We start from the raw sequence: 144,179 nt of genomic DNA, 5'->3' as shown, positions 1-144,179 counted from the left end.
TTATGTGGCTCTAGAAGGTTCTCGGACCGAGAAACAGCCTCGACCTTTTCAATAACTTCAATTAATTTTTGCATCACGAAAATGATGACATTTAGAAATGTCCCAGAGTCGCAAGACTAGGTGCATTGCGACCGTATAGACGGACCTCAACGTTTCTGTCCGATAGCTCATTCAAGGACCCCGTAGCAAGTCATGGAAAAAAGTGGATTTTCAGCACCAATTAGGGTCTTGCTCAGGCACCAAATGACCTATCGAGCCAAAACTTGGGATTCGGGGTCGCCTCAGCTAGGCCTACACATAACATCAGAACTGGACCCGCAGCTGTAACGTAACTATGTGTTTTACGTTTTTATTATGGTTTGAATAGAAGGCGTTGTGAATTTTAGGCCAGCTCTGTAGTATGTGATAGTTGGCTACTAAACGAGTTGGAAAAAGTCAGTTTGTATCAGTTTGGTGTCAGAATGATATCTAATTGACTGATGGACAGTGACTTGCTGGTGACTATTGTCCTTTTGCAATATGTTTAAACAGTGAGGTACCATCACCAAAGTGACATTCTGAAATCAACCCTAACGAGCGATGGAGAGGAACCAGAATCACTGCCCAGCCATCCCGAGTTCATCGGGCCAGTCAATTTCGCATTCCTGCAGGATTTTTATAGCATGACAAATTCGTGATGGTAAATGCCCTTTGAAACATATTGCAAATGCATGTGTATTTACGATATGATTCTATAGTGAAAAAAACATCACCAAATGGACATAATGAAGTCAACACAACGAGAGATGGAAAGGAGAAACTATCACTGCCCGGCCATCCTGTGTTCATCAGGTCAGTCAATTTTACAATTCTGCATGATTTTTGAACATAACAAATTTGTGATGGTAAATGCCCATTGAAACATATTGCAAATGCACATGCATTTGCAATATGATTCTATAGTGAAAAAAACATCACCAAATAGACATGATGAAATCAACACAACGAGTGATGGAAAGGAACAACTATCACTGCCCGGCCATCCCGAGTTCATCAGGACAGTCAATTTTTCAATTCTGCATGATTTTTGAACATGTCAAATTTCTTATGGCATTTGGCCCCCAAAAAAGTTACTTTTGACTTTGACATTTGACTTCCAATGAAATCATGTTGCAAATGGACAAAACATGTGCCTTATGCGCAAGTGAAAATGTAAAAAGAAATATGATAATAAAATTGGACAAAAGTATATTCATACGGTTCTTACGCATGTGTAATTGACAATAAAATCGAAAGAATTTCGAAAAACGGTCCAGAAAGCACTTTTTTAACTTAAGGGGGTGATACGTTTTTTTTTTTTTTTTTGTGCCAATGACTTCCCATTCATTTCTGTCCATTTCAGGGGGGTGTTCCCTTACATTCCATAAGGAGGATATAGATCTTCTAACCATTTAAAATTCAAAAGATGTCACGTAAAAAATATATCTCACATCGATTCCTTGCTTCAGGAAGACTTTTAAAAGTTGCGTTTTGTTATCAATCACAACAGATTCATTCTTAAGATTGAGTACATAACATATAACAGCCAAGTCGTTAATGCATTAGAGAAGATGTCTGTAGGACTCAGTCCTCAGCATGTGTTTGCTTCTTAGTGTTGTTAAGGCTCTTCAATAAGGCCTCCGTATGAGAATGTTAGTGGTTGTCAAAGTGTGCCAAAGTCCACATGCAGCAATGAAATGTAATCCATCTTAAATCTTCACCCTTTGTTTGGACTCTTGGAGAGCTCAGTGTAGGGAATGTGTGCTGTTTGTTTTAGAGGAAGACAATAATATGCTCCAGTTCACTGTTTTGAGAGATGTTGTTTTCCTTGCTCTGTACTAGCATCATCCTGCATCAGAGGTTTGGCTAGGGTTAGAGTTAAGGCTAGGGCTAGGGTTATAGAGTTAAGGCTAGGGCTAGGTTTAGAGTTAAGGCTAGGGCTAGGTTTAGAGTTAAGGCTAGGGCTAGGGTTAGAGTTAAGGCTAGGGCTAGGGAAAGAGTTAAGGCTAGGGTTAGAGTTAAGGCTAGGGCTGGGGTTTTGTGAATGTCTGTTTATAAACATCTTATTACCCATTACTGGCTATGAACACAGTAACAATTAACAATGCTTTTTCATTAGTTCAGGAAATCCAGATTTGATTGTTGTTCTGGTCTAACTCCCACAACGAATATACAGCAAGTTCTTCTGTTCTGAAAGTTATGCTTGACAGGGTCAAAGTCAATAGAAAAACACGCAACTTTCAGGAAAAGACCTTTATGAAATTGCAGATAAGCATACAAACAAGTTGTTTTCAGACCTGTAGGGATCAGGGTATCTTCCTCTTTAGTGTGAATATCAATCCTACAGTAGATATTGTAGCCATGGATTCAGATAATGAAGGTATGTACTCACAGCTAAGGGGTCTTGTCAGTAATAAACAGTGCTTGAGAGTGCAATCCATTTCAAGAATGCATCTTAAAGTAGATATTGAAAGTCTGTGATGAAGTTGCCTCATATAAAAAATATGAGCTGATAACAGTAATAAAGAACATGTGATGTATGTCTCTAAAGCCTTTAAGTAATCAATACAAGGAAGGAAGTTCAACACAGAACCACTTCTTAAAAGGAAGGAATAAAACAAAAACAAACTATCCCCCTAAAAGTTAGAGAACAACATTTTTGCAACCTCATGAAAACACATTTTCATTACACCAAAGTACAACAAACAGTAATCCTTCAGCTTTGACAAGTGAAAGAAAGAAATTGAAAGAAAGGTACATACTATAGTCCTGGGGAATGAGAAAACAGAAAGGAGAGACAGAGTTCAATTAAAGTGTTTGGAGAAAGATAATTCAATGTTGGTGCATTCTCTAAACATTTTAAGATATCTTCCTGTCAATGAAAAGACTACTTCAGTATGTTCTGTTTTTGGACGAAGAGTGTTGTTTTTGTCTGATATGCAATGGACTTTAATTTATTCCAAGAATAAAATGAGTCAGAATGCCAGGAAAAGTTTAGCAGTTCCCTTTTCAATGTCTTTTGTATTGTGGGATGTTCTATTTTCATTTCCTATACAGTACATTCATGTTAAGTTCATTCATGTTAAATGATGGAATCACCAGTCTCCAAATGTAAAACATTGTAATCATGTAATTCTGTTACATGACTTAATGCCATTTAGCATTACAGGAGGAATGATAATGGGAATGGTTAGTGATGGCGTCGGAGGAGATGGCCGCCGTTTTACAGTCTCCTAACCAATTGTGCTATTATGTGTTTTTTTTGCGATATTTGTAAATTATTATGTACATAATGTTTATGCAACCGTATCTTACGGAAGAAAGGAGCTTGTGGATATCAGGACAGAGATCACTCACCTCAGATTAGACAAAGATTTCTTCAACAACAACAACAACAACAAGCAGGACTCACACAATATTCTCCAAACACCCCACAGTGCAGACATCCCAATTATTCGCAAAAGGAAGAGACATAGAGGACAAAGAGCCGGATGTCTCATCCGGACCTGCAGAAGACAACTAGGAAAGCTGCCGTTACCGTCAATATTACCCGCCAACGTGCAATCATTGGACAATAAACTAGACGAGGTACGATCACTAATATCCTACCAACGGGACACCAAAAACTTATGCTTCACGGAATCGTGGCTGAATCACGACATGGATATTCAGCTAGCGGGATACACGCTGCACCGGCAGGATAGAACAGCACACTCCAGTAAGACGAGGGGGGGCGGTCTGTGCATATTTGTAAACAAAAGCTGGTGCACGAAATCTAAGGAAGTCTCTAGAATTTGAGAGTATATTGTAATAAACTGCAGGCCACACTACTTGCCTAGATAGTTCTCAGCTATACTTTTCATGGCTGTTTATTTACCACCACAGACAGATGCTGGCACTAAGACCGCACTCAGTCAGCTGTATAAGGAAAAAAGCAAACAGGAAACCACTCACCCAGAGGCGGCGCTCCTAGTGGCCGGAGACTTTAATGCAGGGAAACTTAAATCAGTTCTACCAAATCTCTATCAACATGTTAAATGTGCAACCAGAGGGAAAAAAATTCTAGATGACCTGTACTCCACACACAGAGACCCGTACAAACCTCTCCAATGCCCTCCATTTGGTAAATCCGACCGCAACTCTATCCTCCTGATTCCTGCTTACAAGCAAAAATGAAAGCAGGAAGCACCAGTGACTCGGTCTATAAAAATGGTCAGATGAAGCAGATACTAAACTACAGGACTGCTTTGCTATCACAGACTGGAACATGTTCCGGGATTCTTCCGATGACATTGAGGAATACACCACATTAGTCACTGGCTTTATTAATAAGTGCATTGAGGACGTCGTCCCCACAGTGACTGTACGTACATACCCCAACCAGAAGCCATGGATTACAGGCAATATTCACACTGAGCTAAAGGGTAGAGCTGCCGCTTTCAGGTGCGGGACTCTAACCCGGAATCTTACAAGAAATCCCGCTATGCCCTGCGACGAACCATCAAGCAGGCAAAGCATCAATACAGGGTTAGATTGAATCATACTACACCGGCTCCGACGCTCATCGGATGTGGCAGGGCTTGCAAACTATTACAGACTACAAAGGGAAGCACAGCCGCGAGCTGCCCAGTGACATAAGCCTACAAGATGAGCTAAATCACTTCTATGCTCGCTTCGAAGCAAGCAACACTGAGGCATGCATGAGAGCATCAGCTGTTCCGGACAACTGTGTGATCACGCTCTCCGTAGCCGACATGAGTAAGACCTTTAAACAGGTCAAAATACACAAGGCTGCGGGGCCAGACCAGGATGTGTGCTCCGGGCATGGGCTGACCAACTGGCAGGTGTCTTCACTGACATTTTCAACATGTCCCTGATTGAGTCTGTAATACCAACATGCTTCAAGCAGACCACCATAGTCCCTGTGCCCAAGAACACAAAGGCAACCTGCCTAAATGACTACAGACCCGTAGCACTCACGTCCGTAGCCATGAAGTGCTTTGAAAGGCTGGTAATGGCTCACATCAACCCCATTATCCCAGAAACCCTAGACCCACTCCAATTTGCATACCGCCCCAACAGATCCACAGATGATGCAATCTCTATTGCACTCCACACTGCCCTTTCCCACCTGGACAAAAGGAACACCTATGTGAGAATGTTGTTCATTGACTACAGCTCAGCGTTCAACACCATAGTACCCTCAAAGCTCATCACCAAGCTAAGGATTCACTGCGGACTGGGGACCCTCGTTGCAGGCCCCGGACTGGGGACCCTCGCTGCAGGCCCCGGACTGGGGACACTCGCTGCAGGCTCCGGACTGGGGACCGTCGCTGGTGACTCAATGCTGGAGGCTTCGTGCCATTAATCCTCACTGCAGGCTCCGGGCATGGATCATCACAGGAGGCTTCGTGCCATGAATCATCACTGGAGGCTTCGTGCCATGGATCATCACTGGAGGCTTCGTGCCATGGATCATCACTGGAGGCTTCGTGCCATGGATCATCACTGGAGGCTTTGGGCCATGGATCCTCACTGGAGGCTTCGTGCCATGGAGCCTCACTGGAGTGAGGAGACGTATAGGCAGCCTGGTGCGTGGAGCTGCCAAAGGGCTTACAAGGCTGGGGAGACATACAGGAGGCCTGGTTCTGGGAGCAGGCACAGGACACACCAGGCTGGGGAGACATACAGGAGGCCTGGTTCTGGGAGCAGGCACAGGACTCACCAGACTGGGGAGACATACAGGACACCTGGTTCTGGGCGCTAGCACAGGACGCACTGGGCTGTGCAGACGTACCGGAGACACAGTGGAGGCCAGGCGCGCTGAGCCGACACCATCCGTCCTGGCTTGATGCCCACTCTAGCCCGTCCAATGCGGGGAGCTGGAATGTAGCGCACCGGGCTGTGAACGCGCACTGGAGACACTGTGCGCTCCACCACATAACACGGTGCCTTACCAGTACCATGCTTCTTACGGTAAGCACGAGGAGTTGACTCAGGTCTGAATCCTTACTCTGCCACACTCCCCGTGTTCCCCCCAAAATTCTTTGGAGTGGCCTCCAGGTTTTTCGTGCCAGCCGTGACCCTGTGTAATCCTGGGTCCTTTATCTCGCTGCCTCCGCCTTCCTCGCTGCTTCCACCAGGATCTCCTCCCATGTCCAGTCCTCCTTACCACGCTGCTTGGTCCATTTGTGGTGGGTAGTTCTGTCACAATCGTCGTCACAGTGGAAATGACCGGACCAAGGTGCAGCATGGTGAGCGTACATTTCTTTTTATTTATAAATGTCGCCAATAAAACAAAGAATAAGGAAACGACCGTGAAGCTTACTTTGGCTATACAGGCCACTGACAAAGACAACTGCCCATAACTAAGGTGGCAAAACAGGCTGCCTAAGTATGATTCCCAATCAGAGACTACAATAGATAGCTGTCCCTGATTGAGAACCATACCCGGCCAAAACATAGAAACAAAAAACATAGAAATAAAGAAACTAGAATGCCCACCCTAGTCACACTCTGGCCTGACCAAAATAGAGAATAAAAGCCTCTCTATGGCCAGGGCGTAGGCCTGATCATCGACAAAGACGAGACTGCCTATAGGGAGGAGGTCAGATACCTGGCCGGGTGGTGCCAGAATAACAACCTGTCCCTCACCATAACCAAGACTAAGGAGATGATTGTGAACTACAGGAAAAGGGGCACCGAGCAAGTCCTCATTCTCATTGATGGGGCTGTAGTGGAGCAGGTTGAGAGCTTCAAATTCCTTGGTGTCCACATCAACAAAAAATTAGAATGGTCCAAACACACCAAAACAGTCGTGAAGAGGGCACGACAAAGCCTATTCCCCCTCAGGAAACGAAAAAGATTTGGCATGGGTCCTGATATCCTAAAAAGGGTCTACAGCTGCAACGTCGAGAGCATCCTGACCGGTTGAATCACTGCCTGGTACGGCAATTGTTTGGCCTCCGACCGCAAGGCACTTCAGAGGGTAGTACGTACGGCCCAGTACATCACTGGGGCATAGCTGCCTGCCATCCAGGACCTCGACACCAGGCGGTGTCAGAGGAAGGCCCTAAAAATTGTCAAATACCCCAGCCACCTGAGTCATAGACTGTTCTTTCTACTACCACATGGTAAGAGGTAACGGAGTGTCAAGTCTAGGACAAAAAAACTATACATTCATGTACATACTACCTAAATTGGCCCGACCAACCAGTGCTCCCGCACATTGGCTAACCGGGCTATCTGCATTGTGTCCCACCACCCATCAACCCCTCTTTTTACGCTTCTGCTACTCTCTGTTCATCATATATGCATAGTCACTTGAACGATACCTACATGTACACACTACCTCAATAAGCCTGACTAACAAGTATCTGTATATAGCCTTGCTACTCTTTCTTTAAATGTCTTTTTACTGTTGTTTTATTTCTTTACTTACCGCCCCCCACACACACACACACCTTTTTTCCCCCGCTCCATTGTTTAGAGCCTGTAAGTAAGCATTTCACTGTAAGGTCTACTACACCTGTTGTACTCTGCACACGTGACAAATAAACTTTGATTTGATTTGATGTAGATATTAGCATGACAGCCAGTCTTGTAATGATATGTTCTGGTAATTGCTTTTTCATCTACGGTAAGCCTGTCAGTATTTATATAAAAATCATTATCACCTCCTTGGAGCTGAGCAGTATTAAATGGAACCCTGCATTGAGAATTGACCATTTTAACAAAATCAACAACAATGCCCAAATGCTGTTCTTGTGGCTTGTTCTCAGGGTGACAAGACCTACTTTTGGTAGTGATTAGTTGGCTAAAGTGAAAAACACTGACCCCTGCCCTCTTACCACTGACGGCAACCATGCAGCCATGGTGGCGGAATAATGCTAAAAAAATCATTTATTTTGTTATTACATCCTCATTTTTGTTACCAGGGACTTTTACATTCACTGCAATAGTTACCTATAGCGGAACTGCAGCATTCAACGTCGGTAATGTGAAATTATCCAACTGCATTTGCAAGGATACTAGCTAACCTTTTATTGTGTGCAAACACAGTATTTCATTTTAACTGTGAGTGTACACTTCCTTTTAAAGTATCATCATACTCAGCAAAGAGTAAGGTGGATGCAAAACGATATGTTTGTAAATTAATCTCCCAGTATGAAACATCTGTCCTGAATAGAAGAGAACCACCCACACCAGGCTGGTTATAGCACACCTGCTGCTATAGCCAACACCAGGCTGGTTAAATCACACCTGCTGTTTTAGCCAACACCAGGCTGGTTATAGCACACCTGCTGTTATAGTCAACACCAGGCTGGTTATAGCTAACATCAGGCTGGTTATAGCCAACACCAGGCTGGTTAAATCACACCTGCTGTTATAGCCAAGACCAGGCTGGTTATAGCACACCTGCTGTTATAGTCAACACCAGGCTGCTTATAGCCAACACCATGCTGGTTATAGCCAACACCAGGCTGGTTATAGTCAACACCAGGCTGGTTAGAGCCAAAACTAGGTTGGTTAGAGCCAACACCATGCTGGTTAGAGCCAACACCATGCTGGTTAAAGCGAACACCAGGCTGGTTATAGCCAACACCAGGATGGTTAGAGCCAACACCAGGTTGGTTAGAGCCAACACCAGGCTGGTTAGAGCCAACACCAGGTTGGTTAGTGCCAACACCATGCTGGTTAGAGCCAACACCATGCTGGTTATAGGCAACACCAGGCTGCTTATAGCCAACACCAGGTTGGTTATAGCCAACATCTGGTCATTATGCTGCTGCCACTGAGCATTTGTTTTTCACATGTGTCCAAAGGACATTTACAGAAATGCAAAATAATTGGTTCGTCAATATTCTTTGTCTCATTTGGCTGACACACAACAATCACATGTACATTTATAAGGTTGGTAGATTATATATAACCCAAAGACCTCTTACAAGCAGATACATCAAAGGTTAGAAAATTGATGCAAATAAAGCTGTACCGGTGCATATTTTTTAAATCTTTTCTGATTGCATGAATATGGAGCTGCAGTGATTAGCACAACTCTCGCTCATTAGCAGCCTCAAGTGCATGGTTTGATGCTAAATCACCTCAGCAGCCTGGAATAGACGGTAGGATCACTACCATTCTGAGACAAGGACTTTGGAGACTTACCTCTCTAGAAAGGTTGGACAGTGTGTAGGAGAGTGCATAGTTACTCAGTCAAGGGCCATCCCCTATCATCAGGATCACATCATAATCATGCTCACTGCTTTTTGGGGAGAAATGATTTTATGATATGAATTATTTATGGAGACAGAATATCAGGTCTGTAAGGGCCTGGATTAAGGAGAATACCACAGGATTCAGAGTGCAGTCGCCGCCAGGACAACCATACACACGCACACTACCACATATTGTAAACACAATGGACATTTGTGAGAGATCCCAATGCAATCCTAGAGGAGTGCGTTGTCATTATTGGCTTCTGTCCAAATTCCAGTCCTGGAATGCTCTCCAGTAAGTCATACCCACAGTTTGTCTGGGTCTCGGCAAGTACTGTCATTAGATTCTCAGTGGAGGCAAAGTTCAGGATATCAGCTCTGTGTTAGGCGTAATGGTTTTTAATAGGGATGAGGGAAGAGAGGGAGAACGAGAGACAGAGAGATGTGGAGGAAAGGAGGGAGGAGAGAGAGAGAGAGCTACTGCCAGTATGTTCCGGTGGCAATCACAGCTGACAGAGGTCACACAGGCCACTGGAAAATGTCAGATAAGCATCACAATGTGAATGGAGTCCGCTACTTCTCTCTTGCCATAAGTGCTTTAAGACTAGTGTTACCGGAGATGGTATTGTTTACTTTAAGTAATACCATAAAGGTCAAGGGGTTTAGCTTAATATACTGTACAATGTTAACTATTTTTGGAATTCATTGGCATCATTAGGATATACACTACCGTTCAAAAGTTTGGGGTCACTTAGAAATGTCCTTGTTTTTATAAGAAAACCACATTTTTTGTCCATTAAAATAACATCAAATTTATCAGAAATACAGTGTAGACATGGTTCATTCTGCAAATGACAATTGTAGCTGGAAACGGCAGATTTTTTTATGGAATATCTACATAGTCGTACAGAGGCCCATTATCAGAAACCATCGCTACTGTGTTCCAATGGCACGTTGTGTTAGCTAATCCAAGTTTATAATTTTAAAAGGCTAATTGATCATTAGAAAACCCTTTTGCAATTATGTTAGCACAGCTGAAAACTGTTGTACTGATTAAAGAAGCAATTAAACTGGCCTTCTTTAGACTAGTTGAGTATCTGGAGCATCAGTATTTGTGGGTTCGATTACAGGCTCAAAATGGCCAGAAACAAAGAACTTTCTTCTGAAACTCATCAGTCTATCATTGTTCTGAGAAATGAAGGCTATTCCATGCAACAAATTGCCAAGAAACTGAAGATCTCGTACAACACTGTGTACCACTCCCTTCACAGAACAGCGCAAACTGTCTCTAACCAGAATAGAAAAAGGAGTGGGAGGCCGCGGTGCACAACTGAGCAGTGACCCCAAACTTTTGAACGATAGTGTACACTGAGCATACAAAATAACACCTGCTCTTTCCATGACATACCCTGACGAAGGTGAATCAAAGTGAGAGCTATGATCTCTTGATGTCACTTGTTAAATCCACTTCAATCAGTCTAGATGAAGGGGAGGAGAAAGGTTAAAGAGGGATTTTTAAGCATTGAAGGTGTTCCTAATGTTTTATACGCTCAATGTAACTGTCAGTGTAGATTACTTCAAATAGATGTGAGGTTGGCATTTTCAAATTTGGCTATACCCAAAGAATAGAGTCAGATATAATGAGAAAAGTGAGACTGCAAGTTGAGACTTGTTTTACTTTCAACCACCTCATCCGCACCAAACACAAACACACACACAAGCCCTTCTTGATTTCCTGAGAGAGCTGAATGCACTGTGTTGTACACTTCATGCTGGAGGCAGGTGCAGTATAGTACAGTACATGGGCCAGAAAAACGAGTAATTAATTTGTGTTCAACACAACACTTAAGGGATGGGACTGCCTCGGAGGATTGTCAGTCTTCACCCATAGAGACATCAATACTCTGCACTGCACTTACAAGAGCCTTCTGAGTCTGGCCCTTGGTCTATGTTCTATGATTAACTTTCTTTGTTGAAATACACTTCAAATGTCATTGCTTTCAGATTCCTTGTATAGTGTTTGTGCTCCTGGCCTGTTTAATAATCCACCCTTATCCCATTCTCCTGGGCTCCTTTTGAGAAGCTGACAACATTTGGCCCCTGACCTTAGTTTAGCATTGAGCCTCGGTAAACATGTTTTGTTGTGGGAGACAGCCACAGAATTGGTACTTGGCTTTTATCAGTGGCTCGGTGAACTCCAATCTCTTCTTTGTGTTCTTTATAAGTGTAAAAAGCAAATGTGTTGTTGTAATTGTCAGAATTAACATATTTGATGGAATGCATGACATAATTATTGTATAAAAAAAATTATCATTCACACTTTTGAATTGATAGCACATCCCAAAATGTATGACTTTGCGGAACATTAAACATTATTCTTATTCATTTGATTTTCACAATTAACAAATTGTATAACTGTGCTGAGCTAAAGATAGGTAAATGAGGCCTACAGTATATTGACAGGATCGTCAACCTAAGACCTATCATTATCATGTCTCAAATCCCACATTTGAGAGTATAGAATGCATTTTTTAAAAGCCCAGGTACGGTCCATTTGTTTCCCCGGTACCTAATTGCTGTGCTGCTGACTACCTCTCCTCTCCACTCCAATTCCCTCAAATTCTAAATATAGGTGACGTGGAACATAGACGAGCTAGGTGCTGGTGTCTCATTCCCCTCTGCTTCCGAGGCTTTAGTTTGAACATGGCAATGCCAGTCAGACAGTAAAGCAGGCAGGCAGTAAGGTAGGCAGTATGGCAGGTAGTAACGCAGGCAGTAAGGTAGGCAGTATGGCAGGCAGTATGGCAGGCAGTATGGCAGGTAGTAAGGCAGGCAGTATGGCAGGCAGTATGGCAGGCAGTATGGCAGGCAGGTAGTAAGACAGGCAGGCAGACAGACAAGCAGACATGGAGACAGGGAGATAGGCAGGCAGGAAGAGAGGCAGGTCTGGACTGCAGTACAGTGTGGCTACAGTAGAGTCTGGCTGCAGTGCTGAGACCCTATGTTTAATTAGGTCCATCCTGCTGAGCTGGGCCTGTTTATTTCCCTTGTGCCGCTTCACTGATCTCAACTGAGCGGGGGAGATAGAGGGAGAGGGAGAGAAGAGGGGGTGGGAGAGAGAGGTGGAGGGAGAGAGAGGGGGAGGGTGAGAGAGAGAGTGAGGGGGAGAGAAAGAGAGAGAAAGAGGGAGGGAGGGAGGGTAGAGAAAATAGGGAGAGTGAGAGAAGGGAGAGAGGGTAAAAGAGAGAAATAATCAGTATGCTGGAGCTGTGAGCCAGGAGAGCACACACACACACACACACACACACACATACAGTACATGCACCTATAGTCTACACTACTAAGGTACATGCAGATAGGGCACCTCAATTATAAATTCATGCACACGTGCATACACACACATGCCCTCGCACACAGGCATTATGTCCACATACAGAGAGACACATTAGACAGAATCGCTGGAGCATGATGATGTCCTCCCAGTGATGCTGTGTATGTTCTTAGCTGACATTATTACATTATTACAACATTATATTAGGGCAATGCGCTGTCCTCAGGCTACTCTGATCACTCCCTGTCTCACTCCCTACACTGTACACACCACCATCCATATGACATGACTATATCTGTGTGTGTTTGAAATTGATGCTTTGCTATCAAATCAAATCAAATTTTATTAGTCACATGCGCCGAATACAACAGTGAAATGCTTACTTACGAGCCTCTAAATAGCTATGCAGCAACGCTCCTCATCCAACCTGACAGAGCTTGAGAGGATCTGTAGAGAAGAATGGGAGAAATTCCCAAATACAGGTGTGCCAAGCTTGTAGTGTCATACCCAAGAAGACTCGCGGCTGTGATCGCTCCCAAAGGTGCTTCAACAAAGTACTGAGTAAAGGGTCTGAATACTTATGTAAATGCCCTGCTGTACAGTACTTAAGTAAAAAAATACTTAAAAGTACTACTTAAGTCGATTTTTGAGTATCTGTACATTACTTCACTGTGTATATTTTCTGACAACTTTTGCCTCACTACATTCCTAATGTACATTCCATACATTTTCCCTGACTCCCAAAAGTACTTTTATTGCTTAGCAGGACTGAACATTTTTCAAATTCACACACTTGTCAAGAGAACATCCCTGGTTACCTCTACTACCTCTGATCTGGCAGACTCACTAAACACAAACGCTTTATTTGTCAATTATGTCTGAGTGTTGGAGTTTGCCACTGGCTATCCATAAATAAATTAAAACAAGAATTGAGCCATCGGGTTGGCTTAATATAAGGATTAAGAAATTATTTGTACTTTTGATACTTAAGTATATTTTAGCAATTACATTTACTTTGATACTTGAGTATATTTAAAACCAAATATTTTTGACTTTTACTCAAGTAGTATTTTTCACTTTTACTTGAGTCATTTTCTATTAACACCATTCATATTGGATTTCTATTTGCCACATAATTTTTCAAATGTGCTGTGATGTTTCACAACATTTCTGAACCTTTCTATTCTCATAGTTTGTACAGATTGTAAATGGTAGATAACATTTTTTGCACAAAAAATACAGTGGCTTCGGAAGTTATTCAGACCCTTTAACTTTTTCCACATTTTGTTATGTTAAAGCCTTTTCTAACATTTATTAAATTGTTTTTTCCCCCCCATCATCAATCTACACACAATACACCGTAATGACAAAGTTAAAACAGTTTATTTTTGGTAATTTATAAAAACAAATACAAAATTGAATATCACATTTACAGAGTGTTGGAAAAAGTACTCAATTGTCATACTTGAGTAAAAGTAAAGATACCTTGAGTGGAGCTGACGCGTGGGAATAATATCAACAAGATAACTATTGTAAAATATACTGTGTCCGTAAAATGTATATAGGTTCAGAACTTCTATGAAACAGCACAGTTAAAATATATGGCAAATAGAAATCAACCTGGATTGTCTTCAGAAATAGATGGGAGGGGTTGAGGCTACATACAATACCAGTCCAAAGTTTGGACACACCTACTCATTCAAGGGTTTTTCTTTAAAAAAACTAATTATTTTCTACATTGTAGAATAGTTGTGAAGACATCAGAACTATGAAATAACACATATGGAATCATGTACAGTGGTTCCTCAATTAAAGTTTTGAGATCATGCCGTGGGACTTAGAGGTGATTTGTGGTTTAGTACATTACCCTGCATAACTGCATAATTGCTCCAGACCACCACAAGGGGGAGTTAGACCACTGATTTATGCTTTTGGGTTCCAAGGCCTAATGTGTCTCTACCTGACAATGAATGGGTGATATAAACCAATATGGTAATTGTGCATGACTTTAAAATTGAATTTCAATTAACTGAATGATGAGGATGAAGAAGGTGATTCAATTTAGAACGATAGTGTCAGAATAGTTATTCCTCTGTCCTGAACTATTCCTCTGTCCTGCTTGCACTCCCGAAAAAATACACTTATTTTTTTTGTTTCTACTTGGTCAGTAGAATCTCTAAGTAGACTGTAGCATATTGCTAACTATAACTGTAGTTACGCTAAGGTTTTTATTCTAAGAGAAACAAAAATGTTAAATTATATTCCATGATATTCTTAAAATATATGAATTAAGATATACTGAATATAAGCAGCACGTGATGTCTGCTAAATAATCAAGTTGATGGCGCAGTCATATAGCCTCGGCACCTACATAAAGCTGAGTGACTCATTCATTCATGGCTTTAGATCAAAATAATTAAGTACCAACATTCTTTCTGATAGTCTTTCATAAAGAAATGTTTTGGTTATCCTGACCTGGACGGCATGTATTATAGTCTCTAAAAGGAACAATATTACCACTGTCTCTTGCGCATGTCATTTTCCAGATTTGCCCTAACGAAAAATGCCCCTTAGATATTAATTTAGAATCCTCCCATCCTCTAAATGTAATTATGGGCGGAGATCCATATAGATTGCTAAGTAATTGGGAAGAGATTTTCGATGAAAGCATTAACAGTCAAATGCATTCTCTCCGTCACCCACACGCACTGGACCTCAGGAAGATTAGCTAGTGTTACGGCGTTAGCTAATGGGGGTCCTAATAAAATTACAAAATTACTTTAAATATTTGGATAATAAAGCATTTAAAGACTGACATTGGTTGATTTTATGCATTCATGAATTAAATCACTTTAGCTGACGTGATGAAGGTGCACATGGGCCTATTTATATAATGAATATGAATTCGGAGGGCAGAAATGATTAAATATTCAAGCATTAGACCTCTCACTAAAGGCGTCAGTCATACAAAAGTTATACTAAAATCCGAACTGGTTTTGCAGCAGGCAGATTCCAGATGGCCTTTCCCGATCGCTCATCTTCACCATCAGTGAACCATACTCACGCTGGAAAGGGAATACCAAGGTAGATGCTGTTTTTTTAGTTGGTTGCCAGGTGGCATTGGCAGAGAGTCAGGCGGAGAGCGAAATGTCTAAATGATATGAGAAAAAAATATTCAATTTAATTTTGAATGACAAGCCAGACAAAATTAAAAGGGCCTATTGTCTCACCCAATGTTCAAGGACATATGGAATCATGTAGTAACCAAAAGTGTTTAATATATTTCATATTTAAGAATCTTCAAATAGCCACCCTTTGCCATGATGACAGCTTTGCACACTCTTGGCATTCTCTCAACCAGCTTCACCTGGAATGCTTTTCCAACAGTCTTGAAGGAGTTCCCACATATGCTGAGCACTTATTAGCTGCTTTCCTTAACTCTGCCGTCCGACCAATACCAAACCATCTCAATTTGGTTGAGGTCGGGGGATTGTGGAGGTCAGGTCATCTGATGCAGCCCTCCATCACTCTCCTTCTTGGTAAAATAGCCCTTGCACAGCCTGGAGGTGTGTTGGGTCATTGTCCTGTTGAAAAACAAATGATAGTCCCACTAAGCCTAAACCAGATGGGATGGTGTATCACTGAAGAATGCTGTGGTAGCCATGCTGGTTAAGTGTGCCTTGAATTCTAAACAAATCACAGACAGTGTTACCAGCAAAGCACCCCCACACCAACACACCTCCTCCTCCCTTCTTCACGGTGGGAACCACACATGCAGAGATCATCCATTCACCTACTCTGTAACTCACAAAGACACGGCGGTTGGAACCAGAAATCTTAAATTTGGTCTCATCAGACCAAAGGACAGATTTCCACCAGTCTAATGTCCATTGTTTCTTGACCCAAGCAAGTCTCTTCTTATTATTGGTGTCCTTTAGTAGTGTTTTTTTGCAGCAATTTGACCATGAAGGCCTTATTCACACAGTCTCCTCCGTTGACGTTGAGATGTGTTTGTTACTTGATGTCACGCCCTGACCTTATTGTATTGACCTTATGTATTGATACATAATCCAAAGTGTAATGAATAACTTCACCATAAGTGTGAAAATATAAATATCAAAGGGATATTCAGTGTCTACTTTTTAAAATGTTAAATAGGTGCCCTTCTTTACAAGGCATTGGAAAACCTCCCCGGACTTTGTGGTTGAATCTGTGTTTGAAATGTAATACTCCACTGAGGGAACTTACAGATAATTGTATGTGTGGGGTACAGAAATGATGTAGTCATTAAAAAATAATATTAACCACTATTATTGCACACAGAGTGAGTCCATTGAACTTATTATGTGACTTGTGAAGCATATTTGTACTCTTGAACTTGTTTAGGCTTGCCATGACAAAGGGGTTGAATACTTACTGACTCAAGACATTTGAGCGTTAAATCTTTAATGAATTTGTAAAAAAACATTATGACATGACATTATGGGGTATTGTGTGTAGGCCAGTGACACAAAATCTCTATTTAATCCATTTTAAATCCAAGCTGTGACAGAAAAATTGTGGAAAAATTCAAGGGGTGTGGACACTTTCTGAAGGTAACGTAGCATTAATAGGCAATTACAGGTGAATGGTGACGATTGGCAGGGTCAACAAACCCAGCACATTGATCACAGTCAGTTTGGCATAGAGCTAGCTCCATTCCACCAGCATAGAAGTGGATGGAATCCAATATGAATACATGCAAACTATTTCCATGTTCTGCTAATGTAAAACTACACTGCTGCGGCTCCTATAATGTATTGCCTCGTGTTTCCCATAGGACGCTGTGGAGAATCATTTGCAGAATCTAATTTCACAATGAAAAAAAGTCTATATATATTGTGCTGCACTACAAACATACGCAGACACACACATACACTGTAAAAAAATGTTTTTTAACTGTGTCAACTGGTTAGAAGTAAATGAGTTAGGTTTTCAAGCAGTTAGATACATTTCCTGTTAATCAATAGGTTAAGCTGGTTCCATAACATGACCTAATGACTCCAAACACTTTCTTTACATGATATTTTCACATTAACTGGTTACAATTTTGGGTCCCACTTTAAATGACTTGCAGCTTATAAAGGCTTCATAAAGCCTTCATTAAGACTTCAAAAACACTACATAGATTGTTACAAATAATCTATAACCGTATGGCATGCTTTATAAAGGGTTCATAAAGGTGGCATAACTGTGTGACAACCACTAATGTCAAATGTGACATAACCCACTATGTCAAATATGACATAAACCTGTGCTTTATAAAGGGTGGCATAAGCATATGCCACTCTTTATAAATCATATTAAATTATAAATATGAATTTATAATGCTGCCTTGCATCTTAGTAGAGCATTGCAAGGATGTTGGGTTAGATTCCCGGGACCACCCATACGTAAAAATGTATTCACTTATAAGTCACTTTGGGAAAAACGTCTGCTAAATGTTATATATTATATTATATTTGATTAAAACACACACAAACTACGCTTTTGGATGCATAGTCAATATTGAACCTGACCTCAACTTCCCCCAAAATGCTGTGCTACAGGATGACACACACTAAACCTTGGTATGGCCTTTTAAAATCCATTTACATTTTTTTGCCTACTTACTTTTTCTAAATTTTGTTCTTCCAGGTTTCGGATTTCCCCCATTTTTTCTGCTTTAACCCATTTTTTCCACACATTTCTAATAGAAAAACAAAAAAGATTTTCTGTGTCCACAACAACGCGTTAACAACATCAGGGCATGACTTTTGAGGTCCGGAAAAAAATCGAAGAAATGTAGATTTTTGAGTTTAATTTTCCTTTAATTCAGTGAGCATGCCCTGCACTGTTGTTTGGTTATTGGGGTTTCTGTAGTGCAGTAAGCGCACATGTGATGTGATTCAGCCGCCAATGGAAGGGTGTCAACCATTCAACCATGTGACGTCAACTCATTTTTTCCCATTGCATTCAATGCATTGACAAAAAAGTCAACCATGTGAAGCTTATATTTTCCCATAGGTTGCAATGTATTGTCAAAAATGTTAACCATCTGACACTCATAATTTCCCTATTGAATGCAATGCTTTGACAAAAACATCAACCCAGTCACACAATTGTTTCCCCATTGAATGCAATGTATTGACATGATCCTTTTTGCAAAAATGTGACAGAATGAAGATTTCATATGATATCATGTTGGCATTCGCATTGCATAGCGTTGGGTGCAATGTAGCGGCAGCAGTCTATCAGAAGAGTTGGAGGTGTGGCATATTGGGGTTGTGGTTTTCAGTTTGTTCTTTTTGGCCACCTATGAGAGTGAATGGCACTCCAGGTATTGTGTTCTATTTTTGGGGGGATTATTATATGTTCACTGCCAGCACTGAATATTAAAGGATATCTGCATAAGGGACAGGATGAGACTTTGAGGCTCTTACTGGGCTGTGAATGCCCATGAGGTGTTGAAAGCAATTTAGAAACTAGCATTACATTTAAAAAATCACATTTATCTTTCAAGTTCGTTATTTGATTTCAGACAAATTTTATAGAATTGGTTGAACGATCTAAAGCGTAGTTTTGATCGTACCAATCAGAAAAAGCACTTCAGATGAACAGCAGTGCCGTTCCACTTTTTACAAGGTACACTTGCAGGCAACACACAAACACACGCACACACACGCACACACACACACACACACACACACACACACACACACACACACACACACACACACATACACGCATGTGTGGAATCAATCAAAGAAATGCAACCATTCTGACAGGAGAAAAACTTTGAGGTAAGAGTTTCTCTTCATTCTATTAAACATTAGCTGTTTAATTTCAGCCAGGTCCCAGTCAACTGGAAGAGAATTGCTGTTTATTTCTGCTGGTACTCTATGCTGTGACAGAGTAGAGAGAGAAGCATCAGGTCAGCACTACACTACAGTACACTGCTGTCGAACAGATAGACATAGATAGATGAAGGGCCGAATAATGCACTCTCACAGCACAGCACATCCCTATGTGCAATCTAAGCTGCCTGCCACGAGAAAATGGACTCAAAAGATGATGGACAAATGATATCAGAGCAATCTTCCACAATATCCCCCTTGTCATATCTTCTCCATTATTGTTTGTTTGTGGGCTGAAAATGGGAAACAATGGAAATGCGTACAGGCTTTTTTGAATGTCAGACTGCCAGACAGACTGTCCTGGCTGGCACCTACCAAACTGTGAAAGTGAGAATGGGCAGGCAACCATATGTTAAGTGACAGACTTTTCACACGGACATGCACACAGACATGTGCAGATGCGCACACACACACACACACACACACACACACACACACACACACACACACACACACACACACACACACACACACACACACACACACACACACACACACACACACACACACAAGCACGTGCAGACACACCCACCGAAAAGTTGGCTTTTACTGGTCTTGTTCCTTTGTGTTAAAGAGACATTCTACATAAATAATCTCTTAGCAATTCCATATGCTAACAAAGATTGAAAAGAGAGGACAGAGCCTTGAGAGAATGAAGGAGCCATTTCATGTAGAAAGGCGAAGTGCCATTTTCCTCTACTAGGAAATGTTCCAGTATATGGAGCCAAGTGTAACAATTCTTATATTCACTATTCTCATGTCATTCACCACAGAAATCGGTGAACAGTTCAAGGTCCATAAATCACTTTAACCTCAATATCAAGCATGGTCCAGCTCAATGCACAGTTTCAAGCCGTAAGTGATTGTACAGATGTAAAGCAGCTATAACCTACACTACATAGTGTTCAGATGTGTTGGTTACGTGTACAGGGGTTCTGTGCTGTATGATAAACAGATTGCTTGACACCCGCTGTCAATATGTGCATTCCTTTGAAGTGTATTATCTGCTCTCAGATCAGTTCTACTCCAACAGTAATGAGAAGAGGAATCTGTGATAGACAAGCCTCATCATGCTCAAGCACACAGCTAATTTGGGAGATTTACCTGATAGGACAAAACAGGATGTTTTGGTGTGAGGGTTGCCATTGTATCAGCCTATTAAAATGTGAAGCACCGGAGTCGATTTATGGAGCTAATGTACTTTGAAGGACCTTGTTCTCTATTATAATTTCCTCTTGACTAGAGAGGCTTGAGATTAGCTGGGGATGGAATGTGACCCCTGTCAATCATTCTTCCCCCAGCTGATGTCACTAACTGATGTTCCTAACCTTAGTTTTAGCTCCTGTCCTGACAGCGTGAGTCTCAACTTCGAGTCCCAGATGACCGTGAGCTGGCGGTATGGAAGGTCAGAGAGCGTTCCTGGCAGCGGCTGCACCGGCTGCAGAGCTATATGAGGACAAACGGCAATTAACACGTTAGGAAGCCATTTATTTGATAAGGTGCCATCGACTGAAAATGTAGAGGATTCTTCCGAGGAACAAATTGCCACCGCTACTTAAATTGCCCAATCTCCCTAACAATAAAAACTGTAAACAAAAATAATGTTTTTATTATGAAAACATATTTATACTTTATGGATGTATAATTATTCAGGATTTAAAAAATGTGGTTGTGTGTAAACTTCCATTCAATTGAAGATGAATCCATTCATTTGGAATCCCTTCCAAATGGTCAGAATCTGTGGCCTCAGTCATCACAGAGCCAGTGTTGTTCATTAAAAAACATCACATGGTTGTACGAGTCTATGTCCTGAACCAAGTAGTAGATTCAGAACAGGGATTATTGGAGCCATTGTCAGCTTCCCGGCAGAAGCGGGATGCATGCCAGCCAGTCTCTGCACAGTGGCACCGGAGTTCATTAGGATACTGTGGGATGGCTGGAGAGATGGGCATGATAAAAAAATAACTGAACATGATGATCAACGGTGCAGAGTGAATAGGACACTGTGCGTGTTGGAGGGGAGGGGACAGACAGGAAAAGTTTTGAAACAAAATGTTCATTTGGTATTGTTGGTGGTGTTGAAGTGTACAAGCTATCCAATTAATTTTGGTAATTTAGGTACTTTATTTATTTCGCTAATGATGTTTGTCAAGACTTGTGTGGAGGTCCAGAATGACATGCCATGGTCTGATACTGTTGTGGGATGTCTACTTGCACAGAAATGGTCATATTTACTGATGACCACACGTGGCTTTGATAAATGCATGTCATCTACTTAACAAATCCAATGTTGGCAACTTGTATAGTTATGTCTATAATCTGGTATATGTCAAACTTTTTTTAGACGCTTTAAGCATCATCTACAGTGTCAAAGAAATAACAGATATGGTAGACTGCTTGCATGCAATTATCTCATCTGAAAAACACACCAACAAACATGTTGCATCCTTTCACAGAGGTCAAGTACAGTAGTGAAATGAATCCATCTGTCAGAACGTTAGGGGATAGCCCTCGTTGCACCACTGTAATCTCTGTGACAAGTTAACAACTATCCCTTCTGTATCATATTCGTGATATTCGCCAATCTGTCTACTTACGTAATTACAACATTACATGTCTTATTCCCCGCCCCGCCAGCGGGAGCTAGAAACCCATCTATGTGGAAGAGAGAGAGAGAGAGAGAGAGAGAGAGGGGACGGGGGGGACGGGGGGACGGGGGGGGGAAAGATCTCTGACACCCACACTAGCCAAGTACTGTCATTAGATTCTGAGTGAAGGCAAAGTTCAGGAAATCAGCTCTGTTTTTAGGCATAATGGTTTTTAATAGGGATGAGAGGGAGAATGAGGGAGAGAGAGAAAGAGAGGGACAGATATAGATATAGAGAGATGTGGAGGAGAGGGGCAGTAATGAAATGGAGGCCGTTAACAAAGCCGCAAGGGTTTCCAACGTGCTTGAGAATGTCAAAGCTGTAAAAAAAATAAAAATACAAATCACATCAGCTGACACGTCACCCTTTTCATCTCTAATTGATTTGATTCTATGATTCTGAGCTCAAACTCATTATGTAACCACTCAGAATCCCCTCTAGTGGTGCACCGAGCCACAACACTACTGTCATTACAGGCTACTCAGTTCAACAACGCTACTGACATTGTGGTTATTAATCTACAGTAGGCTACAGTAGTCCATTTCATCTATTGTCTTTGTTGAAATGCGACAATCTCTATGACAATGTGTGTGTGTGTGTGTGTGCGTGCGTGCATATATACTGTGTATGAAGGGGTGGGTGCAGCTGATATGCTCTGAACACGTCTGGGTCAGTCCCGCGCTCGGATTAAAAGCAACTCACTTCCCTTCAATCTTTTCATGTTAAATTAAAGGGCCGCTCAGGAATGCGTGGCAACTGTACCCGGCTCCAATTATTAACCCCAATTTTCCGGGAGCAATGTCCTGGCATAGCTTCCCTCTACCCCTCCCACACCCCTCCAGTTCTTGAGCTGGAGGATCAGGCCAGGCCTCTGAACTATTCGGTTTGTCTCTACAGAAGTGCTTTTCCGCAATGCCCCAGATACATCATCGCATGGCCATTGAGCAGCATTGTGCTCGTCCATTAAGTGTAAATATGGTGCAAGCTCACAAAGGGGCAGCTTGAAGAGGGTCAGTCAGTAGTGCGTGGGCCCCCGCCACCATAAATCTAGTTCAGGCCAACACTGAACCTCCCTTGTGCTCAGCTAATGGCGCTGTAATCGCTCGTACCACTTCGTGGGTGGGACAGGAGGGTGTGGAAAGCATTACTCAATTGTTTCCAAGCCCAGAGTCCAATGGGCCTGAACTAATCACCTCCACTTTTTGTCTTTTCCTATCTGAAAGTGTTTCAGTCAGATAGAACAGGAGCAGAAATTGGCCAACCATTTTAACTAAAGACATTTCGCTTGTCAAGATATTGACATTAATCTATGTCCATATTCCACCCACTGCAGCCCAGTGATAATATCCATATGAATAATATATACATACCCACACAGGTCTGTGAGGGATGGTCATCCCTGCCTCTGCCTGCTCCGGGGGTGCATACGAAATGGAACATCGGGCTCTGGTCAAAAGTAGTGCACTATATAGAGGATAGGGTGCCATTTTGGACACAGTCCCTGGCTGGATTGGAATGGATCTCATTGTTTCTTATTGTCTAACAGCTGGAGCTTTAGCAGCAGCCCAGAGACCTGCAATACTAATGCCTCTATAAAGCAGAGATGATCTTCCTGGCAGTAAATTCATATTCATATTTTGTTACCGGGGATGTGCTGGACCTGGGAAGTCCTCCTAGTCATTATAGGCTAGTAAGTGGTTCCTGTATGATTATGTTGGAAACCTGGTGTTTTACAGCATGTATTAAACCTACAGAAACATGTTGAAGACATGGACCTAACGTCTCTAGGGAATGCACTGCACATGCACTGCATTCGTAAAGTATTCAGACCCCTTGCCCTTTTCCACATTTTGTTACATTACAGCCTTATTATAAACTGGATTTAATTGTTTTCTACATGCAATACCCTTTAAAAACGTTATTATTTTACTATCTTGCGATTGTATAAAATAAAAAAACTTAAATATCACATTTACATAAGTATTCAGACGCTTTACTCAGTACTTTGTTGATGCACCTTTGGCATCGATCACAGCCTCGAGGTATCTTGGGTATGACACTACAAGCTTGGTACACCTGTATTTGGGGAGTTTCTCCCATTCTTCTCTGCAGATCCTCTCAAGCTCTGTCAGGTTGGATGCAGAGCATTTCTGTACAGCTTTTTTCAGGTCTCTCAAGAGATGTTTAAATTCTTGGCTCTAGCTGGGCCACTCAAGGACATTCAGAGACTTGTCTCAAAGACACTCATGCGTTGTCTTGGCTGTGTGCTTAGGTTCGGAACAGGTTTGCATCAAGGATCTCGCTGTACTTTACTCCGTTCATCTTTCCCTCGATCCTGACTAATCTCCCAGTCCATGCCAGCATAATGCTGCCACCACCTTGCTTCACCATAGGGATGGTGCCAGGATTCCTCCAGACGTGACTCTTGGCATTCAGGCCAAAGAGTTCAATCTTGGTATCATTAGACAAGAGGCTCTTGTTTCCCATGGTCTGAGAGTCTTTAGGTGCCTTTTGGCAAACTCCAAGCAGGCTGTCGTTCCTTTTACTGAGGAGTGGCTTCCGTCTGGCCCCTCTACAATAAACGCCTGATTGGTGGAGTGCTGCAGAGATGGTTGTCCCTCTGGAAGGTTCTCCCATCTCCACAGAGGAACTCTAGAGCTCTGTCAGAGTGACCATCGGGTTCTTCTACCCCGATTGCTCAGTTTGGCCAGGCAGCAAGCTCTAGGAAGGGTCTTGGTCGTTCTAAACTTCTTCCATTTAGGAATGATGGAGGCCACTGTGTTCTTGGGGACCTTCAATGTTGCAGAAATTGTTTGGTACCCTTCCCCAGATTTGTGCCAATCAAGTTGTAGAAACATCTCATGGATGATCAATGGAAACAGGATTTCTATAATTTTTATTTTTATTATTTTGCCAAAAAATCTAAACCTGTTTTAGCCATTATGGGGTATTGTGTGCAGATTGATGAGGATTTTAAAAAACAAACATTTTAGAATAAGGCTGTAACAAAATGTGGAAAAAGTCAAGGGGTCTAAATACTTTCAGAATGCACTGTATGTACTCCAATGTAGCAGATGCCATACATTTTACACTAATAGGCCTATATATCATAACCACATATGGCAAGTGTAGTGTCATTCTGCCATAGTAATAAAAAGGTAATTATTGTGATTTAACTGCACATGTCTGGCAATGTGAGAAGACACAGGGTCATCAATCATTATCAATGCACATGTCCACAGGATCAATCACCATCACAGTGAAGTAGACAAAACATCAAACATTAGAGATAAACCCCTGCTTTGGGCTCCCTGCTTGGGTAATTACATGTTTCCAATTGAATATCCAGCGAGGCTGCCTTTTGACATATTGTTTACAGTTGAAATGTTTGATGTCTCTAAACCAGTGGGACCTTTGTATGTGGAGACATTTCCCTTGCAGCATTGCCATGCAGGTACGTGTGTCCCCACTAATATGCCTGCCGGGGCCATCGGGATGGCCAATTGCCCAGTGCTTTGCGATATGGCCTGAATTACTGCAAGGGGCTATGCATAGAATGCCTAATCCGAGCCAATTAAATCACATAGCATCTCTCCCCTGCCTGCAGATTTCTCCCTCACACACAACCCTGTTAAGCTGAATGGTGGGCAACTCCAGTTCACTCAGACCCTCTCCCAACGGAGTTACCAACAGAGTCTCCAAACAGAATTACTGCTCCCTACAACCATCGGCTGACCCACTGAATCATATAAGCTGTCACTCCCACTGGTTGGTGGTTGGTTCCCAATACACAGCCAAAACAACAGGTCTAAAGAAAATAATGATTTATGCCATGTAGCCCTGACATCTGTACCTATGAAACGTTTAGAAAAAATCCTCCAAGAGCAAATGATCTCTGGTCTCTCATCCCTATTAGACTTAAACCAATTGACCTACCATGCCTCCAAGGTGCTTATGATGCGCTACTGGTCATGCTGAACAATATCTACCAACATTTAGAAAATGCAAATAGCCTAGTGAAAATTGTATTAATTGACTTCAGTAGCGTGTTTTAACACCATCCAACCCCACCTACTGGTGGATAAGCTGGTGACTTTGGGTGTCAACTCTCTACTGACCAAGTAGAATTAATAGTGTCCTTGTGAATCGTACTCCACAAGTGAAGTTCAACTCCACCACCTCTACATCTAGAACGGTGAATACAGGAGCCCCTCTACGTTGCATACTCTAACGGATACTGTACACACTGTACATAAACGATTGTCAGGCCTCTGACTCAGCTCACAGATTTTTTAAATATGCAGATGACACCACTGTTGTGGGTTTCCTCTACCTAGACCAAGCCTCTCCAAGGTTTTGACCACAACATTCATCCATTGGTGTGCAGATAACTTTCTTGAAATAAACGTTGAGAAAACCAAAGAGATAGAAATTGATTTCAGAATAAACAAAACTCCACTACGCCATACGAAGATCAATGGGGAATCAGTCGATAGAGTGACCACATATAATTACCTGGGAATCGAAATAGACAATAAACTGAAATTCAATGACTGTGCTTTTGCAAAGATAAAGAAATTGCAACAGAGAATTATTATTTTTTTTACGCAAACTGAACCATTTGAATGTCGACCTCCATAAATCTGTCCTGCAGAGTGTGCTGTCCTTTGGTCTGATATGCATGTTTGGAAACATGCGAGTGCAAGACCTAGTCAAGCTTCAGCGCTTGATTAAGACAACGGGAAGGATAATTGGTATAGATCAAGAATCAGTCACACAACCTGTACACAAACTCATCCTCCGAAAACTTGAAAGTATTTTACAGGACTGTACTCATCCCCTTCACTCAACATTTTGTCACAGCAGCAGCTGGACAAGAGGAAAGAGACTTCTTCAAAATGACATTTAAACAGATAGATATGGGGACTCTTTAATTCCAACAGCCATTAGGCTGTATAATAGATAGTCTGTTGGTCCCTCGAGTATACAGCATATTACATGTTCATTTTAAATGTGTAGATTTAGCACTTTGAATGAATTATATTGTGTAGTTCCTGTGTTTTCATGTTTTATGTACTGTCTTTTTAAGAACATGTCCAAGTCTATTTCCCCCTTGAGGGATAATGAATCTGCATCTCTCTGGAGCCCCACGATTCCTGGCCAGTGACAATGCCAACTAGACCACAAAGAGGAGTGTTTACTGTAGTATATCTCGCTGCGTTGGTATGGTTGATACCATACCAACTGAGACTCCACTGAGACTGGACCAAGTCAAGTGTTTATGAGCCATCTACTCATCCTGCCAAATAATGAAACACACAGTTTTAGATTGTAATGGATAGAGAGACGCCAAGTTAAATCAAAACACTATCCTTTATGCAACTGTTTTATGACTATATAATGATTCCCCATTGATATAATTTAAGAAGGCAGTATAAGTATCTGACAGATACTTATACATTGAGTATGTATAATAATAATAATTCACATAATGTGTAAACATGGACACCAATGATGATAAATGTCCTAGGATCCACCCTGATATTCAACACTCATCTTGTATCCAACTTACTGCTTTTCATTCAGTGGTATATTCATTCTGCTCACACAGTCTCTCTCTCTACCCAGTCTGCTGGCAACATTAGGACTAACAGTCAATATAGTTACACCACAACACATACACCCTTATTGATGTTGTATTTGTTTGGTATGATCTAATTATCATCTGAAAAAGACAGATGGATTGATAATGGTGTATACAAGTATTTATTTTGTATCTCGATTTGTCTACAAAATTATCTTTGATTATTACTGTGTTGATTCCTCTCTCATCATACCAACAACACTAAACATATGTTCCTTCCACCTGCCTCCGGGTACAGTAAACCAAGTTATTCTTGCATAAACGACAGAGCCTCCAAGAAAAGAGAAATGTAATTAATTTCAACCGTCTTCATTTTAATTCGACTTTATTAACAACAAGAGGCCTTTGTGTTTGTCACGACTTCCACCGAAGTTGGTCCCTCTCCTTGTTCGTTCGACGGTCGAAGTCACCGACTTTCTAGCCATTTTGTCTTGGTTTTGTCTTGTCTTGTATCACACCTGGTTTCAATCCCATCAATTACATGTTGTGTATTTAACCCTCTGTTCCCCCTCATGTGTTTGTCGGTGATTGTTATTTGTAAGTGTTTGTGCACGTTTGTCCTGGAGTGCGTAGGGTATTGTAACAATTTGTTATGTTTGTGAGTTTTTTCCCCAGTTTTCTCTCCTGCGTCTGACTTCTCTGCCGCCAGTACGCACCCCCTTACAGTGTTGGACCTTATTTCTTCCTATTTAAGGAATAAGAGGTAGCCCTCCCTGTTTGACAGATGAAATTAGGCTACAAGCTGCAATATCCATAGATTTGTCAGTCAATTCCTAAACCCACTCAAATTGAGGGGTTGTAAGAGAGTATGCCATAGGCCTAACTTTTATTAAAAAGAAAGTGGCAAAAAGCACAGGCCTACCCCTTGTTAGCATTTTCACGTTTGGATGAAAAGCGTATCCAGAGTAAACTACTACTACTCAGGCCCAGTTCCTAATATATGCATATTATTAGTAGATTCGGATAGAAAATACTCTGAAGTTTCTAAAACTGTTTGAATGTTAGGGTTAGTATAACAGAACTCATATGGCAGGCGAAAACCTGAGAAAAATCCAACCAGGAAGTGGGAAATCTGAGGTTTATAGTTTTTCAACTAATTTCCTATCAAATTTACAGTGTCTATGGGGTCAAATTGCACTTCCTAAGGCTTCCACTAGATGTCAACAGTGTTCAGAACCTTGTTTGATGGTTCTACTGTGAAGGAGGGGGGAATGGGAGCTGAATGAGTCAGTGGTCTGTCAGAGTGGCATGAGCTGGTCACGCGTGTTCACGTGAGAATTAGCTTGCATTCCATTCCATTGCATTTCTGAAGACAAAGGAATTCTCCGGTTGGAACATTATTGAAGATTTATGATAAAAACATCCTAAAGATTGATTCTATACACCGTTTGACATGTTTCTACGAACTGTAATATGGCTTTTCTTCTGAATTTTATCCTGGACCTGCCCGTGCATTGTGAATTTGGATTTGTGAACTGAACACGCTAACAAAAGGAGGTATTTGGACATAAATGATGGACTTTATCGAACAAATCAAACATTTATTGTGGAACTGGGATTCCTGGGAGTGCATTCTGATGAAGATTATCAAAGGTAAGTGAATATTTATAACGCTATTTCTGACTTCTGTTGACTCCAACATGTCGGATATCTGTATGGCTTGATTTATTGTCTGAGCACCGTACTCAGATTATTGCATGGTTTGCTTTTTCCGTAAAGTTCTTTTGAAATCTGACAAAGCAGTTGCATTAAGGAGAAGTATGTCTCTAATTCTGTGCATAACACTTGTATCTTATATTAAAGTTTATGATGACTATTTCTGTAAATTGAAATGGCTCTCTGCAAAATCACCGGATGTTTTGGATGCAAAACATTACTGAACGTAATGCGCCAATGTAAACTGAGATTTTTGGATATAAATATGCACTTTATCGAACAAAACATATATGTATTGTGTAACATGAAGTCCTATGAGTGTCATCTGATAAAGATCATCAAAGGTTAGTGATTCATTTTATCTCTATTTCTGCTTTTTATGACTCCTCTCTTTGGCTGGAAAATGGATGTACAGTGCCTTGCGAAAGTATTCGGCCCCCTTGAACTTTGCGAACTTTTGCCACATTTCAGGCTTCAAACATAAAGATATAACACTGTATTTATATATTTTTTGGGTGAAGAATCAACAACAAGTGGGACACAATCATGAAGTGGAACGACATTTATTGGATATTTCAAACTTTTGTAACAAATCAAAAACTGAAAAATTGGGCGTGCAAAATTATTCAGCCCCCTTAAGTTAATACTTTGTAGCGCCACCTTTTGCTGCGATTACAGCTGTAAGTCACTTGGGGTATGTCTCTATCAGTTTTGCACATCGAGAGACTGACATTTTTTCCCATTCCTCCTTGCAAAACAGCTCGAGCTCAGTGAGGTTGGATGGAGAGCATTTGTGAACAGCAGTTTTCAGTTCTTTATGCTTGGGGTCATTGTCCATTTAGAAGACCCATTTGCAACCAAGCTTTAACTTCCTGGCTGATGTCTTGAAATGTTGTTTCAATATATCCACATAATTGTCCTTCATCGTGATACCATCTATTTTGTGAAGTGCGCCAGTCCCTCCTGCAGAAAAGCACACCCAAAACATGATGCTGCCACCCCCGTGCTTCACGGTTGGGATGGTGTTCTTTGGTTTGCAAGCCTCCCCCTTTTTCCTCCAAACATAACAATGATCATTATGGCTTATTTTGTTTCATCAGAAGAGCGGAGATTTCCCCAAAAAGTAAGATCTTTATCCCCATGTGCAGTTGCAAACTGTAGTCAGGCTTTTTTATGGCGGTTTTGGAGCAGTGGCTTCTCCTTGCTGAGTGGCCTTTCAGGTTATGTCGATATAGGACTCATTTTACTGTGGATATAGATACTTTTGTACCTGTTTCCTCCAGCATCTTCACAAGGTCCTTTGCTGTTGTTCTGGGATTGATTTGCAATTTTCGCACCAAAGTATGTGCATCTCTAGGAGAAAGAATGTGTCTCCTTCCTGAGCGTATGATGGCTGCGTGGTGCCATGGTGTTTATACTTGTGTACTATTGTTTGTCCAGATGAACATGGTACCTTCAAGCATTTGGAAATTGCTCCCAAGGATGAACCAGACTTGTGGATGTCTACAATTGTTTGCCTGAGGTCTTGGCTGATTTCTTTTGATTTTCCCATGATGTCAAGCAAAGAGGCACTAAGCTTTAAAAACTTCTTATGGCTGCAGGGGCAGTATTAAGTAGCTTGGATGAATAAGAAACCCAGAAGTGCCCAGAGAAAACGGCCTGCTCCTCAGTCCCAGTTGCTAATATATGCATATTATTAGTACATTTGGATAGAAAACACTCTGAAGTTTCTAACACTGTGAATGATGACTGTGAGTATAACAGAACTCATATGGCAGGCAAAAACCCAAGAAAAATTCCAAACGGGAGGAGGGAAATCTGAGGTTTCTAGTTTATGAACTCAGCCCCATCGAATACACAGTGGATATTGGTTATGTTGCACTTCCTAGGGCTTCCACTATATGTCAACCATCTTTAGAAACTTGAATGAGGCTTCTACTGTGATGTGGGGTTGGATGAGAGCTCTTTGAGTCAGTGGTCTGGCAGAGAGCCAGGTCAGGGTCACGTACATTTCACATGAGAGCGAACTGCGTTCCATGGCTTTTCTACAGACAATGGAATTCTCAGTTTGGAACGTTATTGAAGATTTATGATAAAAACATCCTCAAGATTGAGTCTATACTTAGTCTGAAATGTTTCTACGACCTGTAATATAACTTTTGGAAGTTTTCGTCCGACGTTCGGCTGGACCTGCACGAGTGTTTGGATTTGTGTACTAAACGCCCTAACAAAAGTAGCTACTTGGACATAAATAATGGACATTATCGAACAAATCAAAAATGTATTGTGGAACTAGGATTCCTGGGAGTGCATTCTGATGAAGATCGTCAAAGGTAAGGTAATATTTATACTGTTATTTCTGATTTCTGTTGACTCCAACATGGCAGATACATTTTTCTTTCTGAGCTCCGTTCTCAGATTATTGCATGGTTTGATTTTTCCGTAAAGTTTTTTTGAAGTCGGACACAGCGGTTGCATTAAGGAGAGGTATATCTATAATTCCATGTGTAACACTTGTATTTTCATCAACATTGTAAAATTGATGTGGCTATGCAAAATCACTGGATGTTTTTGGAACTAGTGAACGTAACGCGCCAAATTAAACTCCGATTTTTTTATATAAATATGAACTTTATCAAACAAAACATACATGTCTTGTGTAACATGACGTCCTATGAGTGTCATCTGATGAAGATCATCGAAGGTTAGTGATTCATTTTTATCTCTATTTGTGCTTTTTGTGACTCCTATCTTTGGCTGGAAAAATGGCTGTGTTTTTCTGTGGCTTGGTGGTGACCTAACATAATCGTTTGTGGTGCTTTCGCTGTAAAGCCTATTTGAAAACAGACACTGTGGTTGGATTAACAACAGGTTTACCTTTAAAATGGTATAAGATACATGTATGTTTGAGGAATTTTTATTATTCTGTTGTTTTGAATTTTCCGCCCTGCACTTTCACTGGCTGTTGTCATATCGATCCCGTTAACGGGATTGCAGCCCTAAGAAGTTTTAAGGTAGGCCTTTAAATACATTCACAGATACACCTCCAATTGACAAAAATTATGTCAATTAGCCTATCAGAAGCTTCTAAAGCCATGACATCATTTTCTGGAAGTTTCCAAGCTGTTTAAAGGCACAGTCAACTTATTGTATGGAAACTTGTGATACAGTGAATTATACATGAAATAAAGAAGAAACTATAGTTTGTTAACAAGAAATTTGAGTGGTTGAAAAATGAGTTTTACAACAGCCAGGTCAGCACTAGCCTCTAGCTCTCTGTCGGATAGCGATATGAGGTGACTATTATTACTATCTAACAGCTGTTGTTTCAATGGGCATATTTTGTAGCCTTTGTTTAGTCCCATTTCAACAGAAGTAAATTAACTTGGTGAGCTTTTTTTATGTACACTTAGAGAGAGAGAGCTGGCAAAAAGTGGCAAATTTTAGCTATTATTTTTGCCTCAGTCACACTTGACCTGAATTAAACGATGAAACCATCGGCCAAATGATTGAAGATCAATATTGTGATGTTTTTTCAGTGCAGTGCAGTGCAAAGCATTTATAGCGGCTAAGAAATGCATTGCCATTAATTGGAAGTTTGGTTATCCTCCCACAATGTCAAGTCATGTATCACTAGCTTTGATTTATTACCAAATTAAGGGTATGCTGGGCAACTTTAATAAGGTCTGGATGCCTTATACTGTATGGACTACAGTACTTCTAAAGGAGTATGTATTGAAAACATGCCCACATCAGGGGAGATACCTATTTAGGCAATCCCTAGCTACTGGGATGCTGAGTCCTGGCCCTGGGGGTCTACTCTCGGAGAGAGTTGCAACGTCTGCTTCCAACTCACATCCTCAAACACGTAGATCCCCTGAACGCAGCTCACTCTCCAGATCACAATCACCTTTATTCTAATCACATGTTCACACACCTGTATGTCATTATCACACACTATTTACTTCAGTTCTTTGCACCCCATCACTGTGAGGTATTGTTTGTTTTGTGACACATGTCTTTCAGAGCGCTGGGTTCATGTGAGTTACTCCTCCCGTGTATGGTAGTTTTTGCCTGCCTCACTAACGACGCCTTTTTGCCTATTTCCTGCCTGTACTCTAGCCTATAGGATTTCCTGTTATCTACATATTGCCTGATCTCCTGGACTGCGTTACTAGCCTTTTCCCTGCCTGTATTGTTGCCCTTTTGTACCCCCTGTGTATGATCATCTGCCTGGACCCAGCTACCTATCTCCAACTGTTGTATTTTGCAATAAACACATTCTGCGCCCTGCGCTTGAAACCAGCTCTCTGTCTCCCCTCGTGTTCATTACAAAAGTTGAGTTATTGACTAGACTGGTGGGGTTCGGGCGTGCAGGCGCCTCTGAAATTTGATATAGGGCATATCTTAATAAAGACAAAATTCTTTGTATCTTTTCAAGAGTTGTTCATTGGTTAAGGTTGCAAAACAATGTGTATTATTGAATACCTTTGATATACACTCTACTCTCTTTAACATCTGTAATAATGATATCTTATCTAGCTTGATGACTGTGGGCATTTTTGCCTACTTTTTGTTCTAAATAGAGATGGAATATCCTGGGGTAGAACCCCCAGACCCCCCGCCAGGTTATGCCCCCCCCCCCCCCCCCCCCCCCCACTTCTAAAACCAAAGTGGCACCCCTGGCTACAGGAATTACTATGTCTCATTTGACACCAGTGGCCAATGTATTAAATTTGATTTGACATGGGCCTCACCTTCCACCCACACCGCTGACACAAAACGTCTGACATGGTGTGACATGTAGCTGCTCTGTGACTGAGTAGTCAAATGACTGGCTGGTAACTGTCTGAAAATGACACCAGCATCACCATAATGAGCCAGTGTGGAATGAGAAGCTGAAGAAACAGGAACACGGTCCATCATTTGCACCCAAACCCACAACTATATAACAAAACTAATCAAGTGTCAAGAAGTAGATAACAGAAACCGAATGGGAGAGAGAGATGAAGGGAGAGTGAGACATATATAAAGATAGGAGAGACAGGGGTTCGTGTGTCTCATTGTAAGGTGAGATTAGTTAGGCTACAATTAGGCAATCGTGCCAATTGTGGCGTTGAATTAGTATCAGTCCTGCTCTATCCTCGATCAAATTTCTACTTACACAGAAATTGATAGTTATAGGCTATACATCCACCTGAAAGCCATCACCACCCATTAAATGGGGAATTGTATCATGTGAATGGATATTTGCAGAATAGGGCCTATATGTTGATTATGTTGTCTACTTAGGATTTGCTTGTAATTAATTACAAGTCATTAAAACTTCATAACATATGTCAGTTTACATCATGTCACATGTTTAGATATATCTACTATTGATCTTGAGGTAAATGTGTATTTTTAAAGCTGTGTATTTTGTTGGTTCCATCATCAACAGCACTGTGTATTAATGATAGCGCTATATGTCCTGATTAAGTCGCCAATGGTCAGTAATAGATCACAAGCTGCGTCGTGTAATATCAAATATATTATTGATCCCTTGGCATCGCGTGCGATTGACATCTCAGTCACAGGGTTGCCTCGTTATTGACGTGTTTTTATTGAGGCCTTTAAAACCCCTCGGTAGCCAAAATACAGTATAGGAAACATCATGCAATTATAAACATACACATCATACAGCACCGGTCAAATTTTTGGACACACCTACTCATTCAAAGATTTTCCATTATTTTTATTAGTTTCTACACAGCCCCCGTCCCCATCCCAGCCCCAGCCCCCGTCCCTGTCCCTGTCCCAGCCCCCGTCCCCGTCCCAGCCCCCGTCCCAGCCCCAGCCCCCGTCCCCGTCCCCGTCCCAGCCCCCGTCCCCGTCCCAGCCCCCGTCCCAGCCCCCGTCCCAGCCCCCTCCCCAGCCCCTGTCCCAGCCCCAGCCCCCGTCCCCGTCCCAGCCCCAGCCCCAGCCCCCATCCCCTTCCCAGCCCCCGTCCCCGTCCCCGTCCCAGCCCCCGCCTGAGGCCTTTTGCCTTTTGGTCAGCCGTCATTGAAAATAAGAATTTGTTCTTAACTGACTTGCCTAGTAAAATAAAGGTTAAATAAAATAAAAATAAAATAAAAATTGAGCTGTTCTTGCCATAATATGGACTTGGTCTTTTACCAAATAGGGCTGTCTTCAGTATACCGCCCCTACCTTGTCGCAACACAACTGATTGGCTCAAACGCATGAAGAAGGAAAGACAATTCACAAGTTATCTTTTAACAAGGCACATCTGTTAATTGAAATGCATTCCAAGTGACTACCTCATGAAACTTGTTGAGAGAATGTCAAGAGTGTGCAAAGCTGTCATCAATGCAAAGGATGGCTACTTCGAATATCTAAGATCTAAAATATATTTAGATTTGTTTGACTGACCCAGCAGACAAAGACCAGCTCCACAATGCCATCTCCTCCCATGTAGCCACCATTGGAAGGCACAAGGAGTTGCTTCAAGGGTTCCAGACCTTGGCTGAACGCCATGACCAAGCGCTGAACACGTTGCTGGCGCAATTCCACGGGTTGTCTGTTAGGCAGCCTACCACGACGATAACCTCCCGGCCCCTCAGTAACACGGCTTTTAGCAGCACCACTTCCCCGGGCACCCCAGTTTCCCGGGAACCCCGCTTACCTCCCCCAGAACGCTTCAATGGAGAGGCGGGCATCTGTTGGGCATTTCTCGCTCAATATTTCCTCCTCATCATGCTGCAGCCCTCCTCCTTCCCCCTCTAACTGCTCTAAGATAGCATACCTCATCACGCTGATGTCCGGGAGGGCTCTCGCCTGGGTTACCGCAGTATGGGAACAACAGGCAGCCATGTGCTTCAGCCTGGAGGAGTTTGTGAGGTAAAGAAAGTTTTCTATGCTCCATTGTTGGGCGAGAGGCTGCCCGAAAGTTACTCCAGCTTCGGCAAGACTCCCGCAGTGTGGCACACTATGTGGTGGATTTCCTCATGTTGGCAGCTGAGAGTGCCGCGAACATGGAAGCGCTGTTCAACATGTTCCTGCATGACTATCAGAGGAAGTAAAGGACGAGTTTGTAGCCCGGGAACTACCGATGTATCTCGACTCGCTCATCGCCTTGACCATTCAGATCGATGGGCGACTACGGGAACAAAGAATAGATTTGATTTCACTCGCCCGTCCAAGGATTCCACCTCACCTCTGAGGCATCCCGGAAGTACCCAACTGCTCCGTTGCCGAGAGAACCGGAGGCTACTCAACTTCCCCTGAAAGTCTCCAAAGACTGCAGATTCACCTCTTCCCGGGCCTATGCAACTAGGCAGAGCTAGGCTATCTCCAGCTGAACGGCTATACAAGCTTCATACTTAGAGTTCCCTGTATTGTGGGACTACTGGTCTTTTCGTCTACGTCTGTCCACTAAAAGACAAGGCTCACGCTCACCGGTAGGAGCGAATGGAATCTCACAAACTCTCTCCCCGGTTATCGTCTCTTTCCGCATCTCCAAGGTCATTAGCCCTTCTGCTGTTCATCTTCTGTTGCCCTGTACACTCAGTATACATCTGTTTACATGTTTACAGAATTAAACCCATGTCTCACAGCCCTTTGTCTCCAGTGTATTGACCTTTTGCACCTTTTGCACCCTATTTGGATTACTGACCTCTGCCTACAAATTAATCAGTAAGTAGTTCATTTAAATACATTATATTGCTGGAGTAGTTAAGGCTTCTACACTATAAACAAAAGTATGTGGACACCCTTTCAAATAAGTGGATTCCGCTATTTAAGCCACACCCATTGCTGACAGGTCTATAAAATCGAGCACACAGCCATGCAATCTCGATTGACAAATATTGGCAGTAGAATGGCCCGCACTGAGAGCTCAGTTACTTTCAACGTGGCACCGTCATAGAATGCCACTTTTCCAACAGGTCAGTACATCAAATTTCTGCCCTGCTAGAGCTGTCCCGGTCAACTGTAAGTGCTATTATTGTGAAGTGGAAATATCTAGAAGAAACAACAGCTCAGTCGCAAAGTGTTATGCAACACAAGCTTACAGAACGGGACCGCCGAGCGCTGATGCGCGTAAAAATCGCCTGTCCTTGGTTGCAACACTCACTACCGAGTTTCAAACTGCCTCTGGAAGCAACGTTAGCACACGAGCTGTTCGTCGGAAGCTTCATAAAATGGGTTTCCATGACCGAGCAGCCGTACACAAGTCTAAGATCACTATGCGCAATGCCAAGCATCGGCTGGAGTGGTGTAAAGCTCGCTGGCATTGGAGCAGTGGAATCATGTTCTCTGGAGTGATGAGTCACTTCACCATCTGGCAGTCTGAGGAATAATGGTCTGGGCTGTTTTTCATCGTTCGGGTTAGGCCCCTTAGTTCCAGTGCAGGGAAATCTTAATGTTACAGCATACATTGATATTCTAGATGATTCTGTGCTTCCAACTTTGTGGCAACAGTTTGGGGAAGGCCCTTTCCTGTGTCTGCATGACAATGTCCCCGTGCACAATGCGACGTCCATACAGAAATGGTTTGTCAAGATCAGTGTTAAAGAACTTAACTGGCCTGCACAGAGCCCTGACCTGAACCCCATCGAACACCTTTGGGACGAATTTAAACGCAGACTGCGAGTCAGGCCTAATTGGCCAACGTCAGTGCCTGACCTTGCTAATGCTCTTGTGGCTGAATGGAAGCAAGTCCCCACAGCAATGTTCCAATGTCTAGTGGAAAGCCTTCCCAGAAGAGTGGAGGCTGTTATAGCAGCACAGTGGGTGCCAACTCCATATTAATGCCCATGATTTTGGAATGATATGTTCGACAAGCAGGTGTCCACATACTAATGGTTATGTAGTGTATCTTCTTTGTATGGAGGTCCAGAGAGGACACATTCATTTTTTTAAATTCCCTCATTATGTCGAGGTCATAACTTAATTATCTCATGATCGCTCCATAACAAAAGTTATTTTGTCTAGATCGTGAGATAAACTCTATAAATAGGAGTGGACAGATTGACAGTACGGCTGAAACGCCAGAGCCCGCAGTGGATCAGCACATACGTTTTTATTGATTGCTACACTAAAGGATGGTCACTTTCATACTAACATCATGCTTTCATTCGTGTTTGGAGCTCATCAGTTTAGAAATTAGTATTGTTAGCAAGCTAAATGTCCCTTACCTTGAGCTAACAGCTCTTGGGGCATTTATGCCCTCGTGGGGGCATTTAAGCCCTGAACGATGCCACCCCGAAGACCACAGCCAATCGCATGCAAGCAACAACGTAGCTAAGTTGGCTAGTCTTGTGAACAAGAGAGCAAGCTGGATAGCTAGGTAGTCTTGTTAGCTAGCTAGCTAGCCTGTTATCTGTGCGGGTTGTTAGCTTGCGTAACTGATATGTGTATAATTGTAAAATCATGTTTTACAGATAATATTTAAATTTACAGTATGAGATCTCCATTCAGGCCGATCAGATTAAATTTCAGCCTCAGAGGCTGATAAATCAGGATTGTGCCTTGTAGGCTGTTTTATAGATTTAGCTCCTTTCAGGCAGATTAGCAGTCAGTGCATTATGATTATGATTATTATTATAATTATTATAAGAGTGGGTGCGCTCTATTCCTGGCAGGCTGATCCATTTCAATTGCAGCCTCAGAGGCAAATAAGTCAGGATGTTGCCTGTAGGCTGTCTGCAAGAAGCTTTATATATGAAACAGCCTACAAGGCATCATCCTGACTTATCAGCCTCTGAGGCTGAAATTGAATCTGATCAGCCTGTCAGGAATGGAGATATCATACTGTAAATTTAAATATTATCCATAAAACATGAAGTGTCCCTTATAATTATACACATATCAGTTATGGAAGCTAACAACCAGCACAGATAACAAGCTAGCTAGCTAGCTAACAAGACTACCTAGCTAACTAGTTAGCTCACAAGACTGGCCAAGTTGCCTTGTTCCTTGCATGCGATTGGCTGTGGTCTTGGGGGCGGTACGCAGCCTGAGAGACATGCCGCTTGTCAGGTAACGTTCAAGGCTTAAATGCCCCATGAAAGAGGCAGCCACAGGGCTCTTTGAGGTGGTTCATCTGAACAAATGAATGGATGATGTGTGGTACTTTTGATTATCTTGTGATCACGGCAATATTATCTTGTGATCTCGACAAAACAACTTTAAATATGTAGCGATCACGAGTTAAGTTGTGATCTCGACATAATAAGGGAGATTTATTTATTTATTAAGAAATAATGCAAATGAACCAAGCTCCACTACTGAAATGCCCCCTAAAACAAGTCACAATTTTTATTCATTTAACTTTCAACTTCAAAAGGACATGGCTTGTAAAGTTCCAGCTGCAGAGAGTGTTGTCGACACTTGCAAAGAGCTACGCATTTGAAGCTGATCTGCACTTAGAATTGAGGAATTAAAAACTATGGCCTAGAGAAAGATTAGTCCGCCGAGAGTGAAAACTAATTTAACATCATCCAGCCACTGTGGAAATCTGTTTTTACACCTCATGATCACCGGGGCAACATCAGATCAGCATGAAATGCACGTTTTAGTGGTTTATTGAGTCAGGCCACTGTCTGTCCATCTTGGCACAGCCTCACTAATTGCCTGTTCCATTATATACAACGTTTGATGTCAATTCAGTTTATACTTTGGAGCTGAGTTTGACCACTCAACTAAAGCATTTATCCTACAACTATAACATTATATGTATTGAAAGAAAAGTATGAAACACAACTTGTAATGAACACCCACAAATCAAAGTAGTCATCTAGTATTACACCCATAATCTGGTTTGTTATGCTGCTTCAATATGCACCACAATGTCTATTCTCTATGATACTACACATTCAAAGCATGACCATGGTTGAATGGCATTGGAATGTGGTGTTGAGTTATGCTCCTGTGTGGCTGTCAGCGTGTCACTCTACCACACAGCGATCCATACGAATGACTGGCTACAATAGATCCAACAGACAGGAAGCCTACCCAGTGGCCTCTTTTCTCTCCATAGCTAGAGACAATAATACAAGAGTCCCATTGTATAATCAGCAGCACATTGATCCATGGCCGTCTAGCCTGTAGCAAATGTATTAGCCTCCCAAAAACGTCACACACTTGACAGGACAAGACTATAATGAACACTTTGAAAAATACTTTTCTCATCGAGACAGAGAGAGATTTTTCTTCAGCCATTGTATGGATGTAGCCAGAAGGAAATAAAACCTTAATGATGCAATGTTGATGGAATGTCGAGTGTTTATTGACTGTTTCATTGTACATATAAATCCACACTGCATAACCATGTAGTGCAGAACATACTGTAGATACAACACTTCCATGATTGCATAGGAAAACAGTTGGGTCATAATGGTCATATTTCACATGATTGTTCATTCAATACTGTTACTGTTACTTGGCCATCTTGTCCTTTTTAGGCCACAAACAGGACGAAAGCCTGTTTTTTTTAACTTTATATTTTCCTGAAAAAATAAGAACTTTAAGCAAGAGGGTCATAAAAAGACCTGATCCACTGTCTGCGTGTAAGCCTCCATGCATGCATTTATGTGTGTATGTCTGTGTCCTATGATTACATGTCCTATTTGAAACATGTCGACCGTTCATGCGAAAATACCCACAGCAGGGATGAGAAATACTCCTAGCCGGTCTTGGCAGAAAGTGACATTGAATGAATGTTCAAATAGCTACACACAAGCCCGAAAATCACATGCTCAGGCTGATATGCATCTTATGAAAGAAATATCGTTCATCATTTTCATCTCAGTGCACCCCCTTCCGCGACCACGGTGACACGGTTGTGCGCTGAATAATAATAATACTGGGGATGGGACCTGATAAATGAGAGCTGATAAATCAACAACATAGCAGGCACAGGGAGAGAGGCGGAACAGCTCTGTCGGAACAGAAGAGAGGGCAGGCCATTCTGTTGCTGTTCTGTACTTATCTGTGTGGAGACAATCGAGGCTGTAGATTGTAGATCAAGGATGGCTGTTTGTTTGATCACTGCTCTATAGTCTTTGACTTTAATGGAACAGGTCTCTTTCTCTCTCTCTCTGGGGATAATTATTATACTCCGTGGGGTTAGCACTCACAGCTATTGGTCCTGCAGCATGACTCGGCGGTAGCAAACCAATAGGTACACACAAATGAAAGCATTTGTCTATCTTCTTATTTGTATTCTCTCTCTCTATTATTCCATTGGGCTAGCATCCTCAGCTGTTTTCACACAGCTACCAGTCTTCTGACGACTCATACAGAATTAACAATTAAAAATCTATGGCTATGGGATTGACACCTCATAAACGAATGGGTCGATACAGAGACAAACGAAAGAATGTACATGTATCTCACCCTCCGCGTTAGCTCTGAACAGTGAACTATAACACACTTGCTTATTCATTTTATGGCGTCCGCAGGGCGTGGGATGTGTAAGAAATTTGCTCTCTGCTTGTGGGGCCTGGATTTTATGTCAATAGTTCTGGAAGCATCCATCTTCCCGGGTCCACCAAAGGTCACAGGCTGCATAGTTTAGCAGCTGGTTTGCATCTGATTCCCCATGCTAAGGCTGGGACCCACAACACTGTGACTATGGCTGCAACACTTGTTCAGCCATCCAGACAGACAGGGAGCCAAAGCTAGAGCCAGGGTAGCTCTCTCTCTCTGTCTCTCCCTATCTCTATGATGGTCTTTGGAGAGTACGGGGAATGAGTGCATGCAGTATTTCCCTGTGTATTTGGAGCTAGTGCTTGTCCCAAATAACTGAACTTATACATAACTCCCTTGAGTTAACAATGTAGATATTGTATCTAATATGCAAAGATAACACAGTGAATAGTGCTGGCAGATCTACTCTGTCACATTCATAAATGAAAAATAGCTATTATTTACATTAAGCCAGGTTTAGTCAGGATTTAACTACAGCTCGAAATAGCAGCGAATAAACAACTATATATTTATAGTGTTGTGCATCTTTAATTTGTCCTTTTCATGTCTGCACAACATGTCAGATGTTCAAGACATCAGTGTCATCCCACTTAACGTTAATTGTTCTTGCAAATATTGATCTACAGAGGTATGTGCATTTAACAATATTGCTATTTTCATCCATTTAATGTCAGCTACGATGTGCAAATGAAATATTCCTTCATATACAATTAATTTGCATGTCCGAAAAGAAACAAATGCTGAACTTACATTACCCATTGCTGCTTCTTAAACTGCATTGCCAAAACATTACCCATAACTATTCCCTATTTCTGAAAAGTATTTTTCCCCTCAAACAAATCCCTACTACCGAACTCTTACATTAGGTGTCACTAACCCCGTTTACAAATGGTGCTGACACACACATCCCTTGTCCTGATCTTGTCCACAATTTGATTGTGCCCACAATTTTAAGACAGGTACATACACGATTAAAAAACGCATCGTTGTCTGATCGTAATCAGATCATCCTGACCACCTCCGGAGGTAGTCAGGGACCCCTTTGTATCTGGATTTAATTCAAGTGTAAACAGATCTGGATGGTCAAGCCATTTAAATTATCATTACACTGGTCTCTAAAATCATTGACAGGGAGCACCATTGACTTAAAATAAATAAATAAATATTATTTTGAAAGAATATCTGTAAAAACATCTGCATACAGGGAGGCACCAGGAAATCTGGTCACAATGTGGGCACAATGGATGGATAAGAGACACATTTTAGCACCATGTGTAGACGTGACAAGCCTCAATTAGATAGTGATTGGATCATATTGATCAAATCACAAAACCCACATGTTAGCACAAGGTGTAACCAGGCTACTCACTCAATATCATCACATACAAAATAACCAGAGTAATATCCTATTTGCTGCGTGGTCAATTGGATTTAGCTTGACTGCAAGGCGTGGCCCAGTTGTAATGCTCCCATGGCTGTACCAGTATAGTATGATGGAGGGAGTGCCTGTGAAAGCAGTGAAGGAGCAGCCTTCACATGTCTCAGGCTTCTCTGGTTGAGATTGCCCTGCATTCCTCTGGGGATAATCCATGTTATGAAATTGAAGTGCAGCATCGGAACATAAATGATTTCCCCCCCCCCCCCCCCGTGGGGTTTAAACAGTGAACACGATTTGTACATCAAGACGATGGGCGGAAGAGGAGGTGTGCCTGTAAATGAGAGTAGCGATGGAGAAGACATCCTCAACGGTTTCCTGTACTGGTACATTTACAGCACAGCAGTTAAAAGGTGAAAGGGGTAGGGGGTTGTACCATGTACCTATACTGGAACATATGGTACAGAACACTTTGTACCTTCACTAATGGCATGAGAGGAGGATGTGAACTATCAACTCAGATCAAGCTGATTTTAAGCAGAAAGCTTATATCATATCAACAGCGACTAGCTAGCCGATGTGTGTCAGTCTGCTTTTGGCATCAGCCTCCATTGTTTGATAAAGCCCTGGGCATTAGAAAACTCTTTCCATTAGCCCAGTGAGTTACCATCAACCACATCCACTCCTGCAGGGGCCAGACCATTCTTAGCACAGCGGTGGGGAAAGGAGCTCTGAGCTGGCATAAATTAGAGGTTAAATCTGAATGTTAACACAAAAAAAGGAACCACATGAAAACTCCAACCTGTCTGAAAACCTCAATGTTAAAGGAAGTGACCTACTGTATGGTGAACCAAATCTGACTCAGCTCTAGCTAAGAACTTTACTCCTACTTCCTAGGGAATAGAAAATAACCCCCTGGTCACACCACATCATTTCAATGTGGATAATTGGGTAGTATTCGGTTGAGACTTTGATCAATGAGATTACAACCTATATTCACCCACTCAAAAAGACAGCCAAAAGCTAGTTGAATTCCCAATGTGTTATCAAAATGCTTTCAACCATCTAAAAGCCTAACCAAATTCCCATGACAAAACATTGTCTGATTTTTGGTTGAGTTGTCACCCTAATGTGTATCTCTGTGATATCAACCATTTAAAAGTACAGTAAAGGACAACTGGGAATACAATGTCAGATATTTTATTTATTGATACAACAGATTAATGTGTTACTTATCGCTGTCTTTCATCTCATAACAGAACCAAATGACCTGGATTGCAATTGAGATGACATTACAAGTACATGGAGTACATGAAAGTGATCCATGCCAATTGAGATTCTGCGCAGATCTCTACAGACCTGCGATGACCTATGTATGCTATCTAGAACATGCACACGTTATAATGATTACATAATATCAATGTATAGTTACAGTAACCTCAAAATGTAGCCATGTTACTGTTTTTAAGGTTGAATCTGAGCAAACCCATTTGTTAGAAAAATAATGACGTGAATATTATTTGTTATCTTGTCGACAACTTCATAGGATATTTATTGTATTTCAAAAGTGATACTCAATTGTGTTTAGTTGTCAACGTAACCAAATATCAACATTTGAAGGGGCTTTATCTTCTGATTGGATAGTTCCTTCCATCTGTGCCACTGTCTGACATTAATTCCAGTTTGTCTACAAATTAATAATTAATATGTTGGATTCAAGTCTCCATCTCAACCAAAAATCTAAGTAGGACGAAATTAAATCAAATCAAACTTTAAGTCCACTTCAAGTAAAGTTTAATTTGATTTAGTCCTATTATTTTTACTTAGATTTTTGGTTGAACTGGGGACTTGATCCTAGATATAAATAATTCATCTGAAAACAAACTGGAATTAAAGCCAGACTAAGTCAGTGGCACAGATGGAACAGTCTAAGCAGGAGATACATCTCCTTCAAATCTTGATATTTGGTTGGGTTGACAACCAAACACAATTCAATATCAGTAAATATCATTACATTTTGAAATCAACCAGAGCTTGAAACTCTAGGCCTGTTGTTTTGTCTATTTCTTGTTGAATCCTGGGTTGAATTTAAGATAGTTGTTGATGATTATATAGTCCTAAATAGTATAATTGATGAAATATGAAAGATAAATTATGGTCACATTTCATTTGCTCTGTTAAACCTACCCTTTGGAATGACTTCGATAGCAACATTGAATCTAATAAAGCAATACTTTGAGATTTTGGCAATGAGGCTCTTTATCTACTTCCCCAGAGTCATGAACTCGTGGATACCATTTTTATATCACTGCTCTGAGTTTGAAGGAAGTTACTAACTAGTGCTTCGCGCAATTGCTAACTGACTGGAAGTCTATGCTTACGCTAACTGGACACAGAGGCATACAAATGGGTCCATGAGTTCATCTGACACTGGGGAAGTAAATATAGGTCTCATTGCCAAAATCCCTTTTAGTGGAGATTCCCAAACAATCATTTTCACCATAGAACATTGGTTACAGTCAGTGACAAATATCAAAAGCTGGGCTTGGTTAAAACCCTGGATGGGAGAACAAAAGGTAGCTGTAGATAAATAAATTCTCCACTAGGAGACAATTGCCCAGACAATTGTTTTCTTCATTCCGATTGTGGATACAAAGTTGAAGATCTAACACTGTTTTAAATGTACAAAGTCAACACATTTTACACAAGGTTTGTCTATGTGGAATTTTGGTTCCCATGATGACGTAATCGTGTGGTAAATATTTTACCCTTTTTTCTGATCCAATGTATTTTACATGTAGAATCCACTTCACAATACTTAGAAAAACATTGATTTAACGAGTTGGCACCCAGTGGGAACGTAGTCCAAGGAAATGTGGGAGTATAAGAGTACATTACTGAATATGTGATATGTGCACCATGCAGTTTAGAAATAACAATAAACTGAGTCGGTTCATGTGGAGTTAGCTAGTAACATTAGAAAACCTGTGTCATAGAGGAACAATACAGTTGTAGCAAGTAATATAGTATATCTGATATAAGACATGCAAGCAAACCCACAGCAGTTGATTACCAGTTAAAAGACAGGGAATAATTACCTCTGCTGAATAACAAAAGCCAACTAAGGTTCAAAAGACCACCAATTATGATATTATTTCATTGTATTCCATAGCAAGTCTTCCAAACCAACTACTGTCTAATTACGCTGAAGTAATGAGGCATGTCCAGTCCACCTCTGATTGGCTGAGCATAATCCACTCCCTGAACTACAAGTCCCAGTGGAGCAAAGCGGAGGGGAGAGAGCAAGGGTAGTATTGAGAGGAAGGCTAATGATTGACTGACATTTCAGAACAGTAGTTAGTATGACAACCTTCCGTCTCTCCTTCTCTCTCTTTTTTTCTCACCCCATTTCCCACAGTCCCAGGAGACCAGCATACATGCACATCCCCTGAGGGGAGAGAGAGCCCTGCTCGGCTGAGTGTTCTTCCTAACACTAAGTCAGAGAGCTTGATCCTCTCTGGACTGTTGTGAATTCCAGAACCAGGCAGAAAACAGCTGGGAGTAGCTGATCGATATGGCCTTGATGACCTCGAAAAAGCTCCAAAGACATAGGAAGAAATACACTGAATATCTGTTTTATGCCCTCTGACTATTGCACCTACAGTATATACTGTATACGTATTTAAATATACACTCAGGGGCAAGTTAATTAGGTACACCAGTCCGTTCACGAAAATGGAATGCTCCAACAGACAGTGAGTCACGTGGCTCGCTATATAAAGCTGGCAGACAGTCATCGAGGCATTCAGTTACTGTTCGATTGAACATTAGAATGGGGAAAACAATTGACCTAAGCAACATTGAGCATGGTATGATCGTCGGTGCAAAGCGAGCCGGATCAACTATCTCAGTATTTCCGTCCTGGGCTTTTCAGACATAACCTTGTCTAGGGTTTATTGAGAATTATGTGACAAACAAAAAGCATCCAGCCAGTGGCAGCCCTGTGGGTGAAAACAGCTCGATGATGAGAGAGGTCGAAGGAGAATGGCAACAATCGTGCAAGCTAACAGGCGGGCCATGAACAGACAAATAACGACTCACTACAACAGTAGTGTGCAGAACGACATCTCGGAATGCACAACTCGTCGATCCTTGTCATAGATGGGCTATTGCAGCAGACGACCACACCGGGTTCCACTCCTATCAGCTAAAAACAAGAAGAAGTGGTTCCAGTGTGCACGCGATCACCAACATCGGACATTTGAGGAATGGAAAATCATTGCCTGGTCCGACGAATCCCAGTTCCTGTTGCGTCGTTCTGATGGCAGAGCCAAGACTTGGCGAAAGCCGCATGAGACCAATCCTGCCTGATGTCAACAGTACAGGTTGGGAAATGTTTTCCTGGCACACATTAGGTCTCTGGATACTAAATGAGCAACGATTGAACGCCACAGCATATCTGAACATTGTTGCTGACCAAACCTAATTGAGCATCTTTGGAATGAGATGAAATGGGCTGTAGTCGCAGCATGAATGTTTTGCCAGTCAATCTGCAGCATCGGTCAATAATCGCATCAGCATGGACCAACATCCCTGTGCAACGTTTCCGACACCTTGTAAAATCCCTGCCCCAGAGAATTCGGGCGTAACTAATAATCTGGCCACTGAGTGCATATGGGCTATTCTAGATATTGCATCTCTATATTTCAAACTGAAAACTCAAGTTCACTCAAGTACACTCATGCATGGCTACTCGTATTTACTGTAAACAAACGTTTATGAATGAATAAAGAGACAGTCGTTAGCTCAAAAATTGGCATTTTATTCGGATGGTTGGTGGGTCAGAGATGTATAATTTGTTTTCCAGTACATATGATTATCCACAAAGCTTCAGACAAAAACCTTTTCCAGTCTTAAAGCTGATTCAGTAATTAGTGCCAATGGTGCCACAACATCCCACCCACCCCCTTTTTGGTACAAATTCAAACAGTTGTGCTGACAAGATTGCAATTTTTTTATTATTATTTTTTGCCGTTTTTCTTCATTTTATACAAAAGACTTCACTTCTACACATTTAATGTCACACGGTTTTAATTTTTTTGCTTTGTAAATACATTTTGGAAATAACTTTTTTCATAATTTTTGTTGTCGTGAAAAGATAAAAACATGCAAAAACATTAATTTGTAGTCCAAATGATACATTTACAAGTTCAGAACTTTTTGCACTTCTTCATAGACTACAGAAGAAGAAAAATATATATGTACACACATTTTCTTCACCGTGAATTAAAAGTTGAACGTACCAGATGATGACTAAGGCAAATGAAGTGTACACGGATTAGAACAAAATAAACAGTTGTTGTTTTTATAAAATACTACACCACTTCAGAAATAAAGGAAAACAAACATATTCTGCTACAAAAGTATTATTTACGACTCCCTTTAGTTGCAACCAGCTGAATAAGTTTAATTTTTTTGTGAAAACATTCTACATTTCTAGAGTACTGTACAGTGCTGTTCTCAGTTGATTCTCCCCATCCAAGCTAATAAGGATCCTTCATCATCTAAGTTATTCATCTTTGTAATTCACTTAAATAATCCTTGTTCAACAAACAGCCGTATTGTGTAACCAAAAAAAGCATGTAGAAGCATACCATAGTTTAACATACTTTCTTATGTTTTGAAATCACTCCAAAAGTCAGTACCATTAAAGCCTTGAACATAAAACTAATCATTCAGATCCCAAAAATGTACAAAAAGGCACATTATATCCCAGTGCTTCTGTACTGTGAAATTCAAGTGTAACTGAGCGCGCTCAATATCAACGATCCAAACAGTGACAGTTCACCAATGTTCCCTCCCCTTCTCCAAAACTGGACTGCACTTCAGCGTATGCCTAAGCCTTCAACAAGCATATGTATGCGTAGACTACAACAATAAGCCTAGATTGGTTGTTTTTTGAAAATATTTCTGAATTAAGTTTACATTTTTTTGAACTTTTCTGTCATTGTTCCTGTCACCACTCTTTCAGGGGAATATCGGTAATCGGAAGCTGTCCACATCCATTGAGAGGAAAACAAAATATATTTTCTCTTTTCCTGGGTTCACCATTCTTTGTCGTCTTGTTTTTTTACGTCTTGCACATCCTGTGTCCTAGTCGTCGCTCCCTCCGTACATGTCTGCGAGTTTTCTGAAGCGAGGGCCCCAATCGTTGAGGTAATCGTAGTCCTGGTCCCCTCCGCTGCTGGAGGAGTTGAGAGAGCTTAGGGAGCCGGCTGTGGAGCCACTGCCTTCATAGTCGAACACCAGCAGGGAGTCGTAGGGCGGGGCTGTGGGGTCGTTGTCTGCTGCCTTAAGTCCCTGGATGGATGGGAGAAAAAAAAACACAGTTAGATGAGTGAGGAGATTAAGGCCAGCCAGTCCAACATGACCAAACCCTGTCTGACAATAGCTACCAGACACCATTCACATTCACAGGCATGTTCTTATCCCATACTGCCACCTAAATAGGCTAATATTAACAGGCTAGCATTTCCTAATGTTTTCCTCCCTTCTACATGTTTAGGAAATCAGGTCCTTTTCATGGATTAAGACCGGCTCTAATTTCCCACTGAGTGTCCATCTGCAGCGAAGCGTTTTGGCTTTGATTCTCCCTGATATTTTTGGCATGCAGGATTATCCAGGACTTTATCAAAAGCTGAGATTTAGCATGACCGCCTGACCAAATGCCTCAGCTCACTGATGACTTAGCCTGGCCCTCCCCCTCCTCAAACCTCCATCACTCCAATGTCCACGGGCGCTGCCTGAGGGGCTTGGAAGGCTGAGAGGAGGAGATTGCTGTAGTGGCACTGACAATATGCCAGCTTTCACCACCACACTCTGGTCCCTGGTACAGTACTACATGCCCACTCCATTTCGTGTGTTCAAGTATTGCTCCCCAAAACTAGGAATGAGCCCTGGGGTGTGTGTGTGTGTGTGTGTGTGTGTGTGTATGTTCCATTAGTGTGTGTGTTTCAGAGTGTGGGGTGCAATGGGGGGGTTTCCATTTTGAAGATTGTGCTTAACATTCCCAGAAGCTCTCGTAGCAGTGTGAGAGGTCCTTATGGATTGCTATTGATTTCCAAACCCATTCCTTAACGGTACTCTAGAGACTTGATGGATTGCTAATCTAGCACAGGAGATGTGCTTTGGCCATGAAGAGCATTGGGCCCAGTCCCGAATTCAACATCTTCTCATTGCGAGTGAGAACATCTAACAAATGAGAACTGAATGAAAAGAAACAGAGCACAACACAAAGAAACAAACGAGCCACTAGGCTCATTGGAAACATGTCAGAGATATATTTGAACTCCATTTTGTAGTTCTCTCTCTCTCTCTCTCTCTCTCTCTCAAAAAAAGGATAGATTGAAACAAAGTGCCCAGATGCTTAGTGATTATTTTCCACTTCTTAGCCTTTGTTAAATGTTTGCTCAGGGCTGTGGTGCTGATAATTTGGTGGGAAATATGACAGATGGATTGTTCATTACAATTACAGCCATCACTGCTCTGATGGATAGAGCCCCATCCGGCACAACCACCACTCCACTGGGAGTGTGACAAGGTTAGCCAATCACAGAGCTTCACCCTCGTAAAAACATTGTGCTGCCCTGTCCTCCCCTGACTTCACCCTCTGCTCCACTGCTCACAAAACAGGTCTCATATTGAATTTAATAACATCCTATTCAGAGATTTGCGGGGTAAGTTTCTCTGTTTATTTCCCCTGATTAGAAACAAACTGTAGTATTGTCACTGTGAATATGGGGGTTCAGAGTGTAACAAAGTGTGGAAATGTTGACTTGAAAAACTTTTTGCCCCAATAACACTTTATTTGAATCTTTAATCTGTGTGAACTTTTTGTCCAGCACCTGTGGCCAACAAAAGGTTATGTAAGGTGAGGCTGATTTCCCAAACATTACCTCCCGGAGTGGGAACAGACTAAAAGCTGGATAATAGGCTATTGTTTGGCCACTCTGGGAGGCTAAATTCTTGGGTCGATTTGCTTACCTGCCCATTTTTTGAATTAACTGCCAAAGGCTCTGTGGGCATGGGGTTGTGTGTGCACTCCAGACTTTGAGCCCAGACACATCACCCCAGCCCCACCCCTTCTCCCTGAGCAACCAGGTCAGATTCCAACCCCAATGAAGACAGGACATAAACCAGCTGCCGGCAGGGGGCAGTAGATAGAATCTACGAGGACCACCTGTGTGTGTTTGTGTGTGCGGATGAGTGTGAGTGTGCGTGTGCGTGTGCATGTGCATGTGATGGGAAACAGGCTGACATGTACTGCCTGCAATGTGGATGTCTGGGTCAGGATGCTCTGGCCCACAACATCCTGCTGTCCTTGTACAGAAACAATACGTAAAACAGCAGACCTGTCTCTGCTCCAATAAGTATTGCAGTTTTTTTACGCACTGGACAAAACACTCAAACTGAGCGGACAAGAGCATTAAGTGTTTTCAGGAATTTTTCTGAGAGAGCGAGGGAGGGGGAGTGGGAGAGAAATAGCGCGAGTAGGGGAGTTCTAATCTAAAAACATGGGAATAGGCCAACAACTGGGGGAGAGAGAGAAAGAGAGAACTCCATTTTGGATACAGTGAAAGTCTTGTCTGTTGGAGCTGGTGAAAAATACATGACCGTTCTTTTCATTTTACATCCCCCCTTCAACACTGGAGTCAATGGTGCCCTGAGGCAAGCGAGGCCATGAAGGAACAGAACAGGGCACCTCTATGGAAAAGGCAATGTGCTGTTCTCTGTCTCATCCCACTAGATCTCTACAGAGAGACGTCTAAAACTATTACCCCTTCCGATTCTTCTGCACAGCTAAGAGAAACACAATTATCTCCAAGTGAATAATATTATAACTAAATTGGACACATTATAAATACTGTATTTTTGTCAGAAAACCAAAAAAGCGATGATCTCCTATTTGTGGACAATTTCCATAAGGGACAGATACAAATTTACTTGGGGGGAGTGGCTGGTCCAACTCAAGGTGTCATAAAATAAAATGCACCCCCCTCCCCAACGTAACAAATATGTTAACATGACCCTCCCCTTGTATTGTAAAATAAATTGAACACCCTCCCCCTCATAGAACTAACTCAAAATGATGTTTACGACCACAAATAACAATAACTGTAGCGACCCTGTGTTTATAAACGTGGATATAGACTTTGCCACTTAAGCATGTTTTTGTGGCACAGTCGATGCCACACAGAGCTATGGGCCAGAAGGTTGAGGGATCGCCACGATCAGAGCTGGTTGCAGACATTGATCAGCTAGGGCAAAGTCAGACTTTGAACATTTTGATGCCATATTTATAATTATATAAAATATATGCAACCAATTTTCCACCAACAGGTTTCTGTGCCAATGCACCACACAACCAATAGACAAAGCATACCGACATCAGGCACTTCAATATAATGGTTGCATTGTCAACACCACAATTAATAGACTATGTCAATCTTGATGAACAGAAAATACATCCCTTCCTACCTTGTAGGCTGACCGAGTATCATGTCATGAAACTTTTGGTGTTTTGTAACAGATGTCTTTTTCCATTCATCACAGTTTGGAATGGTTGATTGATTTTATTTGTCAGTGAAAAAAATACATACAGTTGAAGTCGGAAGTTTACATACACTTAGGTTGGAGTCATTAAAACTAGTTTTTCAACCACTCCACAAATTTCTTGTTAACAAACTATCGTTTTGGCAAGTCGGTTAGGACATCTACTTTGTGCATGACACAACCTGAAAGGCCGCTCAGCAAGGAAGAAGCCACTGCTCCAAAACCGCCATAAAAAAGCCAGACTACGGTTTGCAAATGCACACGGGGACAGAGATCGTACTTCTTGGAGAAATGTCCTCTGGTCTGATGATATAAAAATAGAACTGTTTCACCATAATGACCATTGTTATGTTTGGAGGAAAAGGGGGGAGGCTTGCAAGCCGAAGAACACCATCCCAACCGTGAAGCACAGGGGTGGCAGCATCATGTTGTGGGGGTGCTTTGCTGCAGGAGGGAATGGTGCACTTCACAAAATATATGGCATCATGATGTAGGAAAATTATGTGGATATATTGAAGCAACATCTCAAGACATGAATCAGGAAGTAAAAGCTTGGTCACAAATGTGTCTTCCAAATGGACAATGACCCCACGCATACTTCTAAAGTTGTGACAAAATGGTTTACGGACATTAAAGTCAAGGTATTTAAGTGGCCATCACAACGCCCTGACCTCAATCCCATAGAAAATGTGTGGGCAGACCTGAAAAAACATGTGCGAGCAAGGAGTACTACAAACCTGACTCAGTTACACCAGCTCTGTCAGGAGGAATGGGCCAAAATTCACCCAACGTATTGTGGGAAGCTTGTGGAAGGCTACCTGAAACGTTTGACCCAAGTTAAACAATTTAAAGGCAATGCTACCAAATACTAATTGAGTGTATGTAAACTTCTGACCCACTGGGAATGTGATGAAATGTGAATCTAAGTGTGCGTTCTCTAATTCTCTCCGTCTCTCTCTCGGAGGACCTGAGCCCTAGGACCATGCCCCAGGATTACCTGACATGATGACTCCTTGCTGTCCCCAGTCCACCTGGCCGTGCTGCTGCTCCAGTTTCAACTGTTCTGCCTTCTTATTATTCGAACATGCTGATCATGTATGAACATTTGAACATCTTGGCCATGTTCTGTTATAATCTCCACCCGGCACAGCCAGAAGAGGACTGGCCACCCCACATAGCCTGGTTCCTCTCTAGGTTTCTTCCTAGGGAGTTTTTCCTAGCCACCGTGCTTCTACACCTGCATTGCTTGCTGTTTGGGGTTTTAGGCTGGGTTTCTGTACAGCACATTGAGATATCAGCTGATGTACGAAGGGCTATATTAATTAATTTGATTTGATTTGATTTGATGAAAGAAATAGAAGCTGAAATAAATCATTCTCTCTACTATTATTCTGACATTTCACATTCTTAAAATAAAGTGGTGATCCTAACTGACCTAAGACAGGGAATTTTTACTACGATTAAATGTCAGGAATTGCGAAAAACTGAGTTGAAATGTATTTGGCTAAGGTGTATGTAAACTTCCGACATCCGACTGTGTAGTCAAAGACTTTTAAAGTGACCAGGATTGCACCATAAAATTGGGGAATTATTTCCATTGTGGTCAATTCTTTTTTTTTTTACATAAATACATTTACAATTACATTCACTGGACTAGTGCACTTGAGTCTTTAGGGTGTATATAGCTAGGTTCCATCCAATTGGTGACAGACTTTCATGCAAATATTCTAATATCCCCATAAAAACATTATGGCAGTTCATAGTTTCCATTTGGAGAATTTGGTGCTGGACAACATACAGGGACATTTGAGAAGTTTTATGGACATCCATATGCATTCAGATCCAACCTAGTACAGCCAGCGACATAAATAAACACCGTCTGTGATTTATTTAGAATTTAAGGCACACTGAACCAGCATGACTGCCACAGCGTTCTGCAGCGATACGCCATCCCATCTGGTTTGCACTTAGTGGGACTATCGTTTGTTTATCAACAATGACCCAACACACTTCCAGGCTGTGAAAGGGCTATTTGACCAACAAGGAGAGTGATGGAGTGCTGCATCAGATGACCTGGCCTCCACAATCACCCAACCTCAAACCAATTGAGATGGTTTGGTTTGGGATGAGTTGGACCGCAGAGTGAAGAAAAAGCAGACAACAAGTGCTCAGCATATGTGGGAACTCCTTCAAGACTGTTGGAAAAGCATTCCAGGTGAAGCTAGTTGAGATAATGCCAAGAGTGTGCAAAGCTGTCATCAAGGCAAAGGGTGGCTACATTGAAAAATCTAAAATATATTTAGATTTTTTAAATACTTTGGTGGTTACTACATGATTCCATATGTGTTATTTCATAGTTGTGATGCCTTTAATATTATCCTACATTGCAGAAAATAGTAAAAATAAAGAAAAGCTCTTGAATGAGTAGGTGTTCTAAAACGTATCATTCAATTTTCTATCATAATATTTTGTATAAAGATACGCATTATATTGTTAGATTATAGGAGTAACTTTGGTAGGCAGTCTTCCTCACCTCATGTTCAACTGTGGGAGTCAGTTGGAGCGCCAGGGCACACTGCCTTCATATCATAGGCCTGCAGCAGCTAAAGCTTAATAATAGCCACACCATACCAAACCTTCACTAACGTTTCTAAACTTTATTAGGGTAATATCAAAAGTAAGTAAAGCCATTGTTCATAGGGAAAATACAAGCAGAACAGCGAATGTAAATCAGGGAAAAAACGCACTACCCTCCCCTGTGTCCAATAAAATAAAATAAAACATTTCGATCTGTCCCTAAGGAAACACTATACAGGCAGTTGTAAATGCAAAAGGGAAAATTAATTCATGAATTTAATTTCCCATTAACCTTTCATGTCTGTGTGCGTCTGTTCTGTTTCAATCAATACTTGCATGAGTACAGGGAGAGAGATTAGCTAAATAAACCTTCAAATGTGAAGCCTGCATCATCTGCTTCAGCTGCTTTCCTTTATTTTGAAGTATTCACTTCATTAAATTAAATATTTATACCTCTACCCCTAACCATGAGTGTTTATGAAATCATTCTCTAAATATTCCTGATTTAGAGAATGACGAAGCCATCTCCTGTGGCATTATTCTAGATGCAGATGTTTAACCGTGAGAAGATTAGTGTGTTTGTTTATTGTTTATTTGTTTACCTCGTTGATGAAGTCTCCGATGTCCCCGGGGTGCGGGGCTGCTGACCTTATGGGGTACTGGGGCTCAGGGTGCAGCGGCCTCTCGTCCATACGCCGGATCCCAACGGGCTTGATGGTGTCCGGCTCTATCGTGTCGGGCTGCTGAAGCTGGCTCAGGTCATAATCCTGGAGGGGAGAGGGAGAGGAGGGACAGATGGGAGTCAGCAAGAAGCCAGAGACAAGTGGAGATCCACACAGAGCAGAGTCCCCACAAAGACCTAGACCCTGATCCATACACACATTGGCAGACCTCCCTACCTAGACCAATACACACATGGGCAGACCTCCCTATCTAGACCAATACACACATGGGCAGAGCTCCCCAGACCAATACACACATGGGCAGAGCTCCCTACCTAGACCAATACACACATGGGCAGAGCTCCCTACCTAGACCAATACACACATGGGCAGAGCTCCCCAGACCAATACACACATGGGCAGAGCTCCCTACCTAGACCAATACACACATGGGCAGAGCTCCCCAGACCAATACACACATGGGCAGAGCTCCCTACCTAGACCAATACACACATGGGCAGAGCTCCCTATCTAGACCAATACACACATGGGCAGACCTCCCTACCTAGACCAATACACACATGGGCAGAGCTCCCTATCTAGACCAATACACACATGGGCAGACCTCCCTACCTAGACCAATACACACATGGGCAGAGCTCCCTACCTAGACCAATACACACATGGGCAGACCTCCCTACCTAGACCAATACACACATGGGCAGAGCTCCCTATCTAGACCAATACACACATGGGCAGACTTCCCTACCTAGACCAATACACACATGGGCAGAGCTCCCTACCTAGACCAATACACACATGGGCAGACCTCCCTATCTAGACCAATACACACATGGGCAGAGCTCCCTATCTAGACCAATACACACATGGGCAGAGCTCCCTACCTAGACCAATACACACATGGGCAGACCTCCCTATCTAGACCAATACACACATGGGCAGAGCTCCCCAGACCAATACACACATGGGCAGAGCTCCCTACCTAGACCAATACACACATGGGCAGAGCTCCCTACCTAGACCAATACACACATGGGCAGAGCTCCCTACCTAGACCAATACACACATGGGCAGACCTCCCTACCTAGACCAATACACACATGGGCAGAGCTCCCTATCTAGACCAATACACACATGGGCAGAGCTCCCTACCTAGACCAATACACACATGGGCAGACCTCCCTATCTAGACCAATACACACATGGGCAGAGCTCCCCAGACCAATACACACATGGGCAGAGCTCCCTACCTAGACCAATACACACACGGCCAGAACTTCCTACCTCGACCAATACACACACGGCCAGAACTTCCTACCCCGACCAATACACACACGGCCAGAACTTCCTACCTCGACCAATACACACACGGCCAGAACTTCCTACCTCGACCAATACACACACGGCCAGAACTTCCTACCCCAACCAATACACACATGGGCAGATCTCCCTACCCAGACCAATACACACACGGGCAGAACCCCCTACCTAGACCAATACACACACGGGCAGAACCCCCTACCTAGACCAATACACACATGGGCAGAACCCCCTACCTAGACCAATACACACACGGGCAGAACCCCCTACCTAGACCAATACACACACGGGCAGAACCCCCTACCTAGACCAATACACACACGGGCAGAACCCCCTACCTAGACCAATACACACACGGGCAGAACCCCCTACCTAGACCAATACACACACGGGCAGAACCCCCTACCTAGACCAATACACACACGGGCAGAACCCCCTACCTAGACCAATACACACATGGGCAGAACTTCCTACCTAGACCAATACACACATGGCCAGAACAGAATAAGATCCAGCTAGACTAATCACACATGGACAGAATTCCCTACCTACGCTGATACACACATGGGCAGATCTCTCTACCTAAACCAATACACACACATAGGCCATATGATCTACCCGAGACTGGGACACACTGAAATAAAAAGGGCCAAATCATGAAATTCTAGAAAAAGAATATGCAGAGCTAAAATATATATATATATATATGAGGGGGGTGGCAGTGTCTACATATTTGTATATTGTTGTTACTGTTACTACCCTGTATCATCAGAGCTACAAATCCTATCAATGGGTGGACTTTAGACTGTTGGTTGAAGTACTACCACTTGGACAGTTAGCTGCATTTAACAATATCCAGCTTCGGGGTCAAGGCTAAGGAACCGAGCATCAGTCTTCAACCCACTTGCAATAGAGCAGTGTTCTTCTGGAAGAGTGTGCAGGAAACTGTTCTGCTCTAATCAGGCCCCAGACACGGAATGGCGGATATGCATAAGCCATTACTAATCCTATTAACATTGCCAAGGCAACCTGACTGGCTCGCCGTTTGGTTTGTGCAGTGTCACACGAGGAGAGAGAAGGAGTGGACAGAGCTGCAGAGAGAAATTGAGAGAGAGAGAGAGAAATGGAGAGAGAGAGAAACAGAGAGATGGAGAGAACAAGACCGAGAATGAGAGAGAAAGAGATTTGGAGAGCCGTGGTGCGTTGTGATGTGGATGAGAAGACAGCAGCGAGGAGGTGGACTGATATGCTATCAGAGAGGATATGATGGAGGGAATGCCATGGGAGAAGAGTTGTGTGCTTAATAAGCGTGAATGATGGAGTGTCCCTCTTTAGCAGATTTTCAGTAATCCATCCATCTCTAATATCCCCCTTCAATATTGTCCCTGCTCGCTTGCACATATAACTATGCATGTAACTAAGCTCACACACACTCGCGGACACACAAATCCTGAGTGTGTATGCATGTCTAAAGATGGACAAATGAAAACATACTGTAGATGACTAAAATACAAACATATTTTAGAAACACAAACACAAACACAGACACAACTACACATGTCGACACTCCAGTCCAGACACTCCAGTCCAGACACTCCAGTCCAGACACTCCAGTCCAGACACTCCAGTCCAGACACTCCCTACTCCTAAAAAATGGTGTTCATATGAACACATGTATCTAACTTACTTAGGCCTTTCTATTCCTTGTGGAACATAGGCCTACACATGTATCATGTTAATCTGGAAATAAAGAAATGGATCATCTAAACAGACAGATTGACAGTGTGTGTAAAAATAATATCCCCATGTCCCCTCCGGTTGACTGAAAGGGTCTGTCTGGAAGGGGACAATGGCCGTCATACATCCCAGAGCAGGATGCCCTGTGTCCCCTCCAGCCCACCACCCTGTGACCCTCCTAGGACCTACCGCGGGGTCATCCCAGAGGTCAGAGCTCAGTGACAGGGAACTGCAGCATATCATTACAGTCACGTAGCCACAACTGGATAATGACAACACTCTAAGCACTCAAGGGCACCATTCTTCACACATTACAGCTCCAAGCACCAACACACTGACATATAATTTCCCCTGCCACGCCCGGACAACACATTGAATCACCCACATTGTGACTGGACATTCCAAAGCAAAGGCCTCCACTCCTACAACGGGTAAAGCTGGACAGTAAACAATATCAGACACACAAACTCCCCATGTAAGGGGAGGAATTTGTTTGGCCATATTTCCACTTCAAATATCTATTTTTATTTATTATAATTTTTTTTTAACCTTTAAGTTAAGAACAAATTCTTATTTTCAATGACGGCCTAGGAACAGTGGGTTAACTGCCTGTTCAGGGGCAGAACGACAGATTTGTACCTTCTCAGCTCAGGGATTCGAACTTGCAACCTTTTGGTTACTAGTCCAACGCTCTAACCACTAGGCTACTCTGCTTGAAGCAAAAGATTGACTGACGATGGCCCTGGTCTGCACCTATTGACTGACTCTGTGCCCTTCCTCCTAGAGTGAGACTTTAACAAGAGGTTGTTTTTCCACTATTTCCACTCTTTTTTTTCTTTTCACAACTGAATGAGAAATTAGGACACCTGCTGCGGTTGCATACACAGGTTTGTTCTGTCAAGACAAAATAGTCTGTTGGTAATTTAATGAAAGGAAGTATCTTTAAGCTATTTTGTTTGTGTGGCCTTGAAAAATAAGCATTTCCATCTGTATTTGGAAAAACGATATCATACACAGCTTTCCTCTGTGGCCCTTTGAAAAACTTGGCAAAGACGTGCTTCAGTTTGCGACTGCATTGATGAACAGGCAGGGCTAGAAAACACTCATTACAATGGAGTTTCTCCATCAAGTTACAAAACTTTAACTTCCACAGAAGTTTCTGGAATTGGATATTCTTTCCACACCACATTATTCTCCACTTCCCACACAGCCAGTGAGAAGGGGGCTGATCAGCTGTCTCCTCTTGGTAGAATGAGTGCCCCACGGACTAATAAAAACCCAGGCAATGGCAGTCAGAAACTCAAAGAAAATACTCAGAGAGCACAGAGTGGCCAATGGTCTGACACTTCAATTTCCTCCACAGCGGGAGAGATAGGGAGAACAGAGGTGAGGCATTATATAGTCCACATCACAGGGACAGTCAGGTTCCTTTTTTACCCAACACACACCACCGACTGACTGACTTCCAGATTCCAAAGACAAGACCATTTCCTTCTGACGTCCAGCCCTCCTCCTCCACTCAGCTCAAAATGGATGTATTCCTTCGATAAATCTGAATTCAGTTACCCCCCCGCTTCTACAGTCTTTGAGGAGCGTTATATCACAGTGTCTTCAGAAATCACTGTGCATGTGTGTGTGTGTGTGTTTGTGTGTTTGTGTGCGTGTCTCCCTCCTGCCCAATCGCTGGCAGATGTGTAATGGCTTCCCAGTCATATCGTTACCTTTTAGATGGAGCTTAATTACTACACAGTAGCAGATGTATGTCTCCAAATTACATTATCCCTGCAATTACTAGCCTCAGAAGCCAATTTAGGACTGAAGACTGCTACTACCCCACACTCATCTCTAGTCTACACTACCTAGGCCAGTGTGTGGAGTCCCTCACAGAATGGGCCCGTGGCTTGAACACACTCCATTTGTGGAAGATATTAACAGACATTTACAAAATGATTCCCTTGTATTAACTGAAGTTCATTATAACAAGTGCGGTTTTCTGTGTACAGTATATCTGAGGATGTCTTGTGTGTGTCTGTGTGTATGTGAGTGTGTGTTTCAATGTGTATGTGTGTGTGTCTGTCTGTGCATGTGTGTTACTCCACCTGGTCCTCCTCTCCACCTCCCTCCTCATCGTACTTCAGGATGTTGTCTCTGACGTCGTCCTCCGGGTCAATGAGAAGCTGCTTGGCCTGACGCTCCTTATCACGACGCTTCATCCACACCACAAACAACAACACCAGAACTACAGAAGGAGGGAGGGAGGAAGGGAAAGCGTGAGAGAGAGATCCCATATTACAAGACATAATAACTGACATATTTTGCATACACATGTAATCCAATCCAGAATTTAGAGCTTGCCTCGAGCCTGATCAGGGATATCTTTTGGGTAATCCTGAAATAATCTACTGGTGTCTCTTGGGCATGACGTTTAGCTCCCTCCATAATTCCTGTGGCAGTGTTTGGGGATGGCAAGGGATGGCATTTGATCTTGTTTGTGTGTGGCGGGTGGGGTGGTGGGGACACTGGTGTGTGTGTGTGACTGTGAGAGTGTGTGCACGCGCGAGCATGCGAGAGGGCAGGGCTGCACTCACTGAGGAGGATGATGATGCAGAGCAGGATGGCGATGATGGCGCCCGTGCCCAGCCCTGCGGCGATGATGTGCTGCTGGTCGGTGCAGTCCCCGTTGTGGTCACACTGGCACACCTTGACCCGCAGGTAGGATGTGTTGGACATGGGCAGGTTGCCAGAGTCAGTGATGATGATGGGGATCTCGTAGATGCCGCTTTCCAGGAAGCCAATCTTCAGGTTCAACTGGGCATAATCACCTGGGAGACGGGGGAGAAGGAAAGAGGGGGGAGAGGGAGGGAGGGAAAGAGACATAAAGGAAGGGAAAGTGAAGGAAGAAAGATAAATAAGCAACTCAATTACTAATCCCTAAATAAAACAAAACAACACTCTACTTAAAATGTTCCAGAGTGTAACTACTGGGAAAATAAATACACTACCTGGCCAATAGTATGTGGACACCTGCATGTCGAACATTTCGTTCCAAAATCATGGGCATTAATATGGAGCTAGTCCATATGCCTCCACTCTTCTGGGAAGGATTTCTAATAGATGTTGGAACATTTCTGTGGGGACTTGCTTCCATTCAGCCACAAGCGCAATAGTGATGTTGGGCACTAATGTTGGCCGATTAGGCCTGGCTTGCAGTCGGCATTCCAATTTGTCCCATAGGTGTTCAATGGGGTTCAGGTCAGGGCTCTGCGCAGGCTAGTCAAGTTCTTCCACACCGATCTCTACATACCATTTCTGTATGGACCTCGCTTTGTGCATGGGCGCATTATCATGCTGAAACAGGATAGGGCCTTCCCCAAACTGTTGCCACAAAGTTGGAAGCACAGAATCATCTAGAATGTCATTGTATCCTGTAGCGTTAAGATTCCCTTCACTGGAACTAAGGGGCCACCAAACGTTACAGTTGGCACTATGCATTTGGGCAGGTAGCGTTCTCTTGGGATCCACCAAACCTAGATCAGCCAGATGGTGAAGCAGGATTCATCACTACAGAGAACGCATTTCCACTGTTCCAGAGTCCAATGGTGGTGAGCATTATACCACTCCAGCCGAAGCTTGTCATTCTGCATGATTATCTTAGGTTTGTGTGTGGCTGCTCAGCCATGAAAACAGATTTCATGAAGCTCCCGAGGAACAGTTCTTGTGCTGACGTTGCTTCCAGTAGCAGTTTGGAACTTCTAAGTGAGTGTTGCAACCGAGGACAGACGATTTTTACGCAATACACGCCTCATCACTTGGAGGTCCCTTTCTGTGAGCTTGTGTGGCCTACCACTTTGCGGCTGAGCCATTGTTGCTCCTAGACGTTTCCACTTCACAATAAAAGCACTTACAGTTGACAGGGGTAGCTGTAGCAGTGCAGACATTTGACAAACTGACTTGTTGGAAAAGTGGCATCCTATAACGGTGACACGTTGAAAGTCACTGAGCTCCTCAGTACGGGCCATTCTACTGCCAATGTTTGTCTATAGAGATTGCATGGCTGTGTGCTCGATTTTATACACCTGTCAGCAATAGGTGTGTCGCTGAAATAGCTGAATCCATGAATTTGAAGGAGTGTCCACATACTTTTGAACAGCATGAATTCCAATACCTGGAAATTGTGTCAGCTTATCTAATCCAAAATATGGTCAGGATTTAGATTTTGAGCTTATAAACCCACTGAAGACCTTTTTGATAATGCCGCTTAGGCTAAACCCCCCCCAGATTCTATAATCCATATGGCTGTTATCCTATTAAGATAGTTATTCATTTACTGCGGTTTACACTCGCATCGATTCGCTATCAATGCACAACAAATGAGTAATTCCGCCAATATGTTGTTTGTATAATTAGCATAATCAATTAGTGAGCTGTTACTAATCTCTTTTATAATATAGTGTCTTAACATAGGCCTCGTGAGGCACGCACACTGAGAGCATTGTCTACTGTCATACGCTCGTAGACAAAAAGGGTTCCAAAATGGTTCTTTGGCTGTCCCCATAGGATAACCCTTTTTGGTTCCAGGTAAAAACCCTCTGTGAAAAGAACCTTTTTAGGTTCTAGCTAGGACCTTTTTTCTAAGAGTGTCGGTCAATGCTCTTGGCCCTATGGAGAGCCAGAAACCTCATGGACATGATGCCCATACTGTACTTCCCCGAAGCCAGTGCCAAACCTATAGGGTTATTTATCACCATCCAAATGACCAAGTGGTTCTCCATTCTCACTGGCGGTTGTAAAAACACTGGAAGTTGATTGATGAATGTCAGCTATTGGCCAGAATGGTCACCTGGTGACCCAGGTCTAAATCAGTCTCTGATTACATTGGAAGAATGAAAACCAGCAGTATTGCCGACCTAGATAGATATATTGAATAGCCCTGATATACAGTGTTTTTGTTTGTTTGATTGTTTGCTATTGCTGTTGTTGTTGTTGTTGTGTCTTACCACTGAGCCGTGTGATGGTCCAGTTTCTTCTGACATCTGAGGGCCTGTTGGCCAGCTCGAACGCGAAGGGTCCAGCGTTGGGGTTGAGGTCTCCGTCCAGCGCTGTGATGTTGATGCCGTTAGGCTCGGGCTTCTTGCACATCTCAGTCTCCTGGGGGTAGACGTGGGGCGCGTTGTCGTTGATGTCCAGCAGGGAGATCTGCAGGGTGCCTGTACCGCTCGCTGGTGGGGCGCCTGGACGGGACAACACACACAGACAGGGACGGATGCACACACAATGTCACACTCACAAATGTCTTAGAATACAGATTTGACATAACACATAATAACGATAAGGGGAAGTATACCATTGAAGTGATCCTCATGCATGATGTCTCGCTGCATGTTTGCTAATACATAACGTTGTTATCCTGAACCTGGTTCTTGGTGTAAAAGTAAGGCAGAGAGGAGCAGCAGCAGCCAGTCTGCAGGGACAGGACCCCTCCAGACTGCATACTGATCTCTCTCCACGGGTGAGGGTGGGGGATATAGAGCAACGTTTGGGGAATGGAGGGAGGCGCAGAGGGGCTGTGCATGTGTGTGTGTTATCTAAAGAGAGTGTGTATTCCTGACGAAGAGGGAGGCCACAGGGTGAGAATACTAACTCAGATAGACAGAGAAGAGCACACTGTCGCTGCCTTAGCCCGGGAGACCCAGAGCCTCAGCCCCTCTATGTATTCATGGGGCTAAGAGGCTTTTTTGCCATTCAGGCCACGCTCAAATGAGCCACTCATCTAATCCTGACCTATTAATGCTGAGAAACCTCTTTATTGAGAGAGTTTCTAAGCCTATTGGCCTACGCTGTGCTCTGTGGAACAGGCTAAACCTGAACAGAGGTAAATCCAGTCAGGGAAGGAGAGAGGAAAGAGGTGAATACGTCCACAGTGTGGCTGCTAGGTCTGTGCTCGCTCTGAAACGTTAACTTTCAACAGGGTGGCGGTTGCTACATTGGTGTCTGGCACAATTTTAACCTTGAAAAAGGCAGCTGCTAAAAACAATATTCCCCTAGTCTACTTGGCTATACAGATGGAAGCAGATATTAGCGCCCGGCGACTAGGCTAAGTACCATTATCAGAGGCCAAGAAGGTGGCGCTGTACATGTTGTCCTTCACGTAGGGCGACTCGCGGTCCAGGACGGCGATGGTTGTGATGCGCCCGGTGTTAGCATCAATTCTCAGCCAGTTGGCTGGGTCTGAGAGCCTGGTGTATCTGAGAACACAGAGGACGAAGATTGTAAGAAGATACATAAAGACGTTCATTCAAACCTTACAAGCTAGGTTTTTTTTTAATCATTATTTCATTTTATGCAGACTCATACATTCAAGGCTAAAGGTGGTGAATGTTCAACAAAAGAAAGATACATTTCTTACGGAGAATGGGAGTGTTTTTATTGACAATCAGTGATTGAAGAAACTGCATGAAAAGCTCTGTATGAATACAGCTATTTAGTATCATTATTACCTAATGCTTTGCTGCATGAATCTATCAGGGTCTTGTGCTGTGAAGGTGGTCAGTGTGGATTCTGCTAACATCCCCTCCTCCAGTTTGATGAGTTTGGGGTTGGGGTCGAAGTAGGGGCTCTCGTTGACGTCAATGACCCTGATGGAGACCGTGGCGGTGGACTGGCGAGGGGAGTGGATGCCCCGGGCGAGAGACACCTCGTTCACCGCCACCACCGTCAACATGTACGTCCTGCTGATCTCATAATCGATTGGCTGGAGGGAGGAAACGCAAAAGTACGTAAGTATGCTCCATGGACGGTAAGGGATCAATAAAGTATATATTCGGTTATTTTTTTTGTCAATAAAGTACTCTTCTTCTTCTAATGCAATGAGGCAAAGATCCCAGGAAAAGTCAGCTCGGGGCTACTTTAGTTGTACTACTACTGCTGAGCTGTCTTAGCCAGTCACAGTCTGTTAAAGGTCGCCAAAGCGCACACACATCCCTGGGTCGCTCCTCTTTTCAATTCGCTGCAGCTAGCGACTGGAACGAGCTGCAAAAAACACTCAAACAGGACCGTTTTCTCTCCATCTCTTCATACAAAGACTCAATCATGGACACTCTTACTGACAGTTGTGGCTGCTTTGCGTGATGTATTGTTGTCTCTACCTTTGTGCTGTTGTCTGTGCCCAATCATGTTTGTACCATGTTTTGTGCTGCAACCATGTTGTGTTGCTGCCATGTTGTGTTGCTGCCATGCTGTGTTTTCATGTGTTGCTGCCTTGCTATGTTGTTGTCTTGGGTCTCTCTTTATGTAGTGTTGTGGTGCCTCTCTTATCGTGATGTGTGTTTTGTCCTATATTTTTATTTTATTTTTAATCCCAGCCCCCGTCCCCGCAGGAGGCCTTTTAGTAGTCCTTCATTGTAAATAAGAATTTGTTCTTAACTGACTTGCCTAGTTAAATAAAAGTGAAATAAATAAAATAATAAAATAGAATTAACTATTAAAATAAGTGGCTCCCCTGGGAGATACGGGAGTGGAGGGAAGGGGATTGGGGTAATGGATTAAGTCTGAGGGTGTTGCAGTCTGCCTCACCTTGACGACGGTTACCAGGCCCTCGTTAGTGGTGGGGTCGGTTGGCACGGAGAACCTGCCAGTGGGGTCACCTCCAGTGATCTTGTAGACGGCCTTCCACGCTAGCGTGTTGGGCTGGTCTTTGTCCGTCACCGTCAGGTTGGCCACGATGACATTCACCCGGTTCTCAGGCACCTCTCCAAAGAACTAAATGAATAAAAGATGGAGGATGGGACAGAGAGCAGTTACACATACTGCTGCGCCAGCGGAAAAACACAGGCTCCGTGCTCCAGCTCTACACACCCAACACCCAATTTCAAGTAAATAAATGTCCACGGCAATTTATCATGTTATCATCGCCATCTCAAAACAATACCATTACTTTACACAAGGGCCAATGTATCTGTAACAAATACATCAAGCACCTGTCTCTGCTCGGCTCTCTCTGCCTGCCTGATGTACTCACAGTGTCAGTACTTACATGTGGGTTGTTCCATTTTATATCAATCACTTTTTGGATACACCCCTTTTGATTTGAAGAAACCTTTCTATACATATTTGCCCATAGTAGAAGTGGTCAGAAAGTACGTTTTTGGAACTGAATGCCAAAACATGTAGGCAATAGATGTGCTGAAAATTGAACCGGTTTGCATATCCCACCCTATCATGAGACATCCAGTCCTTCGTCACTGGAAAAGATAAACGGTTGAGTTTGATATCATTTTTAAAAAAACGTATACACAGGGTTGTACAACTATTTTATCATTTCTCGGGACAAAGAATTGGGAATAAAAATGATGTAAATTTAACGTAAATGATCTAAAACATTGTAAACTGCGATGTATTTATTTATTTTGCACATGCTGTAGCGAGACCCTGTTTTACATCATCTGAGTTTTACGTGGTCGTGCCCGTCATCGGTTGAGACACAACATGGCTCTGCCTGGGTCTTTACAGTGCTATGACTGGGAACAGAGTGAATCACACAGTGTGGTGTAATGCATAGATGTGAAGCTTTGTTCTTTCTTACCATCTCGGCAGTGAACTCTGGTGGGTTGTCGTTGATGTCGGTCACCCTGATAACGGCCGTGGCAGTGTTGGACAGGCCGTACATGGGGTTGCCCTCCATGTCTGTGGCCTGGATGATCAACGTGTACTGAGGCACTTTCTGCATGAAAAAAAAATAATTTGAAAAAGAATCCACTCTCTATATCATGGACAACATGAGGCCCATTTCTAGTTTGCCTTGCCTATCAAAAGTGTTGGAAAAACTTGTCAATAATCAACTGACTGGCTTTCTTGATGTCTATAGTATTCTCTCTGGTATGCAATCTGATTTCAGCTCATGTTATGGATGTGTCACTGCAACCTTATAGGACTTAGCCAAACCTTTCGATATGGTAGAACATTCCATTATTGTGGGCCCGCTAAGGAGTATTGGTGTCTCTGAGGGTGTCTTTGGCCAGGTGTCTTTAACTACCTCTCTCAAAGAGTGCAGTGTATAAAGTCAGAACATCTGCTATCTCGGCCACTGCCTGTCGTCAAGGGAGTATCCCAAGGCTCGATCCTAGGCCCCACGCTCTTCTCAATTTACATCAACAACATAGCTCAAGCAGTAGGACACCCTCCCATCCATTTATATGCATATGACACAGTCTTATACTCTACAACAAAACTGGCATGTGGTTTGGTAAGAATAATGCTCCTCTGCCCACCAGTGTGATTACTACCTCTGAGGGTTTAGAGCTTGAGGTAGTCACCTCATACAATACTTTGGCTAGATGGTACACTGTCCTTCTCTCAGCACACATCAAAGCTGCAAGCTAAGGTTCAATCTAGATTCGGTTTCCTCGATTGGAATCACTCCTCTTTTACCCCAGCTGCCAAACTAACCATCCTACCCATACTAGATTACAGAGACGCCATTTATAGATTGGCAGGTAAGGGTGCTCTCGAGTGGCTAGATGTTCTTTACCATTCGGCCATCAGATCGCTGTACTTTATACTTCTCTGTAAACAGGTAATCTCTGTATATCCGTCGCAAGACACACTAGCTGATGCTTATTTATAAAACCCTCTTAGGCCTCACTCCCCCCCCCCTATCGGAGATACCTACTGCAGCCCTCCGCCTCCACATACAACTCGCAGGAGGCCTTTTGCATTTCGGTCGGCCGTCATTGTAAATAAGAATTTGTTCTTAACTGACTTGCCTAGTTAAATAAAAGGTAAAGCCTTGAGCCGTGTGTTCAGTAGAAACGGGTGTCTTACATAAACCCCAACGAGGAATCCGAGTTATTCTCACAATGATCAAGTCTACATCAATTCCCTGTGGAGAGAGAAAGGAACTCTAGAAGTCGGCTTGCTGTGGGAGTGCAACGCTTCCACTCTGTGTAGCAGTATGGTGCACGATGGGTAATCCCACTGTAACAAATGACTCCCTTCACATTAAAAGCTACTCAGGCGACGGACCAGTTGCTAGGTAATGAGAATCGGGGAAATTACTTTCAGGGTGGCAAATGCCGTATATATAACAGCAGCCCTGGGGCAAACTTGATTGAGTGGGCCAACTATCCAGATTGCCCTGGCCAGAATTACAGCAATTGGCTTTGTTTTTTCCCTTTGACTTTTTATATTTATTCCGTTATTTTTTCCTCTCCTTCCTTCCAGTAAAAGCAAAGTCCATGGCTATGCAATTAAATAGGAGTGTTAACAGCAACGAGGAGAAAAACATTTAGCTGCTCAATGATGCATATTGCCTCCATGTTAGAGTAAATAATTCCCGAAGAGTGTGATGAGTCAATTTCTGGTCTTCGTTGGAAAAATGGTAATGGGGCATACTTAGCTAACTTCATTAGTTTTGAGACACACTAAAGATTATCAGCAGCAAAAACAACTCAAAACTGTTCGTCTGCTATCTACAGCTCACTTAGGTAAACAAAGGAAAAGATATCTTGATGTATACGAGTTAGAGGAATGCCGAGCAGCAAAGGAGGAGCACATATACGAATGAATGTGATGACGGTCTGTTACTGCTACTGCAATGGGGTTTAATAAAAGAGCACGCGAGCGCGCACGCACGCGCACACAAACTGTTGTATTGCGTACCTCTCTGTCCAGGCCAGCTGCGACGGTAATGATGTCTCCTGTCTTGTTGTTAATGGTGAACATGTTGGATGTCGGGCTCTCGGGATTCTGGGATCCGATCTTGTAGCGCAGCATCCCATTGGCTGTTTTGGGGTCGTCTTTGTCAACAGACGTTACCGTCATAACGAAGGTCCCTGATGAATGACAAGAGAGACAGAAGATGCAAATAGGGGATTTAACTTTTAAAAAGGTAGAACCTTGTTTTATTTCAATACTGCATTGAATCGACCTAAGACAGTCATTACACTGACGTTACTTCCATACTATGAGGATCTGTTGACTAACATAGCCCAAATAAAAGCTTTGGCTTTGTCTGAAATGTTGACAAAGCACTTCCACAAGAGAATACTTGCTATTGGCAGAGATCTTATCCATATCGAACCACAGCCAAATGAACAAAATGACTACCCTGTGTGATTGATCAATGCCGTTTGGTGTCCTAATAGTCTAGTGGCACAGTGGGCCAGAGGCTGGGAAGGTTAGTCTGGGCTCCTACCTGGTTTGGAGCCCTCGGGGACGGAGCCGTTCCAGATCTGATGAATGAACTCTGGTCGGTTGTCGTTCATGTCAATCACATTGATCACAATGTCGATGGGGCTCTCTACCTGGTTACCGTTCAGATCCACAGCATGAGCTCTCAGCTGTAGGTGAGACACCAGGGAGAGCACTCAGCTGGTTGTGGTGTACACACATATATACGTATGCACACATGCACGCACACAATTATTCATCCAGGCATACACATAACCAGAAAACAGAAAATGTACAAATGTCATAGCAATGTAGGACCCACACGATAAACATACAGCTGACACACTCCACTTTGCCTAAGCAGAACCTTGGCATTGTGATGACTCTCTCCCTTACCTATTTCCATTTCTCTCAGACAAAAATAATGAGCCCGGGAATGTGCCTTTCAATACTGTTAATGTTTGTTTCTACACCGTGCAGCGCATCCAGCGATGCCCTCCCCATTGTACCTTTCATTACAAACATGTCGTTTACTGATTTTACTGTCTGCCCCAGTCTAATACATGTCTCACCCTGAATCAAATCAATAGCATTGGTTGCTAGACATATCACAACTCCCAAACTATGACCACTGCCATTTAATTCATAGTTATGAGTGGGTCATGATATCGCTAGAAGTTAGAGTAAAAAAACTCTTTCAAATTCTCAGACGGATAAGTCAGTTCCGGAATGCCTCCCAAAACCCCCCACCCCTCTCCAGTGTACACTATTGAGGAGTGTTTGACTACCAAGGGACCTTGAGCACATGCCAGCCAGCCTCCTGGAATGTACAGACTGCACGTATAAGCCAAAGAGGACATACTGTACATCTGGATAAAGAGGGCTTAATGCTTGGTACTTTTCATGTAAACGTTTGGAATATCTGCTTCGTTGCTCTTATTCACTGTACCGGTTGCAAGGCCAAGGTGCTTTCTCCATCATGGAGAAAAGTCAATACAGTCAAACTCACATCACTTCAGGTCAAGCTGGGCCAAGGAAGGCTTGAGATGAATAGGACCTGCACACACTATTACTCCACCATACCTTTATTTGGCTAGAAAAGAACAAGGTTTCGAACCAAAGTGGATCTTGACTTTGTCAGTGCGCATGGTCCTAGTCATCTGCTCTCTATCACGTAGGCCTGTGTGTGTGTGTGTGTGTGTGTGTGTGTGTGTGTGTGTGTGTGTGTGTGTGTGTGTGTGTGTGTGTGTGTGTGTGTGTGTGTGTGTGTGTGTGTGTGTGTGTGTGAGAGAGACTTACGTGGAAGTTGGATATGTGTTCCCTGTCCAGGGGTTTCATGACAGACAGCTCTCCAGAGATGGGGTGAATTATGAAGATGCCGGTGGGTGGCTGGTCAGCTCCGGGTCCGGTCACACTGTACCTCAGGGATCGGTTCTTGTCATTGTCCGACCGGATCTGTTTCAGAACACAAAGGTAGGTTGGTTAAATGATGATCAATACTCAATTGTAGGTATATATATACGGTTGAAGTCGGAAGTTTACATTAAAACTCGTTTTCAATCACTTATAATTCGCTGTATCACAAATTCAGTGGGTCAGAAGTTTACATACACTAAGTTGACTGTGCTTTAAAAAGCTTGGAAAATTCCAGAAAATGATGTCATGGCTTTAGAAGCTTCTGATCGGCTAATTGACATCATTTGAGTCAATTGGACGTGTACAATGTGGATGTATTTCAAGGCCAACCTTCAAATTCTGTGCCTCTTTGCTTGACATCATGGGAAAATCAAAAGAAATCAGCCAAGACCTCAGGAAAAAAAGTTGTAGAGCTCGACAAGTCTGGTTCATCCTTGGGAGCAATTTCCAAATGCCTGAAGGTACCACGTTCATCTGTACAAACAATAGTACGCAAGTATAAACACCATGAGACCAAAAAGCCATCATACCGCTCAGGAAGGAGATGCATTCTGTCTCCTAGAGATGAATGTACTTTAGTGCGAAAAGTGCAAATCAATCCCAGAACAACAGCAAAGGACCTTGTGAAGATGCTAGAGGAAACAGGTACAAAAGTATATCCACAGTAAAACGAGTCCTATACTGACTCAGCAAGGATGAAGCCATAAAACCGCCATAAAAAAACGCCATAAAAAAGCCAGACTGCGGTTTGCAACAGCACACGGGGACAAAGATCATACTTTTTGGAGAAATGTCCTCTGGTCTGATGAAACAAAAATAGAACTGTTTGGCCATAATGACCATTGATAGGTTTGGAGGAAAAAGGGGGATGCTTGCAAGCCGAGGAACACCATCCCAACCGTGAAGCACGGGGCTGGCAGCATCTTGTTGTGGGGGTGCTTTGCTGCAGGAGGGACTCTTCACAAACTAGATGGCATCATGAGGAAGAAAAAATGATGTGGATATATAGAAGCAACATCTCAAGACATCAGTCAGGAAGTTAAAGCTTGATCGCAAATGGGTCTTCCAAATGGAAAATGACCCCAGGCATACTTCCAAAATTGTGGCAAAATGGCTTAAGGACAACAAGGTCAAGGTATTGGAGTCATCACAAAGCCCTGACCTCAATCCTATCAAAAATGTGTGGGCAGAACTGAAAAAGCGTGCACGACCAAGGTAGCCTACAAACCTGACTCAGTTACACCATCTCTGTCAGGAGGAATGGGCCAAAATTCACCCAACTTATTGTGGGAAGCTTGTGGAAGGCGACCCGAAACAATTTAAAGGCAATGCTACCAAATACTAATTGAGTGTCTGTAAACTTCTGACCCACTGGGAATGTGATGAAAGAAATAAAAGCTGAAAGAAATCATTCTCTCTACTCTTATTCTGACATTTCACATTCTTAAAATAAAGTGGTGAGCCTAACTGACGTAAGACAGGGAATTTTTACTTGGTTTAAATGTCAGGAATTGTGAAAAACTGAGTTTAAATGTATTTGGCTAAGGTGTATGTAATGTTCAGAATTGTACTTAAAAATAATAATGTGGTGGCGGGGGTATGTATAGGTGCGTGTGTTGCCCCGCCCTGGAGTCCCATTGGTGAGTGGTACAAACAGATCTTCCTCCCTTGCGTGTGTGTGTGTGCGTGTGCGCGTGTGTGTGTGTGTGTGTGTGGGGGTGTGTGTGTGCGCATGTGTGTGTGCGCATGTGTGTGTGCGTTTGTGCCTGTGTGTGTGGGTGTGTGTGCGCGTGTGTGTGTGTGCGCGCGTGTGCGTGCGTGTGTGTGTGTACTGGTGATGGGGAGAAAATGTATATAGTTACATATATGAATATTATATATCGTATCGTATAATTCTGACAATATCACAATATTGTTTTTTGACGACCTCTGTCCCCATACAGACAACTCAGTTAAGTAGTGAATTTCAACCACAGATTCAACAACAAAGACCAGGGAGCTTTTCAAAAACCTCTTAAAGAAAGACAGTGATTAGGAGATGGGTAACAATATAAAATCAGACATTGTATATCTCTTTAAGCATGATCAAGTTAATAATTATGCTGTGGATTATATATTAAACCAGCCAGACACATTAAAGATACAGTCATCTGTACAGAGCTGCAAGACAGAAATTAAACTCCTAAGGGATGTAACCTTGAGGCCATTGGTGATATTGAAACAGTTCAATGTCTGTGATGGTAGAAAACTGAGGATGGATCAACAACGTCACAATAATGACCTAAATGACATAATTAAAAAGATATACAAATATACCACAAAAACACAGCAAAGGAATATACTTTTTGTCCTAAATGTAAAGCCTTATGTTTGAGGCAAATCCAACACAACATATCACTGAGTAACTGCCTCCTTATTTTCATGCATGGTTGTGGCTGCATCATGTTATAGGTGTGCTTGACATCGGCAAATGCTGGGGAGTTTTTCAGGATAAAAAGAAATGGGATAGAGCTAAGCAAAGTCGAAGGGAGGGAATCTGAGGGAGGAATTCACCTTCCAGCAGGTCAATAACCAGGCCAATTGTAAGCTGGAGTTGCTTGCCAAGAAGGAGTGGCCAAGTTACAGTTTTGACTTAAATCTGCTTTTAAAAAATCGCTGGGAATACTTCAAAACTGCTGTCTAGCCATGATCCTCAACATCTTGACAGAGCTTGAAGACTTTTAAAATAATAAAGGGCAAATAATGCACAATCCAGGTGTGCAAAGCTCTTATAGACTTGCCCAAGAAGACTCTAGGCTGTTTCTAACATGTATTGACTCAAGGAGATGAAAACTATGCAACAACTATGCTTTAGTTATTCTTATTCAATATCTATTCACTTTTTTTTTTTAAATGATTTTTTTCTTACACTTCGACATTACAGAATATGTCGTGTACATTGTTGACAAAAAATCACAAGTAAATACATTTGAATCCCACTTTGTAACACAATAAAAGGTGAAGAAATCCAAGGGGCCTGAATACTTTTGCAAGGCTATGTGAGTGTGATATATTTGAGTCTCCGTGTCTTCACTGGTCTATCTATCTCTACCCATAAGCCTGGGTATCCATAGTGTGTCTGCATGGTGCCTGGTGCCACACCCTTATGTCATTGATTCAACTCAGTAAAATCCCCACCCCTAATGCCCTTGGATTAAATATAATACATACAGATGTCGTATATTGGACTTAGCACTCAGTAAGGAACCAGAAAGCTTACATTGAGAAAGGATCTACTTCTTAACTGACATGAGAAAGATTGCCAGTCCTTCATTCACATCCACCCACCCACTGCTATGGAGTGTGTGTGTGTGTATGTGTGTATGTGTGTATGTGTGTATGTGTGTATGTGTGTGTGTGTGTGTGTGTGTGTGTGTGTGTGTGTGTGTGTGTGTGTGTGTGTGTGTGTGTGTGTGTGTGTGTGTGTGTGTGTGTGTGTGTGTGTGTGTGTGTGTGTGTGTGGAAGGTAAATGGATGGGCTGGGAGTGTCCTTGAGCCCATGATAAAGCGAAGATAGTATCTCAACAGGGAAACAGGCCAATGGAGGGCTCTTTTGTAAAATTCACTGTGTTCTCTAACGCTACATCATACCAGGTTACATTCATATCGATGACCTGCCTGACTGGGAGAGGGAAATCAGATATAATGGCACAGGCACTTGACCTTTCGGGACATGTAGTAAATATGGCGGTGGATTGAGTGTTGTGGTAATGGTGGTAGAATGGGAATGGCCGGTCCAAAATCTGCTGCTGCTTCATAGAACCATGAAGCTCACATCAGAGTAATACCTTTTCCTTTGAGATTGTGGATATCTGGTGTTTGTGTGTGTGTGTGTGTGTGTGTGTGTGTGTGTGTGTGTGTGTGTGTGTGTGTGTGTGTGTGTGTGTGTGTGTGTGTGTGTGTGTGTGTGTCATCTTACCCGGACCAGGTCCTGGGGGAACTCTCCTCTGGAGTTCTCGGGAACGTTGATTGGGGGGATGACCCAGTCTCTCTTCATGCGTTTGAGCTGGCCGATGGAGCTGCTGTCTGTCTGCCGTGATGGGAACCATATCTCCTGGAGACCCTGGGACCGAGCTGGGGGAGCTTGGATGTCCTGGGCCTGAAGGAGAGAAATAACATCAGGTTGACACATCTAAAAAAAACAATGGAAACTTCAGATAGACATTGAAAACAACTAAAGCGGACACATCTAGAAACTAATGACTTGAGATAGACTGTTTATACAGTAGCCACAAGACCAATTGTCTTTAACTACCAATGATGTGATGGAAGGAATTCAAGAGAATGTACATTCCTGTCTGACCTAAAACTGTTTTCCCAATATCATTCAATTATACCCACTAGATGACCAAATGTGGGAGCTTGTAGGAGGCTTTTTGATGTGGCCACGTTATATTTTAGGATCCATTTTGACTTTGAGAATTCAGTGAAGGTTAACATAGCCTCCATATATGTGATGATGTGTTTGAACAGCCTCTCTTTCCAGGCTTTCAGTGAGAAACAAGGCTGGGAATGAGAGTAGTGTTTGAGGTGCTTTGTCGGGGATAGTACTGTAGCCCCCAGTTAGCTTTAAATCACAGACCTCCTCTCATGTCCTGATAAAAGCATGCACACACACACACACACACACACACACACACACACACACACACACACACACACACACACACACACACACACACACACACACACACACACACACACAGAAAGGCTTTTAAAATTGATGTGCCATCCTCCCATGGCTGTAATGAATGTGATTTGAAACAAAGGAGGATGGTACCTGCAAGCCAGACTCTAAATACCCAGATGGCTCCAACTGCCTATGCTGTTCCACAGAGAGAGACTGTTGGGAGAGATGCTGAAGCAGCGCCAGAAAAGTCACAATAACCTTGAACGCGCCATGGTAAAAATGAAAACAAGACGCCGGCAAACTTAGGTAGTCAAAGTCAGTGAATGACAGATGCAATTTCCCTGCTGCAGAACAGTCATGCCTCAGAAAGTCCTTTATTTACTCTCTCCTCCGTCTGTAATTACTGATCGCCAATTCGTTGCACAGTATCCCAAGTACTGAAACTAGCAGAAAGTTCTCTGTGCAAACAACAAAATTAATGACTGTTTTGCCTTACAAAACGAGCCCCATCTTATGCCGCCTCGGCACGCATGCCACCCCTCCCTGACGATCTACGGAGCTGTTGGAGCGTCTCCACTAATCATGTTTGAAATCCGATTATGCTGCTTTCACACATTTGAAATGCAGAGAGGCAAGCGGACAGATAGCGGGGAACATGCTTCAGAAATATCTATTACCCTATTAAACTGGAGGAGAAAGTGAGAGCGGTAATTATTTGTGACCTGGCGTCTGGAATGATGAATGGTGTGGAAGGTTTGCTTAGAAGCCTTAGCCCCAACACACATCTATCTATCTCTGGAGTGTACGGCATGTCTCTCTGCACCTTGTTGGAGTCTACCTCCATCCTCTGACTGTGTGTGTATGTGTGTTTGTGTTGTTATAGACAAGTACAAAATCACCCTCTCTAAGGCCTAGACTCTTTTGTTGATGTGGATGGTCTTAGCAAGGGAGGTCACTTTGATGTTAACGAGCCAATTGATTAACACTAGGACCAGCAAAACAGTCATTTTGACAGCTCATGACTTTATTCATTTTATTACTCTGATGGGGGCATGATTTTTAAAGTCATGCGCCCATCCGTCCTCGACCCTTCCTAAAATAAGTCTATTTAACCCACTGCCGCTGTTAGAATCGAAATAACACAAACAGAACTGGAGTCATAGACGTTTTTAGCAGGGCATGTCATAATTGGAATGTTTTTCCCATTTTCCCCTCCTTCTCCCACCAGTAGGACCTGCGCTGCTCATTCATCCGACATGGAAGTTGCAGAGGCCAGTTGATAATCACCCCGATAATTGCTTCTAAAACGGAACCTAAACTAAACCAAAACGACATTAAATAAAGTATGATGGGGTCGAAAGGGGGAGCATGGGTGAGTTGCAGAGCGAGGGGAAGAGGATCATGCATAATAACTTATTCTGAATGAATAACAGGGTGGGCCATTCTATTCTATTGGTATATTATAATTATAATCTCAAAATCTTGGGGAAGAAATCAAATCATGACATCTCTATTATTCTTCTGATTCGGAACCTCAGCTAAACAATGAACCATAATCCCAACCTTGTGTGAATCTGCAGGTAGCTAACCAAAGGTCCAATGTTAGCTGTTACCTTTATTTTAACTAGGCAAGTCAGTTAAGAACAGTTACAATGGAGGCCTACATGTAGCTAGCTAGACTCCCTTACCTGTATATATGGATAGACGCTTCTCCCTCTCTGTCACAAATGCCATGGTTGCCCTTAGTTTGAAGATGTAATATACAACAGCCTTGTGTGTTCCCTTTTCGACTCTGTCTGCATATTTGCAATCAAACGGCAGAATTTTCCAAATCTCCTTAATTATTATACTCTAATTCCACTGATTTTATAAACTTGGTCCTCCAGAAAGTGGGGAGCAACACTTCTGCAGTTCTACGACCTGATATATATATTTTTTTTAAAGCAGCATTAGAATGGATTACCTACACATACTGACCAGCTCATATTATAGACGGAAGGTGCTACATGGCAGACCAATCTGAACTCATCTCTCGGCATGTCCAGCCCACTCATTATCTCAGCCAATCATGGCTAGCGGGAAGGTTACTGTCATTTTTCTAGGTGTATTTCTATTTACAGATGGCATATAACTTTGTTATTAAGGCACATGTTCCAGAATTTATTTAAAGAAAAATAAGTATGTTTACATTCAAATGGCGCTCCTGTGAAGTAGTGATGTGCGCGATATACGCCTAGTTTCCTGAAACGAGGAACAAATGTTTTCTGTTTCATAAATTGTAACAAAGGCACTCCAGCCTAGAGTAATATAAACTAATGAAAATGCTATTTTGTTATTTGAAATGGGAGAGAAAAATATATTTTTTTATGTTACCTAACACCTACCTTCATGAACACAACCAAATAAATATTTTAGTGATAGTATATTTGAAGTGTATTAATTACACTGTTAGAATGTTTCAGTCAGAATTACAGCTAGTTAGCTTGAAGGGGATTCGTCAAGGCCCAGCGGTTCTAGTGCTAAAACATTCCCCGATGCCGATGCGTTCGCAGCGCTCGCTAATATAGCATCTAATTGCTGATGTGATTATGGATCGCATGATGATGATTCATGACAGCCATTGCTGATAACCAGATAACCACACACGGCCCAATAAACTGGTGAGATATATAGTGGAGGGCTCTGAAGTCAATCAAAGATTTGGTTACTACCATGTCATCAAGTCCAAAGCCACCACTGTCAATACAGTTAAGTCAATCACATTGACACACAGCACTGACATTGACATCAATTGTCAATTAGTCTAGACTAGACCCACCCTCCTAAAAAAAGCACGTGCTTACCCATTTGGGTCGGCTTATTTCTATTTAAAAACAACTGTGGCCAAGCCCCTTGTTTATCTGCCCTGAACATGTGTGCATTTCTCTTTAAATGACCGACACGGGTGACTAATGATGTCATTAGAATCACATACCTGCAGGAGTCACAATGGTAAATGAGCGTCAGCAGCTAACGATGCTGTTTTCAAAACTATCACTAAATCATCCCCTGTAGAATTTTAAACCTCCACTGCTGCACTCATACTAACTAGACATAACTGTCAACGGTTTTAATCTGGAGGCTTATAAAAGGCAAGTGCCTTTTATGCAGTGGTTTCGGAGAGGTGCTTTTGAAATGTACTGCTTGGGTAACTAATTTGTCCTGTATATGACTGGAGGAAGAGACAATGTATTTTCAGGCTGTGTCTTTGTTGAACAAAGAGGCTCATTGTACTGTACTTAGAGGCATTCATTAACAATGAAAGTCCACAACGTAAGATCAGACAACGCTGACTTCAATAATTCAACCTAAAACAGCTCACTCACACCGGTGCAAATTGGGTTGAAAGAGAGAGAAAGGGCTGAGAACGAGCTACAGAGAAAAGGCTGGAAGAGAGAGAGCAAGCCTCCCAAAGAGCTTAAATGAGAGTGTGCTGTCTTGCCAATTAACACCATTCCACAAAGTGAGAAAGAAAAACTGTCACAGATTATGGCCGTTCAATTGAACAGGAACACATAATCGAATACTGAGTATGAGTCTCTCTCTCTCTCTCTCTCTCTCTCTCATTACATCACCACATCACATGGCCATTCTCATCTACAGCCAATCACAAATCACAATGTTGACTGATGAGCACATGGTCAAGATTTAGCAATATCTGTCAAGCCCAGCGGAACACTGACTGAGCGGCGGCTCTTTAAAGCCTAGAGACAGATGTTGTCTGTTGTTTGAATCACCACTAGTGATCCCCTCTGGTTGGATGATGAACATACCTCCATAACCCGCAACAAAAAGGCTGATTGAAATCAGACTTTATGAGGAGGTATTCAGTTGTGTGCAGCGCTGCTACCCACTGATCAGGCTGAGTATATGTTTGTGCTCCCCATTAAGTGAACACTTAAAGGTACCCGTAAAACACCAGTCTCAACGTCAACAGTGAAGAGGCGACTCCGTGATGCTGGCCTTCTAGTAGAGTTCCTCTGTCCAGTGTCTGTGTTCTTTTGCCCATCGTAATCTTTTATTTTTATTGGCCAGTCTGAGATATGGCTTTTTTTTGCAACTCTACCCAGAGCACCAGCATCCCGGAGTCGCTTCCACTGTTGATGTTGAGACTGTTGTTTTACAGGTACAATTTAATGAAGCTGCCAGTTGAGGACTTGTGAGGCGTCTGTTTCACAAACTAGACACTCTAATTGACTTGTTCTCTTGCTCAGTTGTGCACCGGGGCCTCCCACTCCTCTTTCTATTCTGGTTAGAGCCAGTTTACGCTGTTCTGTGATGGGAGTAGTACACAGCTTTGTACCATCTTCAGTTTCTTGACAATGTCTCGCATGGAATAGCCTTCAAATCTCAGAACAAGAATAGAGTGACGAGCCTGTAATCCAACCCACAAATGCTGATGCTCCAGATTTTTTTTATTTTTATTTATTTCACCTTTATTTAACCAGGTAGGCAAGTTGAGAACAAGTTCTCATTTACAATTGCGACCTGGCCAAGAAAAAGCAAAGCAGTTCGACACATACAACAACACAGAGATAAACATGGAGTAAAACAAACATACAGTCAATAATACAGTAGAGAAAATACGTCTATATACGATGTGAGCAAATGAGGTGAGATAAGGGAGGTAAAGGCAAAAAAAAAAGGCCATGGTGGCAAAGTAAATACAATATAGCAAATAAAACACTGGAATGGTAGATTTCCAGTGGAAGAATGTGCAAAGTAGAAACAATGGAGTGCAAAGGAGCAAAATAAATAAATACAGTAGGGAAAGAGGTAGTTGTTTGGGCTAACTTATAGATAGGCTATGTACAGATGCAGTAATCTGTGAGCTGCTCTGACAGCTGGTGCTTAAAGCTAGTGAGGGAGATAAGTGTTTCCAGTTTCAGAGATTTTTGTAGTTCGTTCCAGTCAATGGCAGCAGAGAACTGGAAGGAGAGGCACCCAAAGTAAGAATTGGTTTTGGGGGTGACCAGAGAGATATACCTGCGCTTGCTACAGATACTCAACTAGTCTAAAGAAGGCCAGTTTTATAGCTTTTTTAATCAGTACAAAGTTTTCAGCTGTGCTAACATAGTTGCAAAAGGGTTTTCTGATGATCAATTAGCCTTTTAAAATAATAAACTTGGATTAGCTAACACAACGTGCCATTGGAACACGAGTGATGGTTGCTGATAATGGGCCTCTGTACACCTATGTAGATATTCCATGAAAAATCTGCCCCTTTTACTGAGGGGCAGCTACAATTTGTAATTTATATCATTATCAATGTCTACACTGTAGTTATGATAAATTTGATGTTATTTTATTAGACAAAAAAAATGATTTACTTTCAAAAACAAGGACATTTCTAAGTGACCCAAAACTTTTGAACAGAAGTATACATTATTTTAAATATATATACAGTGCCATCAGAAAGTATTCATACTTTTTCCACATTTTGTTACGTTAGCGTCGCTGCACAGCTATTTTCAGGTCTCTCCATAGATGTTCGATCGGGTTCCAGTCCGGGCTCTGGCTGGGCTACTCAAGGACATTCAGAGACTTGTCCTGAAGCAACTCCTGCGGTGTCTTGGCTGTGTGCTTTGGGTGTTTGTCCAGTTGGAAGGTGAACCTTCACCCAGTCTGAAGTCCAGAGCGCTCTGGAGCAGGTTTTCATCAAGGATCTGTCTGTACTTTGCTCCATTCATCTTTCCCTCGATCCTGACTAGACTGCCAGTCCCTGTCGTTGAAAAACATCCCCAAAGCATGATGCTGCCACCACCACCATAGGGATGTTTCCAGGTTTCCTCCAGACATGATGCTTGACAATCAGGCAAGGAGTTCAATCTAGGTTTCATCAGACCAGAGAATCTTGTTTCTCATGTTCTAAGACTTCTTTAGGTGCATTTGGCAAACTCCAAGCAGGCTGGCATGTGCCTTTTACTGAGGAGGGGCATCTGGCTGGCCACTCTACCATAAAGTCCTAATTGGTGGAGTCCTGCAGAGATGGTAGTCCTTCTGGAAGGTTCTCCCATCTCCACATAGAAACTCTGGAGCTCTGTCAGTGACCATTGGGTTCTTGGTCACCTGCCTGACCAAGGCCCTTCTCCCCCGATTGCTCAGTTTGCCTGGGTGGCCAGCTCTTGGAAGAATTTTGGTGGTTCCAAACTTCTTCCATTTAATAATGATGGAGGCACTGTGCTCTTGTTGACCTTCAATGCTGCAGAATATTTTTTGGTGCCCTTCCCCAGATATATGATTTGACACAATCCTGTCTCGGGGCTCAAGAACGAGAAATAAGACAACTATGCATAACTATTCACCCCCCCCCTCCCAAAGTCAATACTTTGTAGAGCCACCTTTTACAGCAATTACAGCTGCAAGTCTCTTGGGTATGTCTCTATAAGCTTGGCACATCTAGCCACTGGGATTTTTGCCCATTCTTCAGGGCAAAACTGCTCCAGCTCCTTCAAGTTGGATTGGTTCTGCTTGTGTACAGCAATCTTTAAGTCATACCACAGATTCTCAATTGGATTGAGGTCTGGGCTTTGACTATGCCATTCCTAGACATTTAAATCTTTCCCCTTAAACCACTCGAGTGTTGCTTTAGCAGTCATTGTCCTGCTGGAAGGTGAACCTACATCCCAGTCTCAAATCTCTGAAAGACTGAAACATGAAACATCACATGAAACATCACTCCTTCAATTCTGACCAGGTTCCCAGTCCCTGACAATGAAAAACATCCCCACAGCATGCTGCTGCCACCACCATGCTTCACTGTGGAGATGGTGTTCTCGGGGTGATGGGAGGTGTTGGGTTTGCGCCAGACATAGCGTTTTCCTTGATAGCCAAAAAGCTACATTTTAGTCTCATCTGACCAGAGTACCGTCTTCCATATGTTCGTGGAGTTTCCCACATGCTGTTTGGCGAACACCAAATGTGTTCGCTTATTTTTTTCTTTAAGCAATGGCTTTTTTCTGGCCACTCTTCCGTAAAGCCCAGCTCTGTGGAGTGTATGGCTTAAAGTGGTCCTATGGACAGATACTCCGATCTCCACTGTGGAGCTTTGCAGCTCATTCAGGGTTATGTTTGGTCTCTTTGTTGCCTTTGTGATGAATGCCCTCCATGCCTGGTCCATGAGTTTTGGTGGGCGGCACTCTCTTAGCAGGTTTGTTGTGGTGCCATATTCTTTCAATTTTTTAATAATGGATTTAATGGTGCTCCGTGGGATGTTCAAAGTTTCGGATATTTTTTTTATAACCCAACCCTGATCTGTACTTCTCCACAACTTTGTCCCTGATCTGTTTGGAGAGCTCCTTGGTCTTCATGGTGCTGATTGCTTGGTGGTGCCCCTTGCTTAGTGGTGTTGCAGACTCTGGGACCTTTCAGACAGGTGTATTTTTACTGAGATCATTAGGTTGCACACAGGTGGACTTTATTTAACTAATTATGTGGCTTCTGAAGGTAATTGGTTGCACCAGATCTTATTTAGGGCCTTCATAACAAAGAGGGTGAATACATATGCACGCACCACTTTACCGTTTTTTTTTTTATTTTTATTTTTTACAACAAGCTATTTTTAATTTTTTTTCACTTCACCAATTTGGACTATTTTGTGTATGTCCATTACGTGAAATCCAAATAAAAATCCATTTAAATTACAGGTTGTAATGCAACAAAATAGGAAAAACGCCAAGGGGGATGAACACTTTTGCAAGGCAATGTAAATAAGGTATTTCAGTTTTTGTAATTTAATCAATTTTAGAATAAGGCTGTAACGTAACAAAATGTGGAAAAAGGGAAGGGGTCTGAATACTTCTCGAATGCACTGCCAAGAACGTCCAGTTTTGATTTCTATTTGCCATATATATTACAACTGTGCTGTGATGTTTCACAGAAGTTCTGAACCTTTCTATTCTCATGGTTTCTATGGATTGTAAATTAAAGATAAACATTTTTGCTAATAGCATTATTATTTTATTGATTGATTGACTATGACTTTTCATATCACCCAGCAGTGCTATTTGCAGAGTTAACTCCAGGTAAATGTTGCAATTCTTCAGCCGTTCCTGAACCTGCGACCAAAAACAAGCTACGTATGGACTGTACCAAAACATTAAGTTTTAAATAACGAGCCTCCATTCAGTATCGCGGAACATCTACTACAATTTAGGGAACAAATCATCTGTTTATGCTCCTACGAGGCTAATAAGCGGAATTGGATGCAACGGCGGAATCCGAATTGGAACATTCCACGTTCCACAATGCTACTCAAAGTCACAAATAAACAACAACTATTAGAGAGAGAGGGGGTAGGAGAGAGGATGCATGTGGAGGTGTTGGACGTACCTGCTGGTCCTGGCCTACAGGGGGCGTCAGTCTCACTTGGGTCTGCCATTGCTGCTGATTGGTCTCGTCCCTGGCTACGATAACTAGGGGCACTGTAGGGAGGGTAGACAAGGTCAAAGGCCTGAGGGCGTAGACGACCCCGTCAGCCTCTATCCGGAAGTCGAACGGGTTACTGCACTCGAACCGCACCAGTCCACCTCGGCCGCAGTTCACAAACTTCACTGTAAGAGAAGGAGAGGGGAAACAGAACATGAGATTGAAGCTGAGGCAACCTGGGAGCGATCGACAGAAAGACAGCGAATAGACACTCAAACAGACAGACGGACATCCAGACTACTCCCACACCACTCACAGACTGTGTGGTATAGTCCACAAAGGTTCTCCAATTCCTCCTAAAACTCATAAATAATTTATGTCAAGCTGCACCACAAAGGTATTGTTCTAAACAGGTGCGGTAGAGAGAGAGAGAAGGAGAAAGAGAGAGAAAAAAAGAAAGGGAAGGAAAGCAAAAGGGGAGATGTGCACCCCTGAAGGGCACTTGCTGAATACAACTTTGAAAGCTAAAATGGGAGTCTGTTCGATGACTGAATGTAAAGATTGTTTGTTTTAATATTAACAGGAAAAAAGGAGTAAAGAAAGAAAGAAAGCTAAAATACCAAAACATTGCACTTTAAAACTGATGTGCTAATTAGACTGTGGCTAAATGAAGTGTTGGGTCTGGGTAAATAGAAGCATCAGCTTCAATAAATAAAATAATAATAATTGATTTCATTATTATATATTTCAGCTCAAGTCGTTGCACAGTAGCTTTCTCCCCAATGACAAACGCGGATGCTTCGCCGTGGTCGGCTAGCGATCCCAACTCTCAGGGAGTGAGAAGTGTGTGATGTTTATTTCATAAGTGAGTACACATACACACGTACACACACAGCTGCAGTGACACACACACACACACACACATGGCTCCTGGGAGCTCTAGTACACAGTCCCAGAGCGCTTCAGTGGCAGTGGTCTGACATCGGTTCATGTTACAAGTGAGTGACAGTGCATCTCAAACACCCCACCTGCACACACACACACACACACGTTTTCTGTAGCGGTGATAGAGAACAGAACCCAGTATACAGATAATACTGAAACTCCTTCAAGCTAAAGAGATTGTGGAGGCTGAGCCGATGCCATTTTGAATTATTAAACCAGATGTGGAATTACTTTTTTTTTAGGTATTGAAGAAGGGTATCTAATCTCCCATTCTTGTGTAACCTTAAGGACCAGAGAGCGCTATAGAGAGCTGTGACTTCAGAGGGTCTTTACATTGGAGGCACAGCAGTGTGAGGTAGTGCATTATATGTGGAGGGAGAGAGGCTGAGCCCTGGCTCTGAACAGGAGCTAAGGTTTAACCCCAGGCCCTATTGCCTGGGTGCTGAGCAAGGATGTTGGTGAAAAAAGCTAAAATAGGAGCTACTATTTTTATTTTGCAGACTCGCACAAACACACACACACACACACACACACACACACAGAAATTCACTACCTACTAATAATCTGTGACATAGATTATTAACACTGTCGTGCTAGTTGAACTAAAGAGAAAGCCTTTTGTGTTCGCTTGCTTCCGGCACTCAACATAATACACAAAATGTACCAGTTCCTTTCTATTCCGGAACATAAAGCACAATGGCTAAACCACCACAGCAGGAGATAGAGCAATTTTACCAATGACAAAGAATTGTGAAATTCTGAAAATTGGGCAAAGCATAAAGAGAGGGGAAAAAACATTTGCTTAGTCAGACTGTTGATTTTCACAGTGGACACAAAGGTGTCCAGTGGAGTGTGCCTTACCGAATTAACCTCCATGTCCTCACCAAAAGCACACAGAAACACAGGCCTTTTTTTTTTTTAAAGGACATAATGTTCACGTAATTTAAAAAAACCTGAAAACAGAGGAGAGGAGAGAGAGACCTACAGATAAGTCAAGAGAAGAGAGAAAATAAAGAAGGTTATAATTAATAAATACTATACAAGGACTGAGCCCTGTTGGGAGAAACAGTTGAAAGGGCCCTGGATGCAACCCATTACATTGTGCTAGACAGATAAAGCATCACATCTGCCAACAAAGCCACAGCATGGTACACTGGTCTGCTGCTCCTGAGGAATTGCCATTCATCTAAATATTGATGAAAAGCACACAAAAGTGTCTCAGAGAGTGGCTCGGCATTGTGGGGGAAAAAGCAAAGAGTAAACACTCTATGTAATGAAGATATACAAGATACAACGGGAGGAGAATCTATACTGGAACCAAACACACCACAGGCCTGTATATTGACCATCTGCACACTGCAGAGATGTTTTTCAAGCAACCTCATCCAATTAGTCATTTTTTTGTCTTTGAACCTGGAAAAGCAGACTTCAGAGCACTAAATGACCTTGGTTAGCTGAAGGTGTTTCCTTCCAGCCACCCGTCTGTAAATTCAAAGCCTTCAGGCAATCAACTCAACAGCAGTAGTCCGGCTGATGCTCAGACACATAGGCAGAATACAGAGAGAAGTGTCAGAACGGCTCAGCTCACAATGACAGCTTCTCAAAGGTCTACTGGGTGGATGAGACCGTATCATTAAAGGGAGAGGGGATACAATCTAATTCACACGCTCTATTGCTAATGAGGTATATTGATTGGCTGGCCGAAACACTCTGTTTGTTGTGGCCTATAGTATCAAAGAGATGATAAGAACCTGATTAGTGTTAATATTTCTTCATCTTAATGGTCATTTATAGGTCTAGTCCTGGCTAGCTGCTGAGCTGAGCCTGGTTGGTCGCTCCCAATTTAATTACAAACAAGGCTACAATGTTGCTCCCTGTGTGTTTGAGGATGTACAGTGTGTGTCTGGGTGTGTGCAATACCATGGGTTAGCCCGGTGTTTCCCAAACTCGGTCCTGGGGACCCCAAGGGGTGCACATTTATTTTTTCTCCCTAAAGCTTGATGATTAGTTGATTATTTGAGTAAGCTGTGTATTACTAAGACAAAAACCAAAACGTTGGGCCCCGAGGACCGAGTTTTGGAAACTCTGGGTTAGCCTGTAGTTGATTGCAGTGGTTTCCCTGTGAGCCTTTGTGGCACTGAGGCCCATTGTTGGAATGCTGAGCTCCAGTTCTCTAGCTCAGTCTGAGATTTGGCCATGTGAACACCTCTGGGAGGCCCTTCAGCAGCCAGGCGCCATGGCAATCGCTGTGCAAATTCTCAGCAGGCAGCACAAATTCCAATAATAATGAATGGGGATGTCCACCGTGTGTCTATTCATTTATCAGCCCGAAACTCCCATAGCCTATAGAAGACAGGAGCAGCATTTACTAACCCTGGATGTTCCAGTTTATCTATATCTAGATTTATCATCTCCCCAAGGTATAAAGAAACTTAAAGAGATCCTTGCTGACACCACCACCACCAGCACCACACCCTATTAGACATGTCGTCATGGCCACAGGGCCAGGGAAATAAAGGTCTTTGGTTTGGACAGAAACGCCGATGCAGCAGAGAGAGGGGTATATACTGCTGCTGTTAGGGGGGAAGAACACAGGCCAGTCAGCAGAAAGGCCAGTCCAACTAATGCCCCTTGCCGGGGCACAGAATTACCTCCGACTCAACAAGCCCATTCACAGGCTTATAGAAACCCCCGCAGCTGACTAGCAACACAAAAAAATAAAACAGCTAACCTCCCCAAAGTGCCACTCTTTTGTCTCCATCCATTGGTGTCACTAACAGACAAGCACAACTACAGAGAGCAGATAGAGGGGGGAGAGAGAGAGAGAGAGAGAGAGAGAGAGAGAGAGAGAGAGAGAGAGAGACAGAGACAGAGACAGAGACAGAGACAGAGACAGAGACATTTTCTTAATTTGCAGCGTTCTAGAGAACTGTCACACGGGACAGCAGTTTTTTTAAAGACCTAAAATACAGTATCTCATTCTCATGCAGCCTACCTCACAATGGGAGCACATAAAGAGGTCGCCTGTCGTAGCCTAACGTCGAGACAGTACATAAAATGTTTCATAGTCTTTACCTTTTTATGCCTGTCTGCCAATCCAATATAGTGGCACTAAGTTAGTAAAAAGCTGGTCCCTGTAATGTGCTGTAAATGTGGCAAGACTGATTACCTCGCGGCCTCCCGGGTGGCGCAGTGGTTAAGGGCGCTGTACTGCAGCGCCAGCTGTGCCACCAGAGACTCTGTGCCACCAGAGACTCTGGGTTCGCGCCCAGGCTCTGTCGTAACCGGCCGCGACCAGGAGGTCCGTGGGGCGACGCACAATTGGCCTAGCGTCGCCCGGGTTAGGGAGGGGTTGACCAGTAGGGATATCCTTGTCTCATCGCGCACCAATGACTTCTGTGGCTGGTCGGGCGCAGTGCGCGCTAACCAAGTGTTTCCTCCGACACATTGGGGCGGCTGGCTTCCGGATTGGATGAGCGCTGTGTTAAGAAGCAGTGCGGCTTGGTTGGGTTGTGTATCGGAGGACGCATGACTTTCAACCTTCGTCTCTCCCAAGCGCGTAAGGGAGTTGTAGCGATGAGACAAGATAGTAGCTATTAAACAATTGGATACCACGAAATTGGGGGGGGAAAGGGGTAAAATTCAACAACAACAAAAAACACACACAACAAAAAAATTAGACTGAGCACCTCGTCATGTAGTTCGTCCTGATATTACCATCATTCATCTCCAGCTGGTGATGTCACTGACAGGCGTAAAATACTCAGCATAGGTGTTTCATCAGTCGCCTGGCAGAAATGCAGAGCCCGGCGAATGCTCCAGAGATGATCCCAGCGGGCAAATGCCAGGATGCCACTGATACAAATGCATTTTCATGAACACAGATCACCAAATCGAGTTCATGCTCATAACGCTGGGCCTAGATGGCTGCACTGGAGATGAGACAATGCCATATATCACATAGGCTCTAAATGAACTGTGCTCAGCGGAATGTCCATTGTTTACAAGATGGTGGCTAAGCTGAGACTTGGCTAGGTCACATGCCGGTGCCTCAATTAAAATCAAAGTGCTAAGAAAGACACTCTACAGGAAAATGAAATAGTGGCTAAATGATTAAACGGCAATTTGGCATCAAGTTTGAGGCCACAAAACATTTCTTTTCTGAAACATTTAGCATGAAATTAGGACTTTCTGCTATTGCGCCCTTCACAATATTCTGTCCTATAATTGTCCAATTATTATATAAAAAGTGAAAGTAACACCATACTGATGCTTTTGAAGTATCATAGCTTGATACTACCCATACGTATGCATGCCTGTGTACTTCGTTCCCATTTGGTGTTTAAGCTTTTCCTCTGAATAGATGTCTATACCCTCAAGGGTAATATGCCATTTTAGCTGGTTAGCCTTTGGCTTTTTATGTCAAAGCTTTTTTTCCATCTTAAGAATCTTAAACCCATTCATTCTGTGGACATGAGGCTCGAACAGCAATGTCCTTGCGATGAGTAGCAGGGAACTCTTGAGGGAAAGTAAACAGTTTACAGTTGATGTCTGGATGTTGGAATGACAAGGCTGGTCTTTGCCAGACAGGGGCCCTGCTTGGAGCGGTATTGCTAATGCAGAGAACTTCAAACGTCACAGAGAACCATGTGTTAAAATATGTACATGATTCGCAAACAGAGAAACGTCGACTTGCCCCACTAATGTCTTTCTGCAAATTAAACGTGTGGAAAAGGGAAAAGGCTATCAAAGTCATACGGGCTACGCCATAGGCAGCAGCCATACTTTCTTATGGTGACCAACTCTCGCGACAATGATGTGTTATTGCAGAAGACGTAGCACCCTCCTGAAACCGAGGCTTCAGTTAAAGGCTGAAAACACACTACCAAATTGCATTGATACCACCTTTCTTTACCATGCACGCCCACACTGGCACAAACACACTCGGAGACACAACCAGCACAAGCAGCATTATCATAGCAGCTAGCAGCGATATCTCATGCAGGTCCTTTTCAATCTCAGATAAACTGACCTATGGGCTCTCTGGATATGCTAAACGGACCCCTTGCCCTGAGGGAATAAAACAGCCCTGTTCCATAAATGAGGTTCTCTCCTGTTCTCCTTTCTCTTAACACTTAGCATTTCTCTCACGCCAGCACATGACCACTGGCTCTCCCGGGAGCCAGCGGACTTGTCTGACAGTGAATGTATTGGGAGGACAATAACAAGGTAAGACGATTGACTCCACGCCAGTGCCCTACAGTCACCTCCATTTCCTTCACAGAGCGGGAGATGCAGATCGCTTCTCTGGATCGGGCCCATTAAAGTACAAAGTCCCTGTGTTGTTTGGTCGAACCAGGAAAATTAGCCTTAGCTATCTCCATTGGGATACCATCGTCAAATAAGGGCCTTTAATTCTCATTTCATTCTCATTGACTGGGGGTGTTTTTCTGTACGGAATCAGAAGGACGTTCGCTGTTGTGTTCTAATTGCTATGTTCTACAGCTAGAATGTAGAAATTAGCCATAGTCAACTCCTTGTTAGGTTCATCATCATATGAGGACCTCTTATTATGAAGGCTGAAGAGCTTTTGAAGATATTTTAGTCACTGAATGAAATGCTGTCCGTTAGCTGCTGCTAGAGGGAAAATTATTTGAAAGTTAACGGGTTAGTGTGAAAAGAGATATCACGAATTCAGATGTTCAACAGTCTTTGTTTGGTAAATGAGATGATTCTAGTGTGTTTTTTGGTGTCACAGGAGCCTAGCCTAGCGTCTAGCTGGATTACTGTGTCATCGGAGCCAAGAGCTGATAATGGCTAAGCTACATCCTTCTTTACTTATCAGCAACATAGCTACTGGGATTTGGGTTCTGCGAGCAGAGCGATCAGGACTGCCGCTTGATACAGCGTTTCAGGCTTAAAGGAGGGTATTAAACTGACCACATTATTAAAAGGGTGTCAAATAGCTCTCAACAGCTCTTTATGAAGACTTTAACATGGCTAGCTAGTAGCTAACTCCATGGTAATACATACAGGTGAATGGAGTCTCAGATCAACATGAAAATATGATATTTGACCTGCTAGGAAGCTAACACTTCTTAACACTGTCTTTCACTCTGCTTAGTAGTGTCCTGAGTTTCTTCTGACCGTGTGAAACGGGCAGATCATGTGTTGAAGGAAAAATACCCACTCCTTTGAAGGAGATCACCAGCAGCATCACATAACCTCGAGCATATTTTACACCTCCTTCACATTCTCTGGGATCAAAGGAAGATAATGAAAACCTATTTCTTTGAAGAATTAAAATGGTCGTTTTAACTGTAAAACCATGACGAGGATAACGGAAGGGTCAGTGTGTGTCCATATAAAACCTGTCACGTCCTGACCTTAGTTCCTTTTTTATGTCTCTGTGTTAGTTTGGTCAGGGTGTGAGTTGGGGTGGGCATTCTATGTTTTGTATTCTGTGTTTGGCCTAGTATGGTTCCCAACCAGAGGCAGATGTTTATCGTTGTCTCTGATTGAGAACCATACTTAGGCAGCCTGTTTTCCCACTATGATTTGTGGGTAGTTGTTTTCTGTCTTTGTATTAGTTACCAGACGGAACTGTTTCAGTTGTTATTTTTGTTGACTTTGTATTGTAGTGTTCAGTTCAGTTTAATAAAATGACGAACACTTACCACGCTGCATATTGGTCCGATCCTTCCTACTCCTCCTCAGAAGAGGAGCAAAACCGTTACAAAACCGTTGTAACCTCTCCTCCTCCCGTTGGCATCTGACTGTAGCTGGCTGGGCCGACAATGCCCAGACACCTCTAGACAACGTTAAATCAAAGTTATTAGAAATAAAACCATTGAACTTTGTGTCTATAATTGATTCCTTTAACCTTGCCTTCCCCCTCTCATAAAGGTCATTCAATTTTAATTGTGCTTCCCTTGTTCAATTTTAACTGCTGAACATTGCTCACTCTGCCCAATCGCCACCGTCCGCCTTCCAAGGGAGGGAGGGAGGGCAGTGAAAAGATATCTATGTGCGGTTAGATGCCAGAGGGGCAGCTCCTAAGATGCCTTTTCAAAATCTGATTGTGAATAATAAGCCACTTTCCATGACGACATTCATTGCACTGTACTGCAGCATCGTGTATAACAGAGGCCATTTCCCACTGACCTTACAGTGGGGGAAAACACATTTGCCCAATGTTACACTGCTTTCTGCATCCATTTCAAATGGGCTGTGCCATTACAGAACTTCTGATCATTTGACACATGCCAGCTCTGGAATAGAAGGGTGGGAACAATGCAAGAAATACTGTGCCATCATATACAATATAAATACAATTTTGCCCAAAGTAATGCATGTGATATGAACTTGTTTAGATTCACTGTCAACATAATATGATGATATTATATCACAAAACATTTCAAAACAAACATACAGACTCACACAGCAGAAATAGAGCCAACTGTATCTCTCATGGTCACAGACACACTGCACCAGTGACATCCAATTTTCAAAAACATGTAAGTGAAATGCTTTCACTCTTAACACTGTACTGAAATACCTGAAAACACCTCTTGAAAACCACTCTGGCACAGTAGAAGGGCAATTACTGAGTCCACTCAGTTTGAGCAACATGGTAAAAGCAGGCCAAACATGTCATATACCTGTATAAGACCTTACTTTAATGTACCGAGTACTACAACTGCATCATCCACTCAGAACATGGGGCTCTCACATTTCCATTTGGACGAGATTCGGAGAATAAAGAAAACCTTGAAAGGAGAAGGGCAGCCATCAACCTTGTCATCATCAGCCAATCATTTTGAACTCCGGTGAGGAAGGCTGGGTCAAGGGCTAGAAATGGAGCCAGTCAGAGAGAGAGAACATATTTCTGTTGGCTACATGGCTGGATCACGAGGGGGCTGACCATTAAAGTGCCTGAGTGCAACCTGTAATGGGGCATTAGCCGGGGCTTTTGATCTGAAACGGAGGGCTTCAAAGCCATTCATTTTACCCCCTTGATCATTTCTGTCAGAATGCCTTTGTTATAAAAAAAAATTTAAACTCTGTGTCAGGGAGAAAAACCCAATGATAGAGTGAGTTGGTAGGTCTCCACTGTGGGCATGTTCATGGAGACTCATAAGATGTTTTAATTATCCCTCCAGCGCAACGGAAAGGTGGCTGTTGTCGGGTTGTTCCTCCCAGCAGGACCAGGCTGGCTGGCTGGCTAGCCTCAGCTAAAATGACACACACAAAAATCAAACCGCTCAATTCAATTGTTTTGATTCACTATCGACAGAGTGGCATGTGGCTGAAACGAACACTGATCAATAGGTTGAACCCACTCAAAGGTTCAGATCTTCTGATTGAGGGGTAACATTGTCATAAATAACACCCTGAGAGACATGTAGAAAGACAATGGTATAGCTGCTGTCAGAAAGTACAGCTAACACTGCCGTGGCAGAAGTAGAACATAGCATTAGGGTTCGGCGGAGGCATCTGCACGCTCAAACAGACATGATTTGCATCGCCACCCAATTCAAATGACCTCTGAGCACAGCAGCTTGTTGGGAGATATTCTGTTGGGGTGTGGAAACGGACAGACTGGCGTTTCAGAAAGTCCATTCAGTGAGTGTGTAAATTGTCAAACAATGTGCCTTTTCACTCATTCCAGCCAAAAACCCATCCCCAAACTCTGCCAAGTTTCAGGCACTACGCCTCTCAGCTGCTTGGGTGAGCTACTGAGCTTCACTTGACAATGAAATCGTTAAGGATGGGAAGGGGGCAATTAACTGTTTGTCAAGTCATTTATGTTTGAAAGCCTTTAGAGTGTTGAATTAAATCAAACTGGACTTGCCATCATTTCTGTGGTGGTTTGGAGTGGGATTTACACCACTTGTAAAACAGAGTGGTGAATATAAAACATACCCAACTACTTCAGAGGTTTAGCAAAGCTAACAAGAGAGAAAAGCTCTTGACTAGAAAAATGCGACATCATTTGAATAGTCATCATGAAGTGATTGAGAGCTTGTGATGATCAAATAATGAATACCTCTATGTATTTAGATGACTACGTCTTAAATCAATGGGAGAAAAAGCTAGCACAAAGCAGCACCGTGACAATGCAGGATAAAGATCCCAAATCATAGAGAGCAATACAACTCTGATTAGTTAGGGACAAAGGCCTTCCGATTCGAAAGTAAAGAGTAAGAAGACAAAGGAGATTTCCCAGGAGCTCCGTGAGAGAGCCAGAGAGAGAGAGAGAGAGAGAGAGAGAGAGAGAGAGAGAGAGAGAGAGAGAGAGAGAGAGAGAGAGAGAGAGAGAGAGAGAGAGAGAGAGAGAGAGAGAGAAAGAGAAAGAGAAAGAGAAAGAGAAAGAGAAAGAGAAAGAGAAAGAGAAAGAGAAAGAGAGAGAGAGAGAGAGAGGGAGCCATTTGTACGTTATCAATTCGGATAAAATTAAGACTCCTGTACATTTGGGCGTGATTAAATTCCGACAAATTGTCCAACCTCCTGCGCTTGTGCTCGACATACAGTTCATTAAACAACGCAGTCTCGGAGCCAGCCAGACAGCCAGCCAGCCAGCTCCATCCACCACAAATAATAAGCGTCACGCATGACAGAGGGACCACACGTTTGGTGGCCCCGTAATCACACACATGACACGCCCGCGCATATCTACACACCACAGGCCTAACACAGCCAGATGAATCCGTGGGCCTGTGAATTGCACTGTCTACAAGTGTTAATTCTTATTATAAGTGTCTTATAATCCTGTAATAGTATCTCATTACATAGAAAAACACATTTCAGTCCCCCAGTCCGACCTCGGTGTTGAGTAACGACACAGACAGACTGCCTCTCCCTGTTAGCCTATACAGTAGCATGAGGATCAAGGCGCTCGGACAGAACACAATGAATATTCCCAATTACATGCACTAGTACCCACTATCTGTTCAACTTGTCATTTGCAGACAAGTCTTCAGATGTCAAGGCAGTCTGTCCCTTGGATATAACCCCCAAAAAACACTTGATTTAACAAACAGACTCCAGATGTAGGATCTTAATTTGAGAGTTTGCTACAGAATGAAAATGATCCTGCAGCAACAGGAAATGTGAATTATCATGTGGATTATAATTAATGGACATTTTTGTAGGGGTTGGAGGGGGGGGAATCCAATCTGAAATGGTTAAGTGGAAACGTCAGAAGCCTTTTTAAACCTCAAATACACTACAGTGTACATTTCCTCCACTGCAGACAAGTTCTCATGCAACAGAGTGATCAAATTAAGATCTTGTAGGAAATATTACAAATCCAATCAATACTATGTTGGGTGCTGTTCTATGTCATAAATGAGATTCCACCTAAACCTAACTTGTCCATAGTAAGAGAAAATAAAAAGAACATGCTTCATGTCTTTAGAGTGGTGTATTTATTGCCCGACGACATACTGAATTGAATTTTGACTGCTCTACTTATCGCTACATACTGGCATCGTAGAAGTCGTTTCTGCTGACGTGAAAGTTAGGGGGGTTGTACAAAACAAGTCATCCGCGAATGGATGGTCTCTAACCAGAGTATTAAACCAAATGACTATATCCAAAATGCTGCTTTACCCATCGGTTTCTGGCACCAATCAAAATGGTTTGAATGTGTTCACATAGGAGAAGTTGTTGGGGAGGAAATGAAATCCAGAAACGTAAGTAGGCGTGGCGTTTGGCCAGAGCGAAGTTGATTTGTAGCCAGGCAAGTGCATTTCGGTTACCTTTAACAATGTGCCCAAGAAAGAAAGGAAAACTGAGACTGAAATTGTGCCCAGTGAAATTACGTTGAACAAACAAGGAATAGACGTTGAATTGACGTCTGGGCCCAGTGGGTCTGGAGAAGACCAGAATAAGATAACTAATAGTCTTCATAGTATGCTACTCTTTCTTGATTGATTTACTAAGGCTAAGGAAAACACACTCAGATAAACTGCCACGCCCTGATCTGTTTTACCTGTCCTTGTGCTTGTCTCCACCCCCCCAGGTGTCTCCCATTTTCCGCACTTATCCCTGGGTATTTTTACCTGTGTTTTCTGTCTGTCTGTGCCAGTTCGTCTTGTTTGTTCAAGCCAACCAGTGTTTTGTTTCTCGCCTTCCTGGTTTTGACCCCTGCCTGTCCGGACCCGCCTGCCTGACCACTCTGCCTGACCCTGAGCCTGCCTGCCATCCTGTACCTTTGCCCCTACTCTGGATTACCAACCTCTGCCTGACCTGACCCTGGGCCTGCCTGCCGCCCTGTACCTTGGCCTCTACTCTGGATTACCAACCTCTGCCTGACCTGACCCTGGGCCTGCCTGCCGCCCTGTACCTTGGCCCCTACTCTGGATTACCAACCTCTGCCTGACCTGACCCTGGGCCTGCCTGCCGCCCTGTACCTTGGCCCCACTGTTCTGGATTATCGACCCCTGCCTGCCTTGACCTGTCGCTTGTCTGCCCCTGTTGGTACAATAAACATTGTTACTTCTACACAGTTTGCACTTGAGTCTTATCTGAAACCTGAAATAAATGCATACTTGATGGAACGTAAATGAAGTTGTCTAGCATTGCTGTTAACAGCAAATGTATAGGTCTAATCAGTATAACACAGATGGACAAGCTGTTCTCCAACATAAAACCATACGAGGGACAGGAGATGAACATTGAATCCCATCCAAAAGAATATCCAGCTGCTGCTTGGAATGTAATTCAAATACACGGTCAATAAAAATGCGATATTGACACAGCCTACTTGTATTTGACATTTCCATGTGTTCCCAAAGAGACAGTTTTGCACCACTTTATGACGGCCAGAGCATTTCTCGTTATCAAAAAATTAGACAGGCAGTATCTCCCTCACTCCACCTAGCTTCCCACCCCCATTAACACCACCAACCCGTTGTCCCCTGTACCACAAACAACGAGGCACTGCACAGGACAAAAAAACAACAACGTTTGTTTGTTTTTAAAACAGTGAAAAAATAAACCCTAGTCTTCTGAGGGGCTTGGCAGAAAAACGAAAACCTGCTTAGTTAAAGAGGGGGGGGGGGGGGGAAACTTACTCAAAACAATGGCACTGGCAAAAGACAGAAAGAGACCGAGGGTTTTTCAAAGAAAAAGGCAGGAGGATTAGTGCAGCTGCCAATACAGAGAGTAGGCTGGGTGTGCATTCGCCAGCCACCACACATTTGAATCAATACGTGTCAAATGCCGCTTGAAACACAATTAGTGTGCCGCTAAAGAAAAATAAGGAAAAATACACTCAGGGAAGATTAAAGGATGTGCACAATGTTCCTCTCAAAATCGTTCAAATTCAACACCTATACAGGCTTTTCAGACACATGACAGCTTGTTATGCGCCTGCTCAAGTTGAAGAAAGCAGAGGAGAGCAGAGCAGGGAGGAAAGCAAAGCATGCATCTGTATGAATATCCAAACACCTTCTCAATGTGTCTGTCAACTCCACTGAGCCCTTTGTGCTGCTGTGTGGGTTTCCTAAAGATATCAAGCGACAATAACTAGGATACATAACACACCATAACAGACATGGCATCTCATCTCACTATTAACCTACTTCGACCTGCTAGATACTAGATTCCACTCCCTCACCCCCCTTCATCCACCGCATAAACTTAGTGGCTAAAAAGAGATCAACCAACTGAGTGTAATGAAATTGAGAGGGGGGAGGAGGGGAAGTGAGACTGGAGGGGATGGAGTATGGGGGTTAGCGGGATCATCCATCTGTGCAAGCAATAATGTCTGTATCTGCAGGCTGGTTGAATCACACTTTCAAATGGATGGCACAGACTTCTGTAATAGCACTGATGGTCGGTCTCCTCGCTGTTAAAGCAAATAAACAAATAAATCCCGCATATACAATATACAGGAAGCTATATGAGATATCCTGTACACGGTGTTGTGTGCAGACGGTGATGTACAGTATGCATGGTAATCTATAACAGTAGCCTCTGTTAGCCTAGCGGTTAAGTGTGTTGGGCAAGTAACCGAAAGGTCGCTGGTTTGTATCCCTGAGTTGACTAGGTGAAAAATCTGTTGATGTGCCCTTGAGCAAGGCACTTAACCCTAATTGCTGCTGTAAGTAACTCTGGATAAGAGCGTCTGCTAAATGACTCAAATGTAAATATACAAGAGGAAGGAAAACACACTGCAGGTCAGTGGAAATGAAACAAGACGTTATCTCATGTACAGACCGGATGAGGTGGTTATAGATCTCTGTTGGTGCCATCTCTTCCTCCCATAAAACCTCTGAAGGGCAGATGTAGCACTCATTTGTGAGAGACGAAGGCATCGCATCTTTCCATTAAGGCCTGTTTCTCACTTTCAAATGCATGACTTCTTTTTTTTACGTGGCAGCAGAAGCATCTCCAACCTACAAATTGGCGCACTGTAATGTTGCAGAGTGAGTCATGGCTTAACCTAACACAGAACCAGACACTGGTAATTTAGGACGCACAGAGACCTTTTCTAAAAGGCTCTTATCAAACAGACTGTGAAGTAGATCCTATTTTATCCCCTTTCAACGATATTTGTTGGAAAATAAAAATGTGTCATACAAATAAGGATGTCACACATATTTGTCAATGCCACAGATATGTGAATGTATAAGATTGCCCTGATTGTATAGGAGAGCACGTTATAGCTTTACCAACGAGGATAGATATGATAAAACCATGCTTTTACATACGGCTACGATGGTGTGAGTATAGATGCATTGGTACATTGGGGTATAAATGTATGGCTACAGCTGTATGTGACTAGCCTGCAGGTTTTGGTTTCAGTATGTAAATTGGTTTAAATCCCCCTACAACAGGCATGTTGTAGGGGGATTTGTATATCAGTATGTATGGCTGCAATAGACCAATATGGTAACACTGGTATGGGGAATATGTATACCTCCATACTGTATATTTGGGTATGACTGTATGGTTGGTTGGCTGTATGGTTCAGTCATAGACCTAATAGTGACACCGGCAGTACGTACAGAACCAGTCCAAGGTATCATGTAGTATCCAAAAAAGTGTTAAACAAATAAAAATATATTTTAGATTTGAGTAGCCACCCTTTGCCTCGATGACATCTTTGCACACTCTTGGCATTCTCTCAACCAGCTTCACCTGGAATGCATTTAAATTAGCAGGTGTGCCTTGTTAAGAGTAAATATATTTTGATTTAAATGTTAAAATATATTTTGATTTGTTAAACACTTTTTTGATGACTACATGATTCCATATGTGTTATTTCATAGATTTAATGTCTTCACTATTATTGTTCAATGTAGAAAATAGTCAAACAGAAAGAAGAACCCTTGGATGAGGTGGTGTGTCCAAACGTTTGACTGGTACTGTATATCAATCCATATGTATTGGTATGTCTGTAAAGCTGTATGTCTGTCTGGCTCTGTTCCATATGGAGAGCCCTCTTAGCCTGGTTTAATCAGCTGAACTGAGCGGGTTCAGCCCAGGATATGTAGGCCTACAGCTGTGCTTTATTAGACACAATGAAGACCAGATTAGGGGATCTGGGAAGGGGAGAACTGGGGAGAACGGGGGAGGGGGAAATGACTCCAAACACATCTGTCCTTGGTTTGTCTCAGGCTCCAACACCAAACCGCAAGCATGACCATGTACAAATCTGTCTCCACTTGTAGAGACACGACAAGCAGGCAAGTCTGTGAGAACGTTCTCAGACCTTGGGTTGGTTTTTTACACTGACTGTGGCTCCTAGGAACAGTCTGTTGCCTGGAAGTTGATAGCAAGTTAACAATGACTTCCGCATGCCGCGTGGAGCCGTGTGGAGCTACAAACAAGTCATCATGTTCTAACTAATCAAGACGATGAGATATGTATATGCACTGCTATACACAAGCTCTAAATATTCACGATAAGCCCCAGAGAGGATATCACCGATGCCTCTGTCTCTCTGATTATGACCTTAATGGAAAACAGTTTGTTTCTAAAGACGAAAAACTGCTGTCTCAATGTTGTGTTTTCTGTACTGACCGTGTCTTTTGTTGTGGGTAAAGTCGCAATTGCATTACTGTTCGATAACAAAATCTGAAAATATTCTGTATACATTCAGTAACATGATAAGACTATTCCTGGAAGATGTGGGTTCGGTGCAACATAAGACAACAACATTTTGAGTGAGAGGAAAAGTGTGCAGAGTTCTTAAGCAATTTCAATGTACCTTTATGACAAAAAGTCTTCAACTATAAGTTACTTTTTTGAGCTCTGCTAGCTGTGCCGTTGAGGATCTAGAGCAAGGACACTTGTAGTTGTTAAGGTCGGAACACAAGCCTGCACCCTCGCCATCACACAATTACAGGTTTTCTTTACGCAATCCAAAAATGATTCATTGTAAAACACAATCTGGGTCAGCTGGGCATGATTTGAAAGCGTGTTCTATTGCCAACATGACTAGCTAGGTTATAAAATATGATATTATAGTGTTTTTTACAAGGCAATTCAGGGAAACAGATCGTAATTTTGATGGGCATAGAAAGGCGTCATGAGTGCATTCAGGTGCGTGTACCATGGTACATTTGATTTACAACAGACAAACAGGCTCATTCTGTTCAGAACAACCCAGTGTATGATCCCATGTCATCCTGTAATTGTACATCAAACATAGTGATCCTAAACGTTGACACTGTATCTGACAAGAGTTTTAAAATTTTTAGATGTGAAGCGCACATTTGAACTCACGTGGGTTTGGCTTGCTTGCATGTCATAAAGCTGTATTTATTATAATCCTCAACATCTTATTTTTCTAAATACATCGAGTCATGTTAATTGACAGCATTTTACTCACTCAGACAACAAAAAATGTTAAAAAGTTGTCCAAATACCGGGTGGGATGGGGGCAACTTCTTGTCGCAGGCAGTGCTCAAGTTCAGAATGTCTGTCGGTCAAAAAACCCATACAGGGTCGGTCCACGTCATCGCAGTGCTAGAGGCATCACTACAGACCAGGGTTCTAATCCCAGGCTGTGGCCCAGCGTCGCCAGGTTAGGGGAGGGTTTGGCCGGCGAGCTGAAATGTCCTTGTCCCATCGCGCTCTGGCAACTCCTTGTGGCTGACTTTGTTCGCCAGTTGTACAATGTTTCCCCCGAGACATTGGTGCGGCTGGCTTCCGGGTTAAGCGAGCAGTGTGTAAAGAAGCAATGTGGCTTGGCAGGGTCATGTTTTGGAGGATGCATGGCTCTCGACCTTCGCCTGTATGGGAATTGCAGCAATGGGACAAGACTGTAACTACCAATAGGGAGTAAAAAAAATAAAAAAATAAAACACTGACAGCAAAAGCTCTGACGCCATGTATATAGTATGTTACGGTACTGCCACTACGTTCCAATTTAGACGCTTATTAGAGTAAATTGAACACGATAATTGTTTGGTAATTAGACAATGCTTTTAGAGCAGGCATGGCGATGCATTTTGCCCAGGCATTAACTGGGTTATAGAGCTACAGGAGTGTAGGTAAGCACGATGCCTCCACCTGAGTCACTCTGAAGACTTAAGACCCTGAGAGAGTGAGCGAGACAGAGAGCGAGAGTGAGCGAGACAGAGAGCGAGAGAGAGCGGAGAGTGAGCGAGAGAGAGGCCAGGGGGGGAGACCAGAGACAGAAGGACATAGAGACAGAAGACAAGGCAAGAGAGTGGAAAGAGAAAGAGATGTGCTATGTTTGGTCTGGCTAGCTTCGTCATCCTTCCATCCCGCCTCACCAGTCCCTACCTCTATGGCAAACAGACAGACTGTGGTTCACAGCGTGTCATGGGCACAGTGGAAAAGAGCTTGATCAGGAAGACATTCCACTGCCATTAGAGCTCCTCTGTCTGTGTTTACAGAGTGGCCCTTTCTTCTCCCTTTGAACAGCTCACACACGGTGAGTGAGATTAAACAACAAACCACATGGTCTGTCGTAGACTAATCCACTGGCCAGTTCCCTATGTGGTACTGCTTTGTCCTGATTATTTGCCACAGGAGGTGGACGCAGGCCCAGATAGAAAGACGCAAAGACTTATCTCATTTGCCACAATGTTGATTGTGATATTTGTTTATATCATTTAAGGAAGAGTGATACTAGATAGGCTTTTAGTGTTGTTGTTTTGTGGGAAGACACTTGAATGAAATACGCTTGCACTTGCAAGTATCCCCTTGCCTCGGATGTGATACTTTAAATCCTGATTGATATTGAGTACGCTGTTCTCATTCTTGGGGTAAGACTAAAGGGGGGGAAATCTAAACTTGGCAACGGCTGGCCCTCTAGCTACAACATAGACTGACTGGGTACAAGGCTGTTGCCGCTTTGCCTCCGGGTTGGAAAAAGTTGGAGGATTAAACTGTGCCAGGTGGCGTCCCATTTTCTTCAACAGTCCCCTGTCAGGCCTCCAGGTACAAGAGTAGCAATTCTGGAGACTGGGATTGAACCTATTCTTCTGAACATGTGAATAGCAGCCGACCAGGAGCCTAGACTGTGGCTAGTCCTGTTAGCCAGATTACTGATCAGGGCCTCTTCAGAGGCAGGCTCAGGGCTCCAGGGCAGGTCTGCCTGTCTTATAGTAGTCCACGGGCCTCTGACTCTGTTTAGAGTGAGCTTGTGCATTCAACTAGTCAAAGTTCATCATCGTCTTTATTGGATGATAAAACTCTTGCTGTGCATTCTAAAAGTAATCCTATTATGTTTTGGTGTGCGTGTGTTCTGTTTCTGTTCTCATTTCTATTCCTCAACATAACGCATGATGTTACGAAAGGGAAATGATTCCCTCGGTCTTCTCTATTTTCTAGGAAAAGCTCGCTCGGACAGATATTGAAGAATGCGTAGCCCTCCATGGTTGTTAATAGGGTAGGAAAACTAACTTTAATATCACAGTGTGTTAGAATTTTCAGTGGTGTGCCTGGAAGGCCTGAGAGGCAGTAATTCACTATCCATAATACACAGCAAGCCACGGCCACACCACACTGTATTTCTCACATTATACAGTTCAACACTATAGGGGTGTATAGCTGCAATAAACAACCCATAAAGCAGACACTTTTACAGTCTTACCAATTCTATGATGTCAGCATTGTGCCTCCTGAAAACCCTCTAAACGTCTTAACACTGTCTGCTTCGCCATCTCTAATCGTTCCGCGGGAAAATATGACGTTGATCATTTGTGAAGGTTGGCGCTGGCTGCTCACGTGATGGCTCGGCCTGGCATCGGCAGGCAATGGCATCGAGTCATTATCACTACCAACACTGTGGCTTCAGCATTAGAACAGAGCATTTGCATAGCACATACACGGCGATGGCAGGTCAAACAAGAACACAATCCAAGCCTGGTCTGTTGATGTTACGCTGCTCACCCTCTAAACCCTTCGAAACAGATGGTTGGAATCATGTTGTTTCCAAAGCCATGCAGATTTTTGGGGAGATGAGAAAAGGGCCTCAACATATGAGCAAAAAAAAAACACTGAACCAGTGTCCCGTTAAATTAATTGAATAACATATCAGATCATGGGCTCTGAAAATCTTGAATTATTGACCTAGTTATTGACTTATGTGGCCTCTGTTGAAAAAACAGATGGAGACAGAGGTTGAATCTAACATGTACAGCGATTGCAGCAGCAAGCAGCTGATTAATCCATCAGCTGTTTTATTTGATATTTATTTCCCCAACAGTTGCCTTCCAGCAGATGTCAGAGTGATTTTTGGAAACGAGGCCCGTGACAACTGCAACAGCACTGTGATTTTCTAAATCACACTACAGTACGAATCCATGCTGAGCGATTGATACAATAGGAACGCTATGATTTTTCACCTGACTTCAAAGGATTGTTGTGTGCGGAAGTAAGTGGTCAAGCTATAACACTTGCAAATCAAATCAAATCAAATTTATTTGTCACATACACATGGTTAGCAGATGTTAATGCGAGTGTAGCGAAATGCTTGTGCTTCTAGTTCCGACAATGCAGTAATAACGAACAAGTAATCTAACTAACAATTCCAAAAAAACTACTGTCTTATACACAGTGTAAGGGGATAAAGAATATGTACATAAGGATATATGAATGAGTGATGGTACAGAGCAGCATAGGCAAGATACAGTAGATGATATCGAGTACAGTATATACATATGAGATGAGTATGTAAACCAAGTGGCATAGTTAAAGTGGCTAGTGATACATGTATTACATAAGGATGCAGTCGATGATATAGAGTACAGTATCTACGTATGCATATGAGATGAATAATGTAGGGTAAGTAACATTATATAAGGTAGCATTGTTTAAAGTGGCTAGTGATATATTTACATCATTTCCCATCAATTCCCATGATTAAAGTGGCTGGAGTAGAGTCAGTGGCATTGACAGTGTGTTGGCAGTAGCCACTCAATGTTAGTGGTGGCTGTTTAACAGTCTGATGGCCTTGAGATAGAAGCTGTTTTTCAGTCTCTCGGTCCCAGCTTTGATGCACCTGTACTGACCTCGCCTTCTGGATGACAGCGGGGTGAACAGGCAGTGGCTCGGGTGGTTGATGTCCTTGATGATCTTTATGGCCTTCCTGTAGCATCGGGTGGTGTAGGTGTCCTGGAGGGCAGGTAGTTTGCCCCCGGTGATGCGTTGTGCAGACCTCACTACCCTCTGGAGAGCCTTACGGTTGAGGGCGGTGCAGTTGCCATACCAGGCGGTGATACAGCCCGCCAGGATGCTCTCGATTGTGCATCTGTAGAAGTTTGTGAGTGCTTTTGGTGACAAGCCGAATTTCTTCAGCCTCCTGAGGTTGAAGAGGCGCTGCTGCGCCTTCTTCACGATGCTGTCTGTGTGAGTGGACCAATTCAATTTGTCTGTGATGTGTATGCCGAGGAACTTAAAACTTGCTACCCTCTCCACTACTGTTCCATCGATGTGGATGGGGGGGTGTTCCCTCTGCTGTTTCCTGAAGTCCACAATCATCTCCTTAGTTTTGTTGACGTTGAGTGTGAGGTTATTTTCCTGACACCACACTCCGAGGGCCCTCACCTCCTCCCTGTAGGCCGTCTCGTCGTTGTTGGTAATCAAGCCTACCACTGTTGTGTCGTCCGCAAACTTGATGATTGAGTTGGAGGCGTGCGTGGCCACGCAGTCGTGGGTGAACAGGGAGTACAGGAGAGGGCTCAGAACGCACCCTTGTGGGGCCCCAGTGTTGAGGATCAGCGGGGAGGAGATGTTGTTGCCTACCCTCATGGACCCTCACCGATTCAGAACATTTGACAATTGCTGTCTTCTGTCAGAAATATTATGAAATTGTACTGCCAAACAATTGTGTACAATGTGATAAGATTCCAGGAACTAAAAACGGGAATACACAGACACCAAAAAACACATTTAACTTTTTTGAAGTCACATTGATTTTGAAAGGCTTTTCTCTCTGTATACATCCTTTTAAAATTCCCTTATTGGCCTGTTCAGAGCCAACCACATAAAAGCAAAAGGGAAGAGAGAAAAACACAAAAGAAAACAGTGAATACAGAAATTCAAATAAGTCCACATGTGCTTCTCTCCATGGAGGCTGGTGGAAGGAGCTATAGGAGGACGGGCTCATTGTAATAGCTGGAATGGAATCAATGGAACCGACTCAATATTGTTGTTTCCATATGTTTAATACCGCTCCATTTATTCCATGAAAGTCCGTGTGACCATTGCACTCAGAACAGATATGTTGACCAAATGACCAGGACGAAACATCGACCTACCCCTAAATTTAAAAAAAGACTCAAAATAAATCTTGAATCTTCTTTTTTCTGGACCAGCTGTGCAATTTTTTAAATATATTCCATTCCAGCCATCGCAATTAGGCCGTCCTCCTATAGCTCCTCACACCAGACTCCTCTGCAGGACTAGAACCCCAATATTTAGTACGTACCAAGGGAGTGGGAAAACATGTTTTTTAGGCTCTGGTTAGAGACAGCAAGGGAAATCTAATAAATGAATGTAAACGTGGTTTCACGGGGGCGGGCGGCAGTTCAGTAGTATTAGGTTTCTCAGAAGAGACTACTAAAACCACTACAACCAGTGATGGTCACTGCGAGCAAGAAAGAGAGACTCTGGGAAAGGCCGTTGTCCGTGAACCTCGAAAGCAAGTTGGCCCAAATTCTGTTACATATCCCCCTCCCTTTATGTATTGGGGACAATGAAAGAGTTTAGGAGGGGAGCCTGGAGGTCTGGTGAGGGATCTCTAGTTACCCTCTCTACTCTACCAAAACCAGGCAGCACGGTGAGGTTGGTGGGCGAGTTCAGTTACATGACAACCAGTTTAGCCGGGTGGTGTCTTTCTCCAGGAAACAACATGCTGTTTAGGTTCCTCGGGGCACGGAAATGTTAATGCATAACACACACAAACACAAGCACACACAGATGGAGCCGATCTCAAACACAAACACACACTCACACATACATGCGTAACCAAAAAGACGTGTGTGTGTGTGTGTGTGTGTGTGTGTGTGTGTGTGTGTGTGTGTGTGTGTAGAAAAATGTTTGAATCATCCCTCTCCTTTGTGCTCTCATTTACATAATGTGGGAGTGAGAGGGCAAATGTCATCCCCATCACCAACCAATCCCTTTGAAACGACTCACAATGGGCAGTAGCTGAATGCCTTCAGCATAGCTGGCAGAGGAGAGTAGCTCCTACCGGGCTGTGTTCCCTCCCACCCTCCCACCCTCGCTCCCTCCCTCCCCACCCACCACTGCGAAATCACTGTGTTCCCCTTTTGAAAAGTATCTGTGAGCCAGCACTGTAACCTGAAGCAGTCTTTTGGATATCGGTTCTCAAGTAAAAGAGAGCAGTGTTTCCGCTAGGATCATTTTCAGCAGCGGTGGCAAAGTTAGCATGTGGGGGGGTAGAGTAGTGGGTGTGGCCAAGGGCGCTGTCTTCGACCGAAATTATAGAGGCCCTCCTCTTGGGCCAGAGACTAAATTTAGCTGTTTTAATGCACATTTCCTACAATTCTATAGTTTTTGCCATGGAGCAGAGAGAACAGTCAATTTCCTGCAATTCTACAAATTTGTCATGGGGCTAAGAGAAAAAAAATTCTGTTTTAATGTACATTTTATTCAATTCTACACATTTTGCAATGGGGATAAGATAATTTGCAGTTTTAAAGCTAATTTCCTGCAATTCTACACATTTTGCCATGGCTTATGCCGTGTTCTTATGTTATCTTAGTAACTCAATCATTATAACAAAATCAATGGGGGCCCCATGCCATGACATTTTGGAAACTTTACATTATCCTTGACTGTCTAGTTGTTATTGTGGTGATTGTTCTCAAAAAAAAATATATATATAGCTCCATTATCTTTTCTACATACTTTTTATCTAGTTTAGTCACTATGAAATAGCCAATATGAAATCATGTGACAACCCAAAAAGTGTTAAACAAATCAAAAATATATTTTATATTTGAGATTCTTTTAAGTAGCCACCCATTGCCTTGATGAAAATTTTGCACACTCTTAGCATTCTCTCAACCAGATTCAGCTGGAATGCTTTTTCAACAGTCTTGAAGGAGCTCCCACATATGCTGAGCACTTGTTAGCTTCTTTTCGTTCACTTTGCGGTCCAACTCAACCCAATTGGGTTGAGGTCAGGTGATTGTGGAGGCCAAGTCATCTGATGCAGCACTCCATCACTCTCCTTCTTGGCAAACCAGATGATGGGATGGTGTATCGTTGTAGAATGCTGTTGTAGCCATGCTGGTTAAGAGCGCCTTGAATTCTAAATAAATCACTAACAGTGTCACCAGCAAAGCACCCCCACACCATCACACCTCCTCTTCCATGTTTCACAGTGGGAACCACACATGCAGAGATTATCCGTTCACTCACTCTGCGTCTCACAAAGACATGGCGGTTGGAACCAAAAATCTCAAATTTGGACTCATCAGACCAAAGGAAATATTTCCACCAGTCTAATGTCCATTCTTGGCCCAAGCAAGTCATTTATTCTTATTGTTGTCCTTTAGTAGTGGTTTCTTTGCAGCAATTCGACCATGAAGGCCTGATTCACTGAGTCTCCTCTGAACAGTTGAAGGTGAGATGTGTCTGTTACTCTGTGAAGCATTTATTTGGGCTGCGATTTCTGAGGCTGGTAACTCTAATGAACTCCTCTGCAGCAGAGGTAACTCTGGGTATTCCTTTCCTGTGGTGGTCCTCATGAGAGCCAGTTTCATAATAGCACTTGATGGTTTTTGCGACAGTACTTTAAGAAACGTTCAAATTTTCCCGGATTGACTGACCTTCGTGTCTGAAAGTAATGATGGACTGTCATTTCTCTTTGCTTATTTTAGCTGTTCTTGCCATAATATGGATTTGGTCTTTTACCTAATGGGGCTATCTTCCATATACCACCCCTACCTTCTAACAAGACAACTGATTGGTTCAAACTCATTAAGATGGAGAGAAATTTGACAAATTAACTTTTAACAAGGCACACCTGTTAACTGAAATGCATTCCAGGTGACTACCTCATGAAGCTGGTTGAGAGAATGCCAAAAGTGTGCAAAACTGTCATCAAGGCAAAGGGTGGCAACATTGAAGAATCTGAAATATATAATATATTTTGAATTGTTTAAGACTCTCTTGGTTACTACATGATGTGTTATTTTATAGTTGTCACACCCTGACCATGGAGAGCTTTTTATTCTCTGTTGGTTAGGTCGGGGTGTGACTAGGGTGGGTCATCTAGGTGATTATGTTTCTATGTTGGCCATGTATGGTTCCCAATCAGAGGCAGCTGTTTGTCGTTGTCTCTGATTGGGGATCATATTTAGGCAGCCATTTCCCCTTTGTGCTTTGTGGGATCTTGACTCTGTATAGTTGCCTGCTAGCACTATTGTTAGCTTCACAGTTCGGTTTGAGATTTATTGTTTTTGTTTTGCTGTGAGTTTCACCTAGTAATAAAGGGATGTGGAACCCAGATCACGCTGCGCTTTGGTCCACTCATTATAACAAATCGTGATAATAGTTTTGATGTCTTCACTATTATTCAACAATGTAGAAAATAGTAAAAATAAAGAAAAGCCCTTGAATGAGTAGGTGTGTCCAAAAGTTTGAAAGGTACTGTATATATATATATATATATAAATGGCAGCAAGGATTAAGCAGTGGCATCCCACCGCTGCTAAATGAATAAAGGGGAAACGCTGGAGAGAGATGGAAAGAAAGGGAGGCATAGATGGAACGAAAGTGCTGAGACACACAAACTGCCTCTTAAAAAACAAAAGACAGGAAGAAGGGGGTAAAAAGAGCAAAAGCTTTGCACTGTTCATAGCCTTCCTGTAAAGTAACATCCCAGTGCAATGCAATGGGAAAACCATGGGTCTGTATCCATATGTCTCTTTAAAAGTGACTCATCTGTCAGATACAGAGCCCTCCATTGTGATCTATACTGCCTGGCCAAGGAGCAGTTCCACGGCAAAGAGCCAAAAACCCTCCAAAACAGACCCTCTAAAACAGCCACAGCCAAAGAAGAGCCATAACATTCTACTAAAGTACTGGAAACAATGGTGTTTAAAGAGAGAGAGAGAGTAAGGGGAGATTTTTTTTGTGTGTGTGTGTGTGTGTGTGTGTGTGTGTGTGTGTGTGTGTGTGTGTGTGTGTGTGTGTGTGTGTGTGTGTGTGTGTGCATGCGTGCGTGCCATAACCAAAGGCAACAGAGTGGAGAGGACACCTTATCCAAACACCATTTTAATTAGAAATGTATCTGGATGCTCGGTTTATGCAAAGTTCACTTAACACCAGTAGGAGGACAATACAACATTAAACCAAGCATTAAATCAGATTTGTTCTCCAAATCTTCAAATCAGTTGTTGTTTTTTCCAGTGGAGGACTTTGGTCTCAAAGAAGAGGACCATTGTGCTGAAAGCCCTAATGATTAAGTATGCAGGCTTCTGCCGCTGAACAGAATGGAATATTAGCAACAGAGGATATCTTAAAGCGTCTGCAGCTGGGATGCTGGCGGATATTGTGTTGCATTCTGGGTGGGCGCCAAGGCGGGGTGTGTATGTGTACAGTATGTGGATGTGCATGTCTGTGTGTGTGTGTCTGTGTGGGGGCGGGTGGGGGGGTGGCAGCTGCAGCGATGCCGGGATACCAGGAGGAACCTGGACAACTAACATTTGCCTTTCTGCCTCACTGGAATCCACATTAGGAGCTCATCACCATTCCACAGACCCCCAGCCCCACACAACAGCTGTGTGTGGAGTTAAGGACTAGATAAACAAGAGATAGAGTGAGAGGTGCTTGTGGCTGCTGCCACGCCTTGGCTCTGTGACACCTCAAACCCTTCAGGTCATCAAGTGTAAATCAAATCTCTATTTTTAAAAAGGAAATATTTTCTTGGACTAGTTTAGTTGAATATAAAAAGCAAGGCCGTATTTGGTTTCATTGAATGGGGAATGAAAGAATGAGGGCAAAGCATACAAAGTGGTAATGTGAGAAACCCAAATGGCATCATAAATCAATCGCAATGATATGACCAACAGGGCCATATGATATTACACCAAATACTGGAATCCTTAATGTTTGTCCTTGCATATGTTCCATTCAATCATCCACAGGGAGACGTGGAGAAACAGTTTGAAGCAGACCAGTGGGAGCTGTCCAGTTCAGTTTCAGATCAATGTTGCTGTACATATGGCATACACCGTAACTGGAGGGGGCCGGCGCCCACGTGTTAGATTTAAACAGGCTAGGACAGCTGGTGCCGAGAGCTATGACCAAATCACAGCGGAGTATCTTGGGGATATCGGCCCGTTTTTACAACTGTGGGCAAACTGTTGGAGCTCCTCCTGGTCAGATCATTAAAGGGGTCTTTATGGGGCCCACCAGTCCAGCCCCCCCTTAATGAGGGACAGTGTCCAGCCCACGTCCCCCTCTTTACTGCCACAGCCTTTCCCCTCCCTAACGGCCCACTGTTGAACCCAGCCACATCGACGACCAACGACATCTGGCCCCTCCATCTCCAGCCTCCTCCACCGTATATATACCAGGCCTAATGGCCAATTACAAACTCAAGGGCCAGGGAACAGGAACATGGTCCCGATTTATAGTTCCACTGTATCCACTGCCTCCCGTCCCAGAATCCCCTGCTCCGTCGATCACTCCCACATTAGGTTATAGGGGACAGGAGGCACATCAGACCTAATCAGGCTTATCCTTTCCAGAGGATGGCCATTAAACTGGCCTCCCTCCTACCATGCCATGCCAGACATCAACTCCCAGTCCAGTGAATTAAACAAATGAATGCTTCCTCACTATTACAATTAAACTAGCAGCAGCAAAAAATTTGTCGGGGGGAAAAAACTATGAAACCTCATTATAGGAGCAAAGACCTTAGTCCATGCATCAGAGCCAACTGAATTCAAAAACATTTATGAAGTTAGCATGGCATGGAATGCATGTACGTCTTGTGTATTTAGCTTCAGCCTTTCAAATCCTGGTTCATATTCTGCCAGGAACTCCCCCTGCAGTCTAGAACTCTACTCGGTGGGGAGAAAATGGGAGAGTAAAACAGGTGTCAGAAAGCAATGGAAAACTCAAAGCTTTTGCACATTTTGAGTCCCTCTGCATCTGAGTTTTTCTCTTCTTTTCCTTTGACGTAATCTTTTCTCCGGCTGGGGTTCGCCTCCTTTATTAGCTCCCCTCCCCCTTTCATTACAAACACAGTGTTACCTGTGTCAAATCCATTGGTGACGGCCTGGGGAAGTCAACATGGAGCCAATAGATTGTCTCCCTCCACTGAGTCACTTGCTCTACACCTCTAGGCTAGACAGACAAGAGGGAGGAGGGTGAGCAACAACCGGCTTCAAAACAGAAACCTCAAATCTGTATCTTATAAACTACATTTAGTCAAATATGTGACATATTCTGTGTACGGCCTAAACTTTTCAGGATTGCTTTGCAAATCAGTACGGCAAAGGTTATTCAAGATACAGAAGACATGGCTCTTTGCCACAAACGTCTATAATACATTGCTTGCACCAGTAAAGATATTGTGCGCATCCCATATGTAACATGTGAATGTGGTTTCACACATACGCCGTTTTCCATATGTCAGAGGTGACGTGTTTATATCCTAGAACACTGTTATTTCCTTCTTTCTCTCCTCCAAACCAAATAAACTGTGGTTGAGGATGCTAAAAGGCCTATAGCCTCCATGTCTAAACGAAAAGCCAGACATGTCGAGATAGAATGAAACTCTTTTGGAGTAGTCCTGGTAAGCTCAGAGCCACTGAAAAGAGGATTTTGTATAGACACGTTAATCTGTGTACTGTATTGAAGTGCTTAACAGACTGAGCGCAGACCAAATTCCTGTGCAATGCAGGCAGGGAAGAACAAAACAATAGCATCTGACACATTTTAATCCTTCGCTTAAAGTACCCCCAAAAAAACAGGGAAATATATTCAGCCTTGCAGACACTGTAAAACAATTATGCTCACGACGACCATGGGTGCTTAGATAGAGGGAGTAAACGAAAATATGCTTTTTATGAATCCTATTGTTGTTTTAGGCTGAGTCGTTCAAACAGACTAACACCTCGATTGACACCGCGGATCAACCTTTCACCTTCTCTTCCCGACTGGACCACAGGTGTGATATGTGACAAGGTGTGACTAGATGAAAGACACACCAGTGAAGTGCCAAATTCTCATTTCCACCCATACTGATAGATAGGCCACCGTTTATCTGGCCTTGCCCGGCAAGGAATGTTTAACATCTCTTAACGTCTAGCCTCTCCGACGACTGAGGCTCTGCACAACAACAACAAAATACACAAAAAAACAGATGTAGGACCTGTTGCAGGAGAACATCCCTGCAATGCAGGGCATTTCAAACTAGTAGTGTATTTGAGGTTTAAAAATACCTATGAAGTTTGTCATTTCCACTTGGAAATTTCAGGCTTGATTTTCTTTGGGGAACTATGTATTAATACCAACCCCTACAAAAATGTTAATTCATTATTATCCACATTATTCACATTTCCTGTTGCAGTAGGATTATTTCCCTGCTTTAGCAAACTGTCTTAAATGAAGATCCTACATCTGTACAACACTGTCCAACCAGTCGGGAAGAAACAATTACTTACTGGCTGGCAGTGTTAAAAAGCTAGCCGTTCACTCAACTGTGAGGTAGGCCCACAAGTTGTTGAGCTGCAGAAAAATAGATCAGAGCAGGCAGATAATACTAAACATGGAATCACAGGCAAGGCCATGAATCAGGGTCTGCGTGCCACTATTTGGCTGTCTCCGCTTCGACAACGGCCTTAACCATAGAAGTGACAGTGAATACTAACAGTGTGAGCCTTAGTGTCTCCGAAGCCGCTCCAAACTACCCCAGCACACACAGTGCACTGCAGCAGAATCATAAATGAGCGACTTTGACAGAAAACACAGGCTTAAAGTGTGTGTGTGTGTGTGTGGGGGGGGGGGGGGGGAATCAGGTTGAAGGATGAGAGTCAGTCAAGGCAATTAATTTAGAGGTTGTGGGGGATTTGGGATATGACAGGGGTGGTTATTTGCTTGCAGCGACCGTCGAGTCCCCTCCACTAACAAAGAGCCGTTCCTATTTCCTATGAACAGCGACAAAGAGTTCCATTAATCCCCAAGGGGAGGGCTCATCTTGGCCTTCTCTTCTCCTCCACACATAAAACCCTTCCTCGTATTACCGCTCAGTGTTTTCACCACAAGAACGTAGGAGGAGACCAAAGGAGCCGGCCACAGCCCATCTTTCAATTGTTAAGCCGCTCTTAAAACAGTTTTGTCGGTGCTAATTCTTAACACATGCTCTCATTTTGCAGAGCTTTGCTTTCAACCAGAACAAGAAGAAAGCAAAGAGACTGTGGAAAGGCAAAGAGACTGTCGAAGTCTCTCTCTCGATGGCCCTCTCTGATCAGGAAGAGTAGAGGAGTGCAGTAGAAGAGACTTTAGCGCTGTCCAAAGCTCAGTCCAGCTGTCACGTTTCGCAAGCAGATGAAAAACTCTTGCCGGGTAGAGCAGAGCGCATGCCTATCCCCACTTATCCCCCATGGAACGGCGCTTACCAGTGGGGCACAGCTGCCCAAACAGACACACATGCTCAGACGCCTCAGTAGTCAGGCGGACAAGGCACAACAAGAGACTAAGGAGCCACAGCCACTCACACAGCACAGCAGGCTCAGGAAGTAGTCACAATCACAGAGGTGAAAGGGAGAGAGACAGAGAGTGAGAGAGAGAGAGACAGAGAGACAGAGAGAGAGAGAAAGGGGGAGGACTTACTCCCACATAAGTGTGTGTATTTCTGTCTGGCCCACCTAATTTCAAACAGGCACAAATCGATGGTGGTGCAATCACATTTTGTAGGCGTCCTGCGCTGTGCCGGCGATAGGCAGAATAATAAATAAAGGCCAGGGATAATCACAGGGCCCAGACTGGAGGGGATTGGGTGAGGAGAGGAGGGCTAGACACTGCCTCAGCTGTGTCCAAGTGGCATGGAATTCTGTTCCAGCTGTCAACAGCAGCCAGGCAGCACCTAATACTCCACACACCACACAGCCTTAATGGCTGTACTAGCCCAGCTCTGAAGGGACCGCGGATGGTGCTGGTGTGAGGAAGAGGGGGGAGCTGCCGCCGCAACAGAATAACGACAGACTCTTGTTTTTGTCTTGGCTATGAAAGCAGAAGGCAACATTGTTTGGCTGTGACGTTATGGTGATACCTGTGGTGTGGCAGGTGAGCTTGTGGACAGCATGGCTGGTCACAGTGGTGAGGTGTTCATGTAGAGTTATCACGCCACACAGGTTATTCTCCCAGGCAGCGCTACTTTAGTACCAGCCTGTGCTGCTGCTGTCATTGGTCGGTATGATTCAAGTTCATGAATCATAGGTAGTGTGCACACACAGCTGCAGGCATGACAAAGTGCCTGCTCGCATGCCTGTATGCATTCAAATCCATGGTACATTGTTTTATAATATATCAAACACATTCTGCTGTTTGGTGTCTTCACCCTTCATTTGAAATCACACAATCAATCCACAGTTTAAAATCCCAACTCTACTCTACATACTTTTAGTATGTGCATGAATATAAAAAAGTAATAAACGTCTATCGGTACTATTCAACACACACGTAAGGCAAATCGCTTATCCAGTAACTCCCTAATATGGTGTCTCATACACAACAGTTGTCAATGCCAACGTCATTTCAATCAAATCTCTATTCACAAAAGAATCCTTCAGCGACCATATAAAAGAGCCCTAACAATGGCCATTAGTGGTCGGGGGAGATCAACAGCAGAATAGAACAGCGCTGGTAAATGCACTGCTGATTCACCCAACACAATGGCCTTGTTTGTGTGACTGTGACCTTAGCACTCCTAGACAACGCATTCTCTGTGGGACGCAGTAGAGCGAAAACAAGCCCTTCACATTCAAATGGCCTCCCAATCAACAGTTGTCTTGTTTTTTCTGCTCATCCAACAAGGTCCACTTTATTGGGGACTACACAGGGGTGCACCCTTTCCCCTAACTATTCCTCATTCCGGCTCTAAAAACAAACAATTAAATGAATCATATCAGTCGTTTGGTTTATGCTCCTGGCACCTCATCCACAACATACATGAACTTGAAGAGCCAGAAGCGGGGACTTTATCTTTGTTTATCTTATCCCATCAACTGACACCCACTTCCCCACACCTCCTGCCAGGAGAGGACTGCATGATATCAGATGGACCCCACTAGGGACACTTGGCAATAACAAACACACAGACATGGTGCTGGCTACACCCATTTAATAAAACATTTATTTTTGTATTTTATTTCTAATGGGGAGAGACAGCGGTCCTGTGTTAATATGTATATGTAATAATGTACATCCAGGATTCACTAAACAAAGCTTGGTTGGTCCTCACAGATAACCCACTCAGCAAAAACGGGTTGAATCGTCATTTCAACAAAACAATTAAATGTGATGACGTTGTATCAACGTGGATAACGGATTGGATTTGCAAAAGCCGTCAACGTAAGGGAAATCCAATAACACGGTGACATTTTTTGTTGATTTCACATTGAATTCACGTTAGTTGACAGCTCAACCAAATATCAAAACTAGACATTGAAATGATTCCAAAATTTAGTTGGACCCAATGAGAGATGGGTGGCGTGTGACTATAAACACAGAAGTGGTTCGATACAGACAGCTGGAAGAAAAAAAAAGAATCATAGAGAAGAGAATGGAATAAGAACCCAATAACAGGGCTGCATGCCTCCCTCACCTCCCACTAAGACATTCATACTTAATAACATGTGGTCAGTCTCCTCAACCCACGTCTCTCTCGCCGGCATCTCCCTGACCCTCCCGTCCTTCCAGCCAACATTCCTTACATAGTTCATTAAACTCTGCCTCTCTTGCCCTCCACTCAGTTGTATTGTTTTCCAGCTATAAACATACCAAATCAATCACACACAGTACAAAGACCCAGCAGGGAGAAAGAGAAAAGATTGTGATTGAAAATAAAACATTGAAGCAACTCTAGCATTAAATCCCTTATGCATAAAATCCTTGAAACACCAGCTTTTCAAATCCCCCCGCAAATCCTTCATCACATACCGTAATAATGACCTCCGTTCAAGATTAAGATCTGGTAAGTAAGTCAGGACCGCAAGTGTTCATCCTACAATCAGCCCCTGCATTTAACCCTTGTCTTGCACTATGCATTATGATTGAGTCGAGGCATTATGATTCTGTGTGACTTTCACACCAGGCCTAAACACTACTGGCACCATCACTTTCTATTCTAGCAGAAGGGCATTGTTCAAATAGTTTACAACAAAGACGTTTAAATGTCCACTGAGAGGGAAAATTGGAGGATAAAGTTGCCCCCTAGGTCTTTGATTCCAATCTCTGGTCCTTAATAAGGCAAATATATTCACCTCCCAGGCCCAAGTCCCTCTATCACTAGTGACAGGCATGAAAGGTCAATAACCTTGGCTCATAGCTCTCATATGGTTAACAACGTCATAGACTCAAGGCTGAAGCTATTATTTCAAACTCTTAAAGTCAGCCGACGGAAGCTTATCTTTGGCAAAAGGTCACAGTGCTTAGAACACTTTTTGGGGAGAGTGAAGGAGTGACACAGGGTCTATAGAAGATGGAGTGTGTTGCTTTCTAGTGGGATACAGTGGGAGGCTGGAGCTGGAATGTTTACCTGGAAAGCAATGCACCTGGAATGTAATGCTAGTAAGTTAGTGAGTGAGTTAACACAGACAATGTCTGGCGCCCTGTAAAATACATTTACTAGGCCTATCTAACTTGATATATCTACTTATAGCTTGAATAACAAATAATACATGTGTTGAAATAACATGTTGGTTCATGTTGATTGATCAGTTAGCGAGAAGCAAACACAGCACGTGTTGCTAAGGTGGCTGGTTGAGTGGTCAGCACAAAAACTGCTCAGGCGTTGTGTGCATAGTTGAAAAAGAATCACATCTCAAATCTATTTATTGAGCCTTTCTCAAATACACCTCAATGGGTCATTTAATGTACAGGGCTCAAATCATATACTGCACTGCAGCCCAGGGCCAACACACAGTATACAGGCTACATGGTGCAAGGAGCAACCATCCCAGGCCTATGAGCTCCCAGTAGTGTACATCCACCCCCTTCCAGCCCATATCTTGCTGAGCCCACACTAGTACAGCAAATAATGTGGCGGCACACTGCATGCTTTTTAACGCCTCGGTAAATATCGACACAGGGTGAAATAACACAGGCTAACGGGGGAGGGGAGAAGGGCGTGTTCCTCTCTAGGTTTCTTCCTAGCCACCGTGCTTCGACAACCTGGCTGAAAGTGGAGTAGAGATTGACTTCATCACTACTTTTACTTATGAGATGTATTGCCGTGTCGAATGCACCGAGCTGTCTGTCTAAACTACTGGCACACAGCTCGGACAACCAAGCATACCCCACAAGAGGTCTCTTCACAGTCCCCAAGTCCAGAACAGACTATTGGAGGCTCACAGTACTACATAGAGCCATGACTACATGGTACTCTATTCCACATCAAGTAACTGACGCAAGCATCAAATTAGATTTTTTTTTAAAGATTAGAAAGCACCTTATGGAACCGCAGGGACTTTGAAGCAGCACAAACAGACAGGCACAGACACATGCATATGTGTAGATAGGTGGTAGTGGTGTAGTAGGGACCTGGGGGCACACAGTGTGTTGTGAAATCTGTGAGAGTAATGTATGTTTTTTTAAATTGTATAAACTGCCTTAATTTTGCTGGACCCCTTAATTTTGCGGGACCCCATGACCATAATATATACAAATACATCTGCATTGCTTGCTGTTTTAGGCTGAGTTTCTGTATAGCACTTTGTGACATCTGCTGATGTAAAAAAGGCTTTTATAAATACATTTGATTGATTGAATGGTGTAGCTCTGTGATGCAGCATTCCGTATACGCCCGCCTCAGATGGTAACTAGAATTTACCGCAGGTCAATCATAACTTCCGCAGCTCGACGGCGGGCGGCGTCAACGTGGCCCGGTAACGGTATATCACTTTGAGCGGGACAGTAATACAGGCAGACACATCCGCTCATCTGATGAGGTAAACAGTTTTGGTGGGAGACGGCAGGCGAAGGGAAGCGAAGAGGAACTGTCGCCTCAGTGTTCCCAATCACCAGATGCCCAAGATTAAACTGATATAAATCAACGTAATTCGTTGCCACATATCAATACCCGTCCCTTCGGAGGTGACCTGGCTTGATATGATAAGTGAGTAGTGGATATCGTTACTCATTTCCTGCCTCATCCTCTGCTTCTCTCTCTCCTTCCCTCCAGCGCACTTCAGACAGACACAGAGGCCTCTTCAGCTGAAACAGAGAGACCTCTGGGAAATATAAAAAAAACACCAACCTCCACAAAACAACACCGGGCCAGGCCATTCGTCAAAAACATTACCAGCACAACTTTAACAGTGCTTTATGTGCCCAGCTAAAGCCTAACACCCATGAGGTTGTCAATGTCGCCATAAGGAACAAAACCTGGGGTTGGTTTTGACGCTGTATAATGCTAAACAGAACGCTTCAGTAGAATCAGTGCATTACTCAATTAAAGCACATCCATCATCCTATGGAGGATATGGGGGCTCATCCATCACACTGCTGCTTAGTGCTTAGAAGGGGATGGGGAGGGAGTGATAGAGTAGTAGAAGGAGGGATGATAGGAGGGGAAAGGGATGAGTGGGAGAAGAGAAGAGAATGCGTCAGGGAGCGATGTCACAGGACAGGACCTGGCAAATTATCAAAGAGTAGCATCCAAAGAAGCGCTGGTACGTTGAAACAGAAGCCCTGTCCGGAACACAATAGTTGGTGACGCATGCGACAGGCGGTGGGGGAGGGAGAGAGGAGGGAGGGAGGCTGCCTGCCGTCTCGATCTCATCCCAGGCAGGATATTGGCCTTTGTGGAACATGGTTATAGTATCTGAGTGAATTTATGTCTCCCTGCCTCAAATGTCCGCTTTTGTTGTCAGTGAAATAATGGTGTGTCAATTCCTGTTGCCTCTCTAGCTCAGCATGGGGCTTAAAACCTTGAGCTGAGCTTAACATTTGACAAGAAAAAAATAAAAATGCTTTAAATACACACTCTGTTTCAATAGAAAAAGAGCTGCATGCTCACAGTTCAGTCAAGTTGTCTCATAAATGTATATATCATTTATAATGTCATTTAACTCTATGATCCTAAAGACGAGATGGTTCTGGGCATTTCTCACTGCTATTTTTTATTGCCCTTCGAACGCTTCTTGTTCGAAGGATAAGTGATTGTAAGCATTTCACTGTCAGTCTACACCTGTTGTTAACAAAACATGTGACAAATACATTTGATTTCATATAGGTAGTGTCAGAGGTTCAGATACTTGTGCTGTCAAGGCCACACCCCAGTGCCAACAAAACGGTAGTTAAGGATTTACATGTATCTAAAGCAAACAAAAGTTCACTGGGGGGGAAAAAGGCAGTTTGCTCCTGTGGTACGAGGGATATTTGTTATTTTCCTCCTTTATGCTTAAGTGATGCCTGAATGGTGGGATGTGGTGGAAAACGTGAGGGCTAGCCTCCACCCACTCAGCTATTTAGCCGCATAATGAGAGAAACAAGCACACAACACCGAGAGAGGGAATGGACGAATGGGAGGAGGGTACAATAAAAAGGTTTCTTTGAATACTGCTCAATCGACTGCTGGGCCAACACTGTGAACAGGGCTCTCTTTGTGAAGCTGGAATCTAGCAGGAGAGATATGGAGTTGTTCGCTGTGCTGCTGCCCAAACTAAAGAGGCCTGCCTCCTGAAGAAAGAAAAAAAAAACGAGTGAAAACCACAAGCCGGTCTGTCCTTTAGTAAAGTAAACAGTTCACTACACTGTGTTGACCTGTTGTCTGCCAAGCGAAAGACTGGGTCTGGAGTTTTACTAGTTAAAAATAACACTAGCCTACATATAGGGAAGCATATTATGTGGAAAGCGAGGCCAATACAGCTAATTATACCCAACCTCGTTACATGGAATGGTCATGTTCTGCACTTTCCAGATGTCTTTCATGTAAAATAAAACTCACACATCCGAATTAGTGGTCACCCAGATTCAGAAAGGAACCATTCCCAGTCTCACCTCACCTCATGACAGAGTGCTTACAGGAAAGGATTGTTTTAGAAAAATAAATTCCTCTTTGCCTTCTGACAGTCGTTTAGATTGAAGAACACACATCAATTTCAGAAACCCAAGCCAGAGTGGTTCAAGGCTGGAGGGGCCCTGGTGTGATTCAGAAGCAAATAACAAATAAAAGGACATAACCTTCATATGACTAAGGACAGATCTGTGCACCAATTGTTTGAAACCTTTGTTTCCATATCCAATCCCCATGGTAACCCAGTCAACACAATTATTATTTGAAAAATGTGGTTAGAAACAGCACTTAAAAGAACCCCATCTAGGTGGATGACGGTAACCCTTACAGAAAGCATATTGGATGCTCCTGAATGTAAGTTGAGATATTTGAATGATAGGTGGGTCATGTGACTGACGACAACTCAAGGCCCTTAGCAACAGCTGTGGTTTCCGGGAACTCTCCTGACTGGTGGAGAGGGAGAGGAGCCCCACCGGCTCTCAGGGCCTTCTGGGTTGAAAAGGCTAATTATATGCCAAGGACAAACACCCACACACACACACTCACTGTGACACACACACATACCGGCGCAATGGAGAGGCACCTTAACTGCTGCCCTGTGTCAGTGTTACATACTCTAACAAGAGGCAGAGTGTTACACACTCTAACAAGAGGGCAGGGCTAGCCGCTGATATGAGCGATATGAACAGGAGCGCTGAGACGTGAGCCAGACTAAAGAGTTAACCCCAATGTCAACCCTCCACCAACCACTCTCCACACAAAAAAATCCCTTTATCTGCATTCAGGCTTTTCACAAGTCCCTGTCTGCCCCCAAAACGTGCGGAGATGCTGAGCAGACTAGCTGTTCGATAAGGAGCCACTGGAGAGAAAAAAGGTCAGCCATAAATAAAAGATGCCCTCTCCAGTCATACCACCAAGCATCATAGCCCTAAATGGCACAGCCAGCCTCCCCTACCTCTGAGCAACTTAGCCGCAGATGAGTGCACTTGCTTTAATACATTAACAACATTACCGTTTCATGGTTATGATACAGCCTTTGGAGGGCCATGGACCCGGGATCACGTGAAAGGATCAGTATATAGTGTCCTCAGCCCCCGCCTCTCACTGCTGGACTAACACAACACTAACACAACTTCCATGTTATATCGTAGGCAAAATTGCATCAGAGGTCAGTGGTATTGAAGCCATATACCACTGAGATCCAATCAGCCGACATGATATGTGGCAGTTATCTAGGCCATGGGGGCGTGGCACGGGGAAAAACCAACACCGACAGGCGGACAATGAAAATGCATGGGGTCTCATAACAATAAAGAGAAAAGCAGATTCCTCCAAAAAACCCAGCAGGCAGGCAGGCAGCAATGCTTTAGCTGGGAATTGGAGCACAGCCTTCATTACAACATATTGATCAAGCCAAACAAAGACCCTGGATCTATTGATCCGCTTGGTGGGGGGAAAAGAGAAAGAGGGGGGAATGAGAAAGAGAGCAATGGACTGGTGCTGCAAACAGGATCACCCTGAAAGAAGGAAGAAGTGCTGTTTCGACTTAAAACAAGGGAAGCGGGGGATTGGGATTTAGAGCCCCCATCAAATGAGATGGGGAGAGAGGTCCGGTCGTGGGGTTGCACTTGATGTCCTACTATAAAAAAAAAAAATTTAAACAAGAGTTAAGAGGAACTTATGTAACACTCAGCGATCATCGTAAAGAGAAAACAAAAGTAAGGGCTTGACTGAGCTGTTGGATGCCTCCTGCTGATTCCCTCTTCCTCTCCTCTTCTCATCTGACTGATGAATGGAAGGATGATGGCTCTTCTGTAGTTATGGATCTCATCTCACCAGGGGATTAGAATATTAAAGAAGCCTTGTTTGACTATTGAATAATTCAGGATTGGCACAGACATCAGTGCTTCAGACAGTGGTCTACTACACCACCTCAACTGCAGCAAGGCGGCCGGGGGGAGATTTCATTGCACTACGCTATTACACACATTCTCTTATCTACGGCCATGATGTGCTGTGCGATGACACTGACTCCGGCTAACCCTCAGACACACATTATTCACGAAAGGAATGTGTATCTTTGCTATAATGTTTCATAAGAGAATCATGTTCCGTCAGTGTTTCCACAGCAGCCCCTCATAACTAATACAGATGCCTTTGATTAGGCTGCGAATGTCACACTAATTCATTACCATTTATCATGTACGGTGGAAACATCCGTAGAGATCCACCCAACCGAATGGTGCTCCGTCTGAATGCTCCTCCTCCCCGCCTCTCCTTTTCCCGGTGATAGATGTTCATTTAGACAGGTCAGAACAACATGCACTGAGAGGTGTCGTGTACATGGGGCCGCCACTGTGAGGGTCATGACCTCCATTCACCGGTCTCTCCTTTCAGTGTGAGATCGCTAGAATACCATGCCACCACCCCCCTCCACACACACACACGCATCCCCACCCCCTCCCTCCTGGGGTCTTAAGAGGTTGAGTTGGTTGCTGAGCACCGGCCCCAATTTACAGGACGGGATCGACCAGGGTCACGTCTGACCAAACACACGGCCTCTCAAACACTTCTGAGAGCTGCCCCAAATGTACCCTATACCAGGGGCCATCACCTTGAAAGAGTGCAGAGAACCAGAACAACAACACCACGCAAACGCAATCTCCACCCTTAAAAAATGCCAAAAGCCACAAAAGAAGGTTTATCATTTATTTTTCTGACTGTTTTCTTTCCGTCAAACGGGACTGGTTCTTTTGTTGGTTTAAGATGTTTGTCTTAATCAAACAGACCAGGGAAAGGTAATTATACTAAAAGACAAAGTAATGAAAAGGGATGTTATTTCTTATGCCCATGAGGTCTTTCCATCCAGTTTACATTTCATTAGACAGAAAGAGAGTTGAGGTTGTAAATCCAAAGTGAGTCTCTCTCGCGCTCTCCTAGTGTTGGTACTGCTTGTGCAAACCACATCATGAAATCGGTCAACTGTGTCTCCCCAGGCCGGCTTGGGGTTTGAACCCCCAGTCAGTGGAGCCATGTACAGATGGCTCAGTGGACACGGTCGACGAACTGCCGTTAAAAGCACTTGAACAGAAGTTGAAGTAGTAGACTATAAGCATTTTCATCGGCCCAGCACACTTAATTGGGAAAAAAAATCTGAAACTAAATGGCTTGGGGTGGGGGGGGTGTAAAAATGTACTAATTTGAAAATAGGGTAACATAGGTGATGGGGTTGGGGAGGCAGGGTGGCTGCAAGCGTGAGGAGAGTGTTTCAAGTTCAATTAGGCTTTTGGGCTTTTTCATTAACCCAGTTTTGGAGAGGAAAGCCTCTGCTGAATAATGCTGCTGTGAGTGACTCACTTTACATTCCTGCTTAAAAAGCCTCCCATGACATAGACTGACCAGCTGAATCCAGGTGAAAGCTATGATCCCTTATTGATGTGACTTGCTTGATCCACTTTAATCAGTGTAGATGAAGGGGAGGAGACAGGTCAAAGCCCAAAGAAATATGGGTGTTGTATGTGTGCCATTCAGAGGGTGAATGGGCAAGACAAAAGATTTAAGTGGCTTTGAACGGGTTGTGGTAGTAGGTGCCAGACATACTGGTTTGAGTGTGTCGAGAACTGCAACACTGCTGGGTTTTTCACATGGGCCAGCAACCCTGTGGAACGCTTTCGACACCTTGTAGAGTCCATTCCCCCCAACACATTGAGGCTGTTCTGAGGGCAAAATGGGTTGCAATGCAATATTTGGAAGGTGTTCCTAATGTTTTGTACACTCAGTGTACAAGTCAGCTCTCTATAGCCAGTATTCCATTATCCAGCAGCTCCCAGACCCAGGCCATACTACCGTCGCCAGCCATAATGGCCATTTTACCTGCTGATTTCAAAAGTTAAGTAATTTCCATCAAACAGGAAACGAACCTGACATGAATGTTAAAACGTCCTTTCTATGGGAACACTCCCTGCTGGTGACACCGTGTTAGCTTAGCTGTGGTGGTGACTAGTGATGAGTACAGTGAGGGGAATTGATGTATAGGCCATGTTTGTTCTTTTCTCTCCACTGAGTGACTAAGTATCAGTCATAAACAAATAGTTCCCTGCTTTAGGCAAGGTCATGAGAGGCCCCTTGGGGCCGACAGTGGGAATCTTCCTAAGCCCGACGCAGCTTTACATTCACAAACAAAAAGCTCAAATCCTTGCTTTCCACATCATCGGATAGAGAGGAGAGAGGAGACCTCAGATAAATAATTGTCCACCCTCGCTTTCCCCTCTGCTGCTCTGCTAACCAATGTTGTCCAGATACACCTGAACGATTCTATTGAAAACTGATGGAGCGTTCGCTTGGTGCCAACCAATAGTTAATCTCTGATCTGCATCACCTAACAAATCATTACGTCTTCACAATTCAACAATCACCTGTGTATTGTGGAGGAATTGCCATTGTAGAGAATACCCAAGCAGAACTGAATGTGTTTTGGGCCGGGAAACTTTTTACTTTGTCATTTATTCCATTACATTTGCATGTGAATGCTGCTGTTCGCTATGATCTTCTCAGGGTGCGTATTCTGGTAATCAATTAGTCGAATGGAATCACCTTCAGAGACAGCGAGTTGGAATGAAACGTCTTCACAACCTATCCCTTCTCCTACGGTCTCCACTCTCCACGGGGTCAACTGCAGCAAGAACAACGTGATCGTATTACTGTTACCTAATACTGTATACTGATAGGTTTACAGTCATATTCACAACTATTCCTCTTGGCAAACTTGGAGGAAATAAACTGTCCCAGCTCGAGAAAGAGCTTAGTATATCTACGCTCCCTAATAGCTTTTCTAAATGAGGACAGGTCCATGCATATTACAATGAGGCTGCTAGATTATTTCTGACATAACAAGGAAGGATTTTCTATTACAATGAGCATTAACACTGAGGTATGGTTGAGGAGAATGACTGCTACAAGATTCACTGTCTCCATTCATTCATTATTTAGGGCCTAAGGGTGCAATTAAGAAACGTAATGAAATGCACAGGAGGCAGGCATTCTAACAGAAAGACCAAAATAGAAAGGTGTCATGGCATTAGGCTCCACACCACACCTCATGTGGCTAGGAGCTTCTTGAAAATCCTCTGTTTCCCAGCTTCCTGGTAAAAACAATATTCACAAGCAGCATGGTGAAAGTGGAGTTAGAAAACATGAGGGGGGCTTAACACTCCCTCCACACCATGGAAGCTTTGTCTTTCAAAACATGCCACAGGAGACTTTCATTAGCGACTGGCGCATTCATTAGCATCATCCCACACCACTGAGCTACTGAGCCCCATGCAGCCCCAGCTCCAGGCCAGCACATTACAATGACACAGAAGTGCTGTGTCTCTCTCCCTGTCAGGGAATCTCTCTCTCTCCATAGAGGTTGGAGGGCTAAGATAGAGGAGAGAGGAGGAGGTGAGGGAGGGTAAATAGAGAGGAGAGGAGAGAAGAAGGTGAGGGAAGGGATGAAGGGTGGCTGACAAATGGGAACCCGATTACCTCTGGTCACGGCCCATCCACAAACCAACTGAGAGGCAAAACTATCACTTGGAGGATCAAACTGGAGGTTGGGCTGTGTAAAAGCTATTTCTTTCTTTTCCATCCACCCCTCTTTTACTCGCTCTCTCTTTCTCTGTCTCTTTCTCCCTTCCCCTTCTCCCTGCTTTTCCCTCTCTCTCTTTTTTTTTTATCTCTCTCTTCTCCCTCATTCCTACTCACCCCCCTCCATCTTTCTGACTCACAACCTCGGCTGACTGTGACTTCTAGGCACACACTGTGAAATCCAACGCCACTGGAGCTGTTTTCTGGTTCAGATGACCTCAAGGCCCCAAGCCCTTGGATAGCACGTTGATGGTATATTCCTGTTTTATCGTCTGTCTCAGCACTGTTCAGAGGTGCTATTGGTGGCTGTCACTACAGCAATTGTGTTTGTTTGTGTGGCAGCATTTTCACTTTGGGACTGATTCCTCGCAAATAATACATTAATTGGTCATATTTTCTATTATACATTGTAATTACAGATTTTATTGCATTATAATGATTGAAAAAAAATAAACATGACAAACCATTTCCTTGTTTTCCCTGTTTTTCTGAATGATATGTTTTAGAAGTTATATGAAACAGACACAAATGAAACCGATAAAAGGCTGGTCGGATCGAGCAAGTCACGATGCTATACCAATGTTGGATTTCCAACAGAACAGTTGACGTACAAAACACAACACTGATACTTAAAGCTGTGTCACAAGGAAATGACAGCCATGGAGTGGGGTTGGGACTATAAAACAGCATGGCCACTGAAACACTTATTTCCGTGAATGTATGTTTCTACCAAGTCCTTGCAAGGTTTATGCATTTTCTTGAAGCTCTGTTTAAAGGGTAACATGACAGAAATAATAACCACATACTTCTTTACTCGCATAGTAATTATTGCCTAAAGCAGCAAATAGCACACATGATATAAAAGCTTGGACCATTTGATCCACATGACACTTGGGTTAGCATATGTGTAAAAGGAAAATTGGAGAAAATACAGAAACATAGAAACAAGACATAGAAGGTGTGCTGAGGCACAAGGAACATGTCTATTACATGACTGTGCTATGCAAAGTGCATCAAATGTTTTCACTTTTAGAATGACAACTACCACGGTTCCATTTCAAAATGAAGAAAGAAGTTTGATTTTTCATTTCCTATTCAGAATGAGACTTTCTGCGACTTATGCAAGGATAAAGTGGTCAGAGCGTTGGACTAGTAACCGAAAGGTTGCAAGATCGAATCCCCGAGACGACAAGGTAAAAATCTGTCGTTCTGCCACTGAACAAGGCAGTTCCTAGGCACTGTTCCTAGGCCGTCATTGTAAATAGGAATTTGTTCTTAACTGGCTTGCCTAGTTAAATAAAGGTAAAATTAAAATAAATAAATATGCATTTTTCATCAAGGGGACTGTATAAAGTAATCTAATTTCCAAATGGTTTAACATTTTTCTAATTCTTTCAATTGCCTTTAAAAAGGCAAATAAAGTCGAGTCACATCACAGGAACAGAATACCCCAGTGTTAATGCATTGGAATTTCAGCAACACTGCGGTAATATTATTTTTTGTTGTTGAATTGTGCTCTGTTCTTCAAAAAAAGGCCTGTGTAAGCAAATGACTAGAAGCAGGGCTAAATTGATTCAGACTGAGATTTCTTTGGCTTTACAAGCCAAACAACATGGGGTTCTGGGCCCACATAACAGCAACGCTAATTGTTGAAATACGTTTAATGCTTGAGGTCACCCTCCCACCGCACTCAACATCATACACGTGTTGAGCGAAACAACAGTAAATCAAATCAAATTGTATTTGTCACGTACACATGGTTAGCATATGTTATTCCGAGTGTAGCGAAAGGCTTGTGCTTCTAGTTCCGACAGTGCAGCAGTATCTATATATAGACATGGGCAGGCGCAGACACACGCACATAAAAATACTGAAGCACATGTGAACAAACATACTATAAACAGCAAGCGAAGAGCGACATAGAAAGAATCTACCCAATTCAGCGCTTACCATTGAAAAGGGGCTGTCCCTTCTCTGCACTCTCTGGCACCACGGCGACATACACATCTTCAGAGAACCCCGGCCGGCACAGAGGAAGGGTGCCTCTGCCCTCAGTTGCGATCTGCAGGGATAGGATAGGACCGGGGGGTGGGAGGGGAGAGAATGAGTCAGAGTCACAATCCCCCCCCTCCTCCAAAATGCACTTCTCTGACTACCCCCCGAAAAGTCTTGGTCACGTTCTGAACCCTCCACCACAATTCTACAAAGCATCTGTTGTTTTTATAGCGGGGACTGCAATTAGGATAATGAGGCCAAAAGGGTTAAGCATTAGCCAAGGAGCATGGCTAGGTAAGAACAGGCCCCATTTGTCTCTGTGAGGAGAGAGAGGGAGGCCCAAGCCCAGGAAATGGTTGAACGCTGGTTGGCCCCCTTATAATACTCTGCTCTGGTTTAACAAGATGCTTTAAAATTCAGTAACGGTGAAACTAGGCTACAACTCCTAACACTCCTACTAAACAGTAGGGGCAAATGTCTCTGTGTGTGAATTCCTGTGTCTACTCAAACACTACATCATCATCATCTGTTCCTTTTTCTCCTCCCCCTGCCTCGCTCTATCTCAGATTTAAAAACAGTCATGTTGTTTCGGATACATTATATTTCTGCCATTGTTTGAAAATAAAGGATCACCTGCCAAATGATTTATCTCCACCTTCTTTCCAAAAAGAAACAAACATTCATTGACACAAATTCAATTGAACACAAATTGGATTTTTAGATAGATATAGAGTTTGACACTTATCTCATCAAGTGTGAGTGGGTCTAGTCTATAACAAAATAACACAATGTATTAATACCACATCGCGGAAATCACATTTATAAAACATTTCAAATAAACATCGCCAAAAAAGAATAAGTAGGCCTAAGCCATTCAGAGTTGAGTTTAAATAGATTCCCTGATTGTGTACAAGCATGTTCAAATCCGATCATACATATTGGGTGGGCACCAGTCGACCCCATCTTTCCAAATACACTTAATCCTATTTCTTTAGAAAGACCGGACCTGAAAATAATGTGAAAGGAGAACAGTTCAGCAGAAAAAAAAGCATTGTGTGTATCAGTGCCACTTGCCATTAATCAGCGGAATTTGACTGGAATATGCTGGGGCAGGAGGGGGAGGTGTAGGGCTGCCTTTCTCTCGCTACATTATCAGGCAGAGCACACCACGATGCATATAACAGCATTGTTCACACACTAATTCTTCTAAAATGATATCTCGTGTTGGGGAAATCATAAATAGGCCTATATATATTATTAGACTGTTTCTCATATTAGAGCTGAATCATTTTACTATTTTGACCATTAAAAGAAAAAGTTCCTTAATTATAATGTTATAACTCAAATAAGTAAGTTAGGACTAAATTAGTAATTAAAACAAATAATTGCGAAGAAACCTTAATATGCAGAATTAGCTATAAAATATGATAAATAGCATAGAAACCTGGAATAGGCTACGCAGCTGACTTGAAGGCGATTTGTGGGTCGGATCTCAAACATTAACTCAGCATTGTTCCAGGCAGAGTTTGTGGTTTCCACTAACCTAGTGAAACTCTAGATACGATAAGTGCACCGGTGTGTGTAGCTGTTGTTTGCACTGATAGCCTATTTACAAGACGGAATGGGCCATTGCCTCGAGCCTCATTCCGTGTCCGTTAGGAATAAATAATGGTAGGTTTTTGTAACCCCGCGGTCCGGGGAAATGATTCAAGTAGCTGGCAGACGTTAACTTTGTAACCATATAATGTTTTCTCGTGAAAAGGTTACAAATGTATCCAACAAACATGCATGTATATGCTATCATCATCTAAGCAAGTTTTTTTTTTTATACTTAAGAAGAAACAATGTATTGCTTGATCACCATATGGACGGAATACCCTAATAGATAATACTATGTTTAATATATTATGTGGGTTAGATTTATTTGAATTAATTTACTCTTGATACATTGAAGCCGACAAAAAATCATATTTTGAAGAAGGGTAGCTTTTTAAATGGCAAATCATCCCATCCTTCAAATAGACCCTAGCGGTGTCGGCTACAATAACCCAGGGTTGATCTTCATGCAATATCAATCTACTACATATGTTCATTATTTGTTGACGCGTCACATATGCAAGTTCCCAATACTGCATTATATCTAGCAACCATGCAAAACATGCCCATGTAGCCTTTTTTTATAGTGGAGAGGCGAGCCATAATGGACAAGCGGGCACGTTACCCGACAGATCACAGCAGAAGCGTCGTCACTGAAACAAGCACTAGTCCTAGAACTGTCCTGTTCCAACTCAACAAAACCGTTCCGCAGACACATTACCTGCAAAGCGGCCAAGAGCATGAGGAGAAGCAGTCCTCTGCCCTCGTAAAAGTACATGGGTATGCCGGTTGTAATGTATTTCCCCTTGCAATCCGTGATAAATATCCGTAGGCTATGTCTGCTGCAGTATGGATGTAGTGGTGAAATCAAACGTCCCCTGCTTACAACAAAGGTGGCAGCGGCAGCAGCATGTAGCCTAGCAGCCTCCCCTATCCACTCCGTGCTCCGATCTGAGATCACCGCCTGGTACTGAGGCTGCTACTCCCTCCCATGCATGCAGTCCCTCCAACAGAACAGGAAAGACGCTGTCGCTGTGCCAGGACAGGGTCTCTCATTGTCTCTCCCTACTGGTCAATTCGCCAATTTCACTAAACACATTTTGGCTCCTTGAGACTCGCTCCTTCCACTCGATACTCCTCCTTTCTAAAAATAAAAATGGAATATCTGCGATTGCTTTTCTTTTAATACTTCTAATGAATGATATGTACCCATTGATTCATGAAGAATATAACTTTTAAATACCTCACGAGCTTGGTTTAACTGTTGTACCCCATTATAATCCCCCCCCCCCCCCCAAAAAAAGCTTGGTTTACTCCATTGTATGTAAACAATGTTACTGTAAACAAACACTATATCGACTCAAAAGATGGTTAAAAATATAATTTTGATATCATTGATGGTCAGCGCTTGTATCCATGTCTATTAGTTTGATTAAATTTCTCAAGCCGCATTCCTGAGCTTTTTTACCTGTTGTTTCAACTGCTGATTGGCCCTTTAAAGGTCCGGCACCATCATTCTATCTCCCAAGCAAAACATTTTAAGATGGCACTGACAGACACAGTCACCCTGTTTCCAGCTCTTAGCCAATGTGCAACTTTCTAGTATTATTACCAACAGCCAAAAATAACTATAGGACATTAGAATGGCAGTCACTTACCAGATATTCAAGCAGAAATTCTACTTCCCTTATCTGGATCCTTTGTTTGAACTTCCCTAAGGGAGCTCTATTCATCCCAGTGGCTGCACAAACACGCCAATGCTGGAGAAGAGGAAGAATAAGTGGGGCCCTAGTCAGACTCAGGCGTGCATACCATCCACCACTTCTGAGTATATTGCTCACTAACGTTCAGTCCCTGGACAATAAAGTAGACAAGCTCAGGGTGAGGATCTCCTTCCAGAGAGACATCGGGGATACTCTGTTTTACAGAATCGTGGATCTCTCCGGATATATTGTCCCCGTCAATTGAGCCCGCGGGGTTCTCCATCCATCGAGCAGACAAGAAGAACTTTCGGGGGTAAAAAAAAGCAGAGGGGTTTGTTTCATGACTAACAACTCATGGTGTGATTGTGGTAACGTACAGGAACTCAAGTCCTTTGTTCTCCCAATCTGGAGTACCTCACTGACCGCAGTTATCTTCACTGACGTGTATATTCCCCTGCAAGCCGAACCCCAGATGGCTCTCAAGGAACTACAATGAACTATATGCAAATTGGAAACCGCATATCCTGGGGCCGCATTTATTGTAGATGGTGTGAGCGGACCAAGTAATTGGGCGTCATTCTAAAGCGGAAAGGTGGAATAAACGAGTCAGGAGTAGGTTTTCTTGATTGAACACAGTTCTCTATTGAGGGCATTTGGTCAACACAAACACTCCAACATAATCAATGAAAATCTCCCAAGGACAAACATACATCTTCTTCTCCAGATCAAACAGGAACACAATATGATTATCTTTAAACTAAAACAAATGTCTCGGGATTGTCACCGTCTTAGTGGTTCTTCATGGATAGCTCCTCTGTCTCGGTGGCCATCTTCCAGAGATAGTTTTTCCCCCTTGTCTGCTGGTTCCCTACTCTCTCTTATAGGGGAAGGAGAATATGTCATTAGTACCGTCAGCTGTGCTTAATTGCTTCTGGTTACCTTGTCTCCAATGCCTTGTTGGGCTACTATCCGTGAGCCCAGCCTGCCCTCTGGTGGTCCTTCCACATACCTTCCCCCTCAGGAGCGAACCAGAGGGTCGGGCGCCAGACGCACCGTCTTGGTCGTGTCGGGGTAGTGCATCTGCCATCTCGTTCCTCGATCTGGCCCTGTGGATGACATGGAAAGAGAACGGTTGTAAAGACAAAAACCATCTGGCTATTCTGTTGTTATTGTTTCTCTTACAAGCCATCCACGTGAGGGGCGCATGGTCAGTAACTAATGCAAACCTCTGACCCAGTAGGTAGTACCGGAGATAATCGAGGGCCAACTTAATAGCTAAGGCCTCTTTCTCTACGGTAGCATATCTCTGTTCCCGATCGCTGAGCTTCCTACTTATGAAGAAAATTGGCTTCTCTGCTTCGTCTTTACCCTGAGCTAGTACGGCCCCGAGCCCCGTATCCGAGATGTTGACCTGCACAATGAACTCTTGTGAGAAGTCCGGAGCCTGTAGGATGGGATCAGAACACAGTCCATCTTTTAGCAATTGAAAGGCCTCTTCCGTCTCGACTTTCCACTCTACCTGGTTTGGCAAGTTTTTCTTGATGAGGTTTGTGAGGGGGTTGGCAATGGTTGCATATCCCGGGATAAAACGGCGATAATATCCCGTTATCCCTAAGAAGGACCGAACATCCCGCTTGGTCCGTGGTCGAGGTCAGTCCCGAATTGCCCTGGTCTTCTCTTTCTGTGGGTATTCCGCATCGGACAGGCCCAGGCAGCATTTATTTGGTTTGGCCGTCAACCCTGTGGCTTCCAAACTCACGAGCACCGCCCGTAATCGCAGGAGGTGACTATCCCAGTCCTCGCTGTGGATGACCACATCGTCTATGTACGCGACTGCATACTCTTGATGGGGCCGTAGAATGGCATCCATGAGGCGTTGGAAAGTTGCAGCGGCACCATGCCGTCCGAAGGGCATCCTCACGTACTGGAAAAGCCCCTCTGGGGTGCCGAAGGCAGTCTTTGGGCGATCCTCTGGAGCCACCGACACTTGCCAATATCCCTTCGTCAAATCCAGGGTAGTGCTGAACTTGGCTTTTCCTAAGCGCTCCAAGAGTTCATCCATGCGGGGCATGGGATACGCATCGAATGTAGAGATGGCATTCACGCCTCTAAAGTCGTTGCAGAGTCTCATACTACCATCGGATTTGGGGACCAGGACTATGGGACTGGACCACGCACTCGTCGATGGCTCGATCACACCCATCCTCAACATCTCCCTTACCTCGTTCTTAGCGATGACTCAGCGAGCCTCAGGAATCCTGTGAGGGCGGATATGCACCTTCTTGCCGGGTTCAGTGTGGATATGGTGGAACAGGACATCTGTTTGTCCTGGGAATGGAGAGAATATTCGACCGAAGTTCATAATCAGCTTGTCTAGCTGTCTTGACTGCTCCGGCAGGAGAGTTTGGCCACGGGGGCACCTGTGCTAGAGCCTCCTCTTTTCCTTTGCCCTTCAGGGCCATCAAAGCCACTTCCTCCTCTCTTCCGTGGTACGTCTTCAACAGGTTTATGTGATAGAGTTGGACCTTCTTCCTCCTGTCAGGTTGCTTGATGAGGTAATTGACCGGTGAGACCCTTTCCATTACCTCGTAGGGCCCCCTCCATTGTGCCAGCAAGCAGTGTTCAGCCGTGGGCACGAGCACCATCCCTTTCTCTCCCACGGTGAACTCACGGGGGGTCGCGGACTTATCATAGGCCCGGCCTTGGGTCCTTTGTGCCTTCTCCATATGTTCCTTTACTATGGGCCACACTGCAGACAGGCGGTCTCTCGTCAGGGTAATATGTTCTATTGTGGATCGAAAGGGGCATGGTTGGGTCTCCCAGGTCTCCTTGGCTAAGTCGAGGATTACGCCGTCTAATTACGCTGCTGCATACTCTTGATGGGGCCGTAGAATGGCATCCATGAGGCGTTGGAAAGTTGCAGCAGCACCATGCAGTCCGAAGGGCATCCTCACATACTGGAAAAGCCCCTCTGGTGTGGCGAAGGCACTCTTTGGGCGATCCTCCGGAGCCACAATGGATATATTACTCGTGAAATGTTCAGTCCCTGGACAATAAAGTAGACAAGTTCAGGGTGAGGATCTCCTTCCAGAGAGACATCAGGGACAGTAACATACTCTGTTTCACTGAATAATGGCTCTCTCCGGATGCGTTGTCCCCCAGTCCATACAGCCAGCTGGGTTCTCAGTACATCGCGCAGATAGGAATAAATAACTCTCCGGGAAGAAGAAAGCTGCAGGTATATGATTAACTACTAATGGTGTGATTATGATAATGTACAGGAACTCAAGTTATTTTGTTCAACCGACCTAGAATAGGTGCCTCTTCAACCTCAGGAGGCTGAAGAAGTTCAGCTTGGCCCCTAAAACCTTCACACACCTCTACAGATGCACCATTAAGAGCATCCTGTCAGGCTGTATCACCGCCGGGTACGGAAATTGCACAGTTCGCAACTGCAGGGCTCTCCAGAGGGTGGAGGGGTCATCTACATAATCGGGGGCACGTTGCCTGCCCTTCAGTACAGCTACAGCACCCGGTGTCACAGGAAGGCCAATAAGATCATCAAGTACCTCAGTCACCCGAGCCATGGCCTGCTCACCTTACTACCATCTAGAAGGAGGAGACAGTACAGGTGCATCAGAGCTGGGACCAAGAGACTGATAAACAGCTTCTATCTTCAGGCCATCAGACTGTTAAACAGTCACCACTAGCCAGTCTCTGCCCAGTACCCTGCCCTGAACCCTAGTCAATATTACTATCCGGCTACCTCCCAGTACTCTATGCCCTTAATCTTGTATTATTTTTTTTATATTATGCAGAAATGATGATATTGATCTTTATCCAAATGAATGACACACCCACATGTAATAATACTACAGTTTACCATGGAGTACTACAGTACTTACTATATAATTTATTTACAAATATTTATTTGTTTTTGTAATTTCTTAAGAAACATTTTTGTAGGTATGTTTTTTATTTATAACTTTTTTATGTTCTAGTTTTTTGGGGGGTGGGGGGGGTAGATCAGCTTTAATATTACAGATAGATTGTGGTTTCCATGAATTTAATTGTCTGCATCATTTCCAGTCCCCCATATCTATTAAAAATATGTATTTTCCTTTATTATTATCCCCTAACCCTACCACAACTCCCTTAATTGGAGTAAACGGATGGACAACAGCCCTTTAGGCTTCTAATTCAAGCTTATACATACAGTGCCTTGCGAAAGTATTTGGCCCCCTTGAACTTTGCGAACTTTTGCCACATTTCAGGCTTCAAACATAAAGATATAAAACTGTATTTTTTTGTGAAGAATCAACAACAAGTGGAACACAATCATGAAGTGGAACGACATTTATTGGATATTTCAAACTTTTTTAACAAATCAAAAACTGAAAAATTGGGCGTGCAAAATTATTCAGCCCCCTTAAGTTAATACTTTGTAGCGCCACCTTTTGCTGCGATTACAGCTGTAAGTCGCTTGGGGTATGTCTCTATCAGTTTTGCACATCGAGAGACTGACATTTTTCCCATTCCTCCTTGCAAAACAGCTCGAGCTCAGTGAGGTTGGATGGAGAGCATTTGTGAACAGCAGTTTTCAGTTCTTTCCACAGATTCTCGATTGGATTCAGGTCTGGACTTTGACTTGGCCATTCTAACACCTGGATATGCTTATTTTTGAACCATTCCATTGTAGATTTTGCTTTATGTTTTGGATCATTGTCTTGTTGGAAGACAAATCTCCGTCCCAGTCTCAGGTCTTTTGCAGACTCCATCAGGTTTTCTTCCAGAATGGTCCTGTATTTGGCTCCATCCATCTTCCCATCAATTTTAACCATCTTCCCTGTCCCTGCTGAAGAAAAGCAGGCCCAAACCATGATGCTGCCACCACCATGTTTGACAGTGGGGATGGTGTGTTCAGGGTGATGAGCTGTGTTGCTTTTACACCAAACATAACGTTTTGCATTGTTGCCAAAAAGTTCAATTTTGGTTTCATCTGACCAGAGCACCTTCTTCCACATGTTTGGTGTGTCTCCCAGGTGGCTTGTGGCAAACTTTAAACAACACTTTTTATGGATATCTTTAAGAAATGGCTTTCTTCTTGCCACTCTTCCATAAAGGCTAGATTTGTGCAATATACGATTGATTGTTGTCCTATGGACAGAGTCTCCCACCTCAGCTGTAGATCTCTGCAGTTCATCCAGAGTGATCATGGGCCTCTTGGCTGCATCTCTGATCAGTCCTCTCCTTGTATGAGCTGAAAGTTTAGAGGGACGGCCAGGTCTTGGTAGATTTGCAGTGGTCTGATACTCCTTCCATTTCAATATTATCGCTTGCACAGTGCTCCTTGGGATGTTTAAAGCTTGGGAAATCTTTTTGTATCCAAATCCGGCTTTAAACTTCTTCACAACAGTATCTCGGACCTGCCTGGTGTGTTCCTTGTTCTTCATGATGCTCTCTGAGCTTTTAACGGACCTCTGAGACTATCACAGTGCAGGTGCATTTATACGGAGACTTGATTACACACAGGTGGATTGTATTTATCATCATTAGTTATTTAGGTCAACATTGGATCATTCAGAGATCCTCACTGAACTTCTGGAGAGAGTTTGCTGCACTGAAAGTAAAGGGGCTGAATCATTTTGCACGCCCAATCATTCAGTTTTTGATTTGTTAAAAAAGTTTGAAATATCCAATAAATGTCGTTCCACTTCATGATTGTGTACCACTTGTTGTTGATTCTTCACAAAAAAATATAGTTTTATATCTTTATGTTTGAAGCCTGAAATGTGGCAAAAGGTCGCAAAGTTCAAGGGGGCCGAATACTTTCGCAAGGCACTGTATCACAGTTGAAGTCGGAAGTTTACATACACCTTAGCCAAATACATTTAAACTCAGTTTCTCACAATTCCTGACCTTTAATCCTAGTAAAAATTTGCTGTTTTAAGTCAGTTAGGATCACCACTTTATTATAAGAATGCAAAATGTGAGAATAAGAGTAGAGAGAATGATTTATTTCAGCTTTTATTTCTTTCATCACATTCCCAGTGGGTCAGAAGTTTACATACACTCAATTAGTATTTGGTAGTGTTGCCTTTAAATAGTTTAACTTGGATCAAACTTTTCTGGAAGCCTTCCACAAGCTTCCCACAAGTTGACTGAATTTTGGCCCATTCCTCCTGACAGAACTGGTGTAACTGAGTCAGGTTTGTAGGCCTCCTTGCTCGCACACACTTTTTCAGTTCTGCTCACAAATTTTCTATAGAATTGAGGTCAGGGCTTTGTGATGGCCACTCCAATAACGTGATTTTGTTGTCCTTAAGCCATTTTGGAAGTATGCTTGGGATCCTTGTCCATTTGGAAGACCCATTTGCGACCAAGTATTAACTTCCTGACTGATGTCTTGAGATGTTGCTTCAATATATCCACATAATTGTCCTGCCTCATGATGCCATCTATTTTGTGTAGTGCACCAGTCCCTCCTGCAGCAAAGCACCCCCACAACATGATGGTGTTCTTCGGCTTGCAAGCATCCCCCTTTTCCTCCAAACATAACAATGGTCATTATTGCCAAACAATTCTATTTTTGTTTAATCAGACCAGAGGACATTTCTCCAAAAAGTAAAATCTTTATCCCCATATGCAGTTGCAAACCGTAGTCTGACTTGTTTGTGGTGGTTTTGGAGCAGTGGATTCTCCCTTGCTGAGCGGCCTTTCAGGTTATGTCGATATAGGACTCGTTTTACTGTGGATATAGATACTTTTGTACCTGTTTCCTCCAGCATCTTCACACGGTCCTTTGCTGTTGTTCTGGGATTTATTTGCACTTTTCTCACCAAAGTACGTTCATCTCTAGGAGACAGAAGGCGTCTCCTTCCTGGTATGACGGCTGCGTGGTCCCATGGTGTTTATACTTGCATACTATTGTTTGTACAGATGAATGTGGTACCTTCAGGCGTTTGGAAATTGCTCCCAAGGATGAACCAGACTTGTGGAGGTCTACCATTTTTTTCTGAGGTCTTGGCTGATTTCTTTTGATTTTCTAATGATGTCAAGCCAAGAGGCACTGAGTTTGAAGATAGGCCTTGAAATACATCCACAGGTACACCTCCAATTGACTCAAATTATGTCAGGCTATCAGAAGATATCAGAAGCTATCAGAATTGTCAAAACTGTTTAAAGGCACAGTCAACTTAGTGTATGTAAACTTCTGTCCCACTGGAATTGTGATACAGTGAATTATAAGTGAAATAATCTGTCTATAGACAAATGTTAGAAAAATGACTTGTGTCATGCACAAAGTAACTGACTTGCCAAAACTATAGTTTGTTAACAAGAAATTTGTGGAGTAGTTGAAAAACGAGTTTTAATGACTCAAACCTAAGTGTATGTAAACGTCTGACTTCAACTGTATATACAATTTACAGACACAGTACATTTTTACAATAGTTATCTCTTGTTTGTTTTTAGTCCCATCCTTCAGCTATACTCAATCCCTCCCATCTATCTCTGAAGACCTTTCTGTTTTGATGTATACTTGCCCTGTCTTTTTCAACTGCGCTGTTTCACAAAAGTTCTGAACCTAATTTACATTTTGCAGACACAGTATATTTTACATTAGTTATCTTACTCTTTTTACTTACATGGAATTAAACAATTACAACAAACATATTTTAAATCAATTCAATGTACTCCACAGTATTGGCAAAACTTAAATGTAAAATTGATTAGAAATTTCAACTAAAGGATTTTCCTAAGGAAGCAAACGGATCCGTGGAATGCCTTACATTGTTTACTGTGTAACTGCCTAATCTGGGTTAGAGATCAAGTTGAATGACCTGTTGATCATTCGCCTTGCATTTTGTACAAATTGCTTCAGTTTTTGTAATCTAATCTAATCGAGAGTGGGATCAAAATGTTCCATCTCTTTGATTAAGGCTGTCGCAGTTATCTTCTGTCGGGGGGAGGAATGAGGAGGAGAGGGGTGAGGGGAGGTGAGGGGGGAGGAAAGGAGGAATCCAATTATGACTCAGAGCATTCAATCAAGCTATATCACGTTTCAGATTTCATAAAGCCACTTTGTACCTATGAGAACTGTGTATGCAGCATATTTCTACTGTGGGCTGCCTTTTATGAAAATACATTTAATACTAATACATAATATAAAACTGCATGCAGTCTAAAGTGGAATATTATTATCAATATGCTGTTCTGATTAAGAATTGGAATCTGCTCCAATTCTGAGACTTGGATGTGTAGAGTAGGTAGGGCCAGAAGAGGAGGTGAGTTGTATCCTACAGATGGAGACTAGAGAAGGTTGTTCTTAGACCTGTGTTATGTAGAGGTGTCTGGGTAAAGAGAAATAGCACTGCTTTCAGGCCAGCTGTAAGGTTGCTGTATGAGGCATGTGGCCCATGCTGCTGACACTGCTGTTGACTCCTGTAAGTGCAGGTGTCTGGTGACTTGGGGCCGGGGGAGGCTGGTGGGGGCTGGTGGCCTGGGGGGAAGCCCTTGACTCCAGGCCCATTTCTCCACGGTGGCCTTGATCGCTCCGAGGGAGAAAAAATGGCAGAGGTCAGCAGCACCTTTATAACACTTACACACCTCTGCATTTTTTTCATGCTGACTATATGTTTGTTGATACAGAGACTAGGAACTGTACGTAGTAGTAGTATGTAGTTTCCCCATGTGTGCTTGTTCTATGATGTTTCTGTCGGTGTAGGTTGACATTTTATTGAATACAAATTATAATGAGTCATGAATGAGTGCCTCCTTAGGTAATTAACAAACCTCTTCCCCAGGCTAATTGCTACGGTAAAGTGGCCGAGACTAGTAAAAACAGACAACAGCTTTGAACGGAGAGCTACCATAACACCCCTTTCCTGCAGTCAAATGACCAAATCGCTCTCTAGTGGCCTCATGGGTGGAATTGTATTCATATTTTTCATAATTTAATAAATAATAAACATTATTTCTAAAAACTTGTAGAAAATCTGTTGTTTCTATGTCAAATGGTTTTGTTCTATTCCAGCCTTTTTGGATATATAAAGTGTAATATTGAGATGCAAACTCAAAATTGAATTACATTCCAACTCTATATCTGACATGGTACAGGTGTCTTCTTTTTTTAAGCTCATAACAGAATACTTTTGTTTCAAAGTAGATTTGTTTAAGACTACTAAGATACACTGTGTGACCCTGATTTAGCTCACTGCAGTAAAAACGCTTTTGATTAATGGTGTTCCGATAGCCCACCTCTTCAACAGAATGCCAGTCCTTTTGATAGAAAGCACACATTTTTTTGACCCCTCTCTAACTTTGGCTAAATAGCTCATTAGCCAATGGCATTCCCTGACGTGTCAAAGGTCGCCCTATAACAAATGAGTCAGCTGAGAGGAACATCGAAGCATTCAAAGCAGCTATCAATTCCAATCAAGCTTCATTGTTATGCATTCAATAGAGCCCTCTTAGGACCACAGTAACACTGTGATTATTTGTTTCTTCTGCCAATTCGGCTCTTTCAATCTTTTATGCCATTTGAACAATAGGGCCAAATAGAGTTGTGCTGTATAGTCTGTCTGTTCTGTCTTAGTGGTGGGATATTGTGGTTTTCAAATGTTTTCACCACTATCAGGGAGGACAAATTGTGAGGTTGCTACAACCTAGACTACAAATGAAAATGTATAATGTAGGTGCACAGGTCGAGATACAAATTGGAGTAATCAAGGTGACAGTGACACATTCAATACTGTATTGCATACTCTTGCCTGCATCTAGCTGATCCGGGGATTAATCATTAGTCCAAACAGTTGCAAAACATTCAGTTTTGCAACTAAAACAAGAGTTTCTATTGGACTTATTCAGGTAGGTCCCTTCGTTCCATTTGCTTCAGTTTCAGAAACGTTTTTCAACAGAATCGGAGTCATGAAAACACCCCTGATCACCCGCACACACAGGTCAATTTCATGGCAGCCACATACAGCGTCATCACTTTGCTCGTGGTATAACTCTTTCCCGCCTCCACGGGCTCTCATTCCTAAAACTGACTCTTACCATGACTTGGAAGAGTCACAGTGTTGGATAGCCTAAGCCAGCTAGCTAACATAAATAGCACTCCTCTCAGTTTGAGTCAGGTTGCTGAGTAGGCAAAATTGGATACATTAGCTAGCTAAATAAGTGAAAGGTAAAGAATTTATAACAAAATATAGCTAGCTCTCTCTCGCTCTCTGCTGCTTCTCCTTAATTGTTTGTTCCAAACTGTTTAACTATATTGTCTTTCTTTTTGAGTCAACTACTCACCACATTTGATGTACTGCAGTGCTAGCTAGCTGTAGCTTATGCTTTCAGAACTAGATTCGTTCTCTGGTCCTTTGATTGGATCCTTTGATTGAACATGTCGGTTCATACTGTAAGAGCTCTGATAGGTTGGAGGACGTCTTCCGGAAGTCGTCATAATTACTGTGTACGTCTATGGAAGGTGGTGAGAACCATGAGCCTCAAGGGTTTTGTGTTGAAGGCAATGTACCCAGAGGAGGATGGGAAAAAAGTGGCTACACCATGGCACTACCCTAGAGGGTGCGGTTGATGCTACTGGAGACCTTCGCAAAACAGTGTATTTTACAGTTTAAGCACAATTCTGAAAACAGGGCCCGGTTTGTCAAAACACTACACACAATTAGCACAACCCTACACCAAAGTAGCACAACACTTCAGATCATTTGCAAAATGGAACACTTGTCAAAACTATACACGACTTCATAAAACAAATATTTTGTTACCATACAAAACACACATTTCATATGACTTCAATCTCTTTGAACCAGTTACACATGGCTGTTGCTAACCTAAAGCACTTTTAGCAAGTCTAATTGTCAGTGATTAGAGTACTGTAAATGAAGTACACAGAGAAAGTGCAACTACACAAACACTACACAAGACCAATGCTGCAGACTGAGGAAAATATCAATTATTTCTCTCCATATACCCAAATCAGTCAATATGTCAACATGGAGAATCACAACAAAACATGTCCCAGTTTCCATGCTACTACAGTAGTGTGCATAACACTGTTAGCTCAGCAAACAGACAAACGTAAACTACTGTCTCCAGTACAGGTTACAATTACAGTACATAACAACAAACATAAAATAATCCGGAAAAAAACGGACAATATTGTACAGAAAATACTACAGTAAACATACTATTCATTATCTTGTCGCCTAGCTGGATCTGGCCAGAGAATTTCATCAACATCACAAGCAATATCGTCATTAGCAAGACAGTGCGGGAAGAACCGTCTTGAATGTCGAATGCTTCCTTGCACAGCTGCGGCGTCGACTTGGTCACAGGCGTCCTCCATGGCCTGAATGAGGGGTACCTGAGCCTGGGGCTGGAGATCGTAAACCTTCCACCGCCATGCAGAGAAAAACTCTTCGATAGGGTTTAGAAACAGAGAGTATGGTGGAAGGTATAGTACTGTCAACTGTGGATGGTGTTGAAACCAGTTCTGGACCAAAGCAGAGCGGTGGAATGACATTGTCCCAGATGACCGTGTATTGCATCTGCTGCATTTCATTACCTGCTGTGACGATGTGGTGCAATCGGTCCAAACATGTGAGAATGTGAGGTGTGTTATAAGGGCCCATTTTGGCATGACGGAGGACAACCCCATGCTGTGAAAGCCAGCGCAAAGGGTGATGTTACCCCCGCAG

The 144,179-nt window shown here is 43.1% G+C and overlaps 1 protein-coding gene across 1 annotated transcript; it reads right to left on the bottom strand.

The window, feature by feature from the left end:
• Nucleotides 1-48,097: 48,097 nt before the first annotated feature.
• Nucleotides 48,098-131,766, bottom strand: LOC109871711 (cadherin-2). The gene is made up of 16 exons (XM_031806684.1): nucleotides 131,484-131,766; nucleotides 129,122-129,233; nucleotides 84,847-85,067; nucleotides 75,766-75,945; nucleotides 71,691-71,846; nucleotides 70,417-70,561; nucleotides 69,882-70,054; nucleotides 67,807-67,944; nucleotides 66,798-66,983; nucleotides 65,723-65,976; nucleotides 65,328-65,470; nucleotides 64,223-64,456; nucleotides 61,814-62,047; nucleotides 61,325-61,464; nucleotides 56,088-56,252; nucleotides 48,098-49,656 (listed from the first exon to the last, which is right to left on the bottom strand). The coding sequence occupies exons 1-16, from the start codon at nucleotides 131,538-131,540 to the stop codon at nucleotides 49,450-49,452; spliced, it is 2,745 nt and encodes a 914-aa protein (XP_031662544.1). The 5' UTR covers nucleotides 131,541-131,766; the 3' UTR covers nucleotides 48,098-49,449.
• Nucleotides 131,767-144,179: the final 12,413 nt, after the last annotated feature.

This window comes from Oncorhynchus kisutch, linkage group LG27, assembly GCF_002021735.2.
Source record: "Oncorhynchus kisutch isolate 150728-3 linkage group LG27, Okis_V2, whole genome shotgun sequence".
Classification (NCBI taxonomy): Eukaryota; Metazoa; Chordata; class Actinopteri; order Salmoniformes; family Salmonidae; genus Oncorhynchus; species Oncorhynchus kisutch.
This window is presented reverse-complemented; position numbering and strand designations above follow the sequence as displayed.

What these genes read in the sequence shown, in the direction of transcription:
- LOC109871711 (XM_031806684.1), bottom strand. Translation starts at nt 131,540, where the DNA reads ATGTACTTTTACGAGGGCAGAGGACTGCTTCTCCTCATGCTCTTGGCC. An exon ending in CAGCTGGCCTGGACAGAGAG is followed by an intron (nt 67,945 to 69,881) that starts GTACGCAATACA and finishes TTTTTCATGCAG; the next exon opens with AAAGTGCCTCAGTACACGTT. An exon ending in CTGCATCATCATCCTCCTCA is followed by an intron (nt 61,465 to 61,813) that starts GTGAGTGCAGCC and finishes CTCCTTCTGTAG; the next exon opens with TTCTGGTGTTGTTGTTTGTG.